The sequence below is a fragment of the Scomber japonicus genome, chromosome 4 (genome assembly GCF_027409825.1).
Source record: "Scomber japonicus isolate fScoJap1 chromosome 4, fScoJap1.pri, whole genome shotgun sequence".
In the NCBI taxonomy this organism is placed as follows: domain Eukaryota; kingdom Metazoa; phylum Chordata; class Actinopteri; order Scombriformes; family Scombridae; genus Scomber; species Scomber japonicus.
Window position 1 is genome coordinate 21,988,553 of NC_070581.1, and position 141,907 is coordinate 22,130,459.

The window sequence follows — 141,907 nt, forward strand, 5'->3', positions numbered from 1 at the left end:
TCAATATTTCCTGAATGAGATGTCAATCCCACCCACTCTCTCAAACCAGGTCGACAATGGGGAGCCTCTCAATTTTGTGTATGAAGCTCAGTTTGAACCTGTAAAAAATTAAAGAGGGTGGTCGGTTTGTGACAAAAAAATCTATCTCCTCAGAAATTAATGAGGGGGGGAAATCTGGCCTGACGGACCCTTTACTGCTCAAAGTTTGTGAGGGTCATTTGTATTGCTACATTGTATGTGATGACATAATAGTTTATACATTTTCCCAGTAGACATTTTGACTTACAGTAGGAAAAGCACGTGTTATTAATAACTATGATGGCTCTGTTCCATTCAAGTGCCTCGATAAGCGGTCACAGTGTGAAGGTGAGTCAGGATGCACAAATCAACGACCCTGAGACTGAAGCAGCTAAATGAAATTCAGATGTCATTCATTTAATTGTTTACACCTATGTTTTTCTTACATGTCAATGTTTTCCGTGAAAAAGGCAAATCACTTGTGACCTTGTGTAATTCCTTACGTAATTTTGCCCAACTTCAACCTGAGCAGAGCTCTAATTAGCTTACACAACTCACATAAAATTGTAATTCAATTTCTATTAAAATATATATATTTTTTGTTTTTACATGAAGAAAGTGTCAGGTATTTAGCCTATGTTGATGTCAGATTGGTCTCTGCTGCACAGAGCATGTAATATTTATTTATTTATTTTTAAAATCTATTTCTTTCATTTCAAGTTTTTATCAATTATTGATGTGGTGATTGTCTCAGGTGTTTGAGATTTAACTTGATCTTTGATTTGAATCAGAATTAGGTTTATTGTAGGTTTGCACATACAAGTTGTGGTGTGTAAAAACATACAGGATAAGACAGGTGATACAATTGTATAAATAAACTTTAAAATCAAAAACTACACTACACTGAAGCCATAGGCTCGGTATAGTGATATTATTCTTGTGAATTTAATGATTGATGAAGGTTCATAACCAAAACATTACACCACTAATAAACTCAGCGCATACAGTGTACAGAAATTAATTTTTATTCAACATACACTGTAAGTGCAGCAAATAATCTGGGGCTGCATCAAAGACACTCATGCAAATGAATTGTACCGTTACGACAGATAAAATCTGTATGTATGCAGAGTTTTTCAGATGGTGTTTTGATCACAGGGCAGTTTGTTGGAGACAACCTCACCAGTCGGAGCACATCAGCACCCTGGATGTGTGTCATGTTCAGTGGCCTGCAGCCGTGAGCAGTAAGTTTCCCCCACTGAGAATGTCATGTGACATGTGACTGGCAGAACAGAGACCATTTTGCAACACACAGAGTTAATAATACCTTGTCATGTATGTTGTTTTGCACCATGCAAACAAATACATATAAATACAATTAATGTAGACACACTTGTGAGACCTGCAAGATAAAAATAGAGAATGGTGGCAATAATCTAGTTGTTTGAGACAAATACCATCTAGGCCATATGACATGCAGGAGAGGTAAAAGTGACACAGTTGAGTCACTGAACACTCTCAGCACTCAACACTGAGATGAAATGGGATGGAAAGCTGCCTTTCATACATGGCTATTCAGGCCACTGCCCTCACAGCCTGTGGTAGAGTGCCAGTTACTGTACTTTATCTGAGCAGGCAGGAAACACAGAGAGCCTGTTTTTCCCCTGCAGTGGCATGTGTTTCTCACCTGATCCCTCCTCGCTCATTCCAAACTGCAGGCGCCCCAGATATTTGCATTATTGAAGATAATGTTACTGTCAGGCAGTGTAAAGGGTTCCTTTCTCTGTCTAAAATCAAATTGCTTCGGCTTCTTTTTAGGGCTGTTTGACCTACAAAGTGTCAATTTTTCAAGAGCTAAGAAAAACAGTGTTGTTTTTGACTGCAGGACAACACACAGTAACACTTGCAGTTCTGAAGTGGAAATGTCAGGATCTCATTAAACAACAATTCACTGCCAAGATGTTATCCCTAACCTTGTCAAAAAAGACTACCAAAACAAGACTACTAAGGGTGACATACTCACATTGATCAACCATGCATTGATTTAGCAGAAAGAAGATGATGTAAGTCATACTGGTTCCCCTCTGTATATGTTTTGTTAGTTATTTATGAAGTTAAAGGACAGTTTCACTTTTCAAGTCTGTCTTAAAACAACTGTCAAGTGCCCAGCTAAACACTTTCCTTGCTGTAATCATCCGTCCTGTTCATACTGAATCATTCAATGAATGTGCAGTGTATGTAGTGATGGGGGAAATAAAAAAATGTATTTAGATGCCAATGACAGTATGAGGCTTCAACTGTTTGAGTTACTAGAACAAAGACGATTTCTTCCACAGCTACAATTGTAGGAATACAATTGTGAATATATCCTTTAGATGTATAAAACAGTGTCTGTATTTGAATTTGTTCAGACATCTTCTTCCACAGATACACACCAGTCACAGTCTTCTGTCAACCGAATTAACTTCAAAATCATGTCTTATTTTCAATCTAAATAAAGCGATGCTACTTCTACTAAGATAACAATAATATAAATTGTGTAACCTAATTCGAAAATGAATAGGTTTTTTTTTTTTAATATTATGTTTCCTTCTCTTTTTGTCTGTGAGGACAATGTTGAGGATGTGTTTCAACAAATTAATGCAAACAAATGTAAAGTAGAATCTGTGCAGACCTGAATCACTTTAATCACCACTCTTGCAATAAGATACAGTATAGTTACTGTAACTACCTGGTGGTTTTGAGTTTGAACCAACAAACCTGCGGCTCCACATGGAGAGTCCCTGCAGTGCAGCTGTATTATTTATGAATAAAGAGTAAAGGCTGGAGCTCCTGGGGGGATTAGACGCGGAGATCTCTGTAATCCGTTTGGAAACGCGTGCGGGCCAGAAGCTGGGAGGAGCTTTAGGACCCGGTAGGTGCGGGATCGGGTAGGATTTTCCGTCGTGGAGTAGCAGCTGGACGCATGCGCCCCCCCCTAAACTATTTCTCCATCCAGAGCGCAGGAACAAATAGGATGAACTTGTCATGTTACCTGCTTAAAGGCGCCGCTGGTTGTGTGAAAAGCTCAAGCAGCTGACGAAATAGGTGAAGGTAACAGTTTTTAAAAAAAATATTTTGGAAAGTTTTAAAAAGGGGGAAATACTCGACAGAAGAGGAAGCAGAAGTGGGGGATTAATGAGGAGAAGAGTCTTTGAATGTAAAGCGGGCAATCAGAGAGCGGATTAGAGCCCAGAGAGAGGAATCAGAGCGTGCGTTAAAGATGCGGAAACAACAACAGAGGAACAAACAATCTGGATTTTGATCCACCGGGATATTTACATGCAGTGGGAGCAGCATGCCTCGGTTCAGGAGAAGGGTGAAAATGTTCCAACTTGGAGTGACACCCAAACACCCTAAAGTTTTCTGTGTGCTGGGACTATCTCTGTGCTATGCATCGACTGATTTTTACACGAACCTGCGGATCTAATGGATTTGTTTTGGATCTGATTCATCATGTCAAAAGTCATTCAGAAGAAGAACCACTGGATCACCAAAGTGAACGAGTGCGCAATTGTCCGGGACGCGTGTGGAGAGTTGAATGTGGAATTGCGCGGCGGAGCTGAGAATGGAGAGTTTCCTTTCGTCGGGCAAGTTAGAGAGGATGCTGTGGTTTACCAGGACGGTAAACTCAGCGAGGGGGAACTACTCCTGGAAGTTGAGGGGCTGCCTGTGTCTGGATTACCCCTCTATGACATTTTAAGTGTGATTAATTGCTGCCAAGGGCCCATCAGGTTGAAAACTGTGCGTCAAGGTAAGAGAAATGTGAAATATAGGAATATAGAAAAAAGTCTCCAGTATTTGTGTGTGATAGAAAGAGCGGCATATGTGGGAGATTAACACTTACACACAAACACAAACACACACACACGAGGGGAGAAATCCCAGTGGAAGTTGTTTTATAATTGCCATGTGGCACAGCATTATAAGCACATAACAAAATGGGGATGTGTGTGTGTGTGTGTGTGTATGCGTGAAGTAGGGCACATCAGTGGTGCTGCTGCTGCTCATCTTCACTCCATACGCAGCCTGGAGTTTTCACAGGCATGACGTGAAGCTGCCCTGACAGTCCTCCTGCCCTCGTTTGTCTAACATGGCTCAAGCCTCTCTGGGTCAGACCAACAGGGTCACAGATTAGGCCACTTAACTGTGACTGCAGCCCATAACACACACTGTCAATTAGCTCCTCTGACAAGTAGGTGGATCAAATCCTCAAACTTTGGATAACTGACTATACTTTTGTGTTTGCCAAAGACTTAAAGGGCACTGTCTGTACATGGTTCGTAATTTTTGTCTGGTGATAGTCTGCAGCACTCTGTAAATTCATGTTGTGTTTATGTCAATTGAGGGCAGCATTGTTTGTGAGTGTGAGGCACCTCTAATGGGCAGCCAGGGTTATTTCTGGAAGTGCTCCCTTCGAGTTAGATGAGCTTGACCCATCGCCTAGGGTCTGCTGCATCTGTATCTGTCTGAGAGTCCACAGTGTGTTGTACACGACTTTTGTTGCTCTTCAAGCCGGACACATCTGTAAGTTCTGTGATGCCTGAGTGAATATTGAAAGATGCCTAGATGATTAAGTTTTATTTTAAGCCTGACTCGTGTATATTTTACCTCAGATGCCTGCCATCGGCCTGCCATTCTGGTTTCCACACATAGTCACCGTCTCTCTCTTGCACACACACGATATTTGACAAAGCTTGCAGTGCCTCTCTGGGGAAATCATTAACTGTGTTGCATAACAGCGGTTTAGTTCAGTGTAGCATCATTGCCTTACTAGTGTACTGTATGTCCATTAGTGGCTGCACAGAAAACGCTTGACCTCTGAAGCTGAAGTCTCGACCCCTGGGACAAGAGCTCAGCATTAACACTGCTCTATGCTTGCTCTGCAGGCATGCAGTCACCCTTTGTTGTCAGTATGATCAGACAAGGCTTGGCAGATTTTTTTACATGCATAAATAGTTTTCTAACTACTCTGCTCTCCTGTGGAAACACTTTGTACTTTTCTGTAGACGTTAAGGATAGCTTTCATAGTTTCTTGTATGAATCAGCAGATTCTCCTCGTCTCTAATTAACAGAGCAGGGTTATTCTTTGACAATCTGAGTAGTTTACAAGACCTCCATTGTGCCTCAGAGTCTGTTGGGCTCCCATGCAAAACCAACTTGGGACTGCGATCTGAGATGTACCGAACCAGATGACAGGCTATTGGGACAATCTCTCTGCTTCCCTCTCCAAAGATCTGTGGCTCATATTACAGGAGGCCACATCACCTTGATGTAACCCTATCAGTGTGTGCAGGTTGCCAGGTCATTACTGTGGTACACCGCAGCCCCACAGGTGTGTTGTCTCGCACTGAAGAATGCAGGAAGAAAACCATCTGAATGGAGTCTGAGCATTCCTGTGGAGAAGGTGGAATATTACACTCCTGTGGGTTTTTTTTATTAAGCTCTGTAAATAATACAGGAATGAAAGAGCTGTGTAGGATAATTTTCCACAGATGTCAAACATTTATTTACACAACAAACATATAATGTTACACCAGTAGATTTCTCTGCTAGACTTTTATGTGTTATGTGTCTTTCAATCCCATTGGCCTGTTGTAAAAACATACAACTGAATTCATAAAGAAAGAACTATCATTAACCATCTTAAAAGCATTCTCACTCTACTTTTAGTACCTATTCAAACTTAAGTACAAATGCAAATATACACAGTGACTGCGATATAGTCTCTTTTTTCCTCTCTGATGTGTTCAGTTCAAATGTCGTAATATCAATGTTAGTTTATTGACTGACACCAGAGCGAATGGTGAATACATTTATGATATAGAATAGTTTCAGGTTAAAGTACAAAGAGGGAGTACTATCAGACACATTTAGACTTTGACCCACCTGTGTAGCTCTTATCAGTTGAAACCAGCTGACAGGTGAAAGGTTTTGTCATCAATATCTTGTCCGGACTGTAATTCAGCACTAAAGGTGCGAAGGTTGTGCAATACAGTTGGTCATATCATGAACAGAGCTTCAACAATTATAAAAAAGTACCCAATATTGTCCAGTTTCAGCTTCTCAGATTTCCTGTTCTTCTTTGTCATATAGGATTAGGGTTAGGGTTGGGGTTAGGGTTAGGATGGTAGATTAAAAATCTTTAAATTTTGCAATGTTGGTCGAACAAAACAAGCAAATTGAAGACATCACTACAGGCTCTTACATCATCAATCAATCAATCTTTATTTGTATAGCGCCAAATCACAACAGTTATCTCAAGGCACTTTACACATAGAGCAGGTTCTAAACCGAATTCTTCAGGTTTTAATTTTAAAGAGACTCAACATTCACACATGACATGTACATATTGTTAATACCATTTTTCACAATTTAACATTTTATAGACAAAACAATTTATCAATAATCACAATAAGTGTAAGTTGCAAGAATGACAATTGTTGTACAATATAAAACTTTTGAGACTAAAGTTTTCCACAATATGAATATATGTGTACAACAATATATATAACAATATACTCTGTTTTACAACTTGTGCATTCTTCTTGGCTGTTGAGTTTTAAGGCAACCCCTCCAGCACCTGGAGTACCTGGAGGTTTACAATACTCTGATCCTGGGTGGGTTTGGCTGGGTGGCTGTCTGATGTCTGGGACAAATGGCTCCTGGTTGCCTTAGATCTTGCCTTCACTTGAACCCAGCCAGGGGGTAATGTGGACCGCCTGCTGGATGCCAGGCATTCCTTAGAAGTGTGACCAGGAGTTCACTGGTACACTCCAGTGAAACGTTCATACCCCAAATTCTCCATTTTGATCCAGTTTCAACCCCCTCTTCGCGGGTCTTGCTTTCTGCAGTCACCCAGCTCACTACTTGGTGGCAGGGCTGAATAGTTTAGATTAGGCAGACCATCTGTTTAATCATTCAAACCTTCAGGATAGTGAGCATCTGTCCTGCTGAAGTGTCCTTGTATACCAACCAGGGTCACTAATAGCCGACCCTACAGTGTCCTCAGTGTAGACAGCATAGTAAAAAGCAAATCAATGCAGCATCACAAAACTGTTAATCTTTGGACCAATAAAAGTAATTAAAGATGTACATTATTCTGTTTTTTAAAGTCAAACTGAAAGTAAAATTCTCTTCCCTTTTGTGTAAGACAGGGGTCAGCTTAGGTTCAATCATGAGCCAGTTTTTCTAGGATGTTTCATAGGGCAGACAGTGTTTTTTTTTTTTTTTTTTTTTTAAGAATAAATTGATTTATAACACTGTTAAGGATTGTGTCTGAGGGAAGGTGACATTTTTCCCATCAACAGCTGGCCCAAATAGAGTTAAATAATAATTTGGCAAAAAATGACTCATATGTTCTGTTTTGCTCTTTGAAACTAGAGACACACATTATTGGTTATCAGCCTATTTTAAACAGCGATCTGCTTCATTTATAGCTGATAGTAAGTACTGTTGTGGTGGCTTTAAGCTTGCCTTCAATATTGCAAGTCACAGTGTTCAAGATGCCTGTGATAAAATCTTGACATGAATGTATTAAGGAAGGGGTTTTCTCCCTAAACATTATTCAAAAAACTATATCTGTGAAATGTCATGCATGCCTGGTGTATTCTGGATCATTGTGTTCTGACCGGTTTTGTTTGTAAATGTGGGCTGTAGCAGCAGTCACATTGTGAGAGTTTGGGCTTAAATGAATTTTGCCCCAGGCTGTCTGTCTTTGGTCACCAAAACTCCACATTGACTCACAGTACAATCTAGGACCATTTTATCATGTTTCTCTCACAACTGTTAACTTTTGTCTCAGATGGCACAAAATCACACAGTGTAAAGGAGCTTTTAGAAAAAAATGGACAATCTGTTATGATCAAAATAGTTGTGGGGTAAGTTGTGGGATAAGTTGTGGGGTTAAAACATTTTGGAATTCAATTGAATTGCTGTTAGTTTTATTAGACCTGATTTCAGCACTATGCACTGATCTACGAGCATGGGGCAACCGTGGTTTTCATGCCTCTCCTTATGTGGGGGCAATATCAGATGTAACATGGTTACATTCATTGGGATGTGCATGAGCATATTTATTTGTAACCTACAGCAGATTTGTGAGAAAAAATTATATATTTAATGTAAACTTTTAACCTAAATTATAAAGCTAAAACTAACTTTTACTTTCATCTGGTAGCACAATATTATCCAGATTTGGCCCAAAGACCACTATTTGCCTACCACTGGTGTGAGGAAATATGATAATATAATAATAATTTAAAAAATGTTTGCAAAGAGATTTTTTTATGTATTTGTACAAATTGTGGAAATAGTGTCTGAAACTGTTTTGGCCTGTGGTTGGGCGTAATGGCTGACTGACATTTGATATTGGATGTTGGTTATGTACCAATTTAAAATACACTTTGAGAGGAGACCTCATGCTTTTTAAGTTATATTATACCCGGAAAAGGGAACTAGCCTAGCCTGCTAATCTTAGCTTCCCTCTAGACATTTCATGTTCTGCTCAGTCATTGGCAGCTCCTGCACACTCAGTGATGTGTTGGTCCTGCATTGTAGACAGGAGCGAGGTCTAGCTGGAATTTTCTGTCTTTCATGGGTGCAGATATGGTGACGATAAATGACCAGATTGTCAAAATTCCCCACAACAAGTAGCCTACAGTATAGTGAGCTCAGTTCTCCATATGTTAGTGTGTTACAGGACAGAGAGTACCACATGGAGGGCTCGAATAAATCACAGATGGGGCTAAGCAGCGCTGACAATGACGACGACCCCCCAGCTGGTTGGCTGACTGTGTGTCTGTTGAAATTGAAGTAAAGAAAAATAGCTAACACTGAAATTTCTTCTTTGTGGTAATTTCAATTTTGACCAAATAAATTCTCAGATTATAGCAAACACCAAAGAAGAATAGTTTTGATTTTGTTTTGTCTTTAATCCTGGCTTTACATTTGTATACTGTTATGTAAAGATTGCACTAAGTTGTGTCACTGAAATTGTGTCTGCAGCTTTTGTGTGTGTAGTTAAGAAGGCTTATACACATCATGGGGATATGAGAGCTTTGCAGACACAGATCTCTTCTGTGATGTGCTTGTCCCAGAATGCAAGTCCCTTACATTTTCTTATGTATGAACACTGTCAGTCTTTATTAAGTGCGACCGACATACATCCCCGAAAGGCTTGTCAGAGGCTTGTGACATGAATCCTGCAGCGATCTCTCTTCCTCCTATCTGCAGCCTCTGTTCTTTCCTTTTCCTGAACCACCGTCGCTTTATGAGCTCTCTGTTTTAGGCAGTGAGAGCTCAGTTGTTTTGTTTCTTCCGATCTTTTCATGTCTTCAACCTTCTTATCCAGAGTCTGACATTAGAAGAAACTCTGGTGTTGATGTCTTCAAAGGAGCTTTTGTTTACTACTTCACATACTCTATGAGTCTATTTTTTTTAATGGTTTACACGTTGGAATTTTACTTTGGCCTATATATATGCCTAACATTTTTAACAATGGCAGCATACCAGCGAAGGGGCAGCAATGCCACACCCAAACAGCTCCTGTCATTTTAGCTTCAACAAACGGTTGTATAATTCAGAGACTTTGCCTCAGGTGTTGTAACAGTGAGGTTGGAATGAACGCAGGCCAATAAATATCAGTACTGTGGGTACAATGCTCAAGCAGGAAGAGGCAGTCACTGTTCATTTTAGTTCAGTTAACTGTGAGGTGAAACAGTGTTTTGCCATGTGTTACATCATGTTTTTCTTACTTTTTTATTATGATGTATTCAGACTGCGCATCAAACTTCATCACTTTCCTGGCAACACCACGCAAGTGTACTGGCATCAAATGTTGGGTCAGATTTGTAATATTGCTTGCTTACTCTTTGATATATATCCAAATTTTGCCAACTTTAGAGTTCTTGCACAGCTGCTTGTGTTTTTAACATTGAGGTATGAAAAAATACTGGAGGCTGACATTGAGATTCATTCTGAGGTATTCATTACCTTTACTGTATCAAAAATGGTCACTTGCCAAAGAAAACTTTAGATGATTAATTGATATTTTGCATTTTGCAGTCAAAATCTAGCCAGCGCATTAATTTAAAGTATTGAAGAGACAGGTTATGGATTAAAGTTAGGGTTATGTAAAATGTGTTATATTCCTCTAGTACTGGTCTGAGTTAATAGTAGTTACACACACACACACACACACACACACACACACACACACACACACACAGATGTAGTTTTATTAGCTGAATAATTCAATTGTTTGAAGTGGCTTCAACGTGTGCTCAGATTGTGTATTTCTCATCTTATATAAAAAAAGAGTCTGAAATTAAGAAATTACCTCAGCTTGAAAGGAATGCTGTGGGCGATAAAGGAGAGTAACTCTATGCCTGAACAGTAGGCTCATGAAGAGCTACTCCTCCACAGCATGCCGATTATATTATCAGTAACAAGCTTGGAAAACCCTCAGGGTTGCTAAAGTACATTTGTCTCGAGTTCACGTGCATCATGTTCAATTCTAACAGGGTCTGAATAGATACGCGTTTACCGTGAAGCACAGCAAATAGGAGCTGTTACTGTGTTCACTTTGTTTATATATTCCGTATGCAGAACAATATTCTGTGTCACATTGCAGCTTAAACTGAAACAAATAGGTAAGAAGTTGTTGAAATTTAAGTAAAATTAAACTCAGATTCACTTCAGAAACACCACAGCTAGACTGTATCCCACCCATCTGCCACAGTTTGGCAAGAAGCGTTCCAGGAAACCAAAAGAGGGAATTCATTGTCAACAGACGGTAACTTTGGAATATCCTAGACCAAGACCACTTTTCATGTACGCATGGACATTAGTGTTGTATATAGACACATTTGAAAAAGTGACTTTCTAAGACATATGCAGTTCTATAGCAAAGATGGTAAGTGGTAAATGGACTGTACTTACAGTATATAGCGCCTTTCTAGTCTTTGCGACCACTCAAAGCGCTTTACATTACATCTCATTCACCCATTCACACACATTCATACACTGACAGCAGGGGCTACCACACAGGGTGCCAACCTGCACATCAGGAGGAAGTTAACCATTCATTCTCATTACATACATCGTTGGTGCAGCAACAGGAGCAATTTGGGGTTAAGTGTCTTGCCCAAGGACACATCAATATGTGGACTGGAGGAGCCAGGAATCGAACCGCCAATCTTCCAATTGGAGGACACCCGCTCCACCTCCTGAGTCACAGCCGCCCTCACAGTTTTTCTTCCAGATCTTGTGTGAATGCTTCAGTGCTGTTTGGATTCACTTCTCCTCTCTGAAGAATATGATAGTTCAAATCAGGTCATCCCGAAAAAACTTGTTCATGATACAGCTTTAAGAGCTTGCCATGGGACTCCCTCTTTGAGTCTGTCTTAAGGTGCAGTTAGACAAGATTTGTGGTGTGGCAAAAACCAGATGGGACAGGAAATAGCGTGGGTCGTAAACAGACAACAGCAGCAGTAGCAGCAGCAGCAGTCATTAACCTCTGTTACTGTCCTGGCACTAACTACAGCCAAGCAGTATTCCTCCTTCTCTACTACTTGTATTATTTTAAGGCTGCTACTAACAATGGTTTTCCTCCGTAATGAATCTGTGAATTATTTTCTCGTGGAATAATTTTGATTTCATTTCTCAGAGCTCGTGATGTCTTCAGTTTACTTGTTTTGTCCGACTAATAGTCCAAAACCTGAAGACTTTTAATTAACTGTCACATATGACAAGAAAATATTTGGCCTTTTTGCTTGAAAAATGACAGAAAAGAGTTATTTTGATTCATTTATCAAAATAGCTCCTGTAAAAGTTTCTGTCAATTGACTAATCAAGAAATAATCATAGCACCTACATATTATTTCACAATGCAGTTACAGTAAATAAACCAGGATATAAATATTCAGTAGGTGGTGGAGGTTGATCAATTCAGAAGCAAATCCATGTAACGTGAAATTAATTCTGAAAGCACCATTACTCCATCTCTCTCTACCCCACTCACATGCACGTATAGTGACCTATTCTCTCACACATGCTCCTGCTAAGTCACACAGTCATCAAACACACACATGCTCACTGAAAGCGAGTCTCATGGAGATAAATTGACATTTAAGCTGTGCTCCTCCTAGATTCACACATCTGGAAGGGATTACACACCATTACAGGCTCTGTTTTACACACATGAATCATAGTTCTATTTTTACTCTGTTTCTTTGGTTGTTGTGGTTGTTACAGCTCAGTGATTACACCTCCCTTAAGATTCAAATAGAGTATGGTGTCAGAAACATTCTAATTTACCCGAAGGTCCTCTGTCATCAAGCTGGATTTCACAGACTGGAGCAGGATTTTTTATATAGGAACCGTCTGTGCTCATTCGATTGTATCTAAAATTAAATGCTTCTATTATTCTCTTTATATAAACCTTGATGCGTTGTTTAGCCGAGGTGAAAGGTTTGCAGATGATCCTTACAGGATTTCTCTTGCTGCTGATCTCTCTATCCCTCCCCTCCTCCTCGTCAGTCAATATCCAGAGATTCAGGTTGCTCATAAGCTCTTGAGAGGCTGACCCGACCCCGCTTGGTTTACTACCATATAAAACCCTTTATGCCCTATCATCTGATATCCTGACACTAATGCTCACGCAGCTGCTTAATCTGAAAACACGCTTCTTATCTTCTATGTATCAAGATGTTATCCTACAACTTAGTTTTGTACGGCCAGTTATCATTTTTGAAAGCAAAAGCTAAATAACTGCCCCAGAAGAGCCAGATTTAGTTTATGAGTAACTTAGCTTTACGTCTGTTGTTTAACACGTTTACACTTGTACAGTTAAAAGGATTACAGTTTTTTAAAGCCTTTGTATTGGTGTGACACTGCTTGTTGATATCTAATGAGTTATAAACTTGGTGATTTAATGTTTATGATGTTTTCAGACTATGAGTTGAAGGGAGGGAGAGATGTGAGGCAAATACACTGCCTGAGGTGAAAGAGACAGGTGCATGTCGGTGTTACAAAACCAAAAAGGAAGTTCTGTAGTTTGGGGGCTGATTTGGCTTCGTATCAACATGGTCAGCAGTATGAGCTGCAGCGGTGGCTGTGGCTGTGGCATGCGACTCATGGAGGCAATTAAGGTACTTTGAAACCCTTACTGTCCAATTTCTGAAAGTCAAAAATTCTTCTCAGGGTCATTACTCAGTCAAATCTGAACACATAGACATGATAAACATATTTCTTCATTCAGTGTGACATAAACTTCCAGAGGGTATTATTTCTATTTATTTCCATAGCCTACCTAATAATAAACATCATGAAACCCTTGTTCTGAGAGATTAACGTGACAATCCCTCCTCTGTTTATGTTCTACCACAGCTCGTTAGTTGTGCTTCTGGCATCGTGGTCCTAATGGGTCACATTTACCTTACTGAAACAACAGAACAGCGAGGACAAGGAGGAGGGGGCGGAAAAGTTTATCTGAAATGTTTTCATGTGAAATACTTTCACTGGAATATGTTCACAGTACTCAGCTATCATATCTATTCAAGTAAACAAAGCCCAGACTTGCGTCTGGTTTAGGAAGCCTACTCTCTTGGATGAAGTAGCAACATTTACAGGTGGACAGTGAAGCAGTTATAACTCCAATATGTCTGTTTATCCCATCATACAGTATCTACTAATCAAGGTGTGAGGTGTGATTTTGTTAATCTGTATTTCAGTGCAAGGAAATTACATTAGGTGATTTTAGCTCTTTTAGCTCTTTTGAATATCTCTGTTTTTTATTAAAAGGTGATCCAAAAGTTCTTTTTTTAATCATTTATAGACCTCCAAGATACTCAGGAAAATTCATTGATGAGTTTGCTGAACTGCTCACTGTCAGTTATCTGCACTGACTACAACTTTTTTATCATAACAGGGGATTTTAACATTCACGTAGACAAATCATTATTTTATGCTGCAATATTATATTTAATGCTCTATTCTAGCATTTTATTTCTCTCTTTCTATTTTTCTGTACTTTGTTTTTATTATTTGTGTATGTGTGTGTGTGTGTGGGGGGGGGTTAATTGTATGTTTTAATGTTTCTCAAATTACATCTTTTTCTGTTTTATGTAAAGCACATTGAGTTGCCATTGTGTATGAAATGCGCTATATAAATAAAACTGCCTTGCCTTGCCGTGTTAACATAACATTTTATAAAGTGCAGTCTTCATTGTGTTGATTTTCATGATGCTCTGAATTGTGAAATTGTTTGTGAAGTTCTTTAGAACTTGAAAAAAAGCTTTTACATTCTTCAGATATTGGTCATGACATGTTGAGTAAAGCATGACAAGTAGCTTTTGTTAGCACCAGTTTGTAATAATACAAATACATTCAGCGCTGAGGACATTTCTATCAGTGTGTAGCACAGCAAATGTCAAAGCCTTTATTAAGTGTCTGTAGGTCTTTGGCTCACTATAGCATCAGCTGGCAAGAGAGTGGAAAAACACATATCTCTTTTTATAAAAAAACATATTGGATGGTTACTGTACTCCAGACTTTTATCAGGTGAAGCTGTTGAGAATGAAGTTGTACTCTCATGCATAGAGCCCTCTAGTGGTTGAATCATGTATTCTGATGATGGTGGATCAATACGTGTAACTGACAGACTGTGAGTACAAAAACAATATATTCATCATAGTTTTCATATTGGTGTCACTCAGGAGTTCACACAATGAACAGTAGCTCATGTTACACCTAAAATCAACCGTATATATTACAACGAGAGGAAGGAAGCAGCACAGGCTTTGATCTTTGAGGTTTAGAGGAACCCATAGTCTTCCCATGAACTTCTTTAAAGAGTCTTTAACCTGGAAAAGGTGAAAAAGTTAAATCACACCAGAGGAGTGACAACTTGAAACAGGTGGAGAAGATGGGTGCACTGCTGGTCTAGGGGTTAAGGTGCCGACTATGAAAAGCAGTGTCTTTGTTTGTGTGCCTTTTTTGTATTTTGGCGGGGTATTATAAGCCTTTATTACAGAAAGTTGAGAAACATCAATAAATGAGGGAGATAGAGATGCAACCTGACTTCAACTTGTGGGGGGTTCATAATTAGCGTCCCCCAAATGAACAAAAAAAAGTTGGGCAAGGAACTTCCACACAGCTGAGGTTCAAACATTGTATCATAGCGTGTCCTAGCATTCACATTATCTCTTCCACTCCATCATATATCTGAATCTTGTGGCAGGTGGAAGGACGTCTTATCTAAATCAAAACAGCTTTGCAGGAACTTGTTTCCTGATCTGAGATTCTCATTACTGTCAAGAAGCCTGAAGACTGTTCCGGTTGTGATGGTTTGAGTTAGTCACAGTGGCTGGGAAGAAGTACAACAATGAAGACCGTCACTGCTGCAGAGTCATTCAAATCTGTTTGAGCTTCTTAAAGGTGCAGAAATTAACAGAACAAAAAAAAGTTAATGACAGAAAAGATGACTATTGCAGAACAAGTAAGAAAGCTTTAATTAAAAAAAAATCAACACCACTCTCAGAGTCCATGTGCTTAGCAGCTTCACAGTGTTTGATTGATGTGCTGCATGTAACCAGCTGTGTGTGCAGCTGGAACTCATCTGCATAATACCCATAACACACTTCTCTGTTGAGTGGCACAACAGGATGTTTCTTTTTCTTTTTTTTACCATTGGTTAAACAATATTTTTATATGGCTGTCTGCCGAGGTAAATGTATTGTTTTGCTGATTAATAGTCCAAAATCCAAACATATATTATATACATATATATTTATTATGATATCCTACATTTCCCATAATGAAGCTCAATAGTGTCTTTCTTAGATCCTTCCTTGCCTCTCACATGCCCACTTCTGTCAAACCCCAAGTGTCCATTATGTGATGGGCCTTTTTGACACAATATTAACAGGTTTCAACAGATTGATTAGTACTCATGGGGGCAGATACACTGAACTTAATTTATAAAATTGATGTGTAACCCTTTTTATGTTTGCAATTTTTGTTTTTGTTGAATTATTATATTATTATTTGTTGATTATGAAAAAATGATAACGATTGACTTACCATCAATAATTGTTGTCTTCTTTAGTTAATTGATAATTGAATAGTATTCTTAATTTCCTGCTGCTCATAACTCACACCTGACATACCACATGAACCTTCCTAAAAAGCTATATTTTCCCTCCGTCCGCTGGCCTGCTTTCACATACAAATTCACCACAAACTGACATATGCCTCTGCCAATCAAATCAGCTGCTGTTTCTCTTCCAACTGTGGCTCTGAATCACTGTATTTCCAGAGTAAATTTAGACTCTTTTGACAAAGTGAGATAATGATGCAAACATTTTTCTTGAGCCCTTGATGTCGGCTAAGCTTACTCTAAACACTTAACTTGTGTAACTCCCGCTGCCGCATACCTTGCCTTTGTAAACGTGACCAGAAACTGACTCAGATCTCATTGAGCTCTCAGGAGGAAAACAGTATTTTACTTTTTAATGTTTGTCTCTGTTCTCAATATAGAGTTTCAGTGAGGTTGTATATGGTAGTTGAGTCTGTTTAATCAGTAAACCATCACTGGAAATGCCGTAATGTGGCTGAAATGTCTTCAGATAATAGTTTTTAAAATGAAATGCAGAGGCAGAGGCATATTTTTAAAACACTCAACGGCCAAGATGATAAAAGTTAAATATCTGTTTTTGCTGTTCCTAAAAAAACAGATATCCATGGTATCTTCCAACTCAAACATGGTGTAGATTTGTTCTGTTACGGCCTGGGACTGTTTGCTTCTGTCTGTCCGAGGGAGGGGGTGACCTTGGGCTGCAGCTGTTTGTCAGAAATTGGCAGCATCTGGCTGTGCTGAAGGGAGAGGTGTGGTATTGGGAGAGCTGGCTGCACTGAGAGAAAAAACTTCTGCTGAGCAGGTCATGCAGGGTAAAAAAATAGAGGACAGGAATGTAATTTGGCTGTAATTTGGCCAGACATTTTTTTTAGGGTGAAATGGAAGGAGACTAACACATTAAACAAAAGTAAAAATTATAATGCTTGCTTAGTTTGGCATGTTTTAGTCTATTAACAACAAATTGTGTACACTTTACATCACTGCCAGCCATTTTGGAAAGATTGCTCTCCAGCAGAGTCGAAACACTTTCTTGTAGGTAATTCATCTCTGTGAACATTTAGTCCTTTCAGAGTTATCAGCACCTGGGGAAGCATTTGCAAACAGCAACTATTATGAAAGCATGCAGTGTTGGTGTGTTCAAGGAAACTGTGTTTGTCTTTGATTTTTGATGCCATGCCTCATGGGTGTAATGTTTCTTGGCAGCCAACACTGAATGTCAGAGGCTCAGAGTAACCTTGAACTAGCATACTAAGAAACACAGTTCGTGTTTGAAACTGCATGTTAGTAACCCTGTCCAGAGTTCAAGTGAGATATTTTCTCACTTACCTCAAGTTGTAAGCGGCCAAGCAGATAGATCTGGTTTTATTTGCTGTGGTTTTGAGTTATAGATTCCTGCCTCCTCTCCAACACAATTGAGGCGATTCAATTTGTGGTGTTCACAGCATTAAAATAGTTTTGAGAGAAGAAATTCAAAAAGCCAAATAAATAAGAAATAAAACAGAAACTTGCTCAACTGAAAGCACTCAGGGCTTTATCCTTACCTATGACTGATCTATCAAATATCATAATACCTTTGAAAAAATACCTTGATATTGATATTGCCACAGTATTGTAGTGATGATTACTGGTGCTTTCACAAAATATTTACACAATGAGATTTTTAATAAATAGTCATGTGTAATGCGGATAAAAAGACGACACTTACGCCATGTCATGATTATATCCAAAATCTAAGATGTTATCTAGTCTCATATTATGTTGATATAATATCGATATATCTGCCCCTAAATGGTTATCTTTGGAAATTATTTTATAGCTTGTAATGCTACAGTGACTTTTGTGTCACTACAGATATTTCCTAGCAACCAATTTACACATTACACATTATCAGAAAAGACATTTCTAGTACTTGGGATGAAAACTGAACTAGCAAATCATTAGTTTGAAATGAGCTTTTAGTTACTAATAACTGAGTAAAGACTTAAAGACAAACTAAGTTATAGATTCACAAATAGTTGGTGGATTGATATCTATTGAATTTCAACTGCATGAAGTGCAGCTTTTCTCTCTGTCTGAAACACTGTTTTTCAAGGGCTCTTACAGTACGCCTTGCTAGTTACAGTAGGAGTGTATCATTAGGCTTTAAATACTGTAGGAAGATGAAAGATGTAAGAGGTTATAATTACACAGTGAGTGGTGTAACCATCTCTCGGTCTTTAATATGTTGGATGATGGAGATTTATATTCACTGAATTACTAAAACAGTAATTTATAGGTTTGTAAAGCATGTTTTTGTGTACATGCCACTGTGAAATGTATGTGTGTTTTTTACCTTTGGTGATTGTTTTTGATGTAACAACATTAGAGGATGGTAAGGCAGAAATGAAGATAGTGTAAGTTTCATGAAAAGCACAGTAGAGGGATTGATCACACTGCAGCAGTTATCTCAGCAGTGAAAGCTCCTTCTCGGCTTACAGATATCACAAGAAATGATCCCTGAGCTTCTTAAAATGAAATTCACTCTCTGACTGAAACAGAAATGGGATAATCTGAGGAACTATGAAAGAATAGATTTTAACTCATCAATACAGATTAAAGTTTACTGCTAGTCAATACTGCAACACTTTATTCAACTCTTCATTCCTGACCATAGCAACATTAGCTTGAGTAAAAAAATAAAAAATTCTCCTCTTTTCAGGCACATCTGATAGCCTTCATCAACGGATGGTTTGCACAGAAAGTAAAGAAGTATTTCATATCGTATCATATCATTATACATATATATATATCTTCCCATATTTAACATATTTTACTCAGTGAACAAAAGATTTTCAGGATTGTATCTTTCTGATGTACTGTACTATATGTTTTCACCAGGAAAAGCTTCATAAAAGGCACAAGGTCTTTACTATATTTGGCTACAATTAATACGCATCCTTCCTTGTCTGAGACCTTGAACTCATCACTGGAGTGAATATGCTTGAGTAAGCACTGGAAACTGTCCAGTCCTATTGTCATCGCCTCTCCAGCTCTGGTGGATTTCTTGTCATTAGTATGAAGGATGTGGGAAGGAAGGAATTACTAATCTGGTTTTACCATTTACGTGACAATAGCTCTGAATGCAGTAATGACACCACACAGGCCAGAGAAGGAACTACAAAAGAAGATATTCTAAATTTGAAAAGGGCTCAATTTTAACAACCAGATGATATGAAATATCTTGGCATAGGAAATACGATCCACCAACTGTATTATGATGTGTCATCAGATCTCTTCATAACCGTGTGTTATACAGTGTGCTGTAACGTGATATATAGATGTCCATTTTGGATGACAACTAGCTCTCATTAAGAGTGAGCTGAAAAGGACAAGGACTTGATATATTATATCACATCAAACACAATGAATCACTGCCTCGTTAAGCACTCATAGCAGCCTCAATTAAACACTGCAGAAGTGGAATTTCAACGAGCGGAAAACAGTGCTTGATCTCAGTTTAGTGATCTCAACATATTAATGTTAGCTGTGGTTATGTAATCATTTCTGATCCAAAGCAGTCTTTATTTTATTGTATTTATTTTTAAAACTGTCTACAATTTCTTCTCACGCATCAAACATTCAACATCAAGCATTCCTAGTCTTTTTTCTGTTTCAAAGGGACAGCTTATGCCACAGGATCCTATTTTATAAGATTTTGTCTGAGCACTTCATATTCTGAGCAGATGTGGAAACTGGAAGTAGGGAGATAGCGATGGGAAGCTTAGAGGCTTTGATCAAAATATTCTAGATGTTCCTGCATTGTTCTCTTACCTGTTCTTTCTGTTTGCTCTCTTTTAAGTTTAAATTTGGAATGCAACTAGTGATTTTTTTCATTTTCAATTTATCTATAATTTTTTTATTGTTTGGTCTATAAAATGACAGAAAACTGTAAAAAAAGAAAAAAAAAGAAAAGTGTGACAGTTTCCCAGGTTGATGTCTTCAAATAGCTTATTTTTTCAAACCAACGGTCAAAATCCAAAATATATTCAGTTTAGTGTCATAAAAGACTAACCAAGAAGTGCAAGAAAGAGTCAATTAATTGATTAGTCACCAACTATTTTGATTTTTAAAGGAAAACATTTCATTTCTCTGATTCCATCTTCTCAAGTGTGAATATTTTCTGGTTTATTTAGCCCTGTGTGATAGTAAGCTAAATATCTTTGGATTGTGGACTGTTAGTTGGGACAAAAGAAGACATTTGAGGACATCACCTTGGGCTTTGGGATAATGTAACCACCAAATATTCCCATTAGAGAACCTTTGAACCATTAATCAGTTATTCTATTTGTTGCAGATACATTTTCATCCAATTGATCAATTAATCATTTCAATACTTTACTTTAAATGATTCTTATTGTAGTGAAAATAAACTATACATAATAAACTATATGTAAGAACACAGACCTTTTTAAAAGCTCTTGAATCATTTGGAATCACTGCTTTTCATCGACTCAACACTGTATCAAAGCTGCTGACAGCACTCTCCATCTTGCCTCTTTAAAAGGTCTCACACCCCCCCCCCCCCCCCTCTCTTTCTTTCTTTCTTTCTTTCTCTGTCTTTCACCTGTTGGTTGTCTCTTTTCACACTTTAGTCTCAAATATTTTGCAATCATCTCTATGTTCAACGCTATCCAGCTGTAAAGGAAAATCTGTGATTTCTTACAGTTTGAAGGTCAGTTATTTGATGATTTGATAGTGAGTGGTTTGTGAAAGAGGCACAGTGTATGACTGGAGTCTAACATCACACATGTTCACAAATAATCTGAAGCGGTTGGACTGGTTGAGGGCGAGTTGGGCTGTGTCAGTGCTTTAATGAAATTTCTAGTTTTTTTCTCTTCACCGAGCATGATGTAATGATCGAAATGTCTTTTTGATGGCACAGTGAGCATTTTGGAGAAAAAAAACCACATAATCTTTTGGCATTTTATCTATGTCATTGTGCTTATGATTGGATTACAGATGCATCATTATCTTTTAGGTTAAAGTCTTTCCATTTTTGCAGGTTTTCTGTTTCCACACAGCATCACAGAAAGGGACAGACTATTCTGTTCTTTAGACCATCTGTTATATTGTCACCCATGGGGGATACTTGGTGGATTTACACAGCAAAATCAATCACATTGCATCACTAAAAGCCAAAAGCCTGGCACCCAGAGTTTAAGAAGACACAGTTCACATCATGGCAACATCAGTTTTTGATTGACTGGTTGACTTTTACAGTGTTCTTTACATTTCTCGACAGATTGATTCTCTCTCTGTCTAAGAAAAGGAAACAGAACTTTAGTACACAATGTGCTGCCACATACATGTTGTTGAGGACAGTTAGGTTTGAAGAGGGAGGCCTGTTATGCACCTATGAAGGTTCAGCATCATAACAAGAAGGCTGACTGCCGAGATCCAAGGCCTCTCTTTAATCTTATCTCAGCTGTTCATCCCCAGCTGTCAGTCTGCTGCCTGTTATCTCTGCTGATAGAGACTGAGACGTGTACCGAGCTTTATGTGAATCATTCTTATATTTCTTCCTTCTGTTTAAAAGCTGTTTCCTTAAACTCCCCTTTAAAAACTGTAATTCTTTGCAAGGTTGCCTCACTTTCTGGTGAATAACTTTTTTTTTTCTTTTTTTTTTTTTGCATATTAGCTAAATCCTCCGACAAACATGCCCAGCTGGCATTTCTGAAATAGTGCTTCCTCTCAGCACAAAATTCTGGTAGCAGCATCCATTGGGTAACTAACTGAGGAAATTCACATGACAGATTCATTTAATGAATCTCCCTGTGGGGCCTCTTGTCTGTCAGCTATCTCCCAGCACACAGTACATCTGATGGATAGCCCCTTGGTTAGAACGGTTATTTTTGTAAAAGGCGGTGTTCCATATATGTTAATTAATATTAAGTTTATATAGGTCACGGGATGTGTCCCCTTCAAGTCAACCCCACTGGTTTGTTTGCCAAAACAGAACTGGTGTGCCACATCAATTGCACAAGAATCCCCTTCAATTACAACCCTCAAGGTACAAATTAGTGGTTATTACACCGGGTGGAAAGGCTTCTGCTTTTCCACTCATTCATTCAAATGTGTATAAACTACAATTCAAACCTAATGTGGTAATTTCTTGTGTTTTATTGGGATGTGTGTTGGGTTTCATTATATTAACCGACTGTTGATGACACATTCGTCCCTGTGGTGTGTTTCAGTCTGCCGCTGCAGCCAAGGGAGGGATGTAGGGAGGGTGGGGGACGTGTATCTCATCTCTGTCTCATGCCCGTGGTCATCGGCTCCTGTGAAAGAGGGAACTTTAATGACAGAGGGGCCCTTTGTGTGTGATAGCCAGGCAGGCAATGACATTTAACAGAGGCAGCCAGTTAGAACTGATGGCATGCTCACATACCGACTGATGTTTGATGCTTTCTATCAGCGACAGGGAGGATTCAGCCTGCTGGAAGCTTCAGTATTTTTACACGTGTAGCCCACGGGAGGAAAACAGATACAATGCACACATTAAAGTAGCTGCTTTGTGTGCATATTTTAGAAACATGGCACAAAGGAGGGTTTTTCCTTGACTTTAAAAATGAACCCAGGGGATAAGAATAGAGATCCTGCCATCTGGAGTATGTTGAGTTCGGTGTTCCAGTATTTGACAGGAATAGCTGTTAATGTTTAGTCTGTGTTAAAATATCTTTGGGCGCAGGCAGAATTCATAAGCAATATTTGTTTATCTGAGATTGTGTGCACATCATTCAAAACTGACCCTTCTTTCAACTCTCTCCCTCTTTCCTTTTAGTCTTTATTCTAGTCTTTACAATCATACCAACCTCTACCTCCTCCCTGGCTCCTTTTTTTCCTCCTCCTCCATCCTTTGGCCCACTCAGCTAGTAGTACAGAGCAGAGGGAATGTTAGGCCTGGGTTCCTTTGGTTATATTTAGCACTGAACAGATGCAGCGCACTGGAGCGGAACATACCGCCTCTGCTCGCCTTGGAGTGTGTGTGTACATGAGTGTGTGTCTCTGTCTGTGGCTCTTCCTTCATACCAGTTCTCCCATCATGCGCTGCTGACTCTGACTCAGCAGCACAGCTCTGGAGAAGTGGGTCAGAACTGGCCCGCCTGCCTCCTCACACAAAAACCATCACGTCCAGAAGTCAAAACCAGAAGGCTTTTTGTAAAGTGACGTTTGAAATCTGTCGGGTGGTGTTCTCCTTTAAATATTTACAATGTATAACATCATGTCGAAATAATAATAATTCAAACATGAACTAACATGATTCGTTGATTTAATTGATTTGTATATTAACAGACAAACAAATCAGCAGCTAATTTGATCATTAACAAGTACTATCTGGTTTAAGCTTCTCACATGTCAGGTTTTGCTGCTTTCTCTGTTTTATATCATTGTAATTTGAATGTCTCTGAGTTTTGGATTGTTGGTCAGACAAAACAAGCAACATTCATGTTTAGTCTTTTATGTGGCTTGTAGAATGGGGATTTTTCAAGTTTTACTTAAGTAAATAATCTATAACCTCTTCAGAATGATTTCAGTCTTTTGGCATTGCATTCATGAGCTGAAAATCAACACCAGAAGGCAACAGTAAACATGATCCATGTGAGCCTAACAAAGTGAATTTGGTAACTTTTGCAAATATTGCTGCTAGCAAGTAATTCTTGCTTACCAACCTAATTAGCTCTTCAATATGCGTTTTCATACACCAGTAAATTAAAACAGATGAAAATCACACAGCAGCAAGGGGTAGAGTTGCTTCACTGTTTCTGCCAGGTTTTGGAGCGCCTGTTGCACCTCTAACCACACCCAATAGTGATGTCATGATGTACTGGCATGCTCTGGAGTACACCTGTACATTACCACTGGAAATACAGCAACAACAGCTGTTGATAAATTGCTCTTTAATCAATTAAAGCTAACTGTCCTACCGTACTGAAATTTATTGATACCATTTGTTGCCTGGAAACCAGACGAAAGCATTCACAACTCTACAAAGCTTACATAAGGATTGGAATATGGTCAACAGTAATGTTAAGTATGTATGTGGGATGAAACACATTCAAAATCACTTCCTTTGGTAAACTGACTTGAACTCAAATATAAAGTTTTTTACTCGTGTTAATAAGTTTTGTTATCTTCAAGTTTTTCATTTTAAAAATGGTATTAAAGCAGTAAAAAAGCACTTTTTTAAGGCACTCTGGTCTGATTTCTCCATGGTGCCCCCAGCCCACTGATCAAGGCTTTGGATTGGGAACCCATGAAAGCCGCTCTGGGTGTGGTTGGGTATGGGTGTAATTATAGAAGCTGAAAGCAGAGGACGAGTCCAGAGCATTACAGTGGACCTCTCTGTGATTGTTGTTTTTTCCTCTCCACCCTCGCCATGCTGATTGCAGGGCTCAAGGAAGGCAGCAATAAGATGGTGGCTGTACATGTGTGTAAGACAGAAAAAGCTGAAGTCACTTCTTTATATATCTGAGGCTGCTGTATGTATAAATGTGTGAAAAACAAGAGTGTGTATGTGTTTAAGTGACATGAGAACAAAACAAGCAAGCCTCCTGTTTCATATCATTATTATCATGTCTGCGGTATTAGCTGTTACAAACTCTCTCAGCCAGGATAATGGCTGTGTAATAGCTGGAGATTGCAGCTACATTATCACACCAAGTGAGCTGAGTGAAGCCCATCACTGAGAGCAGGAGCATTTGATTAGTTTTGTCTATTGCATCCCTTGTTGTTCACCTCTCTCAGACAGCCCCTCCTCTCTCTTGCTGAATAATGTAGAGTTAAAATGCCATCATCTGTAACTGGAGAGTCCAGTGATGACTGACGGGATGTCCTGAGACCCACAGGAAGCTGCTGAAACAATGGAATTTACTGTTTAACAAACCAGCATTTCCAGTTCCTACTCTGTGGCCATTATTTGGAATCAGCAGAGGAAATACAATATTATTTGTCCTCTGAAGGAAATGCCATCTCTTTGTGCTCAGTATGGTACTGCCTGAGATGGCATCTGAAGTGTGTTAGACTATGACAAAGAGACCAGTTTGAAGATTTATAAGATGGCTTCATAAAAATAAAGCTGTAACTTTGTAAGTCTGTAACTGTGTTACATTTTTGTCGTGTCCATTGTGTCACAGCCACCAGATAGAAGGACGCAGACAGAGTGGAGCCATCTTAATCAAAATGTGATAACAGACAGGCTTGTGAAATCCCCAACTAACCTCTGCTTTTGAGATCTTTTTAGTTCAGAACAAACGTTATATTGAGCACATCTGGATGTTACTTAAATTATAGTGTTAAAGGGAAATTAGGCTTATTTGTTGTCTTGCCTAGAGGTGGATAAGGGGGTTGATGGCACTCTCATATCCGTCCCTTTTAATATGAAGCTGGAGCTAGTTAGCTGAGCATAAAGTTAGCATGGCCCTGTCCAAAGGTAACAAAATCTAACTTCTAAAGCTAAGTTATGAACACATTTTATCTGGTTTGTTCAATCCATATGAAAAGTGTAAAAAAGACAATTTGTGGTTTTACAGGGGGTTATGTGCCACAATTTTTTGCTTTAAACCACATGATCTGTTTTTCTCAGGTTTTTGGACAACTTAAACAAAATAAAGGATTTGGACAAAGCCAGGCTAGCTGCTCCCCTGTGAAAGACATGAGAGTGGTATTGATCTTGTCATTTGACTCTCCTCAGGAAAGCAAATGAATGTCAAACTATTCCTTTAAAGCATGTCAAACTCTGAAGAGCAATAGCTGTTTTCTATCCAAACATGTAGATGGGGTCGCCTTCGCCCAACACCCACAGGTGGGGATTGAGCCTAGGAGGACGTCTTGTCTTGCACTATAATCCGCTCTGTCATCACTACAGGTGGTGTTTCATTAGAAGGATCTCTCTCTATGTGTGTGTGTGTGTGTGTGTGTGTGCCTCTTTCAATTACAGCAGGATTGTCTATTATCTCCCCTACCAAAAGTAAGGGCAACCTGCCTGTCATTTAACACCTAATCTTTGCCAGCAGCACCTTACAGGGGAGAGAAAAACACACAAAGACAAGCCTCTCACACACACACACACACACACACACACACACAATCGCTCTTCTAAACATGTGTCAGCCCCTGATGTCCTGACTCGACGCTCGCATACAGACTCTTGGCGAGCATTTTTATGGTTATTCCATGGGGGTTTGTGTCATGTCTTTGGTGATGTTTGTGTTAGATTTGGATCTGTTTTAGTGTAAATAGCAGTAAAACAAAAGTTTAAAGTGTTACAATGCCCATCTTATCCTATAATATGTATTTTGATTACAGTAATTAGTCATTCACCAATTGCAGAGAATTAAGTATGTAGCATTCTCCCAGAGAGCAGCTATAATTTAGAGATTTTGCATGTGTGGTCTCTTTCTTGAGAAAAAAAAGTTGTGTTGATATGTTTCCTTCATCTATCAGAAATATTTGTTATAGTTTAGCCCCAAATTGTTTGTGTGTGCTACAAGTCATTGCCACACATACTATCTGTAGGTGGTTTAAGGCTGTTTTAAAACAATAGTTAGAAGTATTGGAACATGTTTTGCTTGCTGTCATTATTCCTCCTATTCATACGGGACATTAAAAGATCCCTCACTAATGAATTACAAGTGATGGAGGGCAAAATCTGTAGTGTTTGTGTAGTGTTTTAGTTTATCTGAAGCTAATATGAAGCTCCTGCTCTCAAAATTAGACTAATCAGTTTATATCTTTCAAAGTTACTGGGTTTTTTTGTACCACATTCCAGCTCAACAGGGAAAAACTGTCCAGGGCAACACAAAGAAGCAATTCTGTACTAAAAAAAGACAGTGACTTGGAAAATACCCCTTTGATTTGACTAACTCTGACTATGACTTTAGAGATAGCTGTGGACTTTGTCTCCCATCACTTATGTTGGAAGTGCATTAGGAAATGATCTTTTATATAAACATGAGGACTGACTCCAGCAAACAATCTTTCAATGATCATTTGGGCAGCCTAATCTTTAAAACAGATTTGAAAAACTGTGACCCCATCCTTTAATTGTTTCTGCTGTGTAAGATGAGAACAGCTGTTATTTCAGGTCATTCTGAATCTTTTATAACTCTGGCTGCAACCTCAAATGATTAAGAATCACATCTCTGAAGTCACATTTGTAGGTCTGTTTTCATTTTATTTTTAAGATCCACCACTGGGGGGCAGCAGCCCATAATAACCACACATTGCTCTTCTCATTCGCTGGTTGGCTCTGGGTTGCTGTGGTAACGGCTCTGTGAGAAGCAGACTTTCAGTGGCGAGGTAGGGAGACACAGAGGGCAGTGTTGAGCTGGAGGACAGGAGATGAATCCTAATCAGCAACTGACTAGAGCTTCACACACACACATGCACACAGCAAACACACTGATATGGCAGTTTCCTAAAATTAATCTTGATTGTCTATAAGATTAAAATTAATTTGTCTACTTGTACATGAAAATAATCAAAAACACCCAAACCACAAGTGCAGTTTGGACATTTAGTACTCTTTTACCACCTGGCATGTTTATTTCCACATGCATGATTGACAGGTTGTAGCAGTGGCTTACAGTGATGACAGCTGTTATGTGGTATAGGCTGCAGCTGCTTGGCACAGTCTTCTGTTGATGTTTTAGGCAGCTACTACCATATGTGTGTGTTCACTTGCTATCTGGCCGACACATTTTATAATTTAGTTTTTGCCGATTCCTCTTCAAATGTCACTTCTTATATATGCATGAGATATTATAATCATCCAAACAACCCAGCAAATTAAAGCCATATCTTCAAAATTCATGGATGCATTTTCTGTGTTTTCATGTGCACAGCAATATACGTGAGAGTGTCAATCACTATCTCCTTAGATGTTTGAGAATGCACACTCCTCCCTCCCTTCAGTCCCAAAATGAGACAGGGATGCATAACTAGATTTAAGGTTATGTAATGCTGACTGGAGGCATGGAGGATGGGTATAATCCACTCTTATTTGGGTTAAACCCATCTCTCTCACACACACACTCTCCGTCTATCTGTAAGAGGACAGGGGCCTTGCATCTTCACAGCTCTCTTCTGTCCAATCCCAGGGCTGAAAAGCACCGATCTCTGTCACACTCAGTCTTTTACCAGCCAGCTCCACGAACATCTCAGCTCCCAGGAAACTTCTCTCAATGAGCTAATGTCTCTGGTGTCTTAGAGTCTCCCTGATGGGGTGATTTCATTGTTATGAGCTTCAAGAATATCGTATTTAAGCTCACAAATGATCCATCTTGCCATCTTGAAAACATGATTGTTAGTTATTTTCACTGATAGAACAACATGGCTTCTTTTACAGCTGAAGCGAAGTATTATTTGCAACATCAATTAGTCAGCTGATTATTTTCTCGATTAAGCAATTACTGTTGATTTCCCAAAGATTAAGGTGAAAAAGGATGGAACATATGCTTTTTGACCTTATTGCTTAGAAAAAACTACTACATTTCATCAATTGTGGCAGAGTCTACAGATCATTTAAACTCTAATTTGTTTTAATGCTAAGATAGTTTTTACCAGGGCATGTTTCTATTCATTATTTCCAATTTAAAAAACAGGCAGTCAGTGGAGTAGCAGTTTTGATTTAAATGTCCTTGTAGAATATTAAACTACAAAGACATATTAGCATTGATGCTGATATTGATTATACAGATGGACTGATGTCTCTGACCTCTCTACTTCATGTGGTTTCTCTAAATCTAACATATAGACTCAAATAAAAATGTTTAATCCTATAACATCAACCCATTTTTGTAGAATTAGAAAAAAAACATCAGTTCAGGCTGTATTTAGCAGAGACAGACAGCTGTGGATTAAAGGACACAGTGTATGAGAATTTACAGCCCTTTCACAGCAACAACACACTGTATCTGATTGTATACAATACAAGGATCCCAATTCAATAGACACAATAAACTGAACAATCCACCATGTGTATTGTTAAAAATCAGTGAAACAGTCCAGCTCTGCCGTTGTTGAGCTGAGATAAAATCTCCTGCAGTTTTCTCACCACATCTGGTTGTTTTAAAGCTTTATTTTTTCTGTGTTATAAATGCTGAGAAACCAGCTCTAAATGGGTCATGGAAAAAACAACTGTTGTTTCTTTCCAAAGACTCCAATGCCATTTATAAAGGTGAATTGAAAATGAAATTGTAGTCAATTGTGACATTACTGTAATGTGACAAATAGATATCGGCATGTTTTTTTTTCTTTTTTCAATTTGACATCCAGCATATCTACAGAACCATAACATCTGCTCATAGCTTTGTGATTAAAAATCCAGGCAGAAACTAATAAATGGCGCATGAACTGTATACATATATGCCTGGCACAGTGGTGTGATTGTAATCTGTGATCCACATGGCTTTAATCCTCATAAATATTGAATACTTGATGACTTTCTCTCTGATGGAGCATGACACCTAGGCGGCCCGCCTCCTGCTAGCTGTATGTACCCACAGGAGGGGGGTTGCTCCTGACAGCGGTCCTTATCTCGGGGAAAGCATCTGAGCCAGCAGAACTGACATGGCAGTGAGCGCAAACACTTCACACATGTGTGTGTTTGCAGCTTGATTTACACGTATTTAATTTCTGATGAGATGCTGTTTATTAAAAACCAAAGCAGCACAGAAACAGAAACTGGGTGGCAGAGGATGCACCGATACTTGACGATCATACCGAAAGATGCTTGTGTGTGTGTGTGTGTGTTTGTGTGTGTGTTTGTGCGTGCGTGCTGTTGTATCTGTTCTTCCTTTTACAATCTGACTGCTGCTTGCATGATGGTCGTCAGCACTGGCTGGTTGCTAGGTAACAATTACCTGACTGTGCTTTGCTTGCACTGAATTACACAGTGGTGTGTGTGTGTGTGTGTGTGTGTGTGTGTGTGTGTGTGTGTGTGTGTGTGTGTGTGTGTGTGTGTAAAGCAACGGAAAAATACAGCAAAGTAGACTACCAACTGGTGTCTCCACTTCTGGGTAGAAAATGCCCCACATTAGAATCAAATTCATGGTTACAATAATATTTTCTGTCTGTTTGTGAATCTGATTTGTACTCTGAATTGAATTTTATCAGCAGTGTGTCTTTAATTTCTGTGTGACATTTGTATCAGTGTGTCTCTTTTCATATCTCAGTCTCAGGTTTCATGTTGACAAATAAGCCAAGTGGTTGAGACTTCCCATTTTTTCACGGTGTGTGTTGTGCTTTATATGGCCTCAGGACTCCACATCATCTGTGTTCTCACTTTTACATACTTCAGTATTTATAGTCATGTCCATGGGGGGGGGGGGTCTGCTGTGACAGATGATGATGTCACTGCAGGGCCACACCTCAGGGCAGATGACAAACTCTCTTTAACTCTGCTTTAAGACCATTTTCACTTTCTCTGTTGCTGCTGTAATGTCTGTCCTTTTCCCTGACTACAGTCTCTCAGCAGCAGCACTTCCTCTCATGCTGTGAGCACTTCCTGCTTTCTTCCCAAAACCCCAACCACGGACCCAATTCTAACCTTAAACCATGTCTTGTATGAAGTTTTAGAACAAACTCCCAGAATACCTGAGGTCTGCTCCAACTCCCAATTCTTTTAGATCAAGATGTAAAACTTACTTTATTTTTTATTGTACGTGATAAGATTGCATCACGCTTTTTAAGGCTTGTAACTAAATTATTTTAAGGGCTGCAACTAATGATTATTTATCAATTAATCCTGCTGATTATTTTCTCAATTCATCTATTGTTCATGTTACAATGAATTGTAAAAAATGTCCATCCCAAGTTCCCAGAGCCCATGATTATGAATACCTTCAAACAGTCAAATATGGGAAGCTGGAACCAGTGAATGTTATTTGATTAACAAAATTGTTGTTGATTCATTTTCAGTCGATTAACTCATCTTATTTAAGGAGAAATATGTAACACTGACTGCAGTGTCTCCCATGTCCCCTCCTCCCCAGAAAGGGGAAGCTCACACAGGTTTTTAGGTCGGGTTGAATCTATCTCAGTTGGTTTGTTTGCTTGCTTCCATGACAGCAGCACGCTGTGTTTGCGTGCCAATGTTTCATATCTGGCAGCCTGAGGTGTTGAAATGGGCGTCAACCTGATCTTGCAGAAATACGTGAAATGATCACGACCTCTTAACACAACGTTATATGGTGGTGGCATATTAAGTGTTGAAATGATGTGACAGCACCACGATCAGGTTGACTGGGCAGTGGGTGGAATCACACAGGCCAAAACAAAAACAGACGTTTTGCACCAGAATAGTAATTTCAAAGGAGAGCATACTGTCTGTAGTATCATATTTGGAGAAGCCAGTATTTACTTAGCATGTTTCCTTAATGTATGATAACATGTCATGGTCTCTATGAGTTTGTACAGTAACTATATTACACTTTGGTCCTTTAATGGAGTAATTGTTGCAGCTCTAAATTATATCCCTCAGTTTCATTTTAATTTGTGATAGAGAGTAATGTTGGATGTTGCACTTTTTACATCCTGTTGTTCCATCCTGGTAACTACTATTTCACCTTATCTCATTATTGAAAAGGAGATTACTCACTACGGTGTAGTCAGTGTGTTTCCATTCATTCATTCAGTGAGATAGAGACCAGTGATCTAGGTTTGTAGTATCCAAAAGCACTGAGACCAGAGCAACTGGACTTGTTGTACATTTTTAAAGACATTTCACCTCTCATCCAAATTTCCTCTATAACCTCTATATCTCTGAATCTACAGAAGTTAAGTACCCGGGACTCCCCACCAGTTCAGTCAGAAGTGAATAAGCTTTTTAGATTAGAGGCGAAACGTCTTCAAGAAACTTCAAGTCCAGTTGTTCTTGACTATGAGATGTGTGTTTGGATTTTAAAAACATTAACATTTTCAAATAGTCCTCTACATCATCCTATATATCACTCTATCTACACTATACCAAGCCCACTTTTTATCTGACTAATTTGATCTAATGCCCCTTGTAAACATATCCCACCTAGATATTCAGTTTCACGCAGAAATATGTGACATTACAGAAGCTAAAGACTCCCTTTTTACTGTGACTTTAAACCGTGTTACTCTCGCCAACGTAAACTCCACCTATCCAGTCATCACACTGACCATGCCATCCTGAAGCCCTGAGCCAGGAGAAAAATTTTCCTCTGTGATCACAGGCCGGCAGGAGTCCATGGCACCTCCCCTGAGAACTGCTTGCCAGCTCTCCCAGACATGGATGATATATTTGGAGATCATTAAATGGTCCTAAATGAGACCCTGGCGTGAGAGCGAGCTCTGACCATCTGGCCCCATTGTGAGCGCCGGGGCTCATGTTCAAACTCAGTCAGCAGCATCAGCACCTCTGATTGGATAATCGCTGAGTAAGCCTGGAAATTCCAGCCAATCAGAGACTCTATTGATTAATTACCCAAACATGCCTCAATCTCTACGTATTTCTCTAGGTTAACCATTTCAATACATACTGTGTAACTACATATTATGTGGTAATTGCTTTATCATTTAATTAAACAAATGAACAGAGGTGGATTATCACAGTTTTTATTGTTTCTGTTATGTTTTTTGCCTCATGTGGATTATATTCATATACAAACACAATCTATAACAAATTAATTTACTTATTTGAGGACCTTTTTTCAAATTGGCTAAAGGAGGTGAACAAAACATTTCATGTGCTCTTTTAGTATCCAGGAGCATCGTTATAATACCTTACTTTTGGTTTCATGACCTTACTTTTGGTCAAATGTTAAAACCCCTTAAGTCACTGCCCCTAAACCCACTTTTTCTAGTCGGCACCTCAGTTTCTTTTACTGTACCACAATTCTCTTTATTATTACTGTTGTTGTTTATGTCTGTCTGTCTGTCTGTTTATGTGTGTGTATACACATGTATGTGGCTTTTTTAAATGTGATGTATAAATAAACTTGACATTGACAAATGTCAGCCTGTAAACAGAGAGGAAGACAAGCTGTTTTTTTTTATTTTTGAGGTTTGTTTACTTGAGCTGTGTTTTCTGTCTGCTGTTCCCAGGTCACAAGCTCAACAAAGACCTGAAGTACTACCTGAGTTTGAGATTTCAAAAGTCTTCCCCCGACCACGAGCTGCAGAAGACAATCCGAGCCAATCTGTATCGCCATGCTGTGCCTTGTGAGTAAAAAATATTAGTAATGATGATAATAGTGACAGCGGATGCTTAAGAATTGTGTGTTTAACCAGTGGTTACCATCATTTCTTTATCTTTACCCCAATGACCCATTTTTTTTTGGCTTCTTTCTCATTTATTTCATCTTCTATTAATCTCATTCTTGCTTTTCTTTCACCCATAAATTAATCTGTTACATTTAATATCCCTTTCGTTGTTGAAAATTAACACCAGCTCTGTCTCTAACCAATGAAAAGAAAAACAGCTCTTACACAATGTATTACTGTCCATTAAAGCCACTTGTGTCTTGACCGCGCCAGAGGACCATTTTTACAGCTGTCTCACATAGCTGTGAAATATACAAACTGTGTGGCTCGAGCCAAACACCCAGCACCATGCCAGACTCCACAGCTGGGCTTGGTTACATCACAAACAGTTGGATGTGTGGCTGGGTGATGCAGTCCAGCTCTGCTGAGTTCATTTTGCTACTGTACTCATGTCATGATTATGTTTTTTTTTTATTTCTTTGCTTGAGTTGTGATGACCACAAGGCTTAAAGTATTCCAACAAACACCAGAGGAGATTTACTGGTGATATGAGTGTGTGCTTTGATTATTACACATTTGCATGACATGATTTAATCATCATTCTCGTCAAACACCAGTTCCTCCTCCTTTTTTTACTCTCTCTTGTTCTTTCCTTTTTAACTTTCTCTGCCTCTCAATCTCTGACTGTCTGTCCCTCTGTTGCGCTCAACCATGTGACCGCTAAATCCGCCTCTCTGAGCCTCCCCCAGTGCCCTGCCTGGGATTATGATGTTCTGATATATTGAAAATAGATTTCTGCCTGATTATGTGATGAACATGTCAGGCTCTCGCAAAGATCACAGTACGATGGAAAGGCCTCTGTATACAGGGGACAGCCAGTGTTGACGCAGACAAAAGGCTAAAGAAATACTCTAAGATTAATACTGGATTTATGTTCAGCACTGAAAGGGATGCTGATTTGTCAGCCTTGAAAGAGGACCACAATGGAAACGAGTTATCTTTTATCTTTAATGGTTTATCCCTGACATTTATAATTTATCTGTATTTGTTGCAGTGTGACATTTTATATATATTTGTTTTGATATGTCAAACAAATCAAATCAAATCAAATTTAGACATCACTGCCAGTTACTTCAAGTTGTCTGTAACAGTAACAGGATAATCCTTGAGCTGTTGCACATCTCTTACTGTCACTAATTTGAGAGGATAACCATCACCATCACCAGTGCTTGTATTTATTATTGTGGGCTGGTGTGAGCATGTAAGGAGGAAACGTGAAAGCTTTAGTGTGCTTCAAATGAAGGTCATTGGCAGATGTCAACCTCTCTGATCTCTAAACTCAAACATGGCCAAACACCTTTAGGTCAGTGAGGTTATAGAATGGATGAACAATGTGTAATCCATATTTTTAGTCAGAGTTTAATAAAGTTTCAAACTGTGAGGAGCTATTTCTGGCACCTCTGGTTCTGCAAGTAAAAAATAAGTCTCATTCAGGTCACCCATACAGAATTTTATGTAACTCAAAGTTGAATTAATTTCATGGTTTGGATCAGAAACTCATGTTGAAGTTTGAATCATCAATACATAAGATTAATTACTACATTAGAAAATATATTGGTCTTTCTGCTTGGAGAACACACACACAAACCAGTGTGAGCTGTGTGCAAGTCAGAATTAAAACATGTTGCACAACTGTTCTCCAGTACACCATGTTTTTATTTTAATTTGGGGTAGAAGTTAACTACAACCCCTGAGGTGCATTTCAACAAGATACATCCATTCACTGAGCTTAAAAATCTGTTGCACTAACAGCAGGTAGGAACTAAAAATTAAACTGCTGAAAAAACTGATGATAGAATCGACAACTTAAAGCGATGGTTCTGCGTAATTTTGACCTAGCATCATATGCACCATTACATCTATCTAAACACCGCCTCAGCCCTTTTTTTAAAATTTGGTTAGAGCCATCAGCCAAATGGCTTAGTACAGGCGCTAATGGAACCAAAAGTGTATCTCGTAAATGACCCCACTAATAATGCCTGGATTGTTATCATGACTTCTACACTAGTACAAATAGGGTCTTTACTCATAAATTGATGCATTGGAAAGTTTGTAAGTACACCAGGAGTTTATTAAAATAACACTTACCTGATGGCTTTTACTCTGCTGCTACTGCTAAAGCTGTAAACATTGTCAAAATCTTGCGTGATCACTGAAATACCGTGTGGTTGCGCGAGATCCCACACAGAGCACATCTATTGCCAGAAGAGACTAGTAGTAGTAGTGAAGAAGGAGCAAGAGGCAGAGTACAGCAGAAGACATCAACGTGAGTAGAAGGATAGGACAACATGCCATATATATATAGCAGCAAAGTAAAAGCCATCAGGTAAGTGTTATCTTAATAAACTCCTGGTGTATTTACAAACTTTTCAATGCATCGATTTATGAGTAAAGACCCTATTTGTACTAGTGTAGAAGTTTGATAACAATCCAGGCATTATTAGTGGGGTAATTTACGAGATACACTGATGGTCCCGTTAGTGCCTGTACTAAGCAATTCGGCTGATGGCTCTAACTCCACCAATTTGTGACCAAATTTTAAAAAAGGGGCTGAGGGGGTGTTTAGATAGACATCATGGTGCATATGACGCTAGGTCAAAATTACGCAGAACCATTGGCTTAAACTTTCAAATTTTAGCTAACAATTTAGCGCAACTAAGCTTTTTGTTCTCAACTGTACTGCCTCTGTTCTGATTGGTACTTCTGACTGACTTCTTCTCCATGGTAACGGCGGCCAAGGCTCATGGGCATTGTAGTATTCACAGCCATGCCAGGCTTGATTTCTCAAAAACAGATTTGAAATAATTAATACTGCTTGTGGCCGTAACAAACATAGAATTGATAAATTATCCAGGAGATTCCTGTGTTTCCTGTGCAGGACTTCTACTTGTAGTGGATTATTTTTATTATGTTGTATCGTTACTTTTACTGAAGTAAATGATCAGAATACTTCCACTACTGATGCTTCCGAGCTAACAAATGCTAATAAAGGTAAACAGAGTGTAATGTAGAGACCATTTGATACTGCATCTTCACACCTGAGCACGTCACCACCAGAACACATTCATGCTAAAAAAATTGTTCCTGATTATTCATTAACTGTAAATGTTCCACTTTTTTCCGTTTGTATTTCAAAACAAAAGCCTCCAATGTCTCTACAGACTGGAATGCCCAGTCTGTAGTTGTTATGATCAATTATTAAGAAGCCAGTGTAACATTTTAACTTCAAAGTAATGATGCAAAATGTGTGTTTTGACAGTACACTGTATATGTACTTTGTTAATGACAGAAAACCACAACTCTAACCTGGTCACTCTGAAATCCTTCTACTATGTATCCCTCCTCTCTTTCTTTCTGTGTCTTTCTTTCTTCCGGTCCCTACCTCTCTCCCTTTCTTGGTGACCTACTATCACTGCCGCCTGCAGTTTTTTGTCTCTCTCTCTCACTCTCACACACATGCAAATATTTTCTTGGCATGACAAAGCAGAATGACAAAAGCAGTCAAATAAAAGCCACACTTCTCAGCCCTCTGTTTCCTTTGTCTCTGTCTCTCGTGTCTCCTCCCCCTCTCCTGAGCACATGTGTTACTCCCCTGCCTCCCCTTGCTTGACTCGAACAGGTGCCTTTCCCTCCACCACTGGCCGAGGTGGGGTTTTCTTTATGTGAATGTGTGTTTATAGGAAGGGCACGTCGTTTGCCCCCCCCCCCCCCATCACCACCACCCCACACACACGCACACACTCTCCATGTCAACCCACTCTTCTTCCCTCTCCTTCATAGCCCCGCTACAGATGGCCATTGTTATCATGTGCAGCAAATGTCACAATTGATAGAGAAGTTGCTCTCTCGTGGGATTCATTCCCTCTCACGTCTACAGCTGCTGCTTGGGGATGAGGGTTATCTCAGCGTTATCCCAGCGTTTGAGCCACAGAGCAAACCAATCCTCCCTCCCCCCACCTGATCTCTCCCTCTCTCTCTCTCTCTCTCTCTCTCTCTCCCTCCCTCTCTCTCTCTCTCTCTCTACTCTTTTAGTCGTTCTCCTCTCTTCACTTCAAATCCTCCAGTGAGTGTCAGCGTCCCTGTGGCTCAGCAGTGGCTGCTGCCTTCCTCTGTCACACTCTAGCTGCTCCCACTGTCTCCCTGCCTCTGCTGCTCTCGCCCTCTCCCTCCATCTCCTTCTCTCTCTGTCTCTCTCTCTCTCTCTCTCTCTTTCTCCCTCCCCTCCTCGCTGTCCTTCACTCCCTCGCTTCCTTGTTTTCCACTCCACTGCCGATCTTGGGGAAATCATTGTTGGAGACAAAATTCTCTGTTTGCTGCTCACACAAAGAAAGGGATTACGACTTGATTTGCTGGCTCCGGGCTCGCTCTGCACCCAGGCAAGTGGCAGCTCCTTATTCTCTCCTTTTTTTTCATTCTCATCATCTCGCCATCCGTTTGGCAAAGCCTGTGATGTATGCATGGCAGAGAGTGTGTGTGGTTGATGCTGTGTATATAGGCTAAGGGAATCAGGGAAGGTGGGGGTAGGGGTGGGAATTATGTGAGGGGAAAGAGGGGGGCAGGCACACTCAGAGCAGGCACGTCCAACCCAGAGGGACAGATGGCCAGTAGCCCTGGTGCTTTTTCCTCTTTGGTTTTCTAATTCACCCTGCAGGCTTTGTGTAAGGCCCACTAGTACACAGACCTTCTTTTCAGGAAGCAAGAGATGGCTGCTCTCCTTAGCTAGAAGAGGGAGGGAGGGGGGTATCTGTGTGTGAAGAACGGACAGGGTATATGAGAGGAGAGGAAGGAGAAGGAGGAGGAGGAGGAGGAGGGGGGTTGCTGTAGAGGCAGAGCAGGTTTTTAAGAGGAGGTTAGGAGAGGAGAGGAGCTGAGAGGGAGCAGAGAGGGGGGTCATCAGCCTCAAATGCATGGAGGTCAGGTCCAGATGCTGCTCAAACAAAAGGGCTTCTCTGGGGGAACGGCAGGGGGAAGCGTGGCACTCGCCATTGTGTGTGTCGCTGCATTGCAGGGTGCTGCCGGGGAGCCTCATGCTAATGATGGCCATTCATTCTTGTAACGGGCGAGTGGGCCCCAGCTTCTGTTTGCCTGCTTTTCACATACGCACGGTTCATATTTTGTTCATGTGACCAAATATCTGCTGTGTTAACACACGGTTTGCTCTGGAGACAGCGAGGGATGGAGAAAAAAATTGCCTCTATGCTCACTGAGGAAGCTGAGCAAATATATGTTTTTGCATAGTAATGATGTTTGAAGACAGGTGCAGAGTCTGTATGTGTGTGTTTACATGGACTGTGTACTGAGAGGTTTATGTTTAATGCATGTGTTGTTGTGTGGTGTATTCAGTGCCATATTTAGCACATTTCACACACACACAGGCATTGTTTCTTACCTCTTTCTCATAAAAATTAATTACAAGCCAAATAGGTAAAGAGGACTGCAGATCTTCCTTCTTGATTTATCGCCTGTGTGATTGGCAAGTGGGTGGAAGGTAGAACTGGAAGCTGTGGTCTCTGACGCTGTTTTTGTTATTGACAGTCTCCTCCAGGCCCATTTACAAGTCGTTTTATGGTAGGTTATCCTGAAAAAAAACAACACAACAACACAACCTCTGCTTCTGTTCTTGCACCTGGAGTTTAGAACAGACTGTACCGTGAGCCTGCCTCTCACATTTACTTAATCAATCCTGATGAGCAGCTGCTGTGATCATGAATAGAAATTGCAGCTCACAATCATATTATTGTCATTCAAAATGCCTGTTCATGTTCCCTCACCAAGCTCACGTAAGACAATCATTCTTTGATCTTGTGAATACTCAAGTTAGGATGTGAAGACAGTTGGCAGAATCACCCCACTCAGGTCTATTTAAAGTGATCAGTCTCTGATTAATGAGCCACTATGTTGTCCCACAGCTGCAGAAATGCTTTCTATAGTTCTCTCTGTATGGCTAAGGGGGACTGCAGTCATCACATGCCCACATACCACCACACACTTTGAGCAAAAGTAAAACTTAAATTACAGATTGTTGATTATTATTCACATGCTAGCTATCTACTGTTTGTTGTCAGTGGAGTGTGATGATGATAACCCTGTCTTTGAGGTCAAGGAAATGAGTTAGCTAATTCACTGAGCGAACAAAGATTCTCTGTTGTGATCGTGTCGTCTTTTACAGGACTGATCTGTGTGTCTGTGTGTGAGAGTCTTGTGATGATTTGGATCCAATGTGGCGGCCTGCTAGCCTACATACTGCAGCTCTTAAGTGTTTGCTAGCCTCGACGCCTCTGAGCAACGAGTGTGATGATGCCAGATTGATCTAAAATTGGATATATGACATTCTTTACTGAACTTTGCTCACGCTGATGTGGTGACTTATTTGTTGTGTTTCACTCATGTTTATTCCTTCTGTGGATGAGCACACTTCTTATCTGATAGCCTTATATGATGTTTATCTAAAATTTTTTGAGTTTGAGCTTTTGAGTTACTAATAGTAGCTGTATCTGTGCACTTTATCATACATTTGTACATAGTTAGAGTTCAACAAACCTATCAAACTCCTTCAGGTTTGCAGGTTTTTCAGTGTAGGTGTCAGTGAAGGTAATATACAATGTTAGAATATTTGGAGATCAGAATATTGGAGTAGTGTGTGCAGACTATAAATGACATATGTTACATGAATGTTTGATTTGTCTTCTGACATACTGCTGTCATTTTGTCAAGCCAGTTAATCCCTTAAGAAATGATTCAACATTTTGGGGAAAACTCTTGACATTTGCTTTCTAGCCAAATGTTAGATTTTCTCATCTAACTCTTGGCTAGACAGCGAATGTCAGGAATTGATACATATATCCAACGTCACTCAAGGTAACATGTGGAGCAGTTGCATCAAGATACCAAATGTTGCATTCAGAACTATTGTTGATTCATTCAGGACCGCCATTAAAGCTACTTTACTTTTAGCTGTGGTACAATGAGGGCATGTGGGTGAATCCAAACAGAAAGCTGCAGTCCTCTTCCCTCAGGGCTGCTCCTAGGTTTTGTGGTCAGGTTGCCTGGGCAGCAATCCATGTCCATGCAGGTACAGACCTGCATTGCCAGGTACAAGCTTTCCTTTGGTCTGCCATCCGGCTCTTAATCTTCCAAGGTCCTAATGAAGTCCAGACTGTGCGCTCTGGTCTGGTAAACGCATAGTAAACAAATACAACCCACAAACCAGTTCTGCACTTGATCAACCATCATATTTATTTGTCTATCAGCTCTGCGGCTTACCAATCTGGTTACAAAATCAACATCTTTTATACTACATGAAACTGTACCTGCCCTCATCTTCATCCACATCCTGAGTCCCTACCCTCATCCATGTCCTGCTGACCTCTACACCCTTCTTAACCCAGCTTTAACCCCTGGAGAGGTTTTCTCAGTCACGAGACCCGCTTAAAGCACGCTGTTTATCAGGAGCGACCATGTGTTAGGTAATGTCAGGAGTCTATATTTATGACTAAGATAGCAGGAGAAGGAGCAGGGAAGAAGAGAAAGACAGAGGAGAGGAGGAGAGAGTAAGAGAGTGAGAGGGAGGGAGGGAGGGAGGGAGGCTGTGGGCGGGAGTATGCAGGGGGGCTGTGGGGCTGCAGCCATTGGCCTCAGACAGGAACTGGAGTGTGAATAGCTCACATTGGCTTAGCCTCTAAGCTGGGCTGGACCTCTAATTTGCTCTGCTTGTGGAGCTTTGAAGAAAAACGGCAGCTGCCTACTAGCTGCCTGCCTGAATGAGCTCATAAACTGGGAGCTAGCACTCGCTCACAGACAGCTGGATGATCCATGGATGGTTTGGATGGAGCAGGGAGAGCAGAATTCAGCCGGCTTGGATATATCTTTTTGAATATTTTTGTGGAATAACGTGCAGAGAGGAAAGCAGCAGCAGTGGCAGCGGTGTAGAGGTAATTCTGTGACATTTACTTCTGCTCCTGGGAGTGATGCCCTGGCTTCCGGGATTAGATTGGAAGGGATGTGGGTGGGGAGAATAGAGAGATACACACAGGGACAGAAATACAGAGGCAGGTGGAATTTTTGGTATACATTTGAGCACTAAGCTCAGAGAATCAATGCCTATGCAGTTCTGTGTTATGATATTGATGAGCTGTGATGTGTTGTGCCGTGTGTCTGTGATGATGGCGGATCTATGTGTGCACACACGTGTATGTTTGTCTGTCTGAGATTGTGTTTGATTAGGGGCTGAATTTAAACACTGATCTGTTGACACACTCGCCTGCTGTTAGAGGACATCATTCCCTGAGCCTGCCACATCTTCTCCCTCATCTTTTCTATGTGCCTCTTTTTCTTTCCTCTTCCTCCTCTTTATTTTTCACTCCTAGAGTTACCCCTCCTTGTGCACCAGTTCTCGCCTCTCAGCTTTTACTCTTTATTTAAAGCTCCTACCTTTTTCATCTAGCTTTTTCTCCAGTAAACAGTGGACAAAAGCCCAGCCATCTTTTGTGCAGTTTTACAAGATTTCCAGCTAAATGACGCCTCAGATTGAATGTGCTTGCCCACTATTAATTTTCAGCCCCCTCCCTCATTCTTGTCCCCCGTATTGAAAGGGGAGAGTTGGGGAGGGAGCAGGGGGAACAGCAGGAGAATAGCGGCTGGGACTCAGCTGTGAGGAGTGTTGTGGCGCGAGCTGAAAGAATGGCCTGTTGTGTTGGGCAGTGGCAGTATTGTGTGTCTGGCCTCTCTCTCTCTCCCTCTGTCCTGTTCCTCTTTAATGGATAACTCCATCATCCTTTTATTCAAACAATCGCAGCAAGGAACCTGCTTTTCTTATTTAAAAAAAACTCTTTGATGAAAAAGGCTAGCCTTTTCATAAAGGCAAAAACCCTTTTTTCATTTAACAAAAGAAGCCAAAGTTCTGAAACATTCACAGTCGTCTAAACATAGGCAGTCGCACAAGAACTTTGCCTAAATAAAGCAGTGTAAAGATGGCAAAATTCAGAATTAAATCCAGAACTGTCTGATGAAAGAATGAGTGAATAATAATAATACAGATCTGACAAAAATATTACCCCTCAGTGCTTTCTTTGTTGTCAGTACTGTGCACTCCTAAAAGAAGTTTTGAGGTTTGATATCCAATCCAACATAAAAGTGATACTTTTTTGTGATATTGAAAATATAGTTCACAGAAAATATGTTAGGAACTTATTCTGTTTTAATACTGAGTTTTGGAAGCTTTTTTAAGAGTGTGTATGGTTATGCGTGTGTATCGCTGTGAGAGGCAAGAAAACAACGAAATAACAGCTTCATCTCTTTGCGGCTGAATCCTCCCCAACCCCACGGTATTTAATTGAACCTACTATAGCATGACGTGCTCTGAGCAGCACCCAGGCCCCTGATAGGATCTGGAGTGGGCCTGCTATTTGCTTAATCATTAATCTGAGAGCCTCCGCTACATTGATTCTCTCTCTGTTCTCCTTCATAAATCATTATGGGCCAACAATCCCTTTAATGGGGGGATGGAAGTGCTGATTGAACACAGCCATGGCACTCAGGACGTAATACTCACCTTGGTGTCCAGGTCAGATAGTCCAGAGGAAACAGGTCCAGCACCTGTCCGTCTCTGTAGCTGTAGCCTTCTAGGCTTCAAGCATGAAGATGGAGTGTTACATCCGTTAGTTAATATAAGTTCTGACCTTTTTTAAAACCTCAAATTGAAAACATATACTGTATTAGTCCTATTAGCATCTTTTAAAATATCTGTCTCACTGACACCATAATGATTACAAATGGTCTTCTATCCATAGTTTGTGGTTGAGATGCTCCCATCATCTGACCAGCGTATTAAGGGACTACTTGTGTAGATGAGGCCTTAAAGTGCTGCCTCAATCAATGCTGCTCCAGTAATTGGCTTAGAGGCCCAGGAGAGTTCCCTGCTAACTCCCTGTGTGATTGTTTGCTTTCTCTGCCCCTTCTGTGCGCTGTCTGCTCTGAGATATGCACGTTACGTCTTCCCACGTCACCTCTCAGCTTCTGTTTTCATAACACACACTTCCCCGTCAACACCGAGCGTGTGTTTATCCTGGAAACACGTCCTAATTTATGCTGTAGCTATGGCTTTTTATCTCAAAATATAAAAGTTTTCATTACTTATTAAACACTTACAGAGCATTTCTTTATAAAGAAGCAGGTCACTGCACAGTTTGTACCCCCTAAATCTCACTCTCAGGTCAGTTGCTCGATCTTGTGTATCCCACCCCACTCCCCACCCCCCGCCATGCTCACACATCCAACCAGCAGGGGTTAAAAACAGCAGATGTTTGGCTGAACCGGTATGTGTCTACGAGATGTGTGTATGTCTGTGTTAGACAATGGGTGGAAGCTCCCCAGACCATCAACAGCAGGAAGGCGATTGAGGGTATCAGATGTCATCAGAGTGCTGTCAGCCAACTGCCTATTGTTAATACAAAGGACGTTTTCTTCACCTGGATTTGTCTGTGTGTGCATAAGTGATTGTCGTTACCGTGGTGGTCTGCGCGAGCTCATTTTCTGTTTGTTGTTATTTCACAAACACTAAATATTTGCTTTCACTGGCATTATTATGGTCGTATGCAGTTTGTGTCCCAGGTGATGATTGGTGGCAGAGTAAAGATCTGAACAGTGCAGGAGGTCGTGCGGGTGTGGTTGGAGGTATTCAGGTTGTTTTGGCCTCAGGTGACAGTAAACTAAACTGAACCAGAGGTCACGAAAGGCGGTCAGGAGAGAGGCTGCAGAGGATGTACAGATACCTGTAGTAGGTCACCTTTAGTCTCAGTCTGCACTTACCTTGTTTGTTAGTTTATTTCCACAATACAAACAGAACATATCAAATATAAAAAGTCAGAGAAAAATGCTAGTGGGTTAAAATACAGTAACCAGTGTTGTGCCTGAAAGTGTTCAATGAACGATCGTTCATGAACTCGTTCATATTTTGGGCGAATGTGAACTGAACGTAGGCTACTGTATTTCTGACTGATGAACGTTATTGTGAACGCGTTCATTCTGGCGTTTGTGAACGGCGCTCCCTCACAGTTTAACTTCGTTCAAGAGAGTGCCAGATTTCCATAGAGCCTTCATAATAAGTACCAAAAAAACCCACCCAATCTGGCAACACCAACCACCACAGATTCGCACCACTGCATGCATCATCAAAATGTGAAGCATGGAGGCAAAAACAAATGAAGGCAGCAGCACTACCTCAGACCATTAATACAGCATCTTCGTATGATTACTTAAAACAATTTTGAAATCTGACCTATAGTTTCAGTGTTAAAACTGATAAAATAATTGCTGTCTGTGGTTCTATATGGGCTGTGGCAATAATTTTGAAAAATAATAGCTTGCAGCAACATATCAAAATGTTGAGTTATGAACTATGAACTGAACTAGTTCATTTTAAAAGTTGTAAACTGAAATTTGAACTAGAAAGTGAACTTTCACAACACTGGCAATAGATGTGCCAAGTCAAAAAGCTGAGAAGAAATCCTACACTTCAAACATTTTATTTCCACTTGGCAGGTTCTGCCTAACTGCAGCTTCCTGAAAAATTTGATACAATATTTTTGACTTTTGAGGCATGCAAAAGTCATTCCTCCAGATTGCACACAATAGCAGGTCACTGATCATGTTAGTCTCAGGTTAAATAATAGTATGAAACACAGTCTACAGACTTCTTGTGTGTGAATCAGGATTTTTCAGGCTGTGGTTATTGATATAAATAAGGTCAAGCTCAAGGTTGGTGTTAGTCTGTAGTGTGCAGTAAATAGTCTGTGAAGTCAGTATAAATAAATACAGTAGAGTTTGCTGTCGCTTTACCTGCAAAGTAGGTGCTCAACTAACAATGTTAACGTGTAGTTTTTATCAACTGTCAAGATTCAAAATCAGTATCAGTTATGTTGATTTTATGAAATATGTATATAAACAAGTCTTTAGTCATACTAGTGACTCTGTATTTGGGCTCAACACTGATTCAACATGCTTAACAGTGACATTGCTAACAGGCTGATGTTTAGCAGGTGTTGTTTACTATCTTAATTTAGTGTGTGTTTTCGTGTGTGATTTGCCAACTAAACACAAAGTGCAGCTGAGTTTAATGGGAATTGAAATAGTTTAGCAGGCATTTGGCCATAAAGCAAAGTATTGGAAAAAGAATGACCTGATGTCAGCGCAGGACAAGAGGAAAAGTCAGGACATCACCAAAATGAGTACAATTAGGGGACCAAAATGGTGTACTGGCTGCCTGGCATTGTCATATAAAGCCACAACACTAGCATGGCTAAAAACAGAAGTTTGATTTCAACTGAAGACTCATAAAATGTCATTTCAGATGTACTCAAAATGCATGCAGTGTTTACTGTCAAAATAAGATAAAAATATGATCCTTCAGCCTTCTACTTGTGTTTGTACATGTGGATCTCTCTGGAAGGCTTGGGCCATTTTAAGACAATACAAACATTCACTCAGCTACATGAATGAAATATTTAGTCAGCCTCCACAGATAACAGCTTCCCTTTTAGTACAAGCTTGCACAACTTGCGTCAGCCCAACAGAAAGGGCTGCAGTGCAGCTTCATTTCATGTGACACATTATTGCTATATTGGTATTTTTCCTTGTCATTTTGGGGGTGTTTATATTATCTCAGTATTTGTTACAATGAAATGCCAAATGAGCAGAGCATTATAAGAAGGAAAATATGAATTTGTAGCTGCCAAAACAGTCAAAGTTGAGCCCTGTGCATTTTAAAAGATTCAGTAGCCAGATGGCCCAAGAATCTGCTTTCCTCTGAAGATAAAATGGCCTCTAAATGTTGTGTCACTATGCTGTAGCTCATGTTCACAGTGTACATTAGCTGTAATTCAAATATACTTGAAAAAGGGAAACACTTCTAGATTCAAGTCAGTCAGTCAGTAAGTTAATAAAATGCTAATGAGATCAAGTTTAGGGTATTTATTATTTACATGACATGCTTTGCTTCAGCTGGAAGTGAGATTTTAATTAATTGCAAAAATAATCAAAAACCTCTTCTTCCCTATATACCCATTTAAAGCAGATTTATATATCATTTCACAACACAACTGCAGTACAAGGATCTCTGTTTTGTTTAGTTATATAGAGAGAACATCAATCAATCAGCTACTGTATTGTCTTGTGTTATGTCTTTACTGTTGGACATTGTTGCTGTCATGTAGTTGCAAGAACACCAGCCAGCAATAAGGCCAACTCCTTCATTATGGCTGCTGTTTGCTTGTTTAAAAGCTCAGAGATAAAGGCCATCTCAGTCTTGTCAGTGCTGCTTTCTGTGGCACCTCACTGAGAGATGGCACTACTACACTGCACTTCACGTTGGTCTCTCTCTGTGATGTTAATCTTCGCATACATCCTGTAAACTAGTTGGCCATGACAGAGCTGAAAGTGATGGATTTCTCCAGATTCCCAGATTACCAGTCCTTATAAAAATGACCATCATGATTCAAATTCACAGAGCACCTTCTGTACTGTAAGGTGATAACATTCTTCCAAGGTCTGCACCTCCAAGGTCTGTAATTAATGACTTAGGACAGCTTCAGATGCTCGTGCAGTTTATGATGCGTGTTCAGTAGGAGTGAGTGAGTGTCCCAGTATTAGGAGACAGGATGTGGGTCATAGCATGCACTCAAACAGGCCACTTCAGGGACACATGTCCCCTGCTCTGAAGCTTTTTATGAACTGCCAGTGAGGACAGAAACTGGCTTCCACGACCTACTATTTATAGTCCACATTCTGAATAAACTGTATGTGTGTTTACACACTATCTCACTTCTGTCTGTGTCTCTATCTGTCTGTCTGATTGTGTGTTTCTCTGTCGTTATGGATGCTCATGCCTGCAACCGTGCTTGTGTTTTTCTTTCTTCTTTCTTCATTATTCTGCTCCATATTCAGAGCTATATAGCTAAATCAAGCAGAAGATACAATGAGAATGAAAAGTAAGCTGACATGTAACCCTACTTATATGTTATAGGTTTGACTCATGAAATAGCTCTTTTTCCCCTCCACTTTCTATAAAAAAGGTACAATAACACAAACACCTTGCAATATAAAAAATACATAAAATTTGATCTGAAGTTTTTGAGGCCACAGAGTGAAATTAAGACCTCTATATTTGCCATTGCTATTTAATTTAATTGCATTATGTTGTACAGTTCATATTGTGTTCACACACTTCATGTTTTAGGGCTGCAAGTAAGATATTTTTTTGTTATCAATCTCTTCATTATTTCATCATCATTTGATCTTGAATCTTGTTCTTGTCTTGTCCGACTAATATTCCAAAACCTTAAGATATTTAGAAAAACAGCAAATCACTACATGTAAGAGAAGCTGGAACCAGAAAATGTTTTGACATTTTTGATTGAAAAATGACAAATGATTATTTAATTGTCATGTTGATTGACTAATCAATTAGATGTTGCAGCTCTAATTTAAATGTTTGGCAATTTCACTTCTTTAAGGATCAAAAACTATCACTCAGTTCTCAAAAAGGTTGTCAATTAATTTACTGTCCAACTAACTAAATCAATTAATTAATCAATCACTCGTTTCAGCACTGCATTGCACAGGGAGAGCATCAGGTTATGCAGCAGCACAGTGACAGACATATAGAGACCATGTTGATGACGTGACAGAAGCGATGACAGGCTTGCCTGGACTCCTTTATCCTTTTAGCAGTGCTTAGATCAATACCTCTCTCTCTCACACACACATACAGACATGCATTCATGGTCACATTCAGCTTCATCCTTGTGAGAAAGAGAGCGAGATGCTACTCACTCAATAACACGTTTCCCAGACAAGATGAAAGTGGAGATGTGAGGAGAAGGAGCAGAGAGAGTGTGCTGCACAACGAGCCGGAGGTGCTGTATTTGTGGGTTCGCCTTCTCGGTGGTGTGATGGTTGTTTGTTAGACAGCGAGAGGTGAGAATAAAGGAGAAAGTGTGAGCTGTTTGTTGAGCCAGGGATTTCACGTGCCCATTAGGTAATTGTTTTTTTTTCTTCTCAATTGTGTGTCGTGTTGTCGTCTTTCCGCTTTCTCTCCATCTCTCTCCTCTCCATTGTCCCACCTTCTGGCAGATGCCCCCTGTTACTACACCCCTGCACACTACCTCCCTTGTTCCCTCTGTGAGAACAAACTGGAGCAGCTAATGGATGTAGTTGTTAAGAGAAGGAATGATAATAGTTTGATGTTGTGTGTTTAGTTCCCCAATCCTCCAGAACACCCATGTTGTTACAGATGTCTCATCACTCTTATTGGCTACTGATGTGTCCAACCACTTAATCTAACAATATTTAAGCAGGAAGACAGGAGTAGAACATTTTTACTTTTTTGTAGTGACATGAAGATGAAAGGAGAGGTATTAATGTTGAAGCACAGCATGAACAAAAAAATACAAACAAGAAATCAAGAGACACACTTTGCTCATAAATTAAGCTGAGCAGACAGTAAGAATTCTATGTATTCATTACGCAATAAAAAGTAAATAAAACTTCAATCAGCTTTAGTTAATGCTTTTTCCTTTTTAAAGATATATCATGGATGCATTTTAACTGTCTTGCAGCATTGCCTCAGGCAGGCTAATACAACCAGATGTCTGATGGTAGGCAACTTTTTTTATCGAGTCATGGTATATATTGGCATATTGCCAAACCCTGTACAGCAGAAATGAACTATAAAAGTGTGGTGACTTACTGTTTTGTTGTAAAGACATGATAGAATCAGGTTGCAAATTCATAAAACCTATTTTTTTTAAAGACAACTTGTGAGCTATAAGTCAAACATTAATGCAGGTTGGACTCGTTACAAAACACACAGTATCACACGACTATATTAATCTAAATTTTCGACAGTTAATTGGATCTTATTTTACACAAAATTTAGTACATTCTTGCTATATATCTATATATCATTTAAAATGGTTTTATGGCCAAATACTTGAAAAAAATAAAATTTAGCCTGCACTTTGTGTTCAGTGCCTATTAGCAAATGTCGGCAAGATGGTGAACATGATAAACTTTCTATCTGCTAAACTTAAGCATGGTAGCAGTCGTCAATGTGATCATGTTAGTTCATGTTAGATCATGCTGACCTTAGCATTTAGCACAAAGCACCGCCGTGCCTGTGCAGCCTTCTATAGCTGCTAGCAAGGCTGCAGGCTATTAGTCTTGTTTTTGAAGAAGGGTCTCGGCTAATACACTTGTTGCAAGCTGTTGCATATAAGTAGAACTCACATTCATCCATCTGCTGCTACCAAGGTGTATTCTTTTCAACACAGTGTGTGAACTCTGCCAAAATATCCTTGAAAAAGTAATTTATGGTGATAATTTTCTTCTCTGGTGGCAACAAGACACATTGTTCAGATTGCAATAATCACCTGAGAGTGTTGAACACATTCTCAGGTGAAATTACTCTGCTGGTGTTATGTTCTGTTAGGATACAATTGATTCATTTCCTGTTAGGTTGTGCGTAGTAACAGAAGAAGCAGTTCATCTTAGTTACAGCATGCAGTTACATTTTGAATATTTCTCTTTCAAGCAGCCCTCAGTGTAGCTGTTGCTTTCATTTTGCCCATTAAAAGCCCTGGAGTTGCCTCTTTGTTGTTCAAACTGGTACAGTTAATTGACTACTTCAGCTTACTGTCCTCTTTCATTCACATTGATCGTATCCTATATACTAGTTATTGTGGTACAGAACACATTTGTAAGCCTCCATCCTAAAAAGTAGCTAGTTCAGCAGGATGCGACATCCTTCTAACTGTAACTATAGCAACATCCTCCTGTTTCTAGATTGTATACTAAGCTAAGCTAACCATCACCTGGCAGTATCTTCATATTAAGCATACAAACATTGTTATTTTGTAATAAATAAGAATATATGTATGTTCTATCAACACTGATTATTGATCCTTCAGTAATTATTGTTTTCTTAATGGTGTGAGACATCCATAAACCTTGATAGTCAGTAATTACTCAGCAAATGTTGTTACTGCTAAACAGAGAAGTTGTGCACAGTAAATATTCTCCTTGATAGTTTTGTTTATAGATAGATAGAGTTTGATAGAATCTGTTTTCATCATTTTTTACCAAACGCAGTACTGTTGTGATAATTTGGTGGACTTAAGGCAAATGCTTGAACCAGCAGTAAATGCGTACCCTCTTAGCTGTGAGTCCATGGGGCAACCACACCCTGGGTAAGATTAGTATGTTTGTGTTACTATAATGTCATAAAAACATGCAAGAGCCTATCACTCTACACTACACTTTTGCTTTGTCTATTGTTAGTGTTCTTAATGCATGATACACACAATAGATTGGAAAATATTGCAAATGTTAGTCATTTATATGAATTGTCTTTATGTCTCCCAAATTACAGTACAGCTGTCAGCAGCACTGAAAATGTTTTTTTTAAAAAGAATATCAATACACTAGAACACCAGGTGAAGTCTGAGCAAACAAAATCTGTAATAATGAAACTACAGTTTTTTTTTTGTCTTACCGTGGTGAAAAAAGCAACGTATGTAGCTACCTGGATAGCGGAGTCTGGGTTAGTGTCGTGCAGCCATGTATTATGAAGGTGAGGGCACAGCAGTTTGTCATTTCTCTCCGTGATTAGAAGAAATCTTGGGTACTCTAGTTTGTTGTCAATGGAGCAGACATTGGCTAGAAAGATTGACAGGAGAGCCGGTTGACTGGGGTTAACCTAGCTTGGATGTCAATTCACTTGCTATGCTTCCAGTTCCTTGCACACTGCTTTAGGCATCTCCCTAGGTGGTCGTTCTCATGGGGTGATGCTGAGGTCTCGTGGCCTGGTTCCTGGAGCAAGCCGAGGAAACACAGATTCTCCAACGTATCATGTAGCCTCCCACATCGCCACTATTTTACCATATATCACACAGTATGTGGCACATAATATGACAGTTGTAGTTGACATTTGATTTTTTTCAATTAGCTTCTTACTGTGATCATTGGGCTCTGCCACAGTTTTCATAAGAAATATTTCAGTATTTCCTCACTGGTTTGAAATGACTCAGTTGGAAAAAGGTAATACTACAAACTACCAGGCACCAATCAGATTTTAGCAACACATTTTAAATGAAATAAAGTGAGTTTAATGGGGTTGTTTGCTTTTGTTTCATGCTATAATCAGTCAAATCTGATCAAACCACAAAAACACAGTTCAGATGAAGCAGATTAGCAGATTGTTGAGTGTGTTAAACTTTCTATAAATAATACATAAAAGTTTGTAAAGATGTTGTGCATGTACAGTTAGTATGTACAAGATGTCCTACTGCATTCTTGCATGAAAGTCTTGGGGGACTGGTGCTCCAAGAAGAAGCCACGAAATGATTACCATTCTTTACTGCACTACAGTTTGGAACATTTTAGCCAGTATTAGTGCTGGATTGAAATACTGTCAGTAAGAGCGAGACTATACCCACCCAGGATGAAGTAGGGTGGTGGTGTAATAGAGCCTACAAAATATTGGACTTGAACAAACATCAGAGTTTACAACTGGAGAAAGCTATTTGATTTGAAGATGATTTGACATGCAGCAAAGGACCTCCGACTGGGATTCAAACCAGGGTCGGCTGCGTATGTGGCATGTGCACTAACCACTTGACCACCTGCACACCCCATTTGATATGTAATCTTAACCACATGGTTGTTACTGTAGCCATGATGTCATAGGTCCCTTAGCGATAATATTAACCCAAACCACAATGTTTGTCTAACCATAACCAAATCGTTTTGGTGCCTAAACTGAAACAAACCTCAACCATAGCATTATCAGTTTTGATGAGTGACTTAAGATCAGAAAAATCCTGTGTTTTCATTAATGGAACAGACAAATGTATTTTGTCAGTTAATTTGGAGGACTTCTTTTTAAATCAGTGATGAATTTGTCTCCTTTCCTTTAGTGATCAGTCACTGACACCATTGAACTTGAACCCTAGTGTGCAAAAATGTCTTTTCATGACTATGTTTGAAGCCTGCAGAAGAAGGGCCGGGCCTGTCATATTTGATTTTTTTCCAAAAGCAACACAAAGTTGACAGCAGAGATGTTAATTTCACCAAAGTTCAAAGAAACATCACAGTTCAGTCAGCCAAAAGATCTCTCAGTTGTGATTGTAATTATTTTTAGAAATATATGATGTTGGCTTAACAGAGCTTTTAATGTTGTTCTCTGACATGTGTAACACTGGGAAAACCACAGAATTAGAAATGCAGAGAGTGGACATATATAGTGTAATCTAATGCAACAGACTTGCAATCAAGCTTATAATGTTTACAGATATAGCTTTAGCTCTTAAGTTATTTCTGAGCAATAGTTTGTTTTGTTGGCTTTATATGAATTACATTTATTTTACAGGAGTTACTGATATTATGGCCATCTTGTATACCCAACTTTTATGAAATCTCTATCAGGATTTTTCCACCAAGTTCAAGAGAAAAATGAATACCCTAACATTTTTGTACAGTCTCATATGCTGTCTGGATGAATAAGAGCCCAACTTGTCTTTTGAACAAAGATTACTTTCTGCTGTGTTTGGTGATATTTCAAAACCAAAGATGTTTCAAAATGTGCTTGTGTTACATTTTTCCATTCATTTGTGCACTGGCTGGTTTCTCACAGTGAAAGAATGAGCCCATTGATGACTGTCAGTGTTAGTTCATCAGAGCTGGGGTCAGGGCTGAGTATGGCCCAGTCATTGTTTCTCTGGCCAGAGAAAATAGAGACAATCCACAGTGATAGTACGGAGATGAGCCTGACCTCGCTGTTTCTGTCACACACTGAGAGCATTCAGACTCTCTCTGCTCAGCTCTGAGCTGCTGCGTATTGAACAGGAATTATCTGCCAACCTTGACAGTGTAGTTAATGATTCAGACAAAATGGCCTTTTTTTAAAAAACACATCACTGGTTCTCTTGCAACAATAAAAACTAGGATCCGCATAAAGTGACTATTTTGGTGAATAATGAGTGAAAGTTATTCATACAAGCAAAAATTCCTAACATTCTCTAGTTTCATTTTCTCATTTGTGAGGATTTGTTGCTTTTCTTAGTCTTAGCTCTTAGAGTTAGAGTCAGTCAGACCAAGCAAGACATTGTAAGGCATCAACTCAGGCATTTGTTAGTTGTAACCCCAGTAAGTAATAGTACAATATGTATTACCATGTGGTTGTCATGTCAAGCTAATTTGTGTATCTATAAGTTATAAGTTTTCATACAGTATGGCCTCACAGATCTTACCAGGGCATTGAGTTGAACCCATAACTGTCATCTCCTTGACATCTTCTGCCTGTTAGTTCATAATACACAGCTGGCTGTCAGTGACTTTGCTGCCCAGCTTTTAAGTACTTCAACTTTAAGCTACTAAGATATCTATATACTACATGATGAACAATAGTTGAAACATGGATTTTCAGTTTTTTAAGCTTTAGAAGGAAAAATGTTGCTGTTAACGTTGTTTTTTAAGAGGTTAGGTTTCAACACTTGAGTCAAGTGACAGAAGAAGATAATTCAGTGTTTCTGCCTACCACAGGATGCTGTTTTACAAGTCTAATGTAGATTAAGATCATCTAGCAATTATACAGTTTTTATTTCAAGACTAAATGGGTTTTTAAGGCTAGTGTATAATTTGCTTTGATTGAGGAACTGCATTTGTTGCACCAGTGGCTCTCCAGCTGGACATACTGTAACTCAGCCTCTCAGCAAACTATTACATTGGTTGAGTGTACAAGATTTGACTTCATTAAAAATGTCACAGTCTGGTTACAGTTCATTGATAATGAATTGTTGCTCCCAAAGCAACAATATACAGGACATACTGGATTGGAATTTTAAAGATTTTACACAGAAGAAACCTGCACTTCTATTTGTAGTCTTCTTCTGTGTTATATAACCAAAGCTCAGCTTAGTTTCATGAGCAAGTTGAATCATCAAACCACTGCAGAGTTGTTCTCTAACTGTAAAAAAAAAAATGGACATGGCACCTTATCAAGCATCAAATAAAGATTAGATAAGTTAAGAATGTTTAGATACAATTGAGTTCATGTGGCGACGTAACACATAGCAGAAGCTCAAAGGTATGTTATATCGAGGCAGTGTTCAGTCTTCAATAATCTGTATTATAGGCACACCAGAATTAGTCATCCTGTCAGTGCGCTCCACTGTGGGGAATAGCCTGGAATAACAGCTCCACTCCCTGCATAGCAGACAGCGTCATTAGAGCACACTGAGCCTCAGAAACATCTCCCACCGTGAGACCACCCAGTCCTATGAGTCAAACTCCCAGACAACTTCACTTTCATCTCATTGTGATCCACTGAGGTGAATACAAAGCAGTGCTGTGCCCGTGTGGCGCTGATATAAATGGTCAGTTAGATGATTTATCTTGTGTTTTAGTTTCATGTCAGGGATCTGTTTTGTCACTTACACTCTGAGAGCCGTTAACTAAATTGTCTCTTCTTTTATCAATTCATCTTGAGTATCTTTTTTTTAATGGCAGGAAGAAAAGTGATAAAGAGCATCACTCTTTCTTTCGCAGTGCAGGTGCAGGACTGAGCAGTGTGCTCTAAAGACTGGCTCATTATCAGGTGTTTGTGGGCTGGATATACCCTGAGGGATGGAGTGTGAGCTTTTATATTGGAGAGGCTCAAGTAAACACTTGAACAAAAGACAGCCTTGTCTCAAACATGAGCTTTCTCACCGGTCTTGATTAAAACTAAGTGATAATGTTAAGTGGTTAAAGGTAACTGTAAGCTTTTTGCTCTTACCTGCTTTGAAAAAAAGGGTAAGGTATTTTTGAAAATAGCTCTTATATAGGAAGTAGGAAGTTACATCTGTTTACCATCGCTGAGAGGCATTGTGTCTCATCTACAGTGGTTCACAGAGATGGGTGTGAGGGTACAATGTATTTATGTCTGTATATGCATGTATACACTTCTGTCCTGATCACAGATGGGTTACAACTTCCGTCAACCATCTGGCCTCTCATCATTACATCTCCTTTTTGTAAAGACAGAGACACAATAGCCACTGTCTCCATTGTCTGGTGTCAGCTTCCTCTTACAAAGTGTTCCTACTACAAAGTAAAAGCACCACAGACCACTAATCATGAACTCCAGTAGAGGTTCAGACTCAGGGCAGTAAGGCAAGTGGGGGAAACGTTTAATATTGGTTTCACCTTTTAACAGAATTTGAAACCACAGAATAATTGGGAATCTAATCAGATTTGTAATCAGCAATTCAGTCAGAATGACGTCAAGTATCCTGCATTTGAGTCATGTTTTCTCTGATTTCACAACACAAAAGAAATCCATCCTGATTTATATTGTCTCAGAGTGAAAAGCCTTTATTGTGGTTCAGTCAAACCTAACAACAGCAAAGAATGCAGTAAGTGTTGCTGTTTAGCAGTGCCATCGTAACAGGAACAATGCACCTACATTATAACAGTCAATAACAGTTAAAGTATGTTGGCTTTCATGGTATTATGTCTGTGCATTTTTCGATTACAGACTCTTTAAGAAGAAATGAATGGACTGATAACAGTATCAGGACTCATGTACTGCTTTGGGTGACCTTTTTTTCCCCGACTTCCCATGAGGCTGTGCGATAGCTCGAGAGACGAGCCTCAATTTAATTTCCTGACGTAATATTTGCAGCCACTCTTCAGCCATCGTGCTTCCAATCACTGTGCTGAATTATAATCACACCCTCTTGACTTCCAATTTCTGTAATTTCCTGCTTTGGAAAGTATACCCTATGACTGGTCATCACCTCAAAAATCTGACTGAATCTTGGGATGCATTTTAACTCCTAATGATAGGCTATCAGTGTGGTAGTTGTGAGAGGAGCATATTGAACATGAAGTGTTTCCTGCTGTGTTCCCAGGAGGAAAATCACATTTCACCTTCACTCAACTGTAAGCACATGGCTTGAATTTTAGATGGTTATTGGCAGCCACCTAAACTTTGTGTTTTTTTCATGTCCTTAGGTACCACCCGCCCCCCACGAGAAGGAGAGGTCCCAGGGGTGGATTATAACTTTCTGTCTGTGGAGGATTTCCTTGAACTTGAGGAGAGTGGCACACTACTGGAAATAGGAACGTATGACGGTGAGGATCATAATCATGACAATAACTGACACTCTCTGTGACTGATGAGAGCGCAGGTGTCCTGATTCACCACAGATACAGTGAGCATAGCAGCGATCAACATTTATTTTTCCCTACATGCAGGCGGGCTGTAACACTGTGCACTCAGTTGATTCAGATTAGACTGTGCATGATGGGAGTTGATGCATCCAGGAGACAGCAGGTCACTCCACATCTGCCCCTCTCACTCTGATTAGGACAGTGTTGTACAGCGCTAAGTCTCATTCTGACAGAAACCTGTGTGTGTAAACATGCACGCACATTTGTGTGTGTGCATTGTGTGTTTGTTTATGAGGCTAAGTCTAGTGTGTGTGTGTGTGTGTGTGTGTGTGTGTGTGTGTGTGTGTGTGTGTGTGTGTGTGTGTGTGTGTGTGTGTGTGCTCATGTTCATTGGGGTAGGAGAGAATGTTACGACATTAATCTGCTTGGCACCGGCTCTGCTCTGTGTTGGCACGTTTCTCTTTTTCATGCAGACAATGTCAAATACCTGTCCACAGGAGTCAGTGGCCATCCAGATAAGTGGAGGAAGCCTGGATTACTGATTCATAACTAAACCTGGATTTTTATGGACATAAGATTAAATATTTCATGATATATCTAACTCCCTGTAATTTACCTCAAAACATTATGATGGAGAATTGTGCCTTTTTTATTTGATAGTAGGTGACAGGAGATTACGTGCAGCAACATCAACGTCAAAGTCAAACTGTAAAATGAATGATTTGATATTTTGGGAAATATGCATATTCGCTTTCTTGGTGATATAAGATTGATACAACTCTCATACTAGCTTTGCATAAAGACTTGAAACCATAGAATGTTTTTTTTTAAAAGATGGATGTAGCCACCCTGACATAACTCGTTTTGTTTGCATACTCCCGTTTTGAAGCCAGGGGTTTTTCATTTGTCGAGTTGGCTACTGATTAACACATTATATGTTGTTTGTTTTTGGAAATACTAGCTGCTTCCAGTCCTAATGTTAAACTGACCTAACTTAATTTGTATCAACATTAGATAGATCTTCTCATTTATGTCTCAGCAAGAAAGCCTGTAGTATGCTACTGTATTCAGTCAAGAAATAGTCACATCTAAGTTAACCAATTGATTAAGCTTTATATTAATGTACATACATTAGAGTTGTATTGATCTAACCATCCAACTCTCAACAATAAAGCAAATAAGTGTGTTTTCTGAAATATTAAACTATTCTTTAACCTTGTCATTACATACGTAACATGTTGGTTTGCCAAAATGTATCACTGACTAGTGATTTCAGTCAGAAAAAGCTGCTAAAACAAGCCAGGTGTTGTGAGCTGGTCCATTGTTTTTGCCAGACAATTCACAGTGCAGCCTATAACACAAACTAGAACCATTCTGCTTTCTCACCAGCTGCTTATTTCCAAGATTTGTGGTTACATTGTGATCCAGCTTTATGGCTTTTTCTCTCAGCATAGGATTAGGAGGTTTCATAGATCCTTTGCCTGCTATCTCTGTCCCCCACTCTGCCTGTTTTTATCCCCGGCCTCCTCTTTCTGTCTCGGTTTCTCCTTCTCCCTCCTTCTGTGTCTCTCTCAAGCATGCTAATGTCCTTCTTGTTGCCTAGGTAACTATTATGGGACCCCCAAGCCGCCAAGGCAGCCCATCATTGGGACAGTGATTCTCAGTGATGCAGGCTCCCAGCAGTCCACCCCAAAGCGCACAAAGTCCTACAATGACATGCAAAACGCCAGAGTAGTGCCTGCTGACGACGACGATGACGACCAGGCCTCGGAAATGAACAACAGTTTTACAGGTGAGGACGTCGCTAGAACTCTCCGGCCTCTCTTCTGTTTGTTGAAGTTTCTGCATCTACAGATTTCTTTGTCTGTACATGTGTGGTGTTCTCCATCTGTTTGTTCTCGAGTGGATGTTTGTTTCGGAGTGTCTCTGTATACATGTGTGTGCTCAAGATCTGGAGTACAGAAGGACCAAGATAATGTTTGCATGTTCATGATCCTTCCCTCTGTTCATCGGTGCTGGGTGTCTGGTGGTTACATCATGTCTTTGTGATGCTGATTCCCTTTCTGTGAGTCTCCAAACACTGCCATCTGCCTGTGAGGAGGGGTATAATGGTGAACAATTGATTATAGGCTACATTTTCAAAATTCATCATTTTCTCTCACGTTTTTCTCACAATTTTTCCTATCTGCACCTTTTAATTTTTCTTACTTTTACTTGTTAAAATCCCTACAGTACATTCATCAAGTAGTAATGTGTCTGCCTGAGGGCTTTTATTTTTAATTTTCAACACATTTTAATCAAATTGCCATCTGGATGTACATATCCCATCCCATAATATTCTATTATAATACACATAATTCACAACTTTTATGCCAAAGTGTCAGTGTTTTCCATCTTTCCTTCTCTCCTGCGAACTCTGTCCTGTTTTTGTGAGTTGGAAGAGATGGTGTTTTTTTTCCCTCTCTCCCCCTCTCATGATACTGTGCATCTATGCCCTCTCTGTGTCCCCCTGCCAGGCCGCCAGAGTGTTGAATTAGCATTCGATCAACCCTGAAAGGCCCACGGAAGTGGTGGAGAATACTGGGCCAGAACTGGAGAGCGAGTGGGAATGGGGGGTTGGGTTAGCTAGCTTTAGGAGAAAGAAGCTTAAAGGGGTGGAGAGGTAAAACGGGGCGGGGGGCAAAACGAGTTTGAGAAAGACTGTTGAAAGAATTAACATATTCTTGGGGCCCTTTCAGTACACTACAAATAGACTGGAGCTAAAGGATAGGAAGAAGGGGAGGGCTGAGAGTTTGATGTAGTTAAAGATGCATGATATTTGCTAAAGTGCATGTCTGCTTATTTCATATTCTGTTCTTGCATGAAAGAGACATAAACTGTGTTTTTGTTCTTTTTTTTATTGTCGTTCTGTGTTGTGCTCGTTGTGTTACCCAGGATCCTTAGTGCGTAGTCTCTTCCCCTCTCCTTTGTTGTGCACAGGTAACCCTAACGAACAGGATGAGAGCCGCGGCGGCATCCTCCGGCCGTACCCCGCACGTGACAATGCTCCATCCTGTGGTCTGAACAATGCGGCCACCTCCACCTCAGAAAGTGGGCAGCAGACCCTGGCAGAACCACAGGTCTCTCCAGAAGACCCGCTGGGGCCGCTGCCTGAAAACTGGGAGATGGCCTACACCGAGAATGGAGAACTTTACTTCATAGAGTATGTATCGACAGCATGCAACACTTCACAGTTTGCCCTGCTGAATTCACTCTTAGCACTGCCTGAATGAGCATTTTTTCACCCGAGCTCACACTATAGTTGATGTTTTCTGTATTTTATCTGCACTATTATCCCTCTTGTTCGTCCAGTGGCTTGTCTTCCCCCATTATTTGGTTTTTAGGCCTCCCCAGCCAACCTGCCCAGCCCCCTGGGTGCCACTGCTTTCCTGTTAATCCCTGCATGTCCCGATCTCTAAAGGAGATCACATCCTGATCACCTGACTACCTCCACCTCTCTGTCCTCTCTGCAGCACAGCAAAGGCACACCACCAGGACATGGCTGTGTATTTTCAGAGCTTGTATGTTCATTTTTCCAATCACTGATTTACTGTTTGTTCTTGTTTTAACAATAGAGGGAAAAATCAGGTGGCTTATTGTTGATATTTTGCCTGCCTGCTCTGTTATTCTCATTTCTCCCTGCAGCAGATGCCTTCTGTCCTCTGTAAACTTGCTGACACGGTTTACTTTCCAATTCTTATTGATGCATTCAAGCCCCCGCCCCCCCTCCGTGCTTTTATATGTTGGTTTGACGGCCTGTGTTGAATTATGCTGTTGTCTTGTTTGTTTCCTCTCAGCCACAACACAAAGACTACATCATGGCTGGATCCTCGGTGTAGAGACAAAGCCTCGAGGCCTCTGGAAGAGTGTGAAGACGATGGTAAGCTGCTATAGATCGTTTACACAACAAAAGTGTACATTCACACTTATGTGTAGTGGTTTAGGAATCAGTGGGTGATGCTTGAGGTCTCATACATTGGGCTCTTCTTATGTTCCTACTGATGACATTATGAAATTCTTAATTCTTCTGTTGCATATTTACAAAACATGTTTTAACTGAGTTTTGATTTGGATTTTAATACAAAATGTATTAATTGTAAATGTTATCAGATACAGAGATGACAAATAAGCCCCAAATACAGAAGAAATGCCAAAAGAAATGACTAAAGATAGTTGACTGGTTCAGAATTCAAAACACAGATTGCAAAATTGCACCATCAAGTGGTGAAATTGAAAGTAGCACACCTCACCTCTAGATACCTCAAGATGTTGTTACATGCTGTTGTTATGAGTTTCTAAGGGGTTTCTGTTTCCCTATTTGCTTCTCTCTGGACTGTCACTTCATTCTTTATTTGCTCTTGATTCCTCCATCCCCTACCCACTTCTTCCTCTCCTACTATCCATCTCTTTTCTTTTCTTCATTCTGTTTTTTTTGTTCCGTCCTGCTTTTACCTTGGAGAAGAAGGGATACATACAGAGGACCTGGAGACCGATCTAGGTAAGATTTTGGAGTTTTGCATTTGACACTGAGGTTATACTGAGGATTAGAGGTTTTTTTTCTATCTTTATTCAATAGCGCAGTCTTTCAATTTGAGGACATGATTTATTGATTTCACATTCATATTTTGTAATGATTTCTCTCAAGCCCTTCCCTCGCACTCAAATAGCTCCTGCTCATGCTTAGATTTGCTCTGCTTCTACTGCATTGCAAATGTGTTCTCTTTACTACTTAGAGCATTCTCTAAGAGCGGTTACTCTTTAACCAGGTCCATCCACACTGGCTCTCCTGGGCTTTATGGAATTCCCTTGCTTTCTTTACAACCTTTGGGATAAAAATACAGTTAGTGTATACACTAGCAACGTTTTCTTTTACTAAAGTATAATGTAAAAAATGATATACATATAATAGTGGCTTCCCATCGGTTTCCTGGAGGGAAAACAATGTTACCATCATGACTCAGGAGTGGGAGTCTGGCTGATTGCAGGCCAACATGGACAACTAAAGTCAAGGACCTCAAATATATATACGTTTGATTTTAATGGCGCTATTACTTCCTTCAAATTCAGTTGGTTAAAATTTATAGCATGAGAATACATCCATTGATATGCTTGGCTGTATCTATATTGGGACCTGAATGGCCGTTGTCTGTCCATCAAGATATCCTGTTACCGTTCAAATATAGATCCAAAAATTGTGCCGGTGTCAGGGACGTTACCTTGCCACCAGATGTGCTTTCCAATGTCAAAATATGTCATTACGAACAAAGTATGTATAAAGTGTGCATTCTGTCCAGAATAACAACGTAATATGCTATATGATCTGAAATGATCCAATCAACATCCCACCTGACATAAAAGCAAAGTTTGAAAGCAGACTTGATGATACTCTGCTCATATCAAATGTACAAACCAAAACCCTTCGTAACTTTTACTAACCTCTCAATGGTAGAACTTGCATATTCTTACGCATTTTACGTATTACACTACAACAGCACTCTCTGATCCAAACAGCTGATCTGCGTCCTACAAAAAAGTCTACACGAAAGCAAGTGAAGCACGTTTAATAAAGAAGTAAAGTGAATGCACATACATGGAGGCAGGGATCTTTTCATTGGTCAAAACTACACCACTCTATTTCTTTAGGGATTTTGGCAACAATATCTCTGAAAGCGAGCATACAGTTTGAGCAGAAGCAGAACAAATTGAAGCACAAGCAAGAACTATCTGAGTGTGAGGGCAGGGTTTTAGGGAAAGTAATGCAAAATTTGAAAGGGAAATCAATAAATTGAATGACCACACTGAGGAAAGCCCCATGATTTTGGTAAAACTCATTCAAATGTTTAATCTCTTTGATCAGAAGTTTATGGATTCATTGTTGTGATAAGTATGAAAACATGATTTCTTCTCTTCACACCATTTGAAATGCAAGCTGCTGCATTGTGTCAGCAGGTTGTGGTGGTGAAAGTTTTTTTTTTTTTACCATGAATGGCGCTGTAGAGCCACTCATAGCAGAGTTATCATTGTATTTTGTGCTGTACCAGCTGGTGCTCTGCGAGGGAGTGACGTGATTGATGTTCCTGCCAGCTGCAGAGAGTTGGCAGTTGGCAGTGATGTCCTATGTTAGCAATATGGCTAAAAAAGAGGAGAAGATGATGACAAGCTAATCATAAAGTAATAAGTATTTAAGTCAGCAATGCATTCAACATGTTTTCAGGCATCAGGACACTGTATTTTGTTGAGAAGTGCTGCATGCAAACAAAACTGTATTTATTTAACACGAAAGTGAAAGAATTTTAACCACATTCACGCACAACAGAGATGGTAAATAAATCCATCTGTTATAAACTTGACCATCACAACTTATGTCTGTGTTCATTCAAGAATGACTTTGATGTTTCTGGCAGTTTGTTTTATTACATTTCTGGCTCTGCAAATCTGTCCATGGAGAATGTCAGGCTTTAATGGAGCCTCGCAGCATTCATCCCTCATGTATTCCTGAAAGAGATACTGTATGCGGTGTAGTTTTGTTGATCTTACATCTGTATACAAATGTTATGCAATACTTCATAGCGTGAAAGGTACGACTCACTTGTCTCACATGTACACAATACATATAGAATATGTTACGCAGAGGACACGGGTTGATGTATGTATTTGGAGTTGCTTCACAGACTGGCAAATGGTTCAGCTGCTGGCTGTCATTTGTTTTGCAGGTAGCACAAACATCCCAGTGATAGAGTAAGATCTCTGTCTCTAACAAGGCCTTGAATGTCTGGCTCTGAGCCTTTATTATTGCTGGTTGCCCGGATGCAGACAGTCCATGACTATTGATTGTGATATCCAGTCTCTTATAGAAGTGTTTACTGGACTTTGTAGAAGCCCACAGAAACACGAGGAGGTAATGTCTTTGTCTGAAATCAAATACAGTGAGAAGGAGAACTGAGATGGACACATCTTAACGGGAATGTGTCAGCTTAATAGGCTTCATCTGTCCACGGATCAAGTGTGTATAGTGGTGTATGTGTATGGGTGTGTTCACAGAATGAGGTAATGTCAAGTGAAGCATAATGTAGTAATATTTAGTTATAGATTTACAGTATGACAAATACAGATATTAGCTGTTTTTTTATTTGATTTCATTGCTAGGTCCACATTTTGATGTAGACTTGTTTTGAGCTGTTTGGTGTCTTTGCTGCATTACTGTGAGATGTTTTAGACTAAATAACTGCCATAACACTTACTGGCAGTTATGCATGTTTGAATAGATTTGTAAATATTCTTAAAGCATGTGTGATACTGGCACAACAAGAGTCCTCTGTATTTGATCAAGAGCCAGTTTAGGCTTGAAATGTTGTACTTGCATTAATGTAATAAAACTGAAATTTGATAGCATGAGTAGAACAGTGTCAAGGGTCCTCAGAAAACAGAAACCACAGCTTGATCTTAAAGGCCCCTCCCTCCAATGAAAATCACATGTTTAACCTTGTTAACATGACCATGTGGTGTTTTTCATATGCTACAAGACAATATCATGGGTGAAATAAGAAGTCAGTGCCACGGCTGAACATTTTCGCTTTGAAACTGCAGTGTACCAAGTACAGTCTCAGTCTTAAAAATGCGGATTCAGTCAGGCAGGATTTCCTATGTCACAAATCTCAAAAGTAACCAATCGTATATAAAACAAAATAACAGGGTCTACCTCCTCAGGTTTTCCCTGACCGCTGATTCTGATCTGTAAGAATAGTAACATTCTGTCGAGTTGAAAAGCCGAGTCCAGCATATTGATGTTTAGCCAAGTTTCAGTTAGCTGACACTTTCTCCTTGATGAATGCTCAGCCTCCATCAGATCAGATCCATTTTCTTATCTAATGGGCAAATGTTGACCAGGAAGAGAGATGGAATTGTTGGCCTGGTTGCATTAGCATTTAGCTAGCTAACAGACCGGCCCACTAATGCCTCTTCTTCTCTGCACACCACTTCCTCTTGTCTCTGAGATGTTGTAGTCTGCTAAGCCAGTCCACTGCCACAGGGCATTGTGTCCTCAAGTTGTTGATAATGGTCAGAAGTTCAGTTGGTCTGTATCTGTCTTATCTGCACACTTAAATTAAGTCCCTGACACTCTTGACACTATAACCGGGAGCCAGAGAAGCCACTGCACTGCTGCCACCATGAACATATTTGCATATTCATAGATCTGGAATTTGTATAGAAAGCTTTATTGTAATTATATTTAACATATAATGAGATTATCAGTGCTACTCCATTTTCAGACAATAAAACAACAACCAGATAAAAACAAGACACACACAGCTAAAAAAAAGATTAAATAGTAGGAGGGTATTGCACTTAATAAAATCAATAGAATTATAAATTTATAGAATAAATAAAAGCAAAAATAAAAATGTAATGAAGGAAAAGGAGTAGATGTCATTTAAAGGATTTCAAAGCAGTAGTTTTACTTTTTTGTGAAAGAAACTATATCACACATTATTGTTCCAAGCAGAATATATTTATATTGCTTAATCCTCTGGGGAGGATCTTAAAAAAATACAATAAAAAAAAGTGTGTCCCCAATTGCCATGTTGCAGTAAAACCTGGGTTCTAAGTAGTTGGCTATGTTTTTTTAACACAGGATTTGATCCCATGTTAGCATTTATGGGAGAATTCAGCATTTGAGGTTTTGATCACTGCCATAAAGAGAGCATGCCCTGAAGAACCATCATTGCAGCTCTGGATGCAATAGATCTAATTGTCGAGAAAATATCCTCCAGTCCAATTCAGCATACTGTATCTACTGTAACTGTAGTTATAATGAATATGATTGCTACACTGAATGTTTTAAGAGTAAATCCAATCACACTGACTCACACGGGTTTGTTAATGACTGAGTTTATTCAGTGTGTAACGTCGGGTGCCTTCTGTATTTCAGAGCTGCCTCCAGGATGGGAGAGGATAGACGACCCAGTGTATGGAGTGTACTATGTAGAGTAAGTTAATCACATTATTGGCAACACAGTAAAAAAAAACATTTTACTCCTTCAGTTCAGCCTTTCCACCTTTAGGCCACATGTAGCTGCCTGACTGCAAAGGCTGAACTTTCAAGTTGAGAAGAGCGCACTTGATGAGCTTCAGTACACTGTAGCTCTGTCGACTCTAATCGCTCTTTACCACTATTATCTTGTTCTTTCTCTCCTGGTCTCCCTCTGTCTGTCTCAGTCATATAAACAGAAAGACCCAGTATGAGAACCCAGTGGTGGAGGCGCGGCGTCGGAAAATCCTGGAGCAGCAGCAGCCGCAGCCTCCAGAAGGTGAGCGGTATATTCGAGGTTCGTTTCCTGCCCTGGCACGGCACCATTTCTTTCTTTCTTCATGTCTGTGAGTGTCATGTCCTTCTAGTTCGTCCAGTGCTCTCCAGGGTTTGGGCCAGACTAATTTTCCCTGCTGTGACTTGACTTCAAATCTGTCAAATCATGTCAAGACATGGCGGAAAAAAATTATTTGCTTAACAGAAATGTTTCTTGTACTAAGTTTTACTAAAATAGAGCTGGCCCAAGGCTTGGTGTTGTCTTTTGGTGTTTAGGTTTTAATTTACATTATTTAAAACCATATATGCTGTATATCATTTTATATTTGCCCATTAAATTTGCTTTACCATGAAAAGGAGAGCCTGTGTTGTCAGAAATGTTCATTTTATCATTTTACAAATATTATTTTTGCTACATTATCATAACTGAGATGAATTGTTGTTTTGCATTACAAGAATTGCAAAAGTATTTTTGGCTCAACAAAGCTGATGTTAATGAGAAGCTAATTATAACCAACGCATAAAAATGAATCAGATGGCAAGTATGTCCTTTAAGCTCTGCGTGTTTGTACATGTGTTGCTGTCAAGTGTTTATATGTGTGCATATGTGTGGCATGAACATACAGTTTTGTGTTGAGTGTGTGTGTGTGGATTAATGTATGTGTGTGTGATTTGTCTGCACAGAATGGATAGAGGAGCACTCCTCAGCAGCCGCTCCACTAGCAAACTATGCTCCAAACCACCTGGAGACCTACAGAGACCCTCAGGTCCCACCATCTCTACCTCCTGGCCCTGCAGGAGCCAAACGTAAATCTTTAAGCTTAATAGATCCTGTATATGCCTCATTAGTGCTGCTTGATTATTTCTAGTATGTGCTTGTGACAGAGACACAATGCCACATTGTCCAGATGAAAACAGGAAAACAACTGAAGCAATTAAAAAAATGTTTATGTTTACTACATCTGCATTAGAATTTTTTTTTCACATTTTCTAGGCAGACTTTCTTTCCTGATTTGATTTGTTACAGCATTTTTTGTCAATAGGAAATGTTTTGTCATCAGCAAATAACACCTTTCAAAATACAGGCAAATCAATTAACTTTTGAAATGGTGTTGAGACCAAGTCCTAATCCTCTCTTTCAGCGTTCACATTTTTACACACAAAAGACTGCAGGCTTCAAAGACTAACCACCATATCTACAAAACATTAATTCAGGAATGTTACAGAATTAGATTTGTTTTCCATTGCTCTGCAGGAGGGAAGCCTTTCTTCACAAGAAACCCAGCAGAGCTGAAAGGAATCTTCATCAACACCAAGCTGAAGAAGAGTCGTCGAGGCTTTGGCTTCACCGTGGTCGGAGGGGACGAGCCAGATGAGTTTCTACAGATCAAGAGTCTGGTGCTGGACGGGCCTGCGGCAGTGGATGGCAAGATGGAGACAGGTGCAGTACACAGCCACCATCCACAGAGGGCACTGTTTTCATTCAGCAACACACTGAAGTGTTCCTCCACCACATCCATCCATTTTCTATATTTCTTATACTGTTGAGGGTGGCTAGAGTGTATCCCAGCATGCACTGAATGAGAGTCAGGGTACCACCTGATCAAGTTGATTACTGTCACAAGCACTGAAGTGTTCTTCATTTATGAAATTGAAATTGAAATTTCCCCATCACACACGTGTGGATTAATGCCAAACATAACCAACAGATTGACATGAATTTGACTTCATATTTACACTTTAAATGGTGTTAAATAACTGTTAATTATATAAATGACTGCATCATTAACAGTAACTTTTCCTTGGTGCAGGTGATGTGATAGTCAGTGTCAATGACACCATCGTGCTGGGCTACACCCACGCTCAGGTGGTGAAGATCTTCCAATCCATCCCCATTGGTTCCATGGTGGACTTGGCCTTATGCCGTGGCTACCCACTGCCCTTTGACCCTGATGACCCCAACACCAGCCTGGTGACCTCAGTGGCCATCTTGGACAAGGAACCTATCATTGTCAACGGACAGGAAACGTTTGACTCACCTTCCAACCAGGCTGGATCCGTTAACGGCATGAGGGAGCCGCGGGCGCACAGCCCCTCAGCTGAGGTGGCATCCAATGGCTCACATGGCTACTCCAGCGATGTGGTCACCCTGGCCTCATCCATAGCCACCCAGCCAGAGCTGATCACCATTCACATGGAGAAGGGAGACAAAGGATTCGGCTTCACCATTGCTGACAGCCTGACGGGAGGCGGGCAGAGGGTCAAGCAGATAGTGGACTATCCACGCTGCCGTGGGCTAAAGGAGGGGGACATTCTGATGGAGGTCAACAAGAGAAATGTCCAAAACATGAGCCACAACCAGGTGGTGGACCTGCTAAGCAAATGTCCCCGAGGCAGTGAGGTCACCATGCTGGTGCAAAGAGGTATGTACTATATCTTGATGTTGGATGATGTCTTCAGGGGTGGATAAACAGATACAGACACTGAGGTTTTGACGGGAGAGGATGTGTGGTTAAGCACACAAAAGAAAGTACTGTTGTCTGCTGAAAAGAAAACAGCTTGAATAGTTGGCATGGAAAGAGTGACATAATGAGAAAACAGGAGAAAAAGTGAAGAAGAGTGTGGGTGGCAGGCTGAAAACGCTTGGAAGGGATGGGATGAAACGCGGAGAGGTAAAGAGACGATGGGCTGAGTATGGCAGTGGATGAACAGATGAATGTGGGAAGGAGTGGGAGGCTCGGTAAAAAGGCGAGATGGATGAATGAGAGGGGAGGGGAGGTCTCGTATATGTTATGAATACAGATGCTGCTGAATTGGACCCCGGAGACTTTGTAAGTCACGTTTGCTATTGTCTTATGTTTCTTATATGAAGATTGGGGTATGGTAAGGGGTGGGACTGCTCAGTGTCTGCTTAGTATGTGTATATTTTCAAATTACTGCACCTGGAATAAGAATTTTCACTGATTTTGATTAGAATATTGAATATTCAATCTGCTTACACTCCAGGTTGTTTTTATGAGTGCTAATGTTAATGAGGATTTTTAATGGTGGACGCTATTTTGTCTGGATTCTCCGCCTGCTCGCTACTACACTTAGCCGCTCATGTTCCACCTCACGACACGTTTGGCCTGGAATGACCCAGAGAAAATGCTTTTCTCATTGAAATGTCAAAATGTGCAAAGTATCCATGCATACAATGAATGTCATTCAGAGTCCCTCATTTGTGTCCAGCCCTTATTGTTGTTAAATTGCCGACTGACCCAAATCTCTATTAGTGGCAGGTTGGGATATGCACCCCACATCAATTATGCCCTCTAATGAGTTGACCTTGTGCACTGCTGGTGGAATGACACTGCTGTATTGTGTTAAATGTCAGCATCATTATGGGTCTGTGTTTGTGAAAGAGACAGAGATAGTGATATGGATGCAGGGCAGTATTCGTCTAACCAGAACACTGAGGGAGAGTATAGAGAGGCATAGAGGGACTAAAGGACAGGATAAGTGGGAAGGAGGCTACAGTCCGTCACTGGGGCAGGCAGGGTGACTGACAGCAGCATAGATCATCTCTGTTAGCTTTGACACCAGCCTGTCATTACTGTGGTCCCAGGTGAATGGCCAGGTGATGAGGGACAGAAACTACACACACAGACACACACTGCACACGCACGCACGCGCAGCCAGGGGGTCGGTGTTCAGGTTAATTAAGCTGCTATCTGTATAGTTGAAATGGTGCAATATGAAATCTGAGTTTCAGTGTGGAATACTAAAATTATTTTATATACCTACTTTAACGAATAGTAACTTTTTTCCCCAACATTCATCTCATAAAAGAAGCTAATGAAAGAATAAGTAAAGATGACGAAGCTGTTAAAAGCTCAATACTGTGGAGACATTTTAGTTGGTAACATAAAAAAGTATTAAGGTTTGAAGCCCAGCATTTGAACATGTAGCGGACACAAGGGATCAAGATGCAATACAGGCAAGGAGTCTGTTTTAAGGGGCTGAATAATTGTGCTGAAATGATTGGCGAAAAAAGGGTGGAAAAAGAATCAACAAATTCATATATAAAGCACTCAGTGATTCTAATAAATCTATTTTTTTTTCCCTTTTTATGTCATTGCAAGGATGAATATATTTGGGTTTTTGGTCTATTGCCCACACAAAACTTGTGATGGACATTTTCACTATTTTCTGACATGTTATATGCTAAACAATAAAAATCAGTCAGCAATATGAAATCAATGTTAGTTGCTGGTGCACTTGATATTAACAGTTCTTGGAACCAAGATTTGTGCACAGCTTACTGTCTGAGAATAATGTAGTGACCTTTCAAGTGATCGCTAGCAGCTAGCGCATAATCATTCACAAACAACAATTATAGGAGCTAAGAGGAGTGGGGTAAGGCTTAAATAAGCGGAGAGAGTAGCGGATGAGAAATAGGAGGGCCGGGGATCATGTTTTGAGAAAGTGGAGGTGGAGGATTAGAAGAGAAGAGCGTGAGATTTGCTAAACAGCACTGGAAGTTCAGCAAGGGGAGCATATATGAGGGGATTGGTTTAGAAAAGTACTGGCAGAGGAGAGGATGAGGAGGAGGAACAAGGTGGACTTCAGCTAGAGGAGAAGAAGCCTTAATCTGTCCATCTGTGACTCATCAATTTGCGCTGTCTGACTCATCAATCTATGCTGTCTGACTCAGAGTCAGCAAAGTCCATTTTTGAGAGAGGGTACAAAGCGCAAGGTCACACAAACATAACATCACAAGGATTGTTTTCACTCAAACACGTTTGTTTCCCACAGTGATTTTTTTTCCTCTTAGATATTAAAGTCATTTTGAAACAATTGCTAATGACAACATTTATGCAAAGTAAGAGTTCTTGAGATTATGAATATATCCTTCAATTCTAAAAAATGTCTTACTATAGTTTAGAGTGGCTATAAGTTATATTTTATAATAACAGTGTATCAAATAAGAATGTGTTATGTGAGAGACATCGCTCATAGCAATGAACCTACGGAGATTTATCACCCGACTCTGCAGCTCCCTGGCTTTGAGGAGCTTTACAATAAGTTTCAGCTCATTGTTAAACTGTCCAGATGCAACTTCACTCTTCTGATTCACACTCACTGCTCTGAATATTGTTATTCTTGGCCGCTGCGGGCAGCTGTTTTCTGAAAAAAAAGCTCCAAAAACCTATTGTACACTGATTACAACTTGTTCCTTCTGCCTACAAGTGGCCAACGGTTATTGTAGGTTTGAGCATTCTTTCTAAGATTCAGATTGAGTTGTCTGCATTACGTTTGACATGCATGAAAAATGAAGAAAAACATCTTTTGTAACACTATTCCAGTTCCACAGATTATCTTTATTGCCCAGAAGGCAGCATCACTCTGCACTAAACAGTGTCAGAGTAGTTTGCTTGTGGCTAAAGATACGCAGAGTTCAGAAGCGTCACAAATAAACATTCAAATGTGTTTTGTCACAGAGCATTTGCAGAAGGTTGTTATGCATTTTGCCATTACGTTAATGCTCCCTGCAATGGCAGAGCAGTGCATCTGAAATGAACAGAGCCACATTTTGGCTTTTGGAGTGCCCAACAAATGATCCCTCTAGTATAAATTCTGTGGTGGTCGAACACCTGGAAGAGGCGAGAATGACATCATGTAATTTGTGCAATGGAAATAGACACAAGGTAGGATAGATTGTTGTGGTAATAAAGGAAGTAACTGCTAAAGCACTGTGTAGTAGCAGTTATAAAAAGAAAAACAAAATTAATTTGTTTACATACCAAATAGGTGTTTGTTGGGAGAAATATTTTTATGATTAATATACATACATATCACCATCTAATAACAGTGTTTTTTAGAAATACATACAAAAACTGGGAAATCCTCAACACTTCTCTTTCCTAACCCACATATGACAAATGTGTGTGATGTGCAGGATCCATTTACATCATTAAGTGAATTTGCAGCACTCTAAGCAGTTGCATGTCCAAATATCTACCTGTTAAAAATATCCATTGTTATCTTAAGCTTTCTTGTCAATTTAAATTTTAAAGATAACATCTGGTGTTTTCACACACAGGATCCTCCCCTGTAAAGGAGGCCAGGCCAGCTATGACTCCTCCATCTTGTCTTCCCATCGTTGTTGCCATGACAATAGTGCACAGCGCTCCTGTCCCCTGAGAGACAGAGAGAAAGAAAAGAGAAAATGAAAAGACAAGAGAGAGGGGAAATAAAATATAGAGGAAATGAAGGCAGAGGAATGAAATATGATGATAACGGTCGAGGAAGAGTGAGACAGTATCAGTGTTATGGAGTACAGTAGATGAAGAGAGAGAACTGCCAGATAATAGGACAATCTTACAAGTAGAGCAAGGACAAATGTTTACAGGTTTGGCTCAACAAAAGAGAACACTACTCATATTCTACGCCTTCGAATAATGTATATAGAAATCCTGGAGGAAGGACCATTGACTTGAACTGTGTGGGCTCTGCATAGAACCACCAAGGCCACATCTTCAACAGCATATTGAAACACTGGGCCATTCGCCTCGCTGCAGATTCAGTTTGAAAAGCTTTTTCAGAGCTGTTGCTCCAGGATGAAAGAATGACACCACTCCCCCTACACACACATACACATACATACACAGTGTTGTACCCACACAAGTATGCCTAAACACACTTTTCTTCATTTTACTGAAGTTGTGCTCAGTTGTTACAGCTCACCAGTAAAAAAAAAAAAACAAAAAAAAAAAACGGCATGAGTGATTCCTAAAAAGAATCAATCACACACACAAAATTGTGATATGTTGAACCAACGGCAAGGACAGTCAAGATAAAGGTATGAACTGCTTCTTTATCATCAGTACCCACTTGTCTTGTGCATACACAAATTACACAAGCTATTAAGAAGAACCACTAACTGGTATGTTTCATGCTCCCGACTGATGATATGAACATGTTATTTTAGGCTGCAGTACAGTATCTGTGTTCCTGCTGCCTTTAATGTTATTAAATAATTCCCTCATTAGCATATTTATGTGTAATTGTTCTAGTTTTAACACACATACTTTACTGTCTACTGTTAAAGAGCCAACCTCCTCCGCACTGATGTTTAGAGCCAGTTTAGGTCACCAAACAACCAACAGCTCTCGCTTTCACTTGCAATTTGTTTACCTCCTCTCTCATTTGAATGATAATGGACAAAGTCTTCCTGGTAGAAGGTTGCCTCAGTATTAATAAAACAAGGCCTTTCAAGTCAGTTTTGCATCCTTAGTGATCAGTGCAGAGTCTTTTAAACAGAGCTGTGTTTTGTTGGGGGGTTATTGAGCTGAGTTTTACTGTCATTCAGCAGCTTCAGCAGGGTAAAAAATATCAGGATTATGGCCTCAGTGCATAATGTAAATGCAGTGTGTGTTTTTGTGTATATGTGTGCTTGGTAAACTCACCTCTCTGCATAAATAAATGCACACCCTCTGCATACCTGCTTGTGCCGATATTACATATGTATAGCATGCATGCATTTATGGATGCTTCCATAGAGTTGCGTGTGTGCGGGAACATGCGATTCCCATATTTCTTTCGCCATCTTCTCATAAATGTTGCATTCAGCCAGATTCGATCAACTCTGTATCACACGTATACATCAGTATCACAATGCTAAAGTTAAGCAGATTTAAAGACAGCATCACATGTGAAGATGCATTTGCACCTTGCAGCATGTAAATCAGCTGTTCAAGCTGACACAAGCTGTAAAGAGTCATTTCTGTTTAACTTCACCAATTCCCTCAATCTTTATTCCCCTTTAGTTCCATGCTCAAACTTATGAACCATATGGCCGTAGTTAAGTTCAATTTCTCCATACATAATTATGTTGACCTTATTGGTAGTTTTAAGATTTTCAGAGGTTGTTTCAAAGTGAAAGGTTTCTATTGACCTTCTACACTGTGATTTAGGGCTCCAGGGTCATGTAAGCCGCTGTTGTAATGGGAAACACTTATTATTGATGTCTGACCTTCTAATAGGTGTCCTTCCTGGGTCAGATTTGCATGCACACGCTCACCAAAAACACGGTCAGCAGCAGAGTTGCTCCAGATGCTCCAGTAACTGGCACACTATAATCAGAGAGAGAGCGAGAGAGAGAGAGAGAGAGAGAGAGAGAGAGAGAAAATAGGGGGGATAAATTATGAATCGTGTAGAGAGAGGGGCTTTGCAGCAACAGAGAGTTTTAACATTTAATGATTTTTTGCCAATGCTGCAGAAAGAGCCTAAGATGGATGCTTGCATGTTGTTGCAATGTGTTACCTTCCATTAATATTTCCAGGAGGTTTTTCTCTGTGCATGCTGTGCGTCAGGTATTGTAGGAAAGATCTCATCTGTAGCAGAAATGAAGGAGAATGAGGCTGTGAAGGATCAAAGGTCTAAAATTAGCATAAATGTCATGTGCTGTTGCTTACTCGTCATACTTAACAAAGTGGACGACTGCCACTGTACACAGAACAACTTGATTGCCTTGGCAACGGCAACTCGTTGTCCAAATCCTGCCTGATGTCATCCATGCATTCATTTTCCATTTTTGTGTCAACATGCTGTGCTGTAGTAAATGTCAGCCTCACAAAGGAAAAAGGAGTTTTCTTGGAAAGCGGTGTGTGCTATCGATGTGCGATGTAAATAATCAGGTGGAGTCTGAATGAACAAGTTTATGTTAATATGATTGATATCGAGGAATCCACATGATGAGTGAACTGTAAGTTGTGATGGATGTGAAACATGGGACTGGTACGTTGTGAATGTTCTCCCCTCATGACTGGTTCCAAGTATTAATATTTCATCAGCACAAATGAGATTGATCTTCTTGGTGACTCTTGTGTTAATTGGAGAGAGAGAGAGAGAGAGAGAGAGAGAGAGAGAGAGAGAGAGAGAGAGAGAGAGAGAGAGAGAGAGAGAGAGAGAGAGAGAGAGAGAGAGAGAGAGAGAGAGAGAGAGAGAGAGAGAGAGAGAGAGAGAGAGAGAGAGAGAGAGAGAGAGAGAGAGAGAGAGAGAGAGAGAGAGAGAGAGAGAGAGAGAGAGAGAGAGAGAGAGACTCAATGTAAGCCTTGAGCAAATCAGAGGAGTGGAGAGGAAACAGCTCTGTAGTTACTGAGCCACTCAGAAGATGTGCATAGTAAGGCAGAAGCTCAGGCTTTTCTTTTGATATGATGCTCAAGCAGCTGAGCTCCTTCTCTGTGGGTAATAGTTGAGATTCTGCTGGGGAGCTCACTGTAACGTCCATGTTGGAGACAGCTGGCGAGCAGGCTAGAGGGGGTGGGGTGGAGGGGTGGTATCTGAGGGCTGGTTGTGGAGACCTGTAGCTGGGACCAGCAGTCTGCAGGCTGCTGCAGCATCAGTTAACCTGTCTTCTAATAGCACGGGTGAGAGTGCTAAGTGGAGCGGGATACAGCACAGGGGGAGGAGATCACTTAGATTAGCGAGAAGCCCAGGCGCAGTGTATTGCTCAGAGAGCGAAAGCAACAGAGAGTTGGAGGAGGAAGAAGAGAGAGCTCTGCAGCAAGAACCCGGGGTCCATTCGCTCGTCCTGGGTAGTTTTTGATCAGAGGGGACAGGGGAAGAGCACCACAGGTCATTAATGCTCTCTCTGTCTCTCTGCCGATGCTTTGCAGGAGTGGTGCCAGCCAAGAGGAGTCCAAAGCTGGTGGTGAGTATCACAATCTTCAGCTCTTTTGTGTGTGTGCATGCTCTCTCTACTGAGTGAAAGGAGCGCTATTTAAAGAACAAAAGACACAGAGATATGATATCAAACTCTGGCTCTACCGCTCTTCATCCAGAGCTTCTCTTTTTGTTCTTTATCCTGCTGCCACCATTCCTCTGTACTTTCTTCTTCGTCTGCCACTTTGACTTTCGCTTCTCTCTTTCATTGTTTTCCTGCTTCTGCTTTTGTTGCCTCTGAGTTGTCATTCCTGTGTTTTATGTCCTCTCTCTTTCACTCCACTCTTGCCATGCTGCCATCCTGTGACTGATTAAGCAAAGCCTGGGCAGAACAGTGTAACAGTGACCAGCTGTTAGGGAGGGCAGACAGCCATAGCTGAGGGAAGATGGGAGAAAGGCATGGAGCAAAGATGGGTGACAGGGATGCGAGTAAGGGACGGAGGGGTGGGGGGGTGGTTTGTCCCACAGCAGTGAGTCACTGTGATAGCCCACAGGTACAGAAGACGCACTGAGGCTAACAGACAGGGAGAAGGGGGCTATGACAACGGAGTGAGCAGGAAGCAAAGAAGAGGGAAGCTGGAGGAGAGATTGCAACAGATTACAACGTGGCTCGTGGTTACAGTAGTGACAGATAAAAGTGGATGGGGAGAGTGGGGGAGAAATACCAGTTCTGTGAGCACTCCTTGAGCCTGAGGTCTCTCTGGGGACGGCGCAGTTACTCAGGAGTTTAAAGAGAGAACGCCTCCTCATTTTTACGACTCATCTCAACCTGATAAAAAAATCAATACAGGCTCAGAAGAGATGCCAGTGCAGCTTTAAATTACTGTCACCCTAATTCACCCCTGGAGAGTGGCTGAGTTATAGTAGAAGGACATTTCCTTTGGAGAAGCTTGTGCAAGGTCAGCAGTGGGTTCAATTCCCACCATCAAGAAAACCTCACCCCATGTCTCTTGATCGACATTAAAAGCCCTACCTTCATTGAGCTGGATACTGGGATTAGGATTATTTTGCAATGGTATCAGTCAAATCTATGGGCGTTACCTATTCAGGTCACATGGCACAGTGGCTAGAAGAGGAGTGGGCGCTGCAAGGGGGTCGAGTGAGACCAATAGTGGCCTTGCCTGACTGTCACTTTGGATTATCTTTCCGCTGAGGAAAAAGCCAGTTTTCCCCCCTCTCTGTTATGTCAGTGAAATGTCACGCTGCATGTGACTTCATGTCAGCGCAGAACAACCATTTTGCCTGCAGTTCAGAATCTAAATAGATGCTCAGAGTAAACTCTGGTATGAAAGAGAGACTGCGATGTCTCAACCTATTAAGCGAGTCCCCAGTGATCAAATGAGAAAGTCAATTTTGTACGGCTGTTGTCCTCATTAAGAAGCATTACTGGAATATTTGACCCTTCATCTCGTACAGTGTGATGAGTGAGACTGGAGGACTGTGCCAGGACTTCTTAGTTGCTTCCTGCTGTGGTTTGTTATTCATATCAGATAGAATATGGTTCAGTTGTCAAATTTGTGCTTCTTTTTTTTACAGTCAGTAATTGCATTTTCTCAATAAGGCTCACTTTTCATAGAGCTGTGTTTGCAATGTACAGTCTGCAAATAATACAGCGGGGATATTTACATTTTCGGGTTGTAGAATCATAATACAAAGAAACACTCAGCCTCCAAAAAATAAAAAGGTGCCAAGCAGCACAATCACAGACTGCAAAAAGATTAGCAAGAGATTAACAGTGAATATTTTAATTATTAAACAGTTTCTTATTTCATTGTAAAACTGCAGATACTTTCAAATAACTTCAGTTAACTGGCAACATAGCACGCGCAATATGTCTCTCCTGCCTACCAGGATTCTTCTCTGCTGTTGTAAATGTAATCATTTGCTTTCATTTCAGATTTTTACACATTACTGTTTCAATTGAGACCATCCTTGTTCCTGTTTTCAATGCAATAAACAGAGATGGGATTTATAAAAGGCAATTTCTTTGTTCAGTTAAATTCTCTTACATTTCAAAGTGTCTTTGTCTTGCAACCATGGAAACCGAGTCATTTTCCTCAGACTCCAGCAGACGTTTTTTAGTGAGATGCTTTACTGCAATGTTTAAAAAAGATGACCTTGAATATTTTTTCTATCTCTTTGTCCTCCATCAACACTTTTCTCACTCATCTTTTTTACCCTCTACCTCATCCTTATCACTGACGCACTTATCACTCTCACTTTTTCTCTCCTCTCTGTGTCCTCTACCTCCATCGTCCGGTTATTTCCACCACCATCCCTAACACACATACACCTCTCTCTCTCTCTCTCTCTCTCTCTCTCTCTCTCTCTCTCTCTCTCTCTCTCTCTCTCTCTCTCTCTCTCTCTCTCTCTCTCTCTCTCTCTCTCTCTCTCTGTTTTGTCCATCCAGCACCAGTTAGAGAGGAAAGACAGCCAGAGTAGCTCCCAGCACAGTGTGTGCAGCCATCGCAGCACCCACACCGATTCTCCCAGCCACCCACCCTCTGTCATGCCCAGTGAAGCTGTGGCGCCCACTCCTGCTGCCCCCACCCAGCCTCTGCCAGGCCTGCCCCCTCAGGACTCTGCAGATGGCACCCTCACCCTTCAGAAGAAGCCAGACCCTTTTAAGATCTGGGCCCAGTCCAGGAGCATGTACGAGAGTCGACGTGAGTAGAATTCAGTTCTGACTTCTTTTAGTTTCAAACAGAGTTTAAACGGTGAACAAGATTTATCCCCCAGCACTATTATAGACCTTTTAACCCTCAATAAGAACATAACCTCTGGCAAGAGAGATTTGGGGGATGGTTTAGATAGATAACCCTTAAAAAAAAGCTCTTAACTATGGAGCGACCTGAGACTATATCACATAACACACTTTTCCTTGATTTTATCAATTATATTCCATATTATTCAGTTATTTCCTGTTTTCCAATCAAACATTTGTAAAATCACATTGACTCAAGCGTTATATAAAAGGTGTAATGAATGATTTTGGGAATATACGTAGAGGTCGGGCAACATGTGCTTCAACAGATAACTATAACATCCATTAATTTGATGGTTCTACCTTTTTGAATATGCAAAAAGACCAAAAAAAACATATTTGATTGTGTTGTTTAGAGTGCATTTGCAAATGTATTTCTTTAATTGTGGAGATCTCACACAGGGTACAAGAATCACAGCTGAGTTGTCAGTGTGATCACCACAGGGCACATCCGTATGTGTGTGTGTGTATGTGTGTCTGTCAGTGCGTTTATGTGTGTTTACTAAACAATTGTGTGCTTTCTGAGTCACGAATGATCCTGTGACAAAAGGTGCCTCCAAGAGGGAAGTGTCCTTGAAACACACAAGTGCTCCCTGATGAGAGCTGTGGTGGTATGTATGTGTAAGTGTCTGTCAGGTGTACACACCCTGATGTTGCCTTCTGCTCTATGGAAATAAGCTCATAAGTACAAAAAGACAAAGAGGAGTGTGTGTATGTGTATGTGTACATGTGTGCGTACATGTGTGTGCGTGTCTGTGGGTGCACATCACCAGTGGAAGGTTCACCTCACATTTTAAATCACTTTACTTGATGTTTAAAAACTGACCACATTTACGATATCAGCAGCCGAACAGCTTGTCTCCCGGCCTCTTTTAGTCTCTGGTCACAACAGGGTATTCAAAATCCAAAACTGGAGCACAAGAGTGTCGTCAGCCTCTCTGTAAGACTCCTCAATATCATTTCAGTCATGGCTTATTGTTACATTATTCATGAGGAAACACTGTGAGGGTTTCAAACCACTTATTTTCTGTTCTTAATATAATTGAGAAAAACAGAATGGATCCTCCAAGTAATGGGTCACCTGCCTGTCCTGGATGAATTACATCCGTCAGACATCCTGTACATGTATTGGTGGTGATGTTTAAAACAGAGAATATGTGTGCTGTGAAATACATCTCTGTGCTGATAGTACAGGGGTGATGACAGTGGCAGGTCTGTTAGTGTTACCTTGTCACATATTAGTGATTGTTGCGCCCATGCTCACGCTGTGTATTGCAGTGTTGGTTGATAATCATGGCTGCCTGTAGAATCTAGGACTACTGCTGATTAAATATTAACTGGGCCCTGAGAGGGCTGCTTTAAGCTGCGGCTGATTGGTATATCTGTTTGATAACCCCTGAAGGAGCTGTAGCCCCCTTTTTGAGTCAGATGGGGAGGAGGGGAGACACAATGAAACAAGAAAGAGGCACAGACAAAGAATGACAAAGAGGCCCAGATTCTGTCTGTGTTTTATGTATTCATGTGCATGCTGTCACATACAAGTGCACGCTCTTGAATTTGTGAGTGGGTGCATCCACGCATCCACTGAGTGCACTAGGAGAGCGATATTTCAATGTGACAGGACTGAAAGGTGAGCTTTTGGGAATTTTGCTCCTCTCTACACTTGATGCCAACTGCCGGCTTGATGTGGCACACACAACCGAATCGTTTACTGTTAGTTCAGGTTGAGCTTTGATTGCTACTCTATACACGTGGGTCAGCGGAGGGTTAATTACAAACCGCAGCATTCTAATTCACACTGAGCAAGTTATTGGGGGAGGGGGTGGGCTGGAGCTAATGGGTTCACTACTGGCCTTGCGTGGCAACCATGTAGACAGCAGGCAGTGCAAGAAGAAATGGCCTGTGCGGACTGGCCCTGTGGGCTGAACAGACTGACACCAAATTGCCTGTGTCCTCCTCCACAGTCTGCTCCATCCTCGGCTAGATGCAAATGTGTTGGGAGCTGTGTGTGCGCATGATGGAAAGTAGGAGACACACTAGGGAGAACGAGTCCATAAAGGTTCAGTTATAAATGCAGGTTAATAATGGGGATTGCTATTGTGTGACTTTTCAGATTGCAGATTCTGAGAGTACAACGGGCTCACAGCATGGAACCTTGTAGCCTAGCTTGTGGTCTACATGTGTGAACAATCTGCTCAATGAGGCAGCGCTAAGGCAAGGGATCAAGCAGCTGTTGATCGTCCCTGCTCTCAATCTGACTCTAATCGGAAAAACAAACACCTTATTGATCAGCAATCACACAACTGGATGTGGATTGGTGATAATTAGACAAAAATGGGTCATAACTTGTCAATTAAATCAACAAGTATTCAGTGATTAGCTTACATAGATGATAATCAGTGAATGCTGAGCAGAGCCTGCAGGCGGACTTGGAGTCCTTTCATTTTCCCTTTTTGTGTATTTCAGTGCCAGATTGCCAGGAGCAGGACATTTTCCTTTGGCGGAAGGACACAGGCTTCGGCTTCCGTATCCTGGGAGGAAATGAGCCTGGGGAGCCTGTAAGTATCCCTCCACCTTAGAACCTCATCAATAGTTTATCACAACAAAATCACAATAGTTGAAAAGTTAACAGAAGTGTACACCCACACACTTTTACACACTACCCATCCTATTGCCAATAAGTTGCTCTGTCTTTTTCTTAGCAGGCTTCCCAGTTATATAAGAGGTTCTTACTTTCTGTTTTCTGTTTCTGTTTAGTCTTCCTTTAAACTGGAGTAGCAGAGTCCTAACACATCACTGTCTCTAACTCAGGCTGTTGCTCTCTAGAGGATTATATAGACAGCTTGTTAAGAGAAGCAAAGTCCTCACCCACAATCATTCAGGTTGCGCGCCATATATTTGTCTTCAAAGAAAGGGGCAAGAGGGAGAGTGGAAGGTAGATATTGAGGAAGAGAGGGAAATAAAATGGCAGCAGGCTTCAGGTCTACCCCACAGGAGTTAGTACTTGTTGTTTGTGCCAAAGATGCTGCATGCTAGTTGTGCGCTTTTCTGTCAAAGCTGTGTGTATACTCCCACACAATGCCTAAAGCACACAAGCTTCTTCATGGCCCCAATAGGCTGAATTGGTCTTCTTTGTTTCTCTGAACGTCAGCCACAAATACCTTTAAGTAGCTAATGCAGCAGTAGGCTCTGAAAGACTGCCGTGTTTAACAGATTCATTTAAAATCAGGAGGAGATAAGTCACACTGAATCATCGCGTTTTCTCTTGGCTGATGGTTTCATTTCAGACAGTTTAAAGACTCCTAATAAGCTGCAGTGTAATTATTATAAAGCTCCTGTATTCATGCCACTGTGTTAATGCATAACATCTTGCATTATGTGTGGCTGCCTTTTATAGATCTACATAGGACACATAGTGAAGTACGGGGCTGCAGACGAGGATGGGCGCCTGCGGTCGGGCGATGAGCTCATCTGTGTGGACGGCACAGCAGTGGTGGGCAAGTCCCACCAGCTGGTGGTGCAACTGATGCAGCAGGCCGCTAAACAGGGCCATGTCAACCTCACTGTCAGACGCAAGTCTACTGGATATGGAGGTGATGAGCATTTTATATAAAACTTGGAACGCAGGAATTCATATGTGTGTTATGTATCATCACATGCATGTTATATAAATATGACTGCACTGCTTGCTCTTCTTCGGCAGACCATCTTCAACCTCATCGAGGTTCCTGAAATGAGTTCTTGAATGGCCCACTGTAAAGTAAAACTTGTCCAACTGTTCTATTCTCCTCCTCCTCATCTTCAGTGTCAAAAGGGGAAGGTGATGTTCCCCCGTCACCAGCCTCCTCCCACCACAGCAGCACGCAGGCACCCAGCCTTACAGAGGGAAAGCGGACCCCCCAGGGGAGCCAGAACTCTCTCAACACCGTCAGTTCTGGGAGCGGATCCACCAGCGGCATCGGCAGTGGTGGTGGAGGAGGCAGCGGGAGCGCAGTGGTACCTGCCTCCCTGCAGCCATATGATGTGGAGATCCAGCGTAGAGAGAACGAGGGCTTTGGTTTTGTCATTGTGTCGTCTGTTTCCAGGCCTGACGCCGGCACCACCTTTGGTAAGTGATGCAGCCTAAGCTGGTGCTAGTTGAAATTGACACAGACTTGTATTCAGTGTGACATGTTTACAACAGGCCCACTCTGTTTGACTTCAAAGGATAACGTGGTTCAATTTAGACTTTAATCTGACTCAACAGTTTGATTGTTTGGGCATTGGTAATCTGTGCTGGTGCATGTTACGTGAGGAGAGTTTTTCTGAAGATCATTATTTTTCTCTGTGATTAATTCGCTCTATTGCCAGTGAGCAGCATTCACAAATAACTTCAAAACAGGGCAATATTTTGGTCTCAAAGCAATATTCTTCAAAGGTTACTACATGCCACTGACAATAATACTTTTCTGAAAACAATGTTACACCTTTTTGATATATTTGATATATTAAAAAAAACAGCCCCAGTCCATGATGAATGCCTCCAGAAAAGAGTACTGACTGAAATGACTGACGCCATCTCTTGGCAGAATTACAACATTTCTTCAGTGACTTCACACTGAATCTCCTCCGCTTCATGAATAGCAGGAGACTGGCGTTTGACAGGAGTGCGTTTAATGCCACAGACGGACTGAGGTCACAAACCTACTATCATGAGCTTCGGGAAAAAGAAATCTCTTTTCTGTTCAGCGCTCATTCCCTCAGGATCAGGCCGGCTTGCAGCTTCATCACAAACACCATCATCACAGATTCATGCCTCACAGCTGCCCTCACCAATTCATTCAGCATGTAATTGAAGTCTACTCAGCGCAGTCCATAGCTGTCTATATCGGTTACGTATCGCAGCAAAACAGCAGAGTTACATGTATCAAAGTTGCTCAGGCATTGATGAGCAATTTTAGATGCTCTCCTCAAACAAATTTGATATTAACCTCTGCATGATGAATTTCCAACACCAATGTCATGCCAAGGACTCCTGTATAGTTAGCCATTATGATGATGTACTGTGGTGTGTCACAGGCGAAATACAAGAATGGATGAGATGTTAGCTACACTGACTGGCCAGGGAAAATTTCATTGATCCCATGGGTTAATGGTGTTACTCTACAAAATTCAATGCAAGGTTGCACGTATTATTTATAGTGACACCGGTGCTATTGCTAGACAACAACCTAAACGTCATTGTGTCTTATGAGGTTCCTGTTTTCTGCTGCTTCCTCACTGTGCTCCCCCACTCTGCTCTGTCACTACTCCTCTTGGGATGATGAGATGAATGGACTTTGTGCTTTCATGTGCTGAGCTTAGATCGTGTTGTAGCAACCTGCGCATGTTCTCCTAATGGATTCCAACCAAACGGGTCATGAGCTGAAATCTGACAGGAGAGTGTGTATTACTAAAAAAACAACAAATAATACAGTCTTGGCTCTGAGGATTCTTCCGGGAGCAGTAGATGTTTGTCAATCATGAAAACAAAGCTGTTTCAGCTGATCCAACCTCCTATACATCATGGATACATAAACCATTTCACTCCAGTCCAGCATGGCCTACCCCCCTCTCGTCCCCTCCTCCTGTGACCTGAGGTGGGTGTTGTGTTTAGCAGATTGGGTATTAAATCCTGAGTACCGGCCACACCCTGTAATGTCCCATATCTCATTATTTGGATAGAGTGACAGGATACAAATGCATTTTTCAATCAAGACAGAGGGAGGGGAGCTGCGGGATAAGGTGATGGAATAAATATGGATGTTGAAAAAAAATCCTGGATGGAAGGGGGTGAGTAGGGAGGAGCAGAGATGGAGGAAGGGTGAGGAGAACTGGAGATCCCAAGGGTGTCTTCAGAGCTTCTGTGGAAACAATATTTTGATCAATGTCACTGAGGTGCAGATCGTATCTCTCGCAGTGACAATATAACTAGGACCATATATAAGCTGCAGACTCAGTGTTCCTCCCTCTTTAGGAATCCTTACCATTTTCTGAGCCAGTCAAGATCCCACAGCTCAATTACTTCAATGTCTTACTCTGCAGCAAAGATTGATCATTGACCCATGGCAGGGAGGTGCAGGGGAGGGGATAGTCATGATGCTTTGACCAGTGTATTGATAGGCTGTCAAGCATTGGTCACTACGGGCTCTGACCAGTGGTGTATGATTCACGGTGCATTGATTAACATGTCAGATGATGTGGGCAGAAGACTGCTTCTGCATTTTCACCCTGAGCTCATTAATTTTTTTGTGACATTCTACAGTTTTCCTCCTCCTTTATGAGGCATGTAGTAATTTGCATGTTTACTGATGGCAACATGCTGATGTGGTGATTTGGATTATTAACCTTTCTCTTCCTCTCTTTCTTCTTTTTTTCCTGTCTTCTCCTTTTCATGAAATATAAATCAATATGACTAAATTAACACAATCAAACAAATCCTCACCTCACCCTATTCTAACACACAATATTTACATGCAAACAAACAAAAGCTGGAAATGCTTGTGTGGCCATGCCCCACAAAATAGGACGAATCATAGAGGGCAGCCCGGCGGATCGCTGCGGGAAGCTGAAAGTCGGGGACCGAATATTGGCTGTGAACGGCTGCTCCATCACAAACAAGTCACACTCGGACATCGTCAACCTGATCAAGGAAGCCGGGAACACAGTTTCGCTCAGGATCATCCCGGGTGATGGTAAGGCTTTTGGCTGCCAGCCTCACTGTTTCTGTTGCATAATACAGTATGATGTGACTTATTCATGGATGTGGTGGGAGGGAAAGGGCACCACTACTCTTCCCTGGCAAGAACACTTTTCATCAGGGTGTGAACCCTGGTATCTCGGAGAGTGAGTCACTGAGTAGGAGTACGGTGATGTTGCCCCCAGAACCTACTGTAGCACTTCAACAATTCCTCGATGTCCTCTTCACTTTCTCTTAGTTCTTTTTTTATTTTCTCTCCATTTGAAATAGTTTGAAAGGATTAAAACACCATGCTCACATTTAATCACATTTAAAGTGTTTTCTTGTTGGTGTCATCCTCTTTAGCCTAGTTTAGAAAAGGAAATAAAACTGCATAATTTTCCAGCACAAGCAGTTTGCAACCGAAAGATTGTCACTGGTCAACCAATGAACACACAACTGTAAAAGCCTCCACAAGAAATAAGATTAGGACTTTATTGATCCCAGAAGGAATGTTCACGTTAAAAAAGCATAGAGACAGGCTGAGCTAAGAAAAAGTATTTAAAGTTAAACACATTTAAATAAATAACAATAGAATAAGCTATTATATGTATATAAGTGACATAAAAAAGCTATATATTTTACATTATAATACTTAAAACAAAATAAGTCAATTGTGCAAATATTCGTAAAGAAAGTCAAGTAGTTTGTGTTTGTATAAAGGTATGGATACATGAATAAAATACCATGATAATATCATATTTTCAATATATAAATACATATACTGTACAGTAATAACACAATACTACGAAGTGTATATATAGAAATATTACTATGATGTGGCACACAATTATATAAGTATATAAGTATATAAGCACAGTAATAACAGTATTATAGTAATATAGTATAAGTAAATAGTAAATAGCAATATAATGCAATGTAAAGTAAAATAAAGCTCAATGAAGGCTGGAGGTGAGAAAGGTGGGAACAAACTCCCACACACACATACTCACTTACTCACAAGCTTGTGCAACTAATTTGGCCTTGTAATGTGTGTATGACGGATTTTATTCATCCACTTTATTCTCATTTATAAATACCATGCAAGACGTGTGTGGTCGCAAGTAAACAGTTGACTCAGACAGACAGAGAGGTGGCCGTGAGGGAGCCGTACAGTAATTCTTTTGTAAACGAGGGGAGAGTGAGCAAGGAGCCCAAGACAAATGAGTCAGGCTGATGTTCTTGCTAAACACAGACAGAGCTATAGTCCTGCAAGTGTCAGAGGAAACTAAAATGTACTGCAGTGCTCTTTCTATGGAATTAAAGAAAGGCCAGGAAAGACAGTCGTCCTTGTCCTGTTCCCTCCTGGAATAGCAGATGAAGCAAGTCATGATGTTTTTTTCCCTTCCTTTACTGCTGTTTTTCTTTTGTGCAGTGGGGCCAGTGTTTTCCATGAGCAGATGGCAAATGACAACATCACAGGCAGTTAGCATCAGGTTGAATAGAGTAGCCTGTGGGCGGTTCAGGGGACTCTTCTGGGCAGTAACATTTTGTTCTCCAGAGTGTTTTTTGAAAACACGGCTATGGGCAAAAGTGTTTAACAAAAGCAGTCACTTGATATTAATTTGTTACTTTTTTTATTTTTCTCTCCAGATTCTTCCAATGCTTCTCTACTCACCAATGCTGAGAAGATAGCTACTATCACCACCACACACACACCTCAACAGTCCACAGAGTCCCGGTGGGTCATATGCATCTGTTTTTCTTTCTCTTTCTACTATATATTCTTATATACAGTACAATTTGTATTCATATGGATTTCACTCTTTTAAAAGGAATAACTCGAAGTCTAAAGGAGCTCCTCCTCCACCACCCATACAAACCCAATCACAGGTAAGAACTAATCTTTTCACTCCACAGTTAACGATCGATTAGGTTTCCATTAATTAATCACCTATCATCCGTCACATAATACAAACTACAGCAATAAGTGGAGGAAAATCACGAGAACTAAGGAAAGTTCCCTGTTGGTACATGTTCTTAAACACAAACGACTACCACATGGACACGTATCATCCATTGTACTACACTGTATAATCACAGATACAGATAAGTCCCATTACAACTAAGAGTGATAATGACCAGGAGAAACATAAAAGCCATACATCAACAAGTATTTGACCAATGTATTCCAAGAAAGATGCCCAGTGTTATATTATAAGGCGTGCAGTATTCTTACCAAACCAACTCAGCAATATATATGTTGAACAGTATTCTTTGAGGAGTTTTACTTTAATACTTTGTAGAAAGCTGGAAGGTTAAAATTATTTAAGTTGTTGTAGCATCCAGAGCTTGATCAATGAATCAGCTGATATAGGCTCATTGCTTTGGTATTGGCGTACATGTCAGTCAAAAAAGAGAAGGAATTGTAGTATAAAAATGCTACAGATATGATTTGAAACTGTGTCACCATTTTTTAATTTGTCCGGTAAAAACACCTTGCTCATTTCTTGGTTGCAACTGTTCAAAAAACAACACTCATTTAGGAGAACCTCATAAATAAAGTTGTATTCATGTTTATGGGTTGTGTAAAGAACATCTGCTGGTATACAATTATCTGATTTTTTTTTTAAATCATAGTCAAAATCATAAAGTCATATCAGTCAGGCTTTAGTAGCATCCTACCTCCATTAACATTTTCTTGTTTCAAACACAAAGTCATACTTCTGACGACAGTAGTTGTTATACAGAATATATAATAAGTCTTAGTGTACCTAATGTCATTAGCAAGGCATGTTTCTCTATACTGACAGAGAGTTTACTTATTAAATCTATGGAAACGAATCAGTGAGTACTTGAGCTGAATGAAACCTTGGACCTATAACTGATTTTGGGTGAGATCATACTTCTGTTGGGAGTTAGTTTTTGATGACTATGGCAAGTTTTGGGTCCAGTCCTTGTAGTGCCCTTGTTTAGTGATCACAAGATCACGCAGCATTAATTATTCATGCATTCCTGGGTATTTTACTGCCACTGACATTTTGGGGGGTTTGTAGGGCACTGTTTGATTAGTTCTCAGATTTAAACTCAACTTCTGACTCTCTTGTGCCACATGGATTTTTCACTCCTCTGTGGTATATATTTTCTCTCTCATAGGATGCAGAGTTCTACTCTGTGGACCTCGAGCGTGACAGTAAAGGTTTTGGTTTCAGTCTGAGAGGAGGAAGGGAGTACAATATGGACCTTTATGTGTTGAGACTAGCAGAGGATGGGGCTGCTGTCAGAAATGGCAAGATGAGGGTATGAAACTTTTTTTTCTTCTTTTTTTTAGACTACAATAAAATGTTATCATTAGCTAGCCATAACAATGTCATGTTTGCTCTGTTTTAGGTAGGGGATGAGATTCTGGAAATTAATGGTGAGAGCACAAAGAACATGAAGCATTCACGTGCCATTGAACTGATCAAGAATGGTGGTCGGAGGGCAAGACTCGTCCTCAAACGGGGGGATGGATCTGTACCTGAATATGGTAGGCAGACTAAATTACCTCTAATGCCAGCACTCGTATTCTTGTTTGCCACTTGTACCGCAGACCAGATAAAAATCATCATACTATATCTGCTTAGTACAACACAGAGAAAAACTGCTTTCTAATTTTCATGAATGTTATTACTGTGAATTATCACTGTAAATAATTAACAGTTCACAGGAAGGCACTTTCTGATCCGTTGATTTAAAATGACTTGTCATGGTTTCAGCACAAGATTGGGCTGTCAAATATTATTGATCAATGAAGAAATGGTTGCCACAGAAGCTTGTTCAGTGATTTATACCCTATAGGATCTGTAGCACTGATGTTTTATAGCTGAAGTAATATTCCCTCCCAAGAGCTGTATGCTCTGCTGATGGATTATTCCTCTTACTGTCTGAGTCATATTGTTATATTTCTCAGCATTATTTTCTGGTTTATCTGGGGTTTAATTTTCTGATATATTTTTTCCCTCTTAGATCATTGTTTGATACTGTATAAAGTGTAACATTTTCTTGTCTTTCACAACAAACCCCTTCTTCTCTCTATTAAGATGCACTGTAAAACAGCCTCTTGTTTGTTCTATTTGTTTTCTCCTCTATTCCTCTTCCTTTCTCTCTGATTGTCTCTTGTTGCTGGGCTCTTCCTCCTCTCTCCAGCGATGATGGCTCCTCATCTCGCTGTTGGTACAATGAGGAATGACAAGATGGGAGAGCCCTGTTTCTACCTAATGGGCCAAAATCAGACCACGGTTTGTAGCCAAAAGTCTGTCCCAATCCACTCTCCCTGTCATCTTTTTTTCTTTCAATTTGATCCACCCCTCCTTCCAGCTCATCCCTACCTGAATCCCACTTTGTGTGTCTTTATGTGCCAGTGTGTTTACATACTGTACTGTACCTGCTTTAAGTCTTGTCATGCCTGAATTAAAAAGGTTTAATTATCTGAATTAAACCCTCCCCCTCAGCCAGTCAGACTAGATGTTTTCACTGGGACTAATGTAATGCCACTGCTCGTCACATGCTGCTGCCATAGCAACCCGTCTCTAATTTGGCAGACCTGCAGCCAAACACACTCTTGTTTTTGTTTTTCGCTTTTGGTTTGTTCTTCCCAATGATGCACATTGAGTTGTTCACCATTTTGTTTTGAATGATTTCTTAGGTGCCTGCTGTGTCATTGATAACCCCTGCCCTACACTTGCCGATGTGTTGCACCTGCTGTTGTTGCTGACATCACCTTGTGTTTCAACCCGCAGCCCTATAAAGAAAACATACTGAAGTGATTTATCACTTCAATGTAATTTATATGTATATGTGTGAAACATCAATTTAAATTAGCTGTAGCTGATTGTTTCTGGGGATATATACAGGATATGGCAGTGTACATGCATGCATGATTTCCATAAAATCACTGCATTGACTTTCTGTCATGTCAATGCAAGAGCTCATATGGACAACATGGAAAGTCATGTTTGCTGAACACAATAGATGCCATGTTATTGAAATACTTGGTATAAAAAGATATTAGTAGCTCAGCTTGTGCTCTTTTCTCCTCTGCTCCAGACGGCAGCAGTGACGGGAACCCTTCCACACCCGGGGCACAAAACACTCCGGAAGTGAGAACGCTGCCACCCAACAGCCGATATCACACCTCATTGGAGTCCAGTTATCCACCAGACCTTCACAAATCATCACGCCAGGAGTCTGCGCGTGGCCGAGACAGGGACAGGAACTGGGACAGGGCTGTGTCAGATCAGATGGACTACCAAGGCCGGCAATTAAACCCCCACCATCATCACACCTGGAATAATAATCACAGTCAAAGTACCCCCAGACAGCAGTCTCCAGAGAACAGTAACAGCAGTAGCAGTGGCAACAAGAAGAGCCGAGGCCGCAAAGTCAAGAAGTCTGAGTCGGAGAGCGGCATCTCTAAACTCCTAAAGACTCTGAGGAAAGACAGCTCAGGGAAGAAGGCTGCAGCTGCAGAGAAACTGAGGGGCCGAGAGCTCTCAAGCAGCAGTTCTACTCTGGACGGGAGGTTTCGTCCCCAGCGCCGAGGCTCCCTTGACCGCTCACCAACCCGCAAGTGCACCTCCTCCCCTGATCGTCGGCGGGCCAAGTCGATGGACCGCAGGGCAGAGCGAGCGCATCGGGACCGTACACCTGAGAGGGAGTATGACGATGGAGGGTTCCTCGCTGTCACCCCTGAACGCAAATTTTACGAGCGAAGGCTCCTCAAGGACTCGCAGATGGCTGGGCGAGTCAGGGAGGCCACAACCCCCGAGCACACCAACAACAACGGAGATTCATTGTCTCTTTCCAGGGGCCGTACGTATGATAGAGCCACAAAGAACGGCAACCTCCTGAGAGACTCTTCCTCAGAGAGGAGGGAGGAGCAGTATCGGATGAACGGGACACCGGAGAGACGATACAGAGTGGAGCGGGACTCTTCCCCTGACAGCAACTACAGTCGGGATGAGCTGAACTATGCAGCAGCACCCAGACTAAAGGACTACTATAGCATGATGAAGAACAACGCTGCACACAACAATGCTGCCTACAATAACACAGGCCATAACAATAACACAGTAGGCCGTAGCCCAAACCAGCTCCCTGAGCCCAAGAGAAGGCTGTACAAAGAAAGCCCCAAAGACCTCAGCATCTAGAGCAGAGCAGAGATCCCCCTCGCCACTCTCTCCTCTATATGTGCAAACTATGTACCATACACTGGAATTGGACTTCTGAGGATACTAACTCTTGTGCTTTATTTGGTCAACTGGTTTATTGTTTGATTTGATTGACTTAACTTGTGATCCCATCCCGAGATTCATAAAACAGCAGGAGTACAATCCTTCTATCAGTTCATACTGGTTGTTTTGTCATTGTTATAGTTATTTTGAACATAACTGAGGTTGTTGTACTATAGTAAAGGTATTGTATGTGCCTGCATATGAAATCAGTGATATTGCTTTTTGTAGGCATTGCTGACTCTAAATAGTATGTTCCCTCAGAGGTATGAAACATGCTTCCATTTGTGGTAACTTCTAACTACTAAGCTTGTTTTAAACTTGTTTTTTGATGTCTTTTCCATTCCTGAATTGCTTTACTGAACAAACTATAGCACAAGACACTGATGGTTCACAAGAACTGTGAAAATCACGTTTGACTTCAGGCAAAAAAAAAAAATCAAAATTTAAAATCTAGTTGTAAAACTAGAGTGAAAATTATATAAGTAATATATCTCTTTTTTGCATTTGTTCACTATTTATTTTTAATTTGGCACATATTTTGCGCAAGCTTCATTAAATCTTTTAAGGACCATGGTAGAAGTACACACTGTACTTGGGAAAGCATGCTCTACCTTGTTTGTGTTGCATCTTTGAAATGTATGGCAGCTCACCCTTCTTTGCTAACAACACCCACACACCCAAAATTAAGAAAAATAAAAAGTAAGGCAACTGATGTGACAATTGGCAATGGTGGTGTTAGTTTCTCCCTCAGAGTAGGATTATAAAAGTAACATGACTACTCCTTTGTTCCTACTCGTGTAACAGGGAAGGAACCTGACTCACTTTCAACTACAAAACTGTTCTGGTAGATTCTCCGTAGCAGGGAAATTAATTATCTAACTTTGTTGCTCATCAAAATTTCAGTTTCATACTTTAGATGAGTCTTCATTATGCCAGAATACCAGCTTGAAGCTGCCATAAAATATGATTTTTCATATATGCCAAAAAGAGTTTAAATAAATTTAAAACAAATGTTTGAATGATCCCTGTGCAAGATGCATGAGTAAAATTAAAGTGTAGTTTAACCACTTTATCTGATAGAGCTGAGTGAGAATAATCCATAAGGAACATGCACTGTAATCCCACGGTAATTGTTAATGATGACAGCCACATTTGCACACTAACCACCTCTTGGGTCCTAACACACAAGTGTGGTGTGTTGTGTTGGTAACATATGGAGAGTCCCGGTACAGGAGATGACCGATCTGCCATGCTGAGCCATGCTGTCACGCCACTGGAGTCTGACTGCTGCTTTATAATGTATTTGTGTGTATTCTCTGTTTTATGTTTCATTAAAGAACTAAAAATATATTGGAAAACCACAACAAATGCATTGTTTGATCACTGTTGTCGCCATGGTACTGTATTTAACAAAAAAAGAAGAAAAACAAAGAAAAGAAACATGTTTAAGAAGTTAACCTGTTGGCCATCACCTGTAAAAAAAATTCCAATGTAACTATTAGGAACCTGTCAAGGAATAAAATGTTGCCTTTTTCTTGTACAAAAGAGAAATTTATGAGAAAACCTCAGCAGTGAGGAATGTGATATTGTGTTTATATCTCTGAAATGGACCTGATGATTTATGGGAAATATGTTGATTTACTCTGGATCAGGTATGTAAAGACATTTTAGAATGAAAGACTGTATTTGGTCAATCAGAAACTGTTTGATGGTTTGAATCTCTCTCAATGGTTAGCCTGCCTTTGTATTATAAAAGCACTTGTATGCAGTCTGTGTTCTTCAAGCATTATTTCTTGCAATGTGCTCCGGACATAATGCTGTCTATGTGTTGATAAAAGCAGTACATGTATATGGGCCAATCTTTTTTATAAAACTATGCATATATATACTACATTGTTCATAGCTTTATTTGACCCATGAAGCTATACATAACATTAGTCTAAGTACAAGTAGATGTGGATTTATCCAGCTTCTTTCCTTGAGATGGATTACAATGTATATGTAGCTATCAAAAGAAGTCTGTGAATGCTATTTTTATTATCAAATAAAGTTTTCCATACAAATTCAAAAAGGATTTCATATTTTTGCACAGCCGTTTTTTTACGCATGTCTCAGGGTAGGCCTTTGAGCTTGTTCAGTCTTTTTGATCAAATGACTCTGAAGTGTCAGTTGTGGTCACGTTTAATATGCAGCTTTAGAGACTTCCTTTTACTGAAGATCGACACTCAAAAAATATTTACTACATTTAACAGCTACTGTACACCAGTTCACACACACAATCCACAAGAGTAATATGGAAATAGAACAATGAACAAATGAAGTTAGAAGCACTGAGCTGTCAACTGTATTGCCTTTCTTGACATAAAAAGGCATTTCATCTTATTTTCACAAGACATAATTGTAAAATATACACTACAAAGTGCTGCAATGTAATGTAAGCCATATAGAGCTGCGTAACTTTAAGCTGCTGAAAAACATACTTTATTGAACATTATTTGAATCTATTGATTTCGTCCATACTGAGCTTATAACCCACAATTAATCATGTTTGTGGTATTAAAGTTTCAGGTGATAACATAATATAATAATCATTAAAAGTATAAATAATTGTGATTCTTATGAACTTTAACAATGTAAGTGGTACCAAATGTTATCTTTTCTCGATAAACAAACCTTCATAAGATTGTCATCGATCAAATATTCTTCAAATATCTTCATTAAAGGAAGGGGAGATTTTCTTTTTTTTTAATGTTGAATTAAAATAGCGAGTGAAGGATGTCTTCTCCTATAGCTCTCAGCTGGAGCTTGACTTCAGACTGCTCAGTGAGTGTATCTGTATTCCAAGACAGATCCACTGGTATGGAGGTTGCTATAGCTACGCATGAAGGTCATTACAAGAGATATTGAGGTGTTTTTATTTCTCTGGTGTGGCATACTGCACAACCGAGAACTGACGAGAAGGAATCATGTCATTTATAATGCTGATAAAAGTAATTGTTAGTATCTTTCACAGAGCTTTAAAAAGCCCAGCATTCAAGAACTTGGTGTTCAATGAAGCTATAAACCTATGTGGAACTCAAGTAGGTCTCTATTTATTGAACTACATAATCATCAACTATATCTTTTGAGAGCTGAAAATATTTTATTTTAACTCTATCAAGAAATGTTGCGCAAATAATATAATTATACTTACAGTAACTTCCCTTGACAGTGTCTTTATTTGAAACTCTATATAGTTTGTGTGTGATATGATGCAAGTGATGAGTAATCGTTCCCATTTCTTTAACCTCTGCATCAAGGTGTCTCTAGGTAATACTGATTTGTGTTATCCAATAAGTCTTTGTGTTAACCTTTCATTAATGTGATTAATATTCGTCATCAGATAAAGTTGGTGTTGTGTCAGGTGTATATTCATCCCTGATTAATGTCATAATCCCCTTGCTAGGACAAGTTCTAAGTCCAAGGTGACCTGTGACTGTACTGAGATTACAGTAGCAATGCAGATGCAATTACAGAAGGATTTCAAACACAATTTTAAGTTTCTGAACTGTTCTAAGTGTTGGTACCATTAGCTCCCACAGTAGTCACTATAATAATAGCTCTAAAGTACAAATTGACTCAAGACATAAATGCATTCTGAATAGGTCATTCACATTTATTCATTTGATTAAATATACTACAGTCATTTGAACTTTGCCACCCAAATTGTAAGTAAAACAACAACAGGATAAGTCATTTGCAAAGTGCGATTTATTTTACGTTGCCTTGATTACATGCCTCTACATTCAAAAATAAGCCAGTATCATATAGGTTCCAACTGTAAAAGATTAACATTTTTTCCCTGTCCTCTCAGGAAAATCTCAAAGATTGTTACGTTGGATATTCTGTACATACAGGAACCACTCTGTAATGGGCTGACCTTTCCTGCAACTGTCTTTAGGTTGAACCAACTCGTTTGTAAAAATACAAAAAGGAAGTTATTTCCGTGGACATTAGCCTTCAGTCGTTTCCCGGGGGGAGCAGAAGTCTTCTTCTTGGATAGTAGATCATGGAGCCTCTGTTTGATGGCCCTTTTATGCAGGAGACACGGAGCTGGAAGAGGCAGAGGAGGCCTCTGTCTTGGTAGAGGATGCTCCCTCCTCCTCTTCGAAGGGATTCTTTCCACAGCACAAGGTGGTGATCATGCAGTTACGGAATTGCTTGTTCATGCAGATGTAGATCAGTGGGTTGTAGATGGAGGAGCTCTTGGCAAAGAATGCCGGTATGGTCATGAAGACAGGTCCGAACTCAGCACCCTGATTACAGAAGATCCAAACAGCCACACTGGAGTAGGGCACCCAACATACCAGGAAAGCGACAACCATGATAACGACCATGCGGGTGACTTCCCTCTCAGCCCTCTGGGTGGTCTCAGACTCCTGCTGAGCAGCAGCAGCCTCCTTGACAGCGCAGAGCAGACGACCATAGCAGAAGAAGATCACGATCAGTGGGATCATGAAGTGGCATGAGAACATGTAGACGACGAAGGACTCATTGTTGAAACCCTCTGCACGTGTGTAGTAGTCGATTCCACATGAGCACTGCATGCCCTCAGGGATGTAACGGGACCAGCCGACAAGAGGGGGCACGGAACAAGAGGCGGCCATTACCCAGGTTAAGGCCAAGCCCATGATGGCGTGATTCTCTCCGAAGCGGAAGTTGCTGAAGGGTTTGCAGACAACCACCCACCTCTCAATAGCCAGAACAACCAGTGACCAGAGGGCAATCTGTCCACCATGGGTAGCAAAGAATCCTTCCAAATTGCAGCCAAGGCGTCCAAGGACGAAGTAGCCGTGCATTGAGGTGTACATCGTTGTCGTGAATCCTCCAAACACCATGAAGAGGTCAGCCACAGCAAGATTCAGCAGGATGTAGTTTAGAGGGGTTCGCAGCTTCTTGTGTTCGATGGTGACGTAGAGAGTGAGGAAGTTGATTGGAAAGCCAGCAAGGATGAGAAAAAACATGTAGGCACCCAGGGCAGCATAAGCTGCTGGGCTGACAAGGTAGTACTGAGGATACTCATAAGGACTCCGGACAATGCCGGTGGTGTTAATCATAGGGACATAGAAATAGGGTCCCTCTGTGCCGTTCATGGTTGCGGTTGGCGGTTGCGATCAGCCCTTCGGTGGTGTTTCTTCTGGCTGTTCAGAGAGTGATGGAGAGGGACCTTGCTACAAATGGACCCAGGTGGACACGATCTGGCTTTTAAAGGGCACACCTTGGATTATCACTTTCCAAATCCGTCAGCACAAAGTGATTTAGGCCACAGTTAATATCTAATCCAGCCGTCACTGCAAACATAACTGACCACTCATCAAGATATTAAGGTTACACCTGCTCATTCCTCTTACGGAGCTGTCTGATGACTGTGTATTTTATATATAAAATATAAATATATCTTAAAAATATAAATAAATTAGAAATTCTGCAATATATGTGAAATAATGTACCTTTTCTTGTGCAGTGAATTTGATAGATCATATTTGGAGCAACTGTTTACATGTTCAAGCAAATCGGGGTAGTTGAAGCCACTGATTTTCTCACACGTAAATAAAATAAAATATAAGCATTAGTGTTGATGTGTTTTAGCTGTGTGACCCAGTGTGTGACCCTGACTACTGACCTTTCCTTGATTTCCAAATCACCCCTCACCCTAAATAGATTTTATAAGGAAGAGAGTAAAATTAATTTACTAATTTCATGACTTGTATTCCCAAACTATATATACTCATACTATATAGGTGTACTGCACCTATATCCAACACTGAATGACAACATATTCATCCCAAAGTCAAGTTGTCATGTCTAATTCTAAAACACAAACACATAACTAAATATCTGCAGTATGAAATTAAGCAGCCAAAATAACTCATATACTGAACTACAGCTTACCCATCTGAAAAACAAACATATGGCAGAGCTTTCTGAAGACAGTCAAAATACAGTTTTTTTACAGTTCAGTTCTTGTACAAAATGATGACTTGTGGACTCTTCAACTTCAACTTCAACTTTATTTATATAGCACTTTAAAACAACCACAGCTGAAACAAAGTGCTGTATATCAACAACACAGGAACATAAAACAATGAACAGGAAATAAATACTAAAATAATTGTTTATTGTTTTTAAAACAAATTAAAAACAATAAAACAATAACTAAAAAAACAAACAAACCATAAAACACTAAAAAAGGAGCAGAGTCACGGTTGAAAGCCAAGGAATGAAAATGGGTTTTAAAACGAGTTTAAGACTCATGGAACAACATGCTCTACAATAAAGTCTTTACATGATCATTTCCAAATGCATGGAGTGCCTCACTGAGATTACAAATCTTTTGTACAGGAGTATCAAGGTGAAGATAGCAACAACAGATAACAGGTATTGAATATTTTTAAATATATATACTGGTTCCCTCTATTACTGTGTGTCAAGTAGTTGATTGTCTGTGTTATATTGGATATAGACCAGAGGCAGTGGTGTTGCTGAGTAGTGGACCATCTTAGCTGCAGGTAAAGAGCTCAGCACTTTCCTAATGGGTGTTGTATTAAAGAGATTTGAGGCTTATGGATGTGTTACTCTCACAGGCCTGTAATGGGTTTAATGTTGCAGAGGGTCACTCTCGCTCAGTAGGATGTTGCTTCATCAGATGTTGCTTCATCTGATGTGATACCATAATTTTCTTTAATTTTCTTACTTCTTATTTCAAAATATTGCTTATGAATGGGTAGCAGTTTCAGAATAATGAAACTGCATGAATGTGGCAAACCACAAATTACTACATAGTGTTTATGTAAACAACTGGTTTCTTTGAACCCATGGTGTCAGTGTTTTTCATTAACAATTAAATCAGTAATTAACAAATGTGCTTAAATGCATTATAAATGTCCTTAATTACCACTTTATTATGATCTGAACACTCACTGGTGTACAGCAGGGGTAATAGAGGCTCTTCGGAATGTTCTGGAATTACACCTCCATGTTGGAAGGGCAGTGTATGAGTTTGGTGTTTTATTTCTACATCTTTATTAGTGTAAACTAGTGAACAGTGATACTGAATGTAATAAGTCATTTTTTCTGTGTTGTCTTTTGTGGTGTTTTCCTACACTTTTGAAGCAGGCCCTTGACATTATTAGGTTATTCGTGAAACATATATCAGGGTTTTCCCTCCCTGGATTTTTTTGAGACAAAGGTGGCAAAGAGTGTGTGTGGTGTGACATACACAGTTTGTGCACACATCTTTAAGTGGAAAAAAACATGATTTAACAGACAACTTTGGCCACAGGGAAAGGGGGACACTATTTTTAATGTATTTTTTGGCTTTGATTTGATTGTTAGAGTTTAAAAAAGTGGTAGGACTAAATAAGTTCCTTACTTCATCCTACACCCTTTTCAAACATTGAATGGTTATTATTTTGTTGTTTATCTTTGTATTAGATAGGCAGGGGAAATCCTGTATATGAATTAAAGGCTTTTTTATTAGAGCTGCAATCATCAGTTGATTAATTAATTAGTCAATTAATCAAAAAATACCTACAGTCCTACATTTTTTGTCACTTCCTGGAAACTTCCTAACATTAAATGTCATTATGGACTGTAACAAATAAAATTATTTTCATTATCACTTTATTTCTTGATTATTAATGATTCAATGTTTGGCATTTTTGCTTGAAGGATATGAAATTATGACATTATCACACAGTTTTAAGAATAATGTTAAATCAATTAACTAACTGATCATTCAATGAACTGTTAAAGCTCTAATCTCACACTGAATGGCACATCATACATGATAGAGTAGACATATTTAACCTCTTAAAAAATATTTCTAATAGCACCTGTAGATGTCAGGGACACCAGAAGCACTTCTGTTAATAGTCCTTTCTTCATATTCTATACATATTTTAATAAACTTTTAAAATGGAAAAACAAAGAAGAATATTTACTGTGAACTTGCTCTTTCCACCAAAGATTCATCCCTGAACTCAGCTACTTTTGGGATAAAATATATCAACCCATCTATCCATCTTCTACACCCAATTATCCTGTTCAGCCTGGCAGGGTGCTGGATCTGATCCCAGCATGCACTGGGACAGCTTTTCGGAGTGTTAGAGACATAAAAATGTCTCTTTCAATAGCAAAATTGCACCAAAAAATAGACTGATTGATTCTGAAGCACAATACACCAATTGAACAGTCATTAAAGTGTAGTCTAGTATTTCTATTCTGGTGCAGGCTGAGATAACATTTGGTGGATGGTCGGGGGCAACTTCAAATGTTTTAAGGAAAGTAATTTTTGTACACTGTGCTCTCTGGTGGGGAAGTAATGACATGACTATGTGACTGATACAACAACCAGTTTAAAGAAGCAGAGAGCATTATGTTGTTAAATCTTAGGTTAATACATGTATTTATCATTTAACTAAATAAATGTATTCATTTATAAATGGATCAAGATATGTTTTAACAACTGTGAAAGTGAAATCTCAGAGGAGAGAAGTTGGATCTGTTACCAAGTTTAAATGTGCATGAGCACCTGGGGATAAGGTAGGAGCAGGTGAAAAGTGAAAAAGACAAGACAATTAACGTGGTTGCATCAATTTGAAAACAAAATGTCAGACGAAAATCTTCTTCTTCTCAAAGACCATAGCTGGATCATATATTGTTAATGAAGTCATCCACTTAAGACCATTAGAAATATTGATAATACCTTTGAATATAAGAGAGATGAAAATGTACTTGGAGATTTAAATGACATTCATTTTAAATACAGTCTGGCTATTCTTGCATAAGCATAGCTGAGAGTTAGTTTAAACTTCAAAATAAAAATGAAAATTCAAGAACTAAAACTGAGTTGAGAGACGTGAGAGTCACAGTTACCACACTTATTATTCATCCTCATGTTATAAAGGATTTACAGCTCTGGGAAGGGATCAGGGCAGACCTGCTGAGCATGAAGCTACGCAGCAAAGCCTCTCTGCTTTGTTGTGGTTGATCTGTAGGTGTTTTGCTGCCCTCCTCAGGAAGCTGAAATAAGTACACTCAACCCACGGTTGAATTTTCATTACTAATAGGGATTAATCAAACAAAAATCTATTTTTATATTATCTATTGTATCTTTAACCAAGTTTTTAAATTGAATCTGAATCATTTCATAATCTTTAGCTTAGTCCCTTTTATCAGGAAACAAATAAATGATTTACTCTTAATTCTGTTCATGTCCTAATATTCATAATCTTTGAAACTCTAAACTTCTCTAAAAAATTTTCTATCTTCAGCATAATTCTTCATATTGTATCTCCTACCTTACTGTTTTTGTTTCCTTCATCATCCAGGAATCTAATAGGATAATTGAGTTTATTTCTGAACTTTTCTTAAAGGTTGAATATGTAGAATATTTATTAAAAGCTATATTTTTTAAAAAAATAATACAGCCACGGGGCGTTTTGAGGGGTACAGAATGAAAGTATTGCTTTTCCATAAAAAATAAAAAAAAATTAGTCTGAATTAATATTTTTAAATTTTTTTGACGGTTCGACAATGACGTTCTGACACGTTCTGTGTACATTGTACCAGCCAGTTAGCGGCCGGAATTACGGGTTGCCAGGGTTGTCTGTTGTTCCGGTGCAGCTACTGTAGACTGGCACTGGGTGAAATGGAGTTGTAAACAAGCAGAGCCGTGTTGGACTTACTAAAACCAGCGTTTTTTGCTCTCAAGTACAACTTTTCATCACAAAACTTCGAAGGTAAGACAGAATATCTGTTAGTAGCTGTAAATAAGTGGTTGTTTACCTTTGTATTCTTTGGCTGCTGGTTCACTGCAATAATAATAATAGTGGTAGGCTACTGTTGAACTCGCCAGGGTCTTAGCTTCTATATGAGATGCTATTTGTTTGTGTACCATGAAGTATCAAAACGGTAGCAATGGAAATGTGGAGAGTGGGTTGACTTTCTAACGCTATTCGGATTTTGATATTTGATCATTAATATGCTTGGTGTTTGAGTTGTGTTTAGTGTGTGTAAAAATGACGTGCTTGTAGCGGAGTTTCTCCTGTTTAATTTGATGTGCAGTATGACTGTATTGCTACATAATTAGGGGATCATCCCTATGTTCCCCGGGTCCTATGTTCCCCGGGATGATCCCGTCTACAGTTAACCAGTTAGCTGAGTTAGCCGCCGAGTTAGCAGCCGAGCTAGCAACCGAGTTAGCCGCGATCGGGGAACATAGGACCCGGGGAATATAGGTACGCTCCCCAGGTTTAACTGCTACTCCCACTGGTGTTACAATGTAATGTACCTCGGTGGTTTCAAGTCAGTTACAGCGAGGGTATGTTCGCTTCCTGTTTTCAAAATAAAAGCACCAACTCTATCGTTATGGTTTTCTTAATAATAAAAGGCAACGGGTGTTTTATTTTGTGAAAATGACCGGAAGTGCGTTACTCGCTACGGCTAACTTGAGTGGCTCCGAATTCGCAGGAACAAAACTTTAAGCAGATGTTATTTGGACAAATTAGCGTCACATTGTGGATCTAAAGGGCTACTTTCTCGCCTAAAAATGTTAGACATGTGGATAAAGTGCTATATTTACAGAGTTAGAGCTAAAATAAAATCCGGCACCAGACCTGGCAACCCGACTGCTGGAATTACTTTTTGGTTGTTGCGACTACGATCTCGAGACATTAGATGGCGTTGTTCTGCTCATTCTACATATTCTACCTTTAAGTAAATGAGTCTGCCACATGAACCACTCTAATATTAAAATGATCATCTTTAGCAGAAGCTAGACCCAGTTTCATGGCAAATTTCTGAATAAACAAATGCTGTGGCGGTAGATTTACTAAGATGCTAAACTAAACTTGGACACCTACTATAGTGTCAAAAAAGGATCCACCTTGACTACATGGGTACCTCAGACAAGGACCACTGTAATGAATAATACACTGAGATTCAGCCTTATCCTTATAAATAGTGTATGAGTTTCTCTCCAAAGAAAAACACACAACAGGATATGTACTCCTGTACTGCCTTGAGATGTACTAATCTAAATTAGACATGATCTGGAGGAGGCACCGTCCGAAATGTACATTCAGCATCTGTATCCCACCAGAGGGTCCAGCAGAGATTTAGGTGTTAATGTATCTCTATACATTACATGTAGGTTACAAATAGGACTTCAAACAGCCACAGCCTTGCCGCCTGACTTCAGCTTTTTCCTTTTCTTTTTTTTTTGTGCATATGATGATGACTGTGGCTTTTAGAGGACAAATGTGTGGGCAGAGTGTGATGCTCTCTCACTCTGCCTACAGGAACTCTCTTGCTGAGTGACCGGTAGAGAGGAGGGAACACTGTGACCGGGACATGGCATATCCACACCACCAGCTCCCACATACATTTCACACTCAGGGTTGTGCATCATCAGGCCCATAAGAGCAAAAATAACATCCGCTAGAGTCGACGATGTCAAGATCCCTTTTGAGATTGACTGCCTGAACAATTAAAGCTGTGCTTTGAATTCATCATTAGTTTCATTGATTATTTCTTTGAGTAATGAATGACCTATTCAGTCTATGAAGTAAGAGAAAACTGTTACAAATGCAAATCACATTTTCTTAAAGCACAAGGTGACAGTCCATAATACTAAAATATTCAATTTACAACAATATGAAACCGAGGAAAGCAGCACATTTTCACATTTAAGAGGGTACAAACTATTTGCCTTTTTTTTTTTTATTGGTTATGAGACAAAAAAGGAAAAACAGAGACAGAGAGGTAGCAAATACACAAACAACAAAACAGAGACATTAAAACATACTGAGGAGGTGCGTTGTTTCTGATAATATTCATAATGTTACAGTAAAGTGGAATTTGAGAAGCTATGTGCGTGTGTTTAAGTGTGTGTGTTTCACTTGTGGTATATGTCTGAGTAGAAGAACCAAAACACAACACAAGCTCAATTGTTACTTGGCCCTTACATGTAGCTATACAGTAGCTCATGTATATAGCACTATAGCTAACAAAAGCTAAAGAAAACATGATGGAAAAATGTACAGACTGAGTAAACACAGCCGGGCTATCAGACAAACCTGGCTATTAAAAGAAGGAAGGCTGCGTTCTCATTGTGATCTATGAGCTGTTGAAACAGAGAGACTGAGTGCACCAAATACTCCAAATACTTGACTGTATACTTTGTTTAAACCTATGTCTAATTAGATTGTACTGTTTAAAGTATATTTGTTATCTTGTGATTATCTGTTTTGTTTTCCTGTGTAAAACTTAATAATTCAGTAATACTTTTAATGCCAATACATCTTGTTTGAGTTTGCATATATAAGTTGGATATGATTAATAACTGATCCCACAATGCTTACATGATACAGAACAAAAGGAAATCAATACACAGCTTTGAGTCAAAGAGTAATTGATTACTTGTTAATTGCTTCTTTCAATCAATCTGTATTTGTGGATTAATCGTTTCAGCACTACTTTGTTTTCCATTCATTATCAAGTGCTTTACTGATGACATCATGAGTTGGATTAGCTATAATCACACACTAAATCAGCAGGTCAGTGGATAAAGCAGACAATTACCCCACTAAAAAGACAAGCTACTTTGCCAGGACTACAAAGCTGAAAGCAGATCTGTAAATCCATCACAGCTTCATATAAAAAGGCAGCTGAGTGTCTATCTTTAATGCTGCACATGCCTTCAGCATATGTGCCAGCAGTGGGAGCTGTTAGTCTTCACTGTACTGCTTGACATAAAATTGTTCACATTCTGCATTATTATTGATTCTACAGGAATCGACTGAAGTAATATTTGCATCTTGTTGCTGAATAAGTCGTGCCGTCTTAGGCCAGCAGTATTTGAGGCTGCCAAGCTGCCTCTCTTTAATACATTATTCACATTGTAAGTAGAAGCACTGCTTCTCTTCAATTCTAGTGCATCGCAGCTGATGCATGTCCATGTTTCTTTATCTAAATCAGTCTTTGAGGCTGTCACTACTATTATTGCGCCGAGGGTACGTGTCAGCACTCTCAGCGGGCAGTAATGTATGTCAGACGGACCTTTCAAACTGTCCCCTCTTGTTGATGAAGACTGCTTTTTGTCAGGAATAGCATTCAGGCCTATTCAGTCACCATAAAATGCAGAGAAGATGAGGTCAGAGGTGCCGTTACAGCTTAATTTACTGGAGTCCCGCAGGAAATCAGATCATATGATACCAACACCATCTACTCTCACCTGAAATAATTGGGGGGTGAAGGATTTGACAGATGACTGAGAGAGGTTTCTGCTTGGTATCTGCAGCTGTGTATAGCTAGTTATCCCTGGTAGGCAATTAAATGCACACAGCTGAACTCTGCAAGTAATTGACCTCTTCAAAGAGAGTACAAGCACATAACAACCTCCTATTCTTTTTAAAAAATATCTATTTGTGTTGTGAGAAATTTCATCAAGCTGAAAAGAGCTTGTAGAAAGCTTATTTCCTTCTGATCAGTAACAAGCAAAGCAGCAAACTGTGAATCTCGTTCTTTCTTTCTATCATTCTATCCTCCGATTAGCCTTGATTTAGCATCTCTTCCTTTCTGTCTCTATATGGTCTTTCAAGTTCACACGCACAGACGCACACACAAACCAATCTGTCTGTGGTGACGTTTCAGTGACTCCATCTTACCGCCCATTGTTCATGTTTGACAACTGCAAAGAAATTAGCAGTCTTTGACATGATTCATCATCTTTCAATCGACTGGTTGCTAAGGTGATGAATCCACGGTGTATGTGCAGTGCTGAAATCCTGTGGAGTGTGTGGAGAGCGATGTCCTCGGTTTGACACACACGCACGCACACACACACTAACAATGTGGTGGAAGTGGGACTAAAACGTTGGGCTGAGCATGCCTCTTATGTCTCCTGCCTTCGTGTTTTAGGGTTTAGAAAAAGAAGCCCCAGATGCTGGTGGTTAAACCCCTCACTGTGTGCACAAATGTCACCCTCATCAGCAAACACTTTCCAGACACACACACACGACACCTCCCACGCACTCATCTGCACACGATCACACAACAACCGCTTCAAAGCCACACATATTTATCAGCCTTCTCTAAACTCCTTTTATCATATCTCATCATTCATATGCTAAACAGCCACACACAGATTTTGGGGTTGTAAACTAGCATTGCAGCTAATAAAGGAAACACTGGCTTGTGAAGACACTTTTTTCCTTCGCCTTTTGGTGCATTTGGTCCATTTTGAATATCAACTTGATTCGTAATGTGATGAGCACATGTAGCGAGGTGGTTCAAATTGACTTGTAAATCCAGTGCACTTGATTGCTGAACTTGTTCCAGACTGGCCATGAATAATGCGGCAGAATCAGCCAAGTTTGGCTAAAACTGGTGCAAAGCTACTGACTGGAGCTGCTGTTAAGCCAAAATCCTCTCAAGCCCACAACCACAAAACTGAGCCAGACCTGGCATCCAAATTTGCAATGTATATCCAACAACACCACAGATCCAACTTCACTACCGAACAATGAAGGAAATGACACTCAGCTGCAATTTGTCCCATCTCGGGCGGCAGCTAGACTGCAACTAGTCATGGATTTTTTAGGCTGATACCTGTATAGATATTTCAATAAAATATGACATGATATGATTATGACATATCAGCCAAAAGTAACCTTTAATCCTAAAAAGATACCATAAACAAACATTTTTGATACAATCAGTACAGTAGTTGATTACTTGTTCATCAGACAATAAATTGGAAAATAATTTTGATAATTGATCATTTTTCAAGCAAAAATGTCAAACATGCTCTGATTTCAGCTTCTCCGATGTGAGGATTTGTTTCTTTTCTCTATTTTTTTATCTTTGTAGGATGAATATCTACCAACTAGACCAAACAAGACAACTGAAGACATCACTGTAAGTCCTGAGACATTTTAATAAGCATTATTTCACAATTTTAAATTATTAATCAAGAAAATAATCACTTGATTAATCAATAATCAAAATAATGGTAACTTGGAACCTACGATCCCTTAACTTTTTGAAAATAGGATGAAGGTACGCAATAAGTTGAACACTCAACATGTTAAAAATAAACTCATCAGTGCTGGAGAATCTATGTAATTATGACAAAATTTTGTAAATTACCTCAATTAACTCAACCATATCTACAATTTCTTGTTACTTGTCTGAGGACATATGCACTGATACTGATAATTATGCTATATACTGTAAGCTATCAATTATCTGTCAGGCTTTGCTGTCAACGTTGATAAAATATAAAATAAAAAATCTTCACTGGAGTCCTCTATTTTTTGTCTACTGCATATAGTAAAACAAGTCCAAAACCGGAGCCTGCTAGTTCACCTGTACAACTAATGCTTTATCGAGACAAGCATCACAACACTGTTGCTGTTTCTGACATCAACTGTGCACTTCTGTTCATACCAAGCACCGATCCAATAGCCTACTCTTCTTTTCCCACAGTTTTTTCAGGGTGCAACTCATTGGACTCATTTATACGTAAATCACATGAGATCAGGGATTTCTGTGGACCTAAAAAATGTATCCCAATGTGACTAAATGAATGTAACTGATAGCAGACACACTGAATTTTATGACACTGACAAAGCTTAACACTAAAACAGTCATGGCATGACCAGTGTCCTATCCTGTCCTATCCTCTTAATGTAATCAGTATCACCACCAACAACGATCAGTGTATCACTACATATCCTCCCCAATAATCACTCTTTCACCAAGCATCATCCGGACTATATCCTTTGTTCCTGGAATTGGAGTCAAATATCACAACAAATATTACAAACAACAAATACATATTTTGCACCACTACCATCAGCCACTGCTATCTTTCTCCTTGCAAATACAAAATACACAAGTTGTACTTATGATCATTTAACTCCTCTCATGTGTGTATACTGTCTCTTTTTGACACTATTTAAACAGAATCATGGTTGAGATAACTGAAAATTGCCACAAAATGTGCATCTTAACCCTGGAGATGCATCACAGTATGGACCAGCTCATCGTATTTACACTTTTGAGGTGTATGTAAAGTAGCAGGTGCCCCCATTGTCCTCTTGTCCCATTGAAGATGTTTTTGTAACAGTGTTTATTCGCTCTGTTGCCTCGACATGAGAAACACGGGACAATGCATGATGAAGCTGTTTTGTGTTTTTATTTTTAGACATCACAGGTCAAAACAAAGAGGGGCCTTGTCAAGTGAGGAGGGGGGGTCGTGAACAATATTTGCACATTCAGTGTTTGAAGCTTGCCCAGGCTCAACTGTGTAGAGACATTAATAATTATTATATACGTGTGTGTGTGTGTGTGTGTGTGTGTGTGTGTGTGTGTGTGTGTGTGTGTGTGTGTGTGTGTGTGTGTGTGTGTGAGTGTGTGTGTGTGTGTGTGTGTCCTACATGAACCAAGCAGTAATCTGACACCACTGTACCAGCTATCTACAAGATTATCTTTAGTTCAAAACAAAATTCCTATTCATGCATGACTGTTAGTGCAACTCGCCACTCATTCCAATTTTCCAGACAGATTAGCTTTGGTGTACCAGCGTGCTTGTAAGTTTTGAAGGCATTAATCATCTGGCTGGTGATGTAGCATGAATACTGGAAAGTGGGTGAAGATGAAAACATTCGACTGGAATATGCATCAGTGGAGCTGCCTCCCCAAATTTGTCAAGTGTGTCTCCAATTCAGGGGAAGTGAAGGGAGAGATAGAGTTTCAAACATGCCAGAGAATTAACACAATTTCCAATTAAGGCTTTCATTTCCTTAATGAGAGGGAGGGACTAGTGTAGACTCGGAGACAGATCAGCAGATGATGGATTGAGCTCCTGAGGGGTGTGACTGGAAATAGGCTACGAAGGCTTTACAACCCATCTGCTTGGTAACCTGAATTGACTCCTCTTGATTTATGGCTTTACAATTTTTAAGTTGTACTTTCCTGTAGCTACACATGAAATTTTTACATTTTTTCACTGTTTTAGATACCAGATGTAACTCCAAACATGATCCATCCCCTGGAGGATTTTGTGTTTTGTGAACTCATTTTTATAAAATACTTCAACACATCCTGAAGGCTGAAAGGTATGATAGCCATGTTTGAGGAGCTTCAGCAACAGCCCGATAGCTGATTGAAGTGTGCTAGTTAGCCAGAGCTCCCTGTAGAAGCAGCAGGACCAGAAGGCCTCAGGTCTGTTTATTGAATTACATAGGGGGGGTCTGATGATTGGCACAGCAGCTCGTCTGTAGGGAAATTGCCTGCGAGAGAGTGGGAATCATGTGAGATTGTCTGCATGACCAGCTTATGGAGGTGAGGGAGAGCATCAATGCAGAAAGATCAAATAATGTCTCTGCTGCTCACACCTTTAAAAAAAGGGGGGCTGGACATTGAGCTTCTTTTTCTAGATATTTAAGTCAGCTCACCCTTGCCAGTTCTGGTTATTGATACAAAGATAAAGAAAATACTTTTATTCTAAAAAAAGAACATAATGCAAGCTGTTAGCTAATTAGTATCAGCTTTGTATACACTCACAAATCTCCTTCTATGCATAACATTTGAGTAATTGATCAAGGAAAATTGTTTTTTCACTCTAGTTATTCAGCAAAAATGCCAAATATTTGCTGATTACAGCTTCTCAAATGTGATTTAGGTAACACTTAGCCTATTAAACATTGCTTCAAAGTATATAAAACAGCTAATGAATGGCTTACACATTAGAGCTGAAAATAACCATGATTTTTATTAATTTGCTGATTATTTTCCAGATAAACTGATTATTCATTTTATCAAGAAAATTATGGAAAAATGTCCATTATAATTTCTTAGAGCCATTTGTGCCATTTTCAAATGTCTTGTTTTGTCCGACCAACAGTCTAAAATCCACACAGACACAGAAAAGTACGGTGGCCGAGACCCGCCATAGCTGCAAATAAAAGTAACGCTGCAAACAAAAACAAACACTGCTGCAAATAAAAAGAAACGCTGCTGCATATAAAAGAAACGCTGCAAATAAAAAGACACACCGTAGCAAACAAAAAAAACGCTGCAAATAAAAACAAACGCCGCTGCAAATAAAAGAAACACCGCAGCAAACAAAAAAAAAACACCGCAGCATATAATTAAAAAAACGATGCAAATAAAAAAAGACACAACGGAAGTGGATTACCGGGGACTGTTTTTGCCGAAACACCGGAAGAAGAAGAACAACAAAAGGACTACGAATTGGAAAACGAACTAGAAAGTAAGTGAAAATGGTAGTGTTTAATGTCGCTACATGTACTTTTTAATGTGTTATTTGGTCAGGCGATGTAGCCCCAGGTTTGAAGTTGAATTGGAGAATGCCGGTGTATTGTTAGCTTCGGCTAACACGGGGAGACCACTAACGAGAGTGGAAACAACTGACGGCTACATAGTTCCGGCAGCTTATTACTGTCGTTGTTGTTGTTGCTTGTACGTGTAGGTCAGGAAAAGACGTAAAAGGGACCGTATATGGTTTGTTATTTGTGTTATTACGTTACGTGTTGGACTAAATACATGGACATATTGAGGAAAGTATTTCGATGTTATGGAAACGGATTTCATATTTCACAAGAATGGATACTTGGCGAGCTGTACAGAAAGTCCCGAGTCATAAGATGATCGTTGTGGATAAAGGGAAGACTTTGAAGGTATGTAGAGATTATAGCTGTTTTTACTTTAGCTGAGTGGCTGAATACTATTACGGCTGTGAGCAACCAATATAATTCGTGAGTGGTCTTGAATGAATCAGGGCAACCTATGCTTTCTAACAATGTACGGCATGAATATATATGTTTAAGGGTTGGTGTTTAAAACATTCAGAAGGACTTGTGGCTACCTCCCAACCTACGACCCGTCCCGTAGGCGGAACAGCGTGTTTTAAGTGTCTGCAGTTCCGATCCTCATCCCCATGTTGGCTGAAACAGACAAGTCACCCTCAAACACTACCATTTTCACTTACTTTCTAGTTCGTTTTCCAATTCGTAGTCCTGTTGTTGTTGTTTCTTCTTCCGGTGTTTCGGCAAAAACAGTCCCCGGTAATCCACTTCCGTTGTGTCTTTTTTTATTTGCATCGTTTTTTTTTATTATATGCTGCAGTGTTTTTTTTTTGTTTGCTGCGGTGTTTCTTTTATTTGCAGCGGCGTTTGTTTTTATTTGCAACGTTTTTTTTGTTTGCTGCGGTGTGTCTTTTTATTTGCAGCGTTTCTTTTATATGCAGCAGCGTTTCTTTTTATTTGCAGCAGCGTTTGTTTTTGTTTGCAGCGTTACTTTTATTTGCAGCTATGGCTGGTCTTGGCCACCGTAGAAAAGCTTCAAATAATCAAATCTGAGAAGGTGCAACTAGCATATATTTTGAATTTTTGCTTCATAAATGACTAAAACAATAATTCAATTACCAAAATAGCTGCCTAATCTTCTGTTGATGAACTAATTGATTAATGATAGGTCAACTCTATAATGTATATGTGAGCAGTGTTCACCTATTACTGGATGCTGGTATGTAAATATAATGAATGACAATAGGGTAAAATAAAGTTGCATTAATATTCATAGTGGAAGTTATAATTGTTAACAGATACTGTACATTAATTTAAACATTTAATCTGGTTTACAGCTACATTACAGTGTGTTTGAACTATTTATTAAATGTTTATATACTGCTAATAGATGCAATATAGGGAGAATTAAAATACAATGTTACAGCCATTTGCAGTTGACATCCTAAGCTCTGTGAAAGTGTAATGAGCATTTTTCACTATTTTCTGACATTTTATAGGCCTGAAACTGAATAATTGGAATAATCATTAGCTGCAGCTCTACTTCAATCAAGCCAATTTGGCGGTCTTTACAGTCTGGCAGGCTTACCTTCTCACATCAGTGGTCATTACTGTTGCAGTTTGCTTCTACCTGCGGCACACAGCTGCTGCTGTTTATGCACCCTCCACCCCAACCTCCTGCCCCATGTTTTGGCTTCTTATTAATCATACATTCACTGGCATTTCTTTCCTTGTGCATTATGTATACGCAATATCTCAGTGATACGTGTCTGCTGAGCTCTGTTCTGTCACCCTCTGCATTTTTTGACACTTGAATGCTGAGGGGAGCATCCTTTGTTTCCATAAAATACAACCATAAAGCTATTTGTAGCAATAAATGGTCCAGTCTCCTTCGACATGAGTGGTTTTGAATTATTAATTCTTATTGCATGTTGACAGCGGACACAGCATATACAAAACTCAAACATAATGACAAATGAAGAATATAAAAAATGCGAGGGGTGTTAATCCTGCATTAGCCACATGACAGATTAAAATCCAACTGTCCTCACCGGTCAGAAAAAGGGAGTAGCTGCCTGCACAGATGCACACATATACATGTGCTTGAGCCACTGTCCTTGCCTTTGGAGACGTTGTTTATTTCTAACCAGAATAATTTTCTAAACCTTATTTTCAACTTCTCCCTTTCATGATTGCGTCATGTGCTCATGTACAGTGGCTGATCAAAGCTAGATCAAATTAATATTTATTGTTTGTATGTGTGTGTGTGTGTGTGTCTGTGTGTGTGTGTGTGTGTGTCTGCATCTTTGTGTATGTTTGTGCATGTGTGTGTGGACTGAAAGACATAAATGAAAGCTGCTCGGCATCTTGTGATGTTCATCATGATTGTGTGCAACCGTTGCTGAAAAGGTTTAAGTCTGCTATTTTGGACACAATGCATAAAATAATGCACTGTACACATACATCTCTCTCACTCGCTCACATATTTGTGCTTCTTGTGACTCATCCTACTCACTCGCTTAATGACACAGCTCATATTAGATAATTCCTCTTAAATGATGTTGCCAAAAATATGATAGGCCCATCAGTAATCCCTGCAAGGCTCGGAATAGAACTGAATAACCCAAATGCTAACGTGATCATCCAGTACTTTGTTACGTAAGTGTTGGTACTTGCGTACAGTACACAGAGTGGTTAACTGCTGTCCTTCAGACTTGCTTGTTTCCCTCAGCCTCAGTTCTCAGTGATTCTGCTGCTCTGCTCTTTTTCAGATCTGTTTGTTGCTTGTCTAGTGAAGCTGGCACAACACCTCCCCCCAAAGCTCTGTGCTCATCCAGGGGACAGAGCTCCTCACTGTCTGGTAAAAACGACAGTGTGTTACAGATCACGGCCAAACAGTGTGTTCATGTCTGCTGAGCTCAGGGTCTTATGGAGTACCAGTCTGCCCGGTTAAATTTTCCAGAAACCCACCATATGAGCTCTTGCCAGTAGCAGAGCCTTGATTCATGCTTTGCTCTGGCCTCATCCTGGCTTTCATCAGGCCTGAAACAACCAACAACAAGTTTTTGTAGTATTTCCGATGAGTATAAGTCTTGCTGTTTGTTTTCATCCCATCAAATATGAAGTAAAGTCAAAGCAGTTGATTCTGACTGGATCATGTGGCTCCAAAATGTTTGGCTGAGGAACATAGCGAAGAAGCTGTGATAAATCATGAAATATAAGAACAGATAATACAGCACAGCAATGCTAGTCTTCCTTCATCTATTTTTTTCCTACTAATTAACACATTGACTATCACATCCATCTGAGTTCATTTCATTCCAAAACACCAAGGCATTAAAGACGAAAAGCTGCTGTTTGGTTTTAATAGCTCTCAGCAATGTCTTTGTACAGCAGCACAAATGCAAACCTCTTCAACAGCAGTAGAGGCAACTGTACAAGTAATGTAACCGCAAATGACAAATCAGTGCGTGCTAAATGTTTATGCTTCTTTTTCCTGCACAGTTAGGGAAGTCTCTGGAGCAAGTATGTTTTAGGAATTTATTTGAAAGGATTCATCTCCACTTCCCCGTGGTGGCATCCACCTGTGCATCTCTGGTAGTACAGTCCTTTGATGAGCACAGAATAAAACATTTACTGAGCTACGTAAAAATGTTTTTTTAGACCTCTAAACTGATGCAAAGAAAATTCTGATATGCATGAGGGAGGGAGGGAGGGAGGGAGGGAGGGAGGGAGGGAGGGAGAGAGAGAGAGAGAGAGAGAGAGAGAGAGAGAGAGAGAGAGAGAGAGAGAGAGAGAGAGAGAGAGAGAGAGAGAGAGAGAGAGATCACACTGGTAGACCCATAGCTTGTACTCGCAGCAAATCTGTAGCTCTGTTTGAGTAATGAACAAAAGTTTGGATACATATTCCCATTCGCTTGTGTGATACTATGGGTGAGGTATATGGATAAAATTGATATAAAAGTGATACTGATACCAACTGAGTACTTCATTCGGTACCCATTCCGCGTTTTGTGCATTTGCTATTATCTGGCGTAACAGGCGTGTAGTGTAGCCACACTTTACAGCATTTAGGCTGCTGAACTGCTAAGCGCACTGACTCAAATTAGTGATGACTTCACCACCACAGACGGGTTGTAGCTGCTGGGGCAGTGGGCCAATCACATGTTACATTAAATCAAAGAACAATTGCATTGATTTGCTGTGAGCAAGTCTATACAAATAGTTATATTTTCGAGCTCTGAGTGCTAAAAGGATCAATTGCAGACATCATTGGACAGGAGATGTGTTGATATTATTTGGTATTGATTTATTTTGGTTAATACCTTAAAAGGTATGAGTACCGATACTCAGCCCTATATATCAGTCCTGCTCATTTATTTGCAACTTTGCCTCACACAAGCAGCAACATCAATCTAACTCATGCTGCTTTATAAGACTCAACAAACAATATGCTGCCATTTGGTGACATCATCAGAGAGCACAATGTATGTTTCCATAGTTATGCAGATAACATACTCCGCTGAACCAAATGTTTGTGCAGCTTTAAACTCCATTACTACCTGTCTTCTGGCAATAAACAAATGGGTGAATGGTGGAGATGACCTTAACGCTAGCTGCTAGCTTGGTTAGCACAGTGCGCAGTCTATCGTTAATTGTGATAATGCTAATGCTATTTCGTTAGTGAAACAGGTTTAAAACAGACTTAAAACCATTCAAACTAAATGCACTTATCAGGAAAACAGAACATCATGATTATCATGAACCTTCATGAACTGAAAACTAAACTCTGTGCCTCTGGGGTGAGGCCATGGTAGACAGTAGACATCACGAAGTAGCTATGTCCTAAAGCATACCCTGCTTTATCGCTATTTTATTAAAAATGGGACGAAAAATTTACATGATGCTGTATTGAAAAGACTTGAAACTAGCTACTGAGGCCATAAACTCAACAGGAAACTGATTACTGAAAATAAATCTTGACATGGGCTGAAATGGTGTCACAGTACCAATTAATCCCATGCCAAACTTTTTTCATAAAATATTTTTATTTTATATTCCAAAATCTACAAGAACTAATGAGATTTTCAAATGAGAGATAAATCTTGCTTTATAAAAAATTATCTCCCTTATAAAACATGACAGTATCCATGAAAAACACCTGAACTTAGATTTTGGTGCTTAATGGGTACACTTACCCCAACAGCTGGAAACATTCATTAGAAAATTAGGAAAGTAATCAAATGTAATAAGTGAGATTACTTTGATTAAGTAATTGAAATAGTTACATTACTTATTACATTTTAAAAAGGGTAACTAGTAATCTGAAACCTGTACCTGTTACATTTCCAAAGTAACCTTCCCAGCCCTGAACTGTGTTGTAACTAAACTTAATTTAATAAATGTTATATTAAGAAAAGGAAAGAAAAAAACCTCTGTACTGGCTGTTTCAAAATGATCAGGGAAAAGCATGCACCTGCCCAGCAAATTATTTTGAGTCTATCTATGTGATATTTAAAAGTTTATTCTCAACCTTGAAAACAGAAGTTTGACAAAAAAGAAAATATCTTAGCTTTTTCTGTGGTTTTCCACCACATTTCACACTTGGTTGTAGCCTATATTATTATATTACTCCTCTTTGGTGTTGAAAGTGGTTGGCCTCCGTCTCTTCACTCCTGCTCAATGACTCTGACCCCTTCCCATATGATAGGCCACTGTGACAGGTTTTGATCTGGTGTTCATTTGAAAGCTCTGGAAAACCTAGTGAGTTTCTATGATTTATTTATTTACTTTTTTCATTCCATTTTTCAATTATTATACATTGCTGAGGTCTGGCCCAAAAGCAAAAAGAGTGCTTTCACCTTTCACTGGATATCTTAGACAGTCTAAGAATATTTTGTAATCCTGCCTGTATAAATTGAAGCTCGTTCCATCTCAAAATATAAAATTTTAATCACATTTAGAGAAGCAGTGTGATTGACACAGAGTATTTTGCAGGGAATGGGACTGAGCTTTTCCCTGTTCACAGTATCATATGACCCCTCTAACCTGGATCTAACAGTGTTAGGGTGACCTGCTCCTCCTGCATCCTACTGAAGCTGTTAATCCATGACAGTCATGGAGACATGCTGGAGAGCAGACAGAAATAGAAATGCAAATGGTGACAGTTTCATAACACCTCATATAGAAATCATTACCCTGATCTATTTGCCTCTATGTGCTATATCTCTCTACGTGGTTCAGAGTAGAAAACATATCCAAATAGGTTTTTATGAAACCAGTGATCTTAATTGTATAGAGTCATATTAAATTGCTGAATACTGAATCACAAAATATACAGGCATCTTTCAATGTATGAAGGTCACATCATTCATTGAGCATTCAGAGGTTTTTGTTCCTTTTTTTTTATTTTTTAAAATCAATATCATGACACGGGGTGGGGGGCCAGGAGGGTATGGAGTTGCAGTCTCTGAACACTTCCTCCATATGAGACCCAATCAAAGGTGATTTACTGCCCTCACAGAACAGGCAAATGGCTGTATGATAAAATAAGCAGTCTGATCCCCAGATGTGACTCTCTCTTTTAACTATTACTGTACTTTGCAGCACAGAGGATTTATTCAGCATCACTTGGAGGTTTATAGTTATGCTAGTGTGGTTTTTTTGCAGTTTGTTGGGCTAATTTGTGAATTTATTGTGTACAGTTGGGGCTTTGTAGCTTTTCTTTTATTATAGCTACTCCTGCATTCGTGGCCAGACATGAGAGAGTGAGGCCGACAAACAGTTGATAGCCTTTTGTGTGTTCCTTGTAGTGGTGGCATTTTGTGGAAAATGGTTACAGATAGGCAGGATTATAGGGCAGGCTCCACACGGTGCCCATGTGGTTCCCATCTCATCTATTCAATGTGTTGTCATTAGGTGTCTTATCTAATTACCTCCACCTAAAGTGGATGTGGCAGATCCAGAAGGCTTGTCCTCAAGGCCCCACACTGTTGATGTAATGCCTTGGTGCTAAATGCAAAGGGACCTACTGTATGTACATAGGCCATAAAAAACATTTGTCAGAAGATAATAGTTATTGATTTTTTCCAGTATAAAGCTTTGTTGTCATTCAGCGGAGATGCACATAGAGTACATTCCTCATCATTTGCTTTTGTTTGATTTCAATCAAGGTTATAAATAGCTGCAGTGAATCTTTTGAATTGTATTGTTTATGTCCATCTGTATGTGGATGTGCATGCGTGCATCTGTGTTAGGGATGCAAACGTTCAATTTCCTATTCGATAGTCAGCAGTGTTAACAATGGATTATAGGTTAATCATTTACAATTTCTGAAATACACTGGGTGTCTTTCTATTATAAAATCGCGTTAACCACTAACACGACCTATGTTTGACACAAAATGTAAGCTATATTGATAACTAGTTCAAGGAACAGAAAAACACCAAGTTACTGGAATGATAAATTAAGTAACACAAATTAATGACTTCATTTAAAATAATGGAGCTCCCACTCCCGTCTGTCGCCATCTACTCAACAACTGGCCCAATAAAATCCAAAGTCGTAAACAAATTATTAAGCATTAAAGCAAATAGTTGCACAACTTCCAGCTTCATTAGAGGACAAGATGTGTGGGACATATTTAACAATTAATTAACATTTGATTGAAATTGATTGAAAATTCAACAGTAAAATTTACTGTTATGGGTTATTTAATAACCTATAATTTAATTACATAAATGTAAAAAAGAAAAAAAAGAAAAAAAAATCTACCTAATCTACATGATGGAATGATGTGTGTTCACTGTAGCTAATGTTTGTCCAGCTGCTGGAAACAGCTGCTCTGCTGCAACAGACTCACGAATAGTGTCTCTCCAACTTTACCGGTAAATTATTAACAGCTATTAATTAATAATTGATTAATCATTGGCATCCCAAGTCTGTGTTGTCACTGTCTTTCACTTAAGAAAAAAGAAGGATTATGTAAGAAGATGTCTTCTGGTTGACATCTTGTACAACCTCCTAATATGGATTTTCTCTGAAGGAGGGCTGTTTATCAGTCCTGTGCTTTAAAGGTCCAGTGTGTAGAAATGAATGGTGTCTAGTAATGAGGTCGAAGATTGCAAACAACTTATACCCCTCCCCTCATGCTCCTCTTCAAGCATGTAGAAAACCCTACAGGGGCCACAAAACTCGCAAAATGCCCTCTCTAGAGCCAGTGTTTGGTTTGTCTGTTCTGGGCTAATGTAGAAACATGGCGGCACAACATGCGTGGAAGGGGACCTGTTTCCTCTGTAGATATGAAGGGCTCATTCTAATGTGACAAAAACACAACAATTCTTATTTTATTTTTTTTGTTAAAACATACTTATGAATATTATATTCCATTTCTGCCAAGTCCGCTCTGCTGGATGCCACTTAATTTTACACATTGAACCTTTAAAGGGAACAGGTGGACATGACTACAGGGAGGAGATGGTTGTAAATAGAATGGAAATGGTTCAAAGACATAGAAACAGGCAGTGAGGGGGAATGATGATTATAGAGCAAGGAGGAGGAGATGGCATGTTTCAGCATGGCTTCTCTTACCCATGTATGTTAGCAATGTTTTTACTTGTCTTGATGCATAGTGCATCCAGGCTTTTAGTACAAACAGCCCCTAATTTTATCTAAATCTTCTTTTTGAATCGTATGTTGTGATCCAAATGCTTTTTCTGGTCCATGAAAGTGGATTATCTTTGCTGCTTGACTCTCCTCCTATATTGTGGCTGTGCAGTTGTGCATTGAGCCACCAGGGAATCAATGTCTCATCTCCTGAAAGCTCTTACTGGTCTTAAGCATGAGTAGTTATAAGTATTAACCCCTTAGATGCCTTCATTCAGTGAGATAGATCCTCAATAGCCTCAAATGGAAAGTGGGACAATTTCTGTTGTGTATTTTCCTTATTTAAGCATGAAAAGTACAGATGCATAATTCATAAAATGCTTCATCTTAATTCTTCAAAACCTTCAAATACTAAATGACAGTTCAAATACTGTGCAACATCTACCACTGTGAATAGTCAATTTTCAAACTATGTGTAAAAAGACGAAGCTCCAGTTGGACCCCTCCTCCGTCCCTTACAAGCATGAAGAAGAACCTACAATGGCCGAGAATTTTGCAAAAAAACATACATTTCCCTCTCTAGAGCAACTGTTTGGTTTGTCAGTTCTGGGGTACTATGGAAACATGGCGGTGCAACATGGCAGGCTTCATGTAATGGGACCCATTCCCTATGTAGACATGTCCTTGAGTGCCAAGAAAGGCACCTTTAAATAAAATGTATTATTAAAGAGCTCATTCTAAGGTAACAAAAACACAATTCTTATTTTTAGGTGAATATAGATTCATTAAAAAATACTGATAAAGTCCGGTCCACTAGATGCCACTAAATTATACAACCTGCACATTTAATTGCATCAGTCTCAAATAGTACAGTTTTGTTGTAGCTTTATTTGGCTGAAGAGGTTGATATTTCCAGGGAAAAAAACAGACCTGTCAGCTAAAAGCCGGAATTGTAATTGGAAAAGGGACACTGGGATATAATCACTCCATCACTATCCTGGCTTGTAAATATTCACACTTCAATGGCATGAAATAGCACTACCAGGAAATGGTGATGTTTTGTTTAGATGGAGAAGGTCATCTATAAAAAGCAGAGCCTCTCAAAACTGAACACACCATGTGTCTCAGGCCACACTCTTACACCGAAAATGTGTTTTCACCCCGAGGAAATAAGTATTTTCTATGTTTGTCTTTGCGTATGTTGTGTTTCCTGTATATTCTGGGAAGGGGATGGCAGCTCTTTCACCCTTTTGAATAGTGGTGTGAATTATATCTGGTCTCAGCTGAATAGTGGTGCTTTCAGAAAGGGAGTTATTTATTTCGAGTGTTTGGTCACGTGTGTCCGTGTGTCTGTGTGTCTGTGTGTGTGTATCTGTCCATTGCTAATCTCACATACTACTGGACCCATCAGACTAATATTTATTATTTGCATTTATGGCCATATACTCAAGGATTTCTCACAGTTTCACTGTTTTATAATTGTTAAGAAACAACATTTTATCCTACATTAATTGCTGACACCTCACTCCTCTTAACTGACCGGTAAAAGGCATTTCTGTCAGTCAGCTAGGCTAAAAATAAGTCTGTTGCAGGTCACATTTTGGGCTTTGTCATAGCTCAAATTCTGGCCAGCATAGAAACATTTGGTCTCATCTTGAACTGGAGTATCTGTAAATTGATTATATACCCTGATAAATCCACTAAAATTAGGGACAATACAACATGAATTAATCTCTGTTTCAGTTTGTTTCGCTGCCATCTGATCAGATTCAACTCTTCTTTTATTGTGAGGGGAGGTAGGTGGGGGGTATTTGATTTTATGTGGTGTATTACAACAAAATGTTCTAAATTAATAACTGTTTTGCCTAAATTGAGAAGTTTGGACTAATTGTCCTCTTCATTGTTACCTTAGTGATTTTACACAGTTAGGCAAACCCGGGAGGGTGTTTGGTTACTATACCATTACATTATTCTATGCATTTTAAGGAAAACTAAGACTTTATATGCATATAACTGCTATAAAAATTCAATACTTTTTTTTCATATCTGCCAACGGTTACACATATGTTGAAATATCTGTTATAAGCCTAAATAATAATAATGTATCTGTTAGGCTTTTAAGTTACTCATATTGTGAATAAGTGTCCCCTTGTTAAATATTAAGCGGGTCAGTAGACTGAGTCCAGGCTGATTGGAAGAAATCGTTTATTTAAGCCAATTTATGTTTTTCCACTGGTCCAGTTGTGTGTTCTGTTTAAATTTAGTCTCTGTCTGTTTTCTTATGTAACTGGGCCTCTCTTTTTCGACAGAGAGAATCTAGGTTGTCAGGCATCCTTGTCGCAGTGACAGTGAGGGATGAGAGTCCTGCTTATCATGCTATAAAACAGGTTGTGTGATCAAATCAAAGGGCAGGCAGGATGACACAGACTCTAATAGAAGTAACACATCACTGTCATTCTCATTATCTCCCTTCTCCATTGACCTCATCACCTGAGTAACACTGCTCACCTGGCACGATGGGTCATTAACATATTAAAGTGTAAACAATTCTCAGTACGGAGATGAATCATACCTACAGATGCAGCTGAACTCAAAATATACGCATCAAGTATGCATACAGCCACAACCTGTGTGTGTGTGTTTTGTCCCACTGAACTCACACGTGGACCCACAATTCCACCACACATACAGTTGCACCTCTTTAAAAGGAAAGCCTTTAGGTTTGGGGCCTGACAGCTTTGTTATCCCTTGACACCACACTGTGATGGAGGAGATAAAACTCCCATGTGTGTTACTGACAGTCCCCCAGAGCAAAGACATTCCTCAGTAACTGAAATGGAGTATGGCAGGACGGAGATCCCCCCTGCTCAGAGCATTTAACATTAGTACGCTGGTATCAGATGTGGAGTTCCTCAGGGGAATAAAAAGTGAAGCTGAAGTGTGCTGAGGGTGAACGCATGACAGCAAAACCAAAAGGTTTGAACACATCACTCCTAATTTAACTTCTCTTCTCTGACTCCCAGTGAAACAAAGTATTGATTCTAAAACACTCATTGTTTTTAAATCTTGGCTGACCTCCTTCCTGCGTTGTTGACATGCTCACTGAGTACTGGACAGATCCTTAAATCATAGAGCAAAACTCTCCTCACCTGTCGTATGAAATATGCCATGATGATGATGTAATGATGCAGCTGATCAGGCTCAAGCTACAGTAATGTGGAAAGGGTTGCCAATTCAGCCGAGATGTGCTATTGTAGTCATACAATGGCCACTAATGAATACATGATTCTGACTAAAGGTGTTAATGGAAAAGGCTAAATGGGCTCCTATACCCAGTCAGAACTGCTTGTTGGAAAGGTCAGAGAGTTACAGCAACGTTTTCAACATTGTATTAGGAGGTGGGGCTGTTTGTGGCTATTTCTGGAAGTTTCTGAAACTGACAATCTGACATTCACAGAAATTTCACACTGTGATTGGCCATCAGCTAAAGGAGCCAGGGTTTTATCTTCTCTCTCACGCTTTCTCCTTTTCACTGCCATTATCAAGTAGAAACTACCATGGCTTGAGGTTGAAGCCAGGGCAGAAGTATCTTAAAGTGCAGCCACAACGGTCACTAGATGCTAGCTCCAAAGAATCCCTGCCTCCAACAGACTCCCATTCAAAAAGAACTGGTCTCCGGAAATACTAAGTATTTTAGGGATTATGTTCTCAAGTGCTAAATTCGGGCCCTCTTATAAGTGTACTGATGATCATTTTAGAAATTAATATATAACATGATTCTGCTGTGTGTGTTTTGATTGACAACTATATTAATTGACCTGCTGCTCTCCCTGGCTTCACGACTCAGACTGAGTTGGATTAGATCAAATATTTTGGTAAGTTCAATGTAACTTGATTACAATACCAGTCCTATTAACACAATTTTGCTAAAGTAGCTAATAATAGCTCAATTGAGCACTGCTCGGCGTCACCAGAAAGCTAGCTGTCACTTTGATCCAAGACAGTGCAGCGTGTTACCAAAGCATGGATGGCAACACCCCACACTGGAAACGATGGTGCTGACCATACTGTAAGATGCAACTCCAACAAGCTGCAAACAGGCTCCAATACAAACCAATGGGTGACATTATATCTTTCTTGTCACCCCTCTCTCTCTCTCTCTAATGGCCGTCTTGATTTACAATCTTGTCAGACAACATGTCACACAAATTAGTTCATAAACCAAACCTAAATCTTCTTGCTTTAATCTAGACTGGCATTGTGATCAGTAGAAAGTCTTTTTAACATAATTACCTTCCAAAATTTCAGTTATACGTCAAATATCTTAGTAACATCATTATTAGGCAGGCCAGTGAGTTGAGTAATACCTTCACATCCTGGCTGATATTTTCAAGTCTCAGATGTAAATGTCAAACACAGACTTTTGTGGTTGTCATGCCATCTCTCACTGTCAGCTGGCTACAGCTGCTTTAACAAAGGTCTAGTTTTGTATGGGTATGAAGAGAAAATTGTTTCCTGCTTTGTATCAGACATTGAAGCATAATATTTGCGACCACATTCCTATTTAAATTCATGTGCTTCTCAACAATACAATATTTCTGAAATGAAGAGAAACAACTGTGAGACAGCTTGACTAATGTCCTCTGAAAGATTGATACATACATTCATGGAGATGTCCCAGAATCGGACACACACAGGATTGTGTGTGTCCGATTGTGTGACTATACAAGCCAGTCATTTTGTCACTGTTAAAATTCAACTGTATGTATGTTTTTGTTTTATAACTGCTTTATGTATACCCCTACATATAGACAGTCATCTTATCCCTACTAACCCCTACCTCTCTTTATTGAATTCACACATTCTGAACAGCTATACAAAAATGTATTCATTTCTTTCTCTATTGCTGTAATTTTTGAGGAGATAATGTGAATTTGAGGAGGAAAAAACATGTTAGGAATGAGTATGGCTCAGCCATAAAATCATCAGGATATTCTATTATTCGCATCTGATAGCAAAGTCTATTTTCAGCCTGCAACAGAAATTTGTGGAGAGGAAATTACTTTAACAGCTACACTGCAGCATCCCTTTGAGCTTATGAAATAGGCTCTGTTTCTTCTCCTCACACACTTCTCATTTTCCTGATGCTCTGCTCTCAGACGATCCGTTATATCCGCTTTTACTTTACAACCCCTCCTTTTACCTTGTCTGTATTTCCTCACCTTCATGCCCTTTGGCTCAAATCATTTCTCCTGCTGGACCAAAGATGACAAAAATTCATTTGGACGTGTGACCCTGGCTATAGACCACCACAGCTTTGGGTTTACAGTCATTAAAACAATTTTTGGTAACAGTTATTGAGTTATCTTTATCGCATTAGGTGCCTCACACTTCACAGATGTCCCACATTTTATCTGATTTTCTCTAAGTCTGGAGCTAAATTAAATCTTGTCTCGGCCATAAGTGCTGTTCACAATTGATTTCCAGTGTGATCCTTGAAAATAACCCATTTATTCAGCAAGTGGGATGTCGATCAAGATTAATAACAGTGTTTGAAGAATTCCAATTAAACATCCATCAATATTTTTCCGTTCTTTATAATGGCTTGGAGGGTGTTTGTAAGTGTTTAGCATAACATTAATTCAGTCTGGTCAGCCGATGTTCGTCATGATTTTAAAGGGAATCATTTCAATGTTCTGCTCTTGGAACTTGGCATATTATGTGTACTATACATTATGAAATGTACAGTGCATTAACAAGAGGACATTTTATGTTTCTCATTGTTGGTCCTTAAACAGTTAAGGGCTGATTTTCATTTTAAAAAGTGTTTGAGGGTGGTCAAAACTATATTGGGGAACATATTTATACACTTTGTCTCCCATTAAGGGCAATTCACTAGAATAGGAGATTGTCATTTAGTACAGTCCAAATGACAGGACCAGGGAAGATAAAAGTATCTGCTAAAGTTTATGGTTCATTGACTTCAAAATCAATGATATGAAAAGGATTAGAATGTGCAACAAATACTGATAATGATGACTTTATTTATTATACAACACCATATTACAAATGAGAGTCAGCACTTTAACATCAGAGTTGTTTAATTTCAAATCCATAATGTTGGAGTACAGGACCATATACCGGCATACAGTATACCGGCATATACCGGCTAACGTAAACCTTGACCAACATATTAAAAAATGTGTCCCCATACCAAATATTTGTGACGATGCACAAAGTAAACATAAAGTTATCACCTCAGTCATATCCTCAAAGCCCTGAGCTATTTCTAAGACATGTCAAAATAAATGAGTTTCCATCTAAATGTTAACACAATCACAGTTGCTCAAGAAAATGGAAATTAATTCAGTTCAGCATTTCCATTCAGTGCTCTTATGCAGTTATTATAGTTATTGTTACTGCACTCATTCTTATGTCCATACCATTAAACTATTGTAGAAGAAGATTGAGCAACAACATGATTTAATTAAAAGTGTGGCGGTCAAACAATGCAAAACCATGCAGAAAATATGATATTTACATTGTGATATGTATTAATCTGAGGAATGTTACAGTCTCCACTGTAAGCAGAGGATAGAGACACAGACAGCAATATTACCTGGTTGCTATGCTAGGAATCCTGACCTCCACCCTGTATGCTGTTATTGGCTGAGGGCAACAAACCCACTGCCCAAAAGTTGATGGCCAGAAGTGTCCTGAATACAGTAAAATAATAAGAAAATACAGACAGAGGGCAGGGTCTCTGCAGATAAATACACTGCCACACACTTGTAATGAGTCGTAAGTGATCATCATTTAGAGGGATTATTCTTGTATGAGTCTGTACATTGTTTTGAGTTTGTTTGTTTTTAAAGGAAAATCCTGCATAGTTTATCTTTTAAGCTTTGTGATAAGGTCTTCTAACTATGCTCCCTGGTAAGTACAGCTGACTTATTTTACCTTTTAACTTGCCATCATTGAAACCATTTCTTTTTGTTTTTTCCCCCCAGGCACATTATTACTCATTTTTTGTACTGATGATTCAACCAGGAGAGCCAAATGTCCATCCAAGCCCTGCTCCAAATACCAGTCACCACACAACAGGACTTTAACTTCTGGCACACCAAAAATAACACCTGGAAATTTAGCGGGGTCAGACCTCATTGTACTCAAGTGTTGCTACAGCTTTGATGGAATGAATCATATACCACAGTGAGTCACACCTCACAGGGATGCAGTAATGGACACTGTACAATTATAAACATATATTATCCTTATGTTTTGTAAGTGGTTAAAGGAGAACAAAAACAAGTCAGAATACTTTCAATACTGCTTGCCTATTAGATCATATGAGAAATACATTACCATTCAAACATTTGTATACACATTCCCATTCCCCAAACTGTGTCCAAATGTTTGATTGGTACTGATTTAAGAGGTAAAATTGCCTTTAAGAAGAAAATGTTTGTCATTCTGTATTTTTCTGGATAAATCCTGTTATGATTTTCGTCAGCTGTCACCTGATCTTCCCCACTCAGAGCAAAGTATGTCAAGTCCTCCCAGAAAATTCTCCATTTCATTTTCATCTCCTCAACACAGGAGTGCATAAATTCTGCTGTTATTCTAATCAGAGGCTGTGTGCTGCAATACGATTGGCTGATAGCTGATGACTCATTTCAACAGGCTGGTGTGGGGTTGGCAAGAAAAGGGTGGGTGGGTAGGTGGGTGGGTGGTGGTGAAAAGGGGGAACAGGAGGTGGAAGTAAAGCATTCTCCCACAGCCTGTACATTTGTGTGTATTGTTGTTTCACACACTCGCACACAACATAAATACGTGGGGAGTCTTAATCTATACACACTTTCCCACTGTTTTTTTGTTCATCTCCCCAGCTATGGTTGCCTGTAGCCAGACTTGAGGAGAGACACAGAGCCAGGAGAAGAGAGAGAGAGAGAAAGGAGAGAGAAAGTGAGAGAGAGAGAGAGAGAGAGAGAGAGAGAGAGAGCAAGAGAGAGAGAGAGAGACTTGTGCTGATCACAGAGTCTGCAGCCCCCAGCCTTCCCTCTGTTTGCTGCTACAGTACGTGTGAAAGGCAGAGGGAGAGGCGGTGGAGGCAGAGCTGGTGTTTGTCTCTGAGACTCGAAAGGAAGAGGAGTGAGCTGTGCAGTGCAGAGCAGAGCAGAGCCGGTCCGTCCACTGGTATGTGTCCAGTGTGAGTGACTCAGTCCAGTCTCTGCCGCTGTCTGAACAGCCTCATACCAGGACTCTGACAACAGCCACACAAACAGGTGAGTCTCAACAGCCTCACAATGAAATACTCTTACCAGTATCAAGCCAGTTCGACTTGCCATTTAAATGTTTATTACTATGATTTTCCTGATGTGATTGTACATGTGTGTATTGTGCTGTTGTCATAAATAATGTTATAGTATCAATTTAAGAAATGTCATTTTTGGATTTCTGAAAGTTTTCCTATGAAAATCTATTATTAGTTTGTGTGTGTGTGTGTGCGTGCGTGCGTGTGTGTGTGTGTGTGTGTGTGTGTTTGTGTGCGAGCTCGTGCGTGCGTGTGTAAGTAGAAATGAGGGAAAGGGGTGTTTTTACATGTATGTTTACCTGTGTGTTCGTTTGTGTGAAGGCTTGTTTACCTCTTGACTGACAGGTGAAAAAGACCACTGGGACTTGGGGGGTGAAGTGGGGTGGGGTTGGGGGCTGGGTGGGTGGGGGGGGGGGTTGTTGCCTCTGTTGGGAGTGCATCCATCTGATCCCCCCCCCCCCCTTCTTTCCCCCGTGTGTAAATCCATGTGTCCCTGAAAGAGAAGTGGGTGGAGTGGGAACAGTTTCAGCAGTGGATCTGCTACTGTTATCTCAGTCTTGTTTAGAAACAGAGGGAGAGAGTGAAAAAAACACGAAGACACAAGAAAACCGTGCCAACCCAGATGCCGCGCTTTAGGCGGACTACAGTATTTAAAGGAATCCAAATTGTGCATACATTTCAGCCCTTGGTGTGTGGACATAGTAGTTTATTGACAACTGTCAGGAAAATCTGCCGGTGTTTACATGTCAGATTTCGCTGTTTTTCTTGAGCTCAGTGAGCCTTTTGTCTCAACTGCGCAAGAGAACTACTGCATCCATCCCTAATTGATGTAGCGCTGACAGGATGCGATTACTGTAGTGTGAGAGTGTGAGAGTGTTCTCTGTTCAAAGTCTAAGCCATTACATAATAAGGGTTTCAAGATACTGGCATAAATTCAAGATATAGCTGACATCAAATCAAAGATCTATCTAATGAGCAAGATTCTGCATGGCTCCTATTTTTCTTGTGATAATGTATACACAGTCTAATGTCTTAAATTAGTGTAAAGTTGTATCATTGACTGAAAGATTTTGTTGCCCATATGTGCACTTTTGACAGTATGTAAAAAAAAAATGATATGGAGTATTTGCCATGATTGAGCTCATAATTTTTATCGATGATTTGAAGTTGTCTTCTGATCTCTCATCTCCACTAAACATTTCAGAATTCTCCTCCATGTTAGTATGTAACACTTGTCGCTTGCATCCTGGGATCTTCAGCACCAGTCAAAAGTTTGGATACACCTTCCCATTCACTTGAACGAGAAAGTGTGTACAGACTTTTGACTGGTGCTGTTTACCGCAGGGATTCAGCAGATTAGTCCAGAATGATTTCTTCCAGTGGACAACTTGTTGAATCAGCCCAAGTTCTTTTCACCTTTGCCTGTGGAGTAAACCTTAATCTGCCATGACTTACTTTAAGCCCGTATGATTTGCGTACAGAGAGGACAGAGAAATACGAGGCTTTGAATAAGGCCATATGGCTGAATGAGATTTCACAGAGACATTGTCAGTGTCTAGATGGTTTAAACCCCTGAGCCATGACCGTGATCTGGGCTGCCATTGAGAGTGAAAAATCCCCTCAGTGTTTGTCTCTCTCACTGTGGATGCTGCTGTTGTCTGCCTTCAACTGTCAATCTGTCACCGACATTGACAGTCCCCATTGACCCTGCCAGGTCCCTTCATCACCCATCCCTCAAAATATCTGTCCATCCATCTATCCATCTATCCCTCCATCCATCCATCCATCCATCCATCCATCCATCCATATTTCTCCCACTGGGTTTCAAATGTTTGTCTCTTCACTTTCACCGAGCACCTCCCTCCAGCCCCCTCCACTCTGGTCGCCACAGAAACGGCTGATTCAGGAAGGGTGGGCGGGTGTCTCAGAGCTCTTGCTGCTCTGCCCCATGCGGTGCTTTCACAGTACATTTCTGCTTCTGTGCTGCTTTTATGGCCCTGATATGCTGACAGTTCAGGTGGCTCAGTCAGATGTTATACAATCTTATTAACTACACAAAGGCTATTTGTTCCGTCCCCTCAAAGGACATGTTTGGTATTTAGAGTTTCATTGCCATTCATGTTCAGTTTTTCCACTAACAATGGTGCAGACAGGGAATCTCTTCATTGCTCACTGACAGATCTCTAGTGCCGTAGGTTTTTTTTTACTTTGCTGAATTTGTGAGGATGTTATTAGTGATTCTGACGTAAACTGCTCTCTCTTGACTAGTCTTCCAATTAAGCGTTGGATTGATCCAATGAGATTTCTGGCCTATTTTCGCCTAAACATATGTGACGCCCGGGTCAGAGTCACACTGTGTGTGTTTAGAGACTTCACTGAGGTGATTAATAATGTAATATACCATGACCGAGCCATTTAATAATAGATATGCTTTGACCTTTCTCTTACGTAAGATCCATAAAGCAGAATAAGAGTGATGGAGTACAGGGCTGAAATAAATGGATGGATTTGAAAGGGAAATATTTGTCTGAAAATATGGATTAATCACCCCCTTCTCACCCGAGTGATACAGCAGACATCCCACTCAAAAAATAATGAGCAGCAAATAAACGATTTGCAGCTGTAATTACAGATGAATTTCTCAGGAGTGGCTTTTTGTTTTTGTGTTGGTTTCTATCCATTTCGTTGCATTTTTTAGGACAGCTCTGGTTGCCATGGTGATAGTTTGTACAGTAGCTTAAAACACTGCCTTTTACAAAGGCTCCTGAACATTCCAAGCAGGACCCCATGAGTTCGTCCTACTGTGCCTGATTAAATTAAAATGGGAATTTATATTCACTTAGGAGATAATAGGGAAGACCAGCGCCGTCTAAATTGTTGTGCTTTTAATCTTTTTGTGCTCTTTGCTCAAACACATAACCGAGCAGAGACACAGTCTTGCTACAGCATATCTCTGATACAGTAAATTAAAAAAAAGTTATTTCAGTTAATATTATTTTAGTATTACCTGGTGACTGAAGAGGAATGAAGAATAATATCTAGTGATTCTAACCAACATCTATACTAGCAACTTGCTCAAAACAGTGTTTGAGCTCATCTTGTTTGACAAAATTATCTCATATAATGTGTTTTCTTTTGTGATTTTGAGCACAACAAGGTATAAGTGTATGCAGGCTGCAGTGGTTTTTCTACCCTGCAGTGTTCAGCCATTACAGTCAGTGGTGACGCAGCCCGAGACTCACACAGCACACTGCAGACCCGTCACGAGACACAGCCAGAACAAAGAGCATACACTGTCATCTAAAAGAAAACCTCAACATGGATGATAACTCAGAAGCATCCTTTTCACAATACATCAAAGGACTGTAGATTGAGAGGGTGACATAGAGTACATAGCCATGTCCTGAAACCTCAACACTGACCCTGATACTTTTTAAGTGTACTGCCCCAGATACCTGAGAGACCTTTGTGGCACTGGATGCCTCAGATGGGAGACTTGGATGCCTGTGTATATATGCCTGTGCCAATTCACTTCTCCTTGTCAATGTGAAGTATAAATGAGGAGGGGTTCACAGATGAAGAGCCCACATATACCCGGGCACCTCCGTACTTGGTTCAACAAAACCATAACAAAGAGACATAACCACAAATGAGTTTGCAAAAGAATAAATCAGACACTTAGCTTGAAATTCAAAATTATGGATGTATTTTTTGACAAATAATTCAAAATAGAGAGTAAAGATTTTTATAATACACATGTGTAGACTTAATGAAAATAATGATTGTTGCTATAATGGCTAATTGGACTCTTTATTGCATCAAATTCAGATCAAATGAAGTGGACCACCACTAAAACCAGGCGAAACTCAGATTAGACTACAATAATATGGGAAGAGTGTCCTCACTATATGACCACACTGCAAAAACTTCCTGCAGAATAATGTTTACTGCACAAATCCACCAAATGTTTACAAGAAGAAGAACGTTCCTGCACTTCTGCCTCACTGTCACAAAACACTTCAGAAGATAAAAAAAGAGACATTTAAAACTGTTAAAGGTTGACACAGCCCTATAAAATAACTAAAGCTACAGCATAGACAGAAGCAGTTGTTAATCACAACAGGCAAAATAAAACAGTCAGAGAAAGTTATATTACATTATATAGTATCCTGCAATAATACAGTGTTTGAGTCAGCATGATTTACCATGCTAATAAAAAGTCAAAGTCATGGATAATAAAGGTACAACAACTATCTACCTGGGACCTCAGTATATAAATCGCCTGCAAACCGCGGGACCCTTTACCAACTTGAGCTCCTCATAAAATGTATAGCAATAAAACCTTTAATGTATAAATCTGCGGATATTTCATATTTGTTTCTTACCGTAAACAAATCCCATGAAAAGCTAAAGGAACAGTAGAATTCATCTGACTAAACCTGACGGGTAATCCTTTATTTTATTTTATTTTTTTATGTGTGCCATGGACCTCCATTAAATTATTTTACACTATTAAAAACACAATAATGAACCACACTGTTGCATAAGATATTTCTTAATTACCATGAACATTGGAAGTGTAATCAATCCCACATTCACTGTCAGTAACAAAAACACAGAACATCACCAGTCTTATCCTTTACAATACAGGATTTTAAACCACCAGGATCTGTAAGAAGCCAGTTTTCCATCTTAATCTGGAATAATGATGTTAAAATATTTAAAAAGTTACAAAAAAAAAAGCTTTGGCCTAATTATCTCCACTTAGAAAACACACACATATTTTTTTTCAACACTAACTATTCAACAAGGATACTTTGTGTATGAAATATGTTTAAATGTTTTTTATTCTTCTTATGTGATACAAAAAACAAACATTATCTAAAAAACATTAACGAAAAAATTATCGAAAAATATTAGCAGTGTGGAACTCACTACTAATGTAGAGAGATGGTTTTCCTTTACTTTGATGAGCAGATTAATGATTATTGAATGCTTCTTTTATTGACTTTACTCTTTCTACTCTCAACAGCCACCAAGATTGATTTTTTTAATAAGTTGGCCCTGTCTTCTAACTTAGCTATTCTGGTGAGGGATTGACCAATCATGATGCTGTAGAATGTCTTAAAAATGTTGCCACAAGGAATTAATGCAGATAACTTCTTTGGTCATCGGTCCTGTGGAAAAGCGAGAAGTGACTTTATGTTTGCTGCTCAAATGCTGAAAGCGATATTACAGGAAATCAGGTGAATCATGCTCTTTCTAATGTTTGAGGTGCAGACGAATTGATTTGATTTCCACGTGGGATGAAAGGTGAATATTTAGCCTACAACCAGTCGTTACCATAGATAAGCTCATTTTGAGTTGGATCCTGGATGATTCTCGGCAGCGGACCACTGTCTGATGACTAATGTTCTCCCAAGTGCCATGTTAAAGCCCTTTAATTGGCAAGAATGAACCAATCATTAACTTAGTCATTAAAGCTTATTGTAGTGCTGAGACTGATGTGACTTGATCTTAGCAAACTTCTATAATTGTTCCCGACATTCTCAGACATTATTCGGGGGCTCATCAACACCAACGTGCTGTTTCATTTTGATTCTTTGAAGATTCCCCAGCACTTAATGTCAGAGTGTTACTGCACTAACCTCACTGTTCTGGCCAAAAATTCCCATCTGGACTTACTCTTCCTACCATCTGCTCCTCTGCTCTCTTATTGGCCAGTCTCGTTGACAGTTGTGAGGCCTCCAGTTTTAAATGGCCCCCACACACTTTTGTTAGATGAATAGAAGAAAGGAGGTGAGCTGGAAGAAGAGAGGAGGCACAGAGAATCATAAAGCTTGGGGTTTAAACTCGATTCACCACAGTGCATTTCTTTAGTGCTGTGGCACTCTGCTTCTCAGCAGTTTCCACCCAATCTCTCTGTATCCCAGAAAGTGCTGACTGGCTTACGATAGGGATCACTAAGAGAACAAAATGCAGTTTATTCTTAGTCAGAGAAAGACTGTTTCCCTTAAATTAAAAGTCACATCCAGAGAGGAGCTGAGGGAAAGAAAGGAAACAGGGTCATTGTGCAGGTGTATGGATTATTGCAAGGGGAGAGTGACAGCATGATGTAAATGTTGCTGTTGGTGGTGTTTGTGTTGATTTAGATTGTTGGTGCTAGTTTGGCCTCAATGACTGATGTATTTGAGGGAAGTGAACTCTAAAGGAATCATCTGTGGTGTTGCTCTGCCCTGAGGTTTAGTGCTCGCTCTATCCTCATACTAATGACACCATTACAGGGCTTTTCTGAAATAGCATTTTCCTGTTTACCAAAATGTGTAGGCACACACTGCAACACATCACACGGACCTAATCAGACAATGTAAGGCACGACATTATGAACACGTGTATTTATAATTGTATTTCACACTCCCATGAAACAGAAGTTAGAGCGTCTTTATCCTCTGTACTGTGACACATTTCCCAGTGAAACAGAATATTTGGGTGGTACAAAAGGGATTTAAATCAAATCCTTTGCATTTGATTGGACTGTAAAAAAGTGGGTGTGGCTTACAGTTGAGTGCAATATGGAGCTGCAGAGAGAAACTGAGATGGCTCCACACACACCTCCTCACCTATTGTTAGATTAGGAGGAAGACAAGGGAGAGATGAATAAATTAGACCTCAGTCACATTGCTTTGGAAATGAAAACAACAACAGTTTTTTCCCACTGATATCGAAACACATCTCTTCATATCCTTCTCCATATTGCTCTGTTACTACACTGCGCTACCAGTGAAGTGCGGTTTTATATGACCGGTGTGACTGGCTACTCAACCAAAGTCCTTTTTGATTGGATTAACTTGGATTAACCCTGGGTGCAGTATGAGTCATAAAACATTTTAAACATTTTACAGGAAGATTTTGATGTAATAAATACTCTGACATTGATATTTTTGACATATATTCAGCATATAACAAGATATAAATGAACACATTTATTTTTTATTTCATGGGGCCTTTTAAGACCCCCCCTCCCCCCCCCCACGATTTTACATTGATATTTACAGTCAGTGTGAAATGTACAAAGTAAGTGCTTTCCTGTGATGCTCATTGAAGTGCTAAAGGAAATATCATCAGTTCTTCACATCTTTCATCGACATCTCTTTCTCTGTTTTTATCAAGATAACAGGGATTGACATGAAGGGATTTTGTAATGTAAAATTCAATAAAGACCTTTAAAAATGGAACTGATACAACGTGGAGCTGCCAAATAGGACACGCTTGCTCAGTCTAGTGTCACTTTGAAATGACGTCATTTCACATCCCCATCACCTCAGTGTCTTTAAATAGTAAAGGTGCTTGTAGAAGCTTGATCTGTGTTATTTTGTTGTTTTGGAGCTTGGTTTTCAGCGATGTACAAATTTGTGGCTTCATTTTAATCTCTTTTTTCCTGAAAGGAAAATAATGTTAATAGTAATCTGTCAATCACTAAATTTTTAAATGTGTTCCGAGCACATGATAAATCACCGTCTTTTGTTTGCTTTATCATCCTTTTACAGTCCAATGAGATCAGCTGCAGTATCCAACTGCTAAACAGATTTGTTGCCCATTGGCCAGCTGATGCTTTTCAACTGATTAATCAAGGATGCACAGTCTGACGATGTGCACAAAGGCTTTTCATAACTTGGCTCACCTAAGTATCCATTTCATCGAATGTGATCACCCCAAAAAATATAATGCTCCTTCCAAACAAAAACCCAAATTACAGACATTATGGCAGGTTGTTAATGTCATGTTCATCATGTGAAGTTCAACAAGTTACTTGTTACATGTGCCTGTGACATTCATGGATAAAAAGACAGACTTTATGGTTTTATTGTCTAACTATTATACTAATTCATTTAAATTCATGAAAACTCTTCCCTTGTTGTCTACTGGATAATATTTGTTATGGTAGATTCCATAAAATATAAATTGAATATTATTTAGCACTCAGTACACCTAGTTTCTATGATAATGTTGGGGAAAATAAACTAAGTAAAATACTTCATCAGTTGCTGTTGTGTATCTTTTGCTCCAAGCCCCTCTGGAAGGCTTCTTGCTGTTTGTCGACTCCAAGGGGCATTTTACCAATTGGAACGGTCCTAAAGATGGCAGACCTCAATTGATTTCCAGGTCATGTAGAAAGGACAAGGATGCAAAAATATAACATCCTGGATCTAAACCCAGCAGGGGCCTATGCCATATGTGTCATCTCCCCAAGTCCTCTCACATCTCCTGACACTCAGTGCTCCAGTTTCAGTGGGAGAGCAAAAAAAATAAAACAAACAAAAATTAAAGTTTATGATTTTACAGAAAAACAACTTTGACCTGCATTATAGTATCAAAATTCAGTATTTTTCAATTTATCTTTCTCACAGTTTTATCTGTCTCCTCAGATAAGACTCGTGACTTTATTTGCAGCCATCTTCAGATCAGTTCAACAATAACAAGTATATATTTTCTTACATTTGAATAGATATTCCATCCTGCAAACTGTTTATGATTGGGATGGTATGGCCACTAAAACAATTCAATAAACTATTCATATTATCTGGTGGAGGGTTTCTCAAAGTAGTTTAGAATTTGTTTCCATTCAGACAAAATACAAAGAAAAATACCAAAGATTGGTTTCACAACACAAAGAAAGCAGAATATTGTATCTGATTTTTTATGATAGTTGTCATTTTCAACTATCTTTTCAATGCAGGGAGGTCCGTCCCGGGGGTGGGGGGGGCTATAAAGGAGCTTTGCTCACACACGCACTGTATTGATAGTCACACAATCACACGCGAGCAGTCACTCTCTAGTTTGCACTCTTGCTCGCTCCAGATTCCGGGAGATTGGATCTCATTTGCAGGCATCAGGGAGCCTATCAATATGCGGGAGACTCCTAGAACTTCCGGGAGAGTTGGAATATCTGTTTTGCTCTGGGTGACTCAAAAAAATATTAAAACTTGATAAAGTGACGTATTAACAGGCCTTACAGCAAAAATAACAGCTTAATCTTCATCATTACTGCCCATTGGTGCAAAATGCATTCTGGGATACTTCGGCCAACCAATGGTGTAACTTCACTCAGTCAATTATGTTTTTAGGGCTGGTCCCACTGTTGCAGTCCAACCAAGAATAGGAATAAAAATCTTTAGCCATGCTAAGTACAGCCTTTGTGAGCCTCTGTGAGGCAAACTATGAGCTAAATACAAACATGCTAACATGCTGATGGTAAGCAGTTACGTTTACCATATTCACCATCTTAGTTTTGTGTGTTACCATGCTAACATTTGCTTTAGTCACTGTACAAACATCAAGAGATCACCAAAGTTATTTCAACTCATCCTGACAGGAACATGAATCTCTTTACAAAATCTACAACCAATAGTGGTTTCATTCAAAACCACACAAATAACATCCACATGGTAGCACTAGAGGGAAACTGAGTAGATTACCATTCAAGTCAGTAAGAAACATTTCTTTTACAAAATGTAATTGCAATCCATCCAATACTTGTTGAGATATTTCAGTGACCAAAGTGGTGGGTCGATCGACTGACTGATATTGCACGCCCTAGAGCTGTGCTGCTAGCAAGGATAGAAATTAGTACAATTCAACCACCCAAGAAGACTCATCCCTTTTATGGAAAGAGTTGGAGGCATTATGCATAATTTAAGCTGATTTCATTCCAAATTTTCTAACAAGGCAATTTATGTTATCTATGTAAATGGAAAAGTACCACTACACCCCAGAGATGATGTTGAAAAAAGTCAACAATGCCTGCGTGATCCATTAAATCATCTATTCCCAAGAGGCTGCAGTGGAATTACTTCACATACAAAAATCTTTGGTTTCCCCTCATGAGATCTGCATCACTCTAAACGACTCTGACGAGATGAGAATGTGATGCAGGCAAAGCTGTTAACTATTACACCTCCTTTGTGAAAACCACACACACACAAATAAACACTCTCAAATACTTATAACCAACAGATCCTCTCAACTGCTGCACCACCTGCCTCTCATCAACCCCCTCATCAAGCAGAATAAGATCACTGTTAATCCACTCGTCTCAGCCCAACAACGCTCCCACTGCAGGGCTCAGCTGTTCCCTCAGGGCTCCCTGAAAGTCAGGAGTATAGAAAGGTGATGGCAGCCTACACACTCCCTTATGCTTCTCCCTCTCTGACGTTCTTTTTCTGTCTATTACACACACATGCATCTTTGTTTTTTACTTTTGCTGTATTCTGTTTTTTTCTACTATAAAGGAGTGAACTCTAGAAACATGCTGTGTGTGGCTGTGGATGTCTAGTTTGATTGGAAGTGGCAACCCTTGTTTGAAAACCTGTAGGGTTTCTATGTGTGTCCAACCCTGCTGTGTTGTCACTCAGTTCTGTGGCACTACAAATCATGCCCCCTTCTTTTTGGGCTTGATTTGTATTTATGTTCTTTCACAATGTCCTGCTAGGACCCACAATATGTCTGAGTACTTTTGATTGTGTTGTTCCATCAATGGCGGCTCCTGACTCCTGATGCTGGGCCTCTCATCTGGTGGTGGAGTTCACACAAGTAGGGGGAGTTATGGGAGTTATTTTGGCTGTTAAGTCCTCCAGTGGACCATCAGGGGAGATCCAGTACCAAGGAAGTAATTGAATTTGAGGTTTCAGCTAATGATTTTTACAACAGCCGGACGTTTCTACCCTCTCCTGGGCTCAAAGTGTCATGCATGGCCTGCAAAGAGCTTCGCTCAGGCAAGCCCCAAATCATCCAGTAATGGCTTTGGAGAAGCTAAGTACATCTTACTCTTTTAACAGGCATGATTTGATAGCACTTATTCATCCAACAGCATATACAGAATTTTACATTGTTTCTTATAGGCTTCGCTGAACAGATGTTAAACTAGATGCATTGCCTTTGGACAAGATCAGCGTCATTGATTAAAAAAACAATTAGGGACTAATGAATCTCTGTGAGCTCAGGATACAATATCATACCTTCACGTATGAATTCATTAGTGGTCTTATTTGGATTATTGTGTCTTCAACAAAGCAAATTTGTTTAACCGGTTAACCAATCCACAGACATCTACATCACAATTTTCTTACAAAAATCTGGTTAGCCTCAAGCTCGTTTACTTTCAGAGGCTGTCGACCTTTGTTCTCTGATTATCTATGACCAGAGCAGTGAATTGTATGATTGATCTTTCCTTTTTTACCTCTAAAATGTCAAATACTGGCATGTCTCTGGTTACACAGTGACATTTCTTGTTAGTTTTAAAACCTATGACACTAAATGATTATTTTTTCGAGTATGTATTAAATATCTAAGTTTACACTGCTTTTAAGTATTCTTAAAAGCAGTGTAAATATCAACTCTGTTAGACCTCATGCTGTCTTTTGACCCAGACAGATAGGCAGCTTTGAAGCTGCTCTTACATTTAAAACCTGGCAACTTCAAGGCTGATTGGTCTCCATTTGTAGTTCAGTGAGGAACAGAGACTTCCCCCTTGGACCTCTTGTCTCTTCACCTCCATTGTTATCCCTTTATCCTTTTCATGTTGCTCCAAAAATCTGCATCTTACTTTCTGTCTTTTCTTTCTCCAAATCTTATTCCGTTATCTGCCCTCTATTTTGCTACTTTATATATTTATTTCTCTTTCCAGCTAGGAAGCAGCTCTTATCACCAAACGAGTGGGTATCATAATTGTTCCTTTTATTCCACCCCGACTCAGCCCACTGCTCTCACACACACTAACACACTCACACACACACATACACACACACACTATTGTCTTCCCTGGCGCTGTGCTGCAACCCATTTAGGTGCGACATCTTGTCGCTGCCCTTCATCAGCATAAACTCACCACTAATGGCCACCAGGTTTTTCTCATTAGTTAATTATGTTTTGTGATAATGTGTACAGCTTTGAGCTGTTAGCTGAATGACTTTTAGGCTAATGGTAACTGATCACCTCTGTACACAGACCTAAATTGGCCCCTTTTTGCACTTGTTGCATTGTCACAGCTATCCCTTATACCTGACTGCATTCTTAGTTCAATCAGACAGCCAAGCTTGTGTTTGTCTTGTTGAACTCCAGTGAATCCCATTACAGTATGACTGGGGTCAGAGGCCAGTAAAAAAGGTTCTATCAGAGATAATGGTGGCGCCCACTGGACTATATGTAATCATACTCTTACTGGAAGCTGCCTGATATAATTTTCCTCTCAGCCTGTAATTCTGGTTTTTCAGTCATGGAGGTGTAAGTGATGCATATTTACTAGTTCAGTGGGAACACCTGTAACAGCTCCAGACTGTCACATACATATAGATTTGTGCTTCTTGTCTGGCTTCGACTTGATCTATTGAGATCTGATCCATTTGTCCCATCACGTTGTCTTCTTCTTTTGTTCTGTCACAGTCAATTTTTAAATTTCTTTGTTTGCTTTGGAACGACTAGTGTGAGTCATTACTTGTCCATTGTTGATTGCATCGATGCACAAAAGCACTAGTTTTCAAAAAAAAGGCTACAACAATGACAGAGAGTTTCAAATGAATCATGCCTTCAGTGGATATTCTCTCCACTCTTTTTAATTTGGGTTGGTATCCAACCCTATAGTCAGTTCTGGTTCCCCTTTATATAAGCCATAGGCTTCAGTGGCAAACAAATGGTGGAGGAATATTTTCTTTTTTTTCTAAATTGCACAATTTTTCAGTGCATAGTGAGTGATCTTCTGCACTTTTTTGGAGCGCAATCATGCTTGGATATGTGGCGCTAAAGCAATATTTTAAAAAACACTCACCTCTTGGGTCCATCTGCTGTTCCTTGGAAAATAATGTGCATACTTCAATACTGAGGGTGTACGCTTAGGCTCTGTGCAGACATCTGCATACCTCTAATTTGTTGTGACCATGCCCTAAAGCAGCTTTCAAGAGGACTCCAGAAAGTTTTGTTAACAGAACAAATATATGTCTGTGATGTCTGCAGCTATCCGTTTACATGTCTGCTTTGAGTGGCATACTTTTTTTGAGCATCATGCCACCAGTACACAACCACTCCGCTCAGCTGATCAGCCGATTAGCTTGTGGCACTCCAGCTGGCTGGCATGGCTCACCAAATTCACCAGATCCTTGATATTAGGAGAAAGTGTCAGGGACAACGAGGTAAAGAAAGGAGGTTGAGACAGCGAAGCCTGTGAGCACTGTGAAGGTTTTGACTCAGGTGACATCTGGCCAGCTTTACTGGGTGAGATGCTGACAGCGATGCAGGTGGATGCTCCCCTCATGTCCTGGATTGTCAACTACCTGACTGGCAGACCACAGTTGCGCTTGCCACACTGTGTGTCGGACAGAGTGCTCAGCAACACTGGGGCCCAACAGGGACAGCCCTGTCTCCCTTCCTCTTTACCCTCTACATCACAGACTTCAACTACCACACAGTGTCCTGCCATCTTCAGAAGTTTTCTGATGCCTCTGTATAAGCAAGGGTGAGGGAGCTGAGTTCAGGGCTGTGGTGGGAAACTTTGTCACATGGCTTGAGCATAACCATCTGCAGGTCAATATGTCAAAGACAAATGAGTTGGTTGTGGATCTGAGGAGGGCCAAGGCACTGGTGATCCCTATGCACAGGGTCAGTGTGGACATTGTGGAGGACTACATAAACCTGAGAGTGCACATCGACAATAAAATGGACGGGATTAAGAACATTGAAGCCCTTTACAAGAAGAACCAGAGCCATCTCTATTTTCTGAGGAAGCGCAGGTCCCTCAACATTTGGTTGAGGATGCTTTATGAGTTGCCGGTGGCTCTCCTGTTTGTGGTGTCCCAGTGACGTGGCGGTGAAGCTGGACTCAGTGTCAGAGAGGAGGATGATCACATTTTAATTTACCCCCAGGGATAAATAAAGTATTTCTGATTATGATTATGACTCTTCAGCATACCACCAACACTTCATCCTGCTATCTAGTCACAGCTGCACTGACAATGCGGTCCAGAACATTGTGAAGAGCTCAGACAACTCATCTCCAGACTGAACACCAAAAGACATCTCTTTCATACGCACAGCACTTTTACACATGCATGGGGAGCAGTAAATGCTTCCCATATGGCAGCATCCACACATTTGTCAGCCCTTCTGCGTTGGTTTAAAAAAAAACATTTGCGGTTAGTTTGCTGCCAGTAAAAGAGAGATTATGGAAATATATTGAGATTTATAACATTATTTCTGGAGAGAGTGCTGAGATTGTGAAATTCTCACATGCTGTCACAGTGAGGCCAAACGGTTATCAGTCATCAACGTCAGAAAAGAAAAAGTGCTTTTTTAACTTATCGTTGAATAAATTATATCTTACTCATCATGAGAAATTGTTCAATTTAAATAATTTATCACAGTAGGCGAGTGCAGATACTGCTGTTATATATATATGTGCCGTTGAGTATAGCCATAGGTTGAATCACCTCATCATTGTAAGTATACCTGCCAACTAAGCAAGAAACATAATATTATTACCTTTGAAAATGAAGCAGAATTATATCAGCTTATTTTCATGTAACATTAAGTCACCCTCAGTCACACAGTATTTGTACTGTGATGTTGTACTGTGCCAGCTACACATATTTAAAAAAGCCAATAAAGCTGTTATCCAAATTTATGCAGTTTGATTTAGTTTTGAGGATGAAAACTTGAGATGTGAAATTGTTTAATTGGTTACTTTGTTTAAATCCCACATTATTTTATTTACAGTATTTACAGTGGAAAATGTTTCAGTCAAATGTGCACCTAGTTTTTGAGCCATTATATGTATAATATGCCATATAGCATGGCTCTTTACCACAGGTTAAACTGCAAAATATCACAGTGCTCAGATTCGATGATTGAACACAGCAGCAACTCCCCCATCCCTCTAACCCTGGAATCCATCGAAGTAATGGAGCAATTTGGGGAAACAACAAGCAGTTTAAGGGGGTTGAAGCCCTTTTCCTGACGGCAACAAGACGGCTCAGGGAAATGCCTGACCTCTTAATGCTATGCCGCAGCTTTCAGTGCTTTTACTGCTAAAAGTGTTGTTGCATCACAT

At 39.9% G+C, this 141,907-nt stretch overlaps 2 protein-coding genes across 10 annotated transcripts; one reads left to right on the plus strand and one right to left on the minus strand.

Annotated features, from left to right (window-relative positions):
- The first annotated feature begins 3,077 nt into the window (after positions 1-3,077).
- LOC128357209 (membrane-associated guanylate kinase, WW and PDZ domain-containing protein 1-like) lies at positions 3,078-93,582 on the plus strand. Of its 9 annotated transcripts, XM_053317486.1 has the most exons (25): positions 3,078-3,811; positions 33,308-33,424; positions 56,573-56,692; positions 58,335-58,523; positions 59,711-59,933; positions 60,244-60,291; positions 60,568-60,650; positions 61,230-61,268; positions 65,700-65,757; positions 65,987-66,096; positions 66,759-66,881; positions 67,330-67,515; positions 67,886-68,497; positions 75,737-75,771; positions 78,193-78,448; positions 81,013-81,104; positions 81,944-82,139; positions 82,352-82,654; positions 85,056-85,259; positions 86,897-86,984; positions 87,079-87,136; positions 88,400-88,543; positions 88,634-88,772; positions 89,432-89,523; positions 90,332-90,523. In XM_053317486.1, the coding sequence occupies exons 1-25, from the start codon at positions 3,514-3,516 to the stop codon at positions 90,386-90,388; spliced, it is 3,870 nt and encodes a 1,289-aa protein (XP_053173461.1). In that variant the 5' UTR covers positions 3,078-3,513; the 3' UTR covers positions 90,389-90,523. The 9 variants fall into 9 exon arrangements, with proteins under 9 accessions (XP_053173461.1, XP_053173455.1, XP_053173457.1 ...); XM_053317480.1 differs by lacking the exon at positions 89,432-89,523 and having other exon boundaries at positions 90,332-93,582; XM_053317482.1 differs by lacking the exon at positions 89,432-89,523 and having other exon boundaries at positions 85,092-85,259; positions 90,332-93,582.
- Positions 93,583-95,591: 2,009 nt separating this feature from the next.
- Positions 95,592-96,650, minus strand: LOC128357211 (rhodopsin). Its single transcript, XM_053317492.1, has one exon. The coding sequence runs from the start codon at positions 96,648-96,650 to the stop codon at positions 95,592-95,594; it is 1,059 nt and encodes a 352-aa protein (XP_053173467.1).
- Between the last annotated feature and the right edge of the window lie 45,257 nt (positions 96,651-141,907).

Excerpts from the sequence above, each read along its gene's own strand:
- LOC128357211 (XM_053317492.1), bottom strand. The coding sequence starts at position 96,650 with ATGAACGGCACAGAGGGACCCTATTTCTATGTCCCTATGATTAACACC.
- LOC128357209 (XM_053317480.1), top strand. The coding sequence starts at position 3,514 with ATGTCAAAAGTCATTCAGAAGAAGAACCACTGGATCACCAAAGTGAAC. Across the intron at positions 66,882-67,329 it reads TGGCCCTGCAGGAGCCAAAC|GAGGGAAGCCTTTCTTCACA; the intron begins GTAAATCTTTAA and ends ATTGCTCTGCAG. Across the intron at positions 87,137-88,399 it reads CCATACAAACCCAATCACAG|GATGCAGAGTTCTACTCTGT; the intron begins GTAAGAACTAAT and ends TCTCTCTCATAG.